Raw genomic sequence first — 123,856 nt, 5'->3', positions numbered from 1 at the left:
GTGTGTGTGTGTGTGTGTGTGTGTGTGTGTGTGTGTGTGTGTGTGTGTGTGTGTGTGTGTGTGTGTGTGTGTGTGTGTGTGTGTGTGTGTCATTTTGGGAGAAATAATTCTACTCAATTCTATGATCACTGGTCCATATGGGAATATTTAGATTATAGATTTTTTTAATTTATATGAATGATGACATTGGGAGCAGTGCTTAGATATCCTTGCTTGAGGTGTTTCTTGTCATGTTAACTTTTTTTATAGACTTCACTAAACATTGTAAATCATAGATTCTCAAGTTTAATTTAAAATGATCTTTAGTTTTTAGATGTGGAACCTTTTTTTTTTTCAGAGTTTTCATTCTTGTCCTTTTGACTCTTTCTTTTCTTCCGTTTTGCTTTTAAAGCAATTTGGACAGGAATTCTTAAGGCTTTCTCATCGGGGATCTTTTGATTTTCAGGATCTCATCTTTTTCATATACAACTCCGTTATTTTGAAATGGCGCTGGCCCTTCCCAGTTTCTTTCATTCCTTGAGTTTGTGTGTCTCATATCCAACCCATCCCAGTTTAGTTTATTGGATAGAGAAATGTTTTGCACTGGATTTAGGCATTGCAAATGGCCAGCAAGCTTCTGCCAATCATCATAATAGTTAATTTATACACATTTTAATGTATATTTAGACTCCCTAGAGAAGGTTTCCCTAAACACCTGTCATAATTTGGGTTAAAGGTTGCTAATGCTTATGAATTTAACCTTGCATGTTTTCTCAACCGCTGTACGCATTGCCTCTAATGAGAGAAATAGGTGTCAAAAAGCATCCACTCATTCATTTCAGTGATGGACGCTATTCAGTAAACGGAAGTGCAATACAGAACCCATTTTATGTATAAGTGTCTGAGGTAACATGTTTGGCTTAAAATTTCAAACTGTTTTTTATTTATCTCATATGAAGTATTAGTTCTACCCTGATATGTTTGTCTATACCTCAAAAGTGTGTTTGTGTGTGTTTGTGTGTGTGTGACATCAGCAGTGTTATCAGGGTTGTTATATTGTACGCCTACACAGTTGTGCTCTTCCTCTATATTGTTTACTATGCAAAGTCCTGGGAAATAAATCTGTTTAGCAGTTTATTTATATGCCATTGTCCTGTTTCTATTTGCATGTGTGTGAGAAATTGATTTAATTAAGTTTAAGTTTTTACTTTATTACAGCATTACTGTCAGCCTTTTTTATTTATTTCTTTGAACTACACTCGCTCTTCATGTTGCCGCGAATTATACTGAGAATGTTTATGATCCCCAGAGGATGAATCCTTTTCTTGCTTTCCTCTAGTGCCGCACTCAGGTCACTTTTTTTTATTTATTTATTTTTTTTACATTGGATATCCAGTGGCTCAGTTGCCATGTAATTCGTTGTATATAGTCACGGTTTGTCACACTCACGTGGAAATGTTAAAGGCATAGGCCACCGTTTGTTGAAATAGGGCTTATCACGGTCTAGAGTTTAGATTCTCGGGCCTTTATTTTCCGCCACTATCCTCGGGCCGGGCCAGGCCTGGGCCGGACCCTTGATCAAGCGATTTCTTATTTATTTATTTTTTATTCTTTTTTTAAAGCCTAATTGGATGGGGAGAAAGCTGTGCCATAATCAGAAATATTATAAATATATATAGGCTATATAAAAGTAACAAATTTGTACAAAAGTTAGGCTGCAGTTACAAAATGCAACACGTGTCATTCGCAGAGTCTCCCCTCTACTCGCACGCATCACACCGGGCCTGCTGTGCTGAATAATAAACAAACAGCACAGTTTACATGCTTCGTCCTTGTTGCATTATTCTAAACAGATTTCTGCAGTTCAAACAACTCGGAATTGTAGTTGAGAACGTCAGTTTTAACGGCCCACGTGTTAAAGTGTCTGGTTTAAATCGGGCTCGAGCTCATAATTCCAGTTAATGTGTCGGGCCGGGCTCGGACACAACGTGCTCGTTTTTTTTTTGGGCCGATCTAAGCTCTATCACGGTCTCCCCTAGCTGTAGATAGGTGGGTGGTTTTAGTCCGGTGCGACACCGGCAGCGCCGCGGCTAGTTAGCTTAGCGTAGTGAATGGAATCCTATGTTGCCGGTAAGCATGTTGTGAATAAAAGTGAGCCAACAAAAGACAAAAAAACAACCTATTTACTTGCATCGAGGGGGGGCTCTGACCATTTTGTTCATTCTACATGACCCCTCCTTTTGTTAGCTGTATTGCTAGTTGGGTTGCTGCGAATGTTCACCCTGCCCAGAGGTGGAACCCTACATTAGCCTTATTGCGGTGGTAATGCTTACAGAAAAATATCCCCTAAAAATATATTACAAATGCATAGGTAGACTGGTTTTTATGATATTTAATGAGCTGTTGTTGCTGCTGATTTGATCTCATGGCGGCACTAGGTGAAAAATCACCAAACTTGGAACAGTTCATCCAGAGGGGGACACCAAATTTCATGGCGATCCACCGAACAGTTGATTTGACATTTCACTCAAAACCACAAATGTCAACGTCATGTGGCACTAGATGAAAAGTCAGGGGATTGACGAAGTTTTTATGATTCATCCTCTGGGGACCATCAATGTTTTTTTACAAAAGTTCATGGTAATCCATCCAATAAGGTGTTCCCGTTTTGTTTCTTTTCCTGTTAATTTATTTACAGGCAGGCATCCGTTTGTGAACCTGCCCTGAGCAGCAACACACAAACACTAGAGGAGCGATTACTGCTCCTTTTTAACCCTCATTAATGCAACTATTCCTTTCATCCTACTATTCAACTTTTGTCATTTATCAAAATGACGGAGGACCAAAGAATTAGACTGGTGAATCATCGGCGCTCTCCCTTCCAGAGAAATCGGTTGCTCTTTCTCCCCCCTCCACAGCTGGCCAATTAAAATAGTTTGAGCGTTTGTCGAGGCTGTCTGGGACTAATTAGACCGGATTCCTTCTCCACGCATATCTACCTACAAACAACAACACAAGCTCACCGCTTTTAAAGGCCGACTCCGTTCGTTTGACCCACATCATCGGCCTGTTTGTGTTCCCAGGGTGACAAAGACCTTGTTTTGGGGCCTGGGGGAACATTCTGCACGGAGCTGCAGAGCCAGACGGCTGAAAGGAGAAGAGACAAAGCTGGCTTGTTTAGCTCTGGGTAAGACCAGAGGAGGAGGAGGAAGAAAAGAGGGAACAGGGGAGCATGAAATGAAGGCATGAAAGGAAAACAGGAGGAGAGAGAGAGAGGGGCAGAGGGAAAGAGGAGGGATTGAGGGAATGAGAGAAGGGGTGGGAGTGAGAGAAAAAAGGGAGGAGGGGGCCCAGTTTCCATCTCTCACCACAGTAAATCTGTTTGTGGTTCAAATGCAAGCAAGTCCAAGTCGCTTTTTGCAGTCTACGTGTGTGTGTGTGTGAGGGACATACGGCAGCATGACCAGCCAGTGAGTAAAACTTTTCTTTCTTTTTCTTTTTTTTTGCATGTTTGAAGATGGAAACTTCCAAGAAAACACCTATTTTTGAAAAAGGCCTTTTCAAGGGTTTAAATGTATTGGTTCTCAGGAATGAAATAAGAGAAAGAAGCTTGTAGGTGCCCCTCAGTGACGTCTGTTGAGAGAAAACAGATTTAAACGGGGAAGTCGACTATGTAGAGTTTAGTTTTCCACTAGATCTTTTAACTGTGAGTGGGAGAAAAACTGAACAAATCTCAAAAATGAAGAAAAGATTCCAGAAAAAAAGATTGCTGCAGCAGTGAGATACCCAATAAAGATTGGAAAAAAAAGACCTCTGTTAAATAACTGAGGGAAAGACGCAGTATTTGAACTCCTCAGATCTTGTTTTTCTCATTTTATCGAACCAAGGACGTGCAGCAGACAAGCTGTGGATGCAAAACTCCCATACGTTATAATTATTTAGAGGGGTGTTAAGCATTTCACATCAATATAAATAAAATTAGGATAGAAACAAAAAGAAACTGATAAATGGAAAGGAGGACGAAGAGACGGAAGATTAAAAACAAGGGAAAAAGAGAGCCAGAAAGATAACACGTTAAGAAAAATAAATGGAATACATTACAAGAAAGATGATGGACACAAATATCAAGAACGGACGGCTTGATGGAAAGAAAGTGGTTAAAAAAAAGGCAAAGAAACAACAGTTGGCAAAAACAATCTCAGCACATGGAGTTTGCCTTGTTGTCTTTGAATTGTAGATGTTCAAATTCCCATTCTTAAAGGAATTACTTTAATCGTTTTAATTTACAAATGTTTAATTTCAACAACCTTAATTCCGTGATTACTATGCGTACTCTATCTGGTGTGGAAGATCTTGTGATATAATCAAAAGCTCCAAAAACAGACACTAAATGGACCTTGTGATAAGATAGTTTGGTCCACTTTAAATCTCAGGTAAGAAATGAGCTGCATCAGCTGAACCCCATCGATCAGTGTCTGTATAATATATAACTGGACTTGATTGTGTTGTGGAATTGTTCCTCAAATTCATGTTGTTTTAAATTTTCCTCTCCAGTGTGGAGCATCCTGCTGCAGGCTACAGGAAGATCTTTGAGACCGTGGAGGAGCTGAACGAACCTATACCTGCTAAGATCTCTGGTAGGAAAGAGAGCAGCCTGCTTGATGGCTTTCAGAAATTCAGCCTTCATTTCAAAGTCTCTAGTGTGCAGTAATGTGATGGTGATGGCACAGTGGATATGACACATTCCTTTGGTGTGGGAGATCTGGGTTCAATTCCCACTGCTATACATCAACCAGTGTGTCCCTGAGCAAGACACTTAACCCCTAGTTGCTCCAGAGGCGTGCGGCCTCTGACATATATAGCAATTGTAAGTCGCTTTGGAGAAAAGTGTCAGCTAAATGACGTTTAATGTGATATAATTTTAGATAGCTGGAATTTGTGACCCTTCAGTATATACTTTTTTATTCCATTAACCCTCGTGTTGTCATCCCGTCAACCATGAACTTGTTGTCCTACGGGGTCAAAATTTAACTTTTTTTGAACTTTTGACGCTTTTTTTTTTTTTTTTTTTTTAAGGAGCCCCCCTGATCCCACTTTGTCAAAAAAAAATAATTATAACTATCTCGTGGCCACGAGATACTGTCTCGTGGCCACCAGATACTATCTTGAGGCCTCGAGATACTATCTCGTGGCCACAAGATACTATCTTGAGGCCACGAGATACTATCTTGAGGCCACAAGATAGTTATAAATAATTTTTTTGACAAAGTGGGACCAGGGGGGCTCCGTACATTTTCTTGTTATTTCAATGCTTTTTTTAAATTGTATTTATGGTCCATAAACCTAATTTATGACATTATACCTAATTTTTAAGTTAGAAAAAGCAGAAATTATAAATTATTTTAACTAATAAACTAGTTTAGATCAGAGGATGTCGAGTGGATAATCCCAGACTGGTTAATGTCAACATGTAGTCTGGATACTGTTTTAAAACCATGTAAACATGTTTTTTTCAAATGCTATAAAATTGAATAATCACCCCAAATGCAATGGAAGTAATCATTAATTTTACCTGCGAAGAACGTATTCATACAACATGCATCCAAGTTATCTTTTGGGCAATTTGGTTGAACAAAACCAATATTTCTGATATACATTTTTTATTAAAAACGGGTGAAATTTGACCCGAGGATAACACAAGGGTTAAAAAGTGTTGCCCAAATGTTGTCAGGTGAGGTATACGCTAATGTTTCTGCTATCATAGCTATCAGATCTGAATATTATAGGGTCACAATGTTTGGTTGCCAGCTATCAAAATGTATATCTATAGACTATACTACGTTGCACCATTTTGGTAGCACCTATCATAAGAGAGTATGTGATAGAGTATGATAAAACAATTGGTGTTTGGTGGATTTTGTTGTAACACTGGTAGCCAGTTAGCTTAGCTTAGCAATAAGACTGGAAACGGAGGGGAACAAATAGCCTTCCTCTGTCCAAGAATAAAAAGAATATCTACCAACCAGCACATTTTAAAGGTCCCATGGCATGAACATTTCACTTTATGAGGTTTTTTAACATTAATATGAGTTCCCCCCCAGCCTGTCTATGGTCCCCCAGTGGCTAGGAATGGCGATAGGTGTAAACCGAGCCCTGGGTATCCTGCTCTGCCTTTGAGAAAATGAAAGCTCAGATGGACCAATCAGGAATCTTCTCCTTATGAGGTCATAAGGAGCGAGGTTACCTCCCCTTTCTCTGCTTTGCCCGCCCAGAGAATTTGCCCCAACCATGAGAGAGAGAGACATCATGGCTTTCAAACGAGCACAGTGTCAGTTGGTCAAGGCCACACCCCCACCCTCCACCTTGCCCCCCCGCCTCTCCTCGTCAATAGCTACAGACACAGAAATGGCACATCCTAAGGAAAGCTCATTGTGGGACTGACTCTAGTGGCTGTAATTCTGCACCCAGGCTGAATTTTGGGAAAGAGACTTCAGATACAGTATTAAAGGACCACTAAGGTCTATATAAAAGAGACTTCAGATACAGTATTAGGGGACCTCTAAGGTCTATATAAAAGAGACTTCAGATACAGTATTAGGGGACCACTAAGGCCTATATAAAAGAGACTTCAGATACAGTATTAGGGGACCACTAAGGTCTATATAAAAGCATCCAAAAAGCACCATGTCATGGGACCTTTATATCTCACTAATTAACATGTTTTGTCTTGTTTGTTTAATCCGTAAAAAACACAATTAACAAAGCTTTTTTATGGGCAGTATTGGGATGGGCTATGTATTGATTTTTGAGACTTCAGGTCAGGAAGTTAAAATTATTTTAATTGGTATCAAATGTACGTATTTTTTATTATTATTTTTTGCCAAAACCCTGTCATGCTCTTCCTGTTTTGTGTTGCATTTCTACTACATTCAATCCAACAATGCAGTTGGGGATTGTAATATTGACCGACTATTTGTAGCGTGTTTTCTTTACCCTATCCTTGTATTTACCTCGTGTGCATACAGACGCTTAGACCTAACAATGGCATGTGATGTGTGTGTGTGTCTGTGTTTTTGTCTGTAGGTGTGATACCTTCATGGCTGGGCGGCAGTCTTCTCAGGATGGGTCCAGGTCTTTTTGAGGTGGGAGATGAACCTTTCTACCACCTGTTCGATGGACAGGCTCTCATGCACAAGTTTGACCTGAAGGACGGTCAGGTGACCTACTACAGGAAGTAAGAATACATGCTTGTTTGTCTCTTTCTGTAAAGCACTTAACCCTCCTGTTGTCCTGGGGTCAAATTTCAACCATTTAAAAAAAGTTTCCATATCAGAAATTTGGGTTTCTTTCCACCAAATTGTCAAAGAAACGTCGATGGTTCCATACAGCCATTACTCTTCACAGGTAAAATAAATGATCAGTTCACTACTTTTATCAAATTTGGGTGTTTTATTTCATTTTATAGCATTTAAAAAAAAAAAATTTACAAAAGAACGTTGAAAAAAAAGTGACAAAAATGTTGTAAAAACTGCAAAAACGTCAAATAATGAAAAAACTCTTGAAAAAAAAAAAAAAAAGCCAAATAGTGACAAAAGACCAAAACAAAAGTTTTCATATAAAATGTTCTTAACCTTTTTTTCTATTCACTACAAATCAATAAAATCTGGTACATGCGTACATGTATTCCATTGTTATTGTTTAGCACTTTTTTTGCTCTGATGTAGCTAGATCCCACACCAGATGTAGATATTTTATGGCATCTGGTTTCTGTTAGTGCAGAAAGGCATGCAGTTGATCTGTGCAGCCGAGGAAAAAGAGCTGACAGTAAATGAATCCAAACAGGAATGTTGCAAGGGAGGAGACAAAAACAATACTCAGAATACATAAATCCTTCATTTAACTCCAATATATGTATTGTTGTATTGGATTTGTATATAGTTTTGTTTTTATGGAATTCAAAACTACATTAACAGTTTGATAACGGTTAAAAAAACCTGTAAATATCTTGTGATTTATGGTTCTCTGACTCTGACGCATGATGTGTGAAATCTCTCTGCTCAGGTTCATCAGGACGGATGCGTATGTTCGTGCCATGACAGAGAACAGAATAGTCATCACTGAGTTTGGAACAGCAGCCTACCCAGACCCATGCAAAAACATCTTTTCCAGGTAACCCCAAATCCAAATATTGTAGGTGCTGTGCATAATATAAATAGTATTTTGATGATTGTGAAATGTTAAATGCATTTTTTTAACCATGAATACGCGTTCCAGTTTCTCGAATACTTGCTGTGTTTTTTGTTTGTTTTTGAAGATATTGAACTCAGTATGTTTGGCTTTTTGAACTAATGGTTGGACAATACGAGCTATTTAAAAATGTCAACTTAATTTATAAAGAAAATAGTTGGCGGATTAATCAATAATGAAAATAATGTTTGGTGCCGCCCTTAACTTCATAATGCTACAACACTAAAATACAAAGGTTGAGTCGGTTTCTGCTTTCAGCGGAGTGTGTGTTAATAATGTACACGTGTTGTTATGGACATATAATAATAGATATAATGCCATGCTTTCAATCATTTTTGCCTAATCTCGAGATAACAAAGCTTGTTTTCTCGTGATAACGGCTTAAAGGTGCTCTAAGCGATGTCACATGTTTTTTAAGCTACATTTTTTGTCACATACAGCAAACATCTCCTCACTATCCACGAGGTGCCTGTCCTCTGAACACACTGTAAAAAAACACGGTCTCTGTAGACAGCCCAGGCTCCACAAACGCCAAAAAAAAAACAACTGTGCCAACCTGCACCACCAAACATAACAAACATTGTTCCAGCCAATAACCGACAAAGAGTTGGGGGTGGGGGTTGGGGGGTTAGTGTGCGGAAGGAAGGGGGGAGGGGCCGGGATGAGGAGGGGGGAGGGGCGAGCTAGCCTCAGTCTTGTTTGACAATACTTTGAACGTCAATAAGAAGTGACGTCACCCAACATCTCTTCGGGCACCTTTAATTTATGTTGATTCTCGAGAAAAACAAAAAGGCCAATTTCTCAAGATAACGAGGTCATTTATCACGGGTTGTTTTCTCCAACACAGGCCTGTACGTGTACCGTACGCAACTAACATTAGTTTGCTGACGTGTTTTCGACACAGTGTATACGTTTGGACGTAAAGTGAAAGTTGTGGTTTGGTAACGGCAGTCTTGTCCTTTCAACAGCTCAGCCTCCTCTTAAAGGTGCAGTAAGCGATGATGCAACAATATTGTTAATATTTACGAATACAACAACCCCTCCCCCCCTTCAGAAGCTCCGCCCCCACAGAGTCACGGACAGATAACTACTGACCGACAGGCACATTCACATGCTGCCTCCCCACTTACCATCAAATGTTGCCGCCTGTTGCTGATTGGCTGGAACAGTGTTTTGTGGCTTGTGCACTCCTTTCTGTTTGTTTTTCCATTCACACACAATGGATTTTTTTTTTTTCAGCGCACACAGGAAATAGAGAGCACACACCACTGTGGGGTGGGTTTGGCAGTTTTAAAGCGAACCGTTTGAACTTTTTATGAACTTTTGCCATTTGTTGTAAGAATGTTTTCCCTAGTGATTTGATATGAGGGTATTTACATATCTTAGGGATAATTATTATAAGGGATAGACTTACATATAGTCGTCAACTTAAAGCAGATGTGTTACTGTCCAGTAGGCTGCTCCTGATAACTCCTTCTGAAGACGGATTACTTGTCTCATTTGCTCGAGATCATGGGTTAATTATTTCATTCTCTCGAGATAACGGCATTAAAATAAAGTCGCAAGCCCGGCTGTTCTTGGCTTCCTTACCAAAGTATTAATACACTGTAATATTATTATTACACTGTATTACTCATTAATAAAACCTTTGTGTGCTTGGATAGCAACTGGCCTTCAGCTTTCCTGTTTTTTTGTGTGTAGATTCTTTACTTACTTCAGAGGCATTGAGGTGACTGATAACTGCGTAGTCAACGTCTATCCAATCGGTGAGGACTTCTACGCCGTCACGGAGACCAATTACATCACTAAAGTTGACCCTGATTCCCTGGAGACTTTAAAGAGGGTGAGAGCTGATTGGTTTCGCATCATCTTGGATCTTTGGACTTGCAGACAGGACTACACTGATGAATGCAATTTTTCCAAACTGTCCATTTAAGTACCAGGGTTTACGTTTGGAATGCATTACATCTTAACTGTTATCTTTTATCTTGAGTAAATTATTATTATATGTAGTTATGAATGCATGTTGTTTATTTAATTGTTTAGACAACCTTTACAATAGATTTTTCAACTGGCAAACCCATCATACTGACTCTCCACCAGTCTAATTCTTTCTTGTATTCATTCTCTGTTTTGTGTGCATGTATTTATATTAGGTGGACCTGTGTAAGTACCTCTCAGTGAATGGGGTGACTGCGCACCCTCACACTGATGCAGACGGTACAGTCTATAATATCGGCAACTGCTTTGGCAAGAACATGAGTCTGGCTTACAACATTGTCAAGATCCCACCGGCTCAGAAAGGTGAGTTTTGCTCCATATTCAAACTGCCAGTGGCCTGAATATTAGAGAGTGATATTTTAATGGGACTAAGTTGGACTTAATCACATGCACACACACACTCACAAGACAATACTGCAATCACACACTGTCACTGTGTGTTTCAGACAATTCTGATCCCCTGGAGAAATCCCAGGTTGTCGTTCAGCTACCCAGCAGTGAGAGGTTAAAACCCTCCTACGTACACAGGTACCCAGGTAGTTCTTCCATTTCTCACAATATAATATAATATATACTGTATATAATATGAATAATCAATACAATGAATTCAACAGAATCTAACCTTCACAGCTGTACAAGTTTTGCCCAAACCAGCCAAAGAAACTGGTTGTGTCTGTGACCCCCCCCTCAAGACGTTGCCCCTGCTGCTTATGGATCTGAATCTGTCTATCTCTCTCTCTCTGATTGTCTGTCTGTAGTTTCGGTATGACAGACAATTATTTTGTGTTTGTGGAGCAGCCGGTGAAGATCAACCTGCTCAAGTTCCTGTCGGCTTGGAGCGTCAGAGGAACCACATACATGGACTGCTTTGAATCCAACGACAGCATGGGGGTAGGTCGGGGGCGGGGCCAGAGGGTGACAGGTAATTGGCTTGTGAGTGTCACGGATGGATTACAGACCCTGGGGCCCCTGGACCAGACGCTCCGTATGAAGTGACTGTTAAGAATACTTTTTTAATTGTCCAAAGGAGAAGGTAGTACAATAATGAACAGTTGCAATAATACGATAAAAAAAATTGAAACAACATACTGTTAACAATTGTTGTTGGAAAGTCAATCAAACACAACCACAAAGAGAAGCAAAACGACCACTAAGAGTCACAAAATGACCACATAGAGACGCAAATTGATCACAAAGACAAGCAAAATGACCACAGAGACACAATTAACACAAAGAGTTGCTCCTGTGTAGGAGGGCTGGAGGGCCTTTTACATCTGTGTCCATGAGCCCATTGTCTTATAATCGGCCAATGGATGCAGGCTATTTTGAGTTAAAAAATAGCAGCTATTAAATGTCATATTAGAATTTTTAAAGTTGTTTGTTTGGAACAATCAGTGTAACTGTTAAAAATGTACAGTTTATTATTGGCTTTAAATTTGAGTCTTAACACAATTTTAATCATTTTACAAATGTCCCCCCTTTCTTTTAATCTGTGCCCCAGGCTGCCCCCTCCCCTGTTTAAAATCCCCACTACCTCACTCTACTGTGAAATACAACTGTGCAATATTTGCAATATTTATTCTCGTTACAAATGCAATATCCCCCATACATGTAGTTGTATCCTCCACTTAGAGTATTTGTAATTTTTTGTATAGTATTTTTTTTGTCTTATTCTATTTTAATTTATTTTTCTATTTTAGTCGGTGTGCTTTTCTCTTTTTACTTAACTCAAAGAGCCTGCACAAGAATTCCTATGTGCCTGGACTGTTTGGTGTATGCACAAATGGCAAATAAAAATCTTCGGGGCGGCCTCTGGCTCACCCAGTGAGGGCGTGCGCCCCATGTAGGCTGAGCCCTTTGCTGCGTGTCATTCCCCATCTCTCTCCCCCAAAAAATAATCTTAAAGGTGCAATATGTAATACTGACAGCTAGTGTTTAAAATAGTTACTGCAGTACAAATTCAAAATACTGGAGAGAGTCGTCTCCCCCGCCCCCTCGTGCCCAGACTCGGAGTTCACGGAGGTTGCCAGGCTGAGACCGCAGCATCCACCACAATGTTGCTAGATGCTACTCTCACATAGCCAGACATTACTCCACAGCTCAGCGGAGTAGCTAACGTTAGATGCTAGTCTCACATAGGCAGACATTACTCCACAGCACAGCGGAGTAGCTAACGTTAGATGCTAGTCTCACATAGCCAGACATTACTCCACAGCTCAGCGGAGTAGCTAAAGTTAGATGCTAGTCTCACATAGCCAGACATTACTCCACAGCTCAGCGGAGTAGCTAAAGTTAGATGCTAGTCTCACATAGCCAGACATTACTCCACAGCTCAGCGGAGTAGCTAACGTTAGATGCTAGTCTCACATAGCCAGACATTACTCCACAGCACAGCGGAGTAGCTAACGTTAGATGCTAGTCTCACATAGCCAGACATTACTCCACAGCACAGCGGAGTAGCTAGCGTTAGATGCTGGCTATATTAACAGTCATAAAAGCCCGTGCTCACGTGGAGCTCTGTAACCAACTGACAGACACACGTTTTCATCTTAGAATTACCGTAGAAACTGTCACAAATCCCACAACCTAGCTGTGCTCTCCACACACCGGACAGACACACTTCTTCGGCTTAGAATTACGATAGGAACCACTAAAAATAACACTACCTTGCCATCCTTTTCCACCCGACTGAACACACTTTATTGGCTTAGAATTACGGCAACAATGGCTAAACAAACTGCAAACTCACAGTCCTCTCTTCACGATTTACAGCCCCCATCTCTTGGCTTAAAATAACTCACCGTTGTCGGCTACAGCCGCTGAACAGGCTACACGTTGTAAACAGCCATGGCCCGCTTGTCTGGTCCTTTGGTAACGTTAGCAGTTAGCAGGGTTAGCATGGCGGCGTTAGCCAGGACCAGTCGGGTTCACTTTACTGGCTGTGTCTCAGTTGTTTTTTCGAGTAACCAACTTGGGTACTCTGGCTATATAATTCAATGTGAGTAGTTACACAAATGTTGAAATGACATAAAATGCCCGTCCGTAGTAGCTGTGATAACTTAGCCTTAAGCTAATGCTTACCTGTTCAGGAGGAAATTAGCCAACTCGGCGTCCTTTTGGGCTCTAAGCTGTCTCTGGTCACGCAACTGTTAGAAACATGCCATTTTTTTTGTTGGGTACCTCCGTTGATCCTGTTCGTTTGTTTGCTGCTTTCATGGCTGTACTAACCTTACAGCAGTAGCGCGCTGGGTTTATGTTTTTACAGGTATATCTGGCAACCCAGCCTGGCTGTCAAACTGGGCCGTTGATAACAACACACAGATCAAAACACAAACAGAAATTCCGTCACGGAACAGAAATTTCAAAAGGAGAAAATACTGGCACTAGCATTGTTGTCAGAAAAGATAGTATTTCAACTTAGCATGATTCCTTAATATCTGATGACGCATTGGGTTGGATTTATTACAGTAAATATATTACATATTGGACCTTTAAAAAAATCTTGAATCTTGAAAAGTTTCTTAACCTGCTTTTGGGGAAAGGAAGGGAAGTGTTTGATTGATTACGGGTGACTGTGCCTGTGCGTCTCAGTTCATATACAGTATGGTGTGTTGTAGACATGGTTCCACCTGGCCACTAAGGACCCAGCAGATTACCTGAGCAGCCACAAGTTCAGAACATCAGCTTTCAACCTCTTTCACCATATCAACACCTATGAGGAGCAGGGATTCATCGTGGTCGACCTCTGCACGTGGAAAGGGTGAGTGTGACTCTGTGTGTGTCTGTGTGAGTGTTTTATGAACAGTACAGTTCCCTCATCCTGACTTCTCCCTCTGTTTTTCCGCAGTCATGACTTTGTGTATAACTACCTGTACCTGGCCAACATAAGGGAGGAGTGGGAGGAAGTGAAGAAAGCAGCGATGAGAGCTCCTCAGCCTGAGGTCAGACGATACGTACTGCCGCTGGATATACACACGGTGAGTGCACACACACACACACACACACACACACACACACACACACACACACACACACACACACTGTCATCACTAATGTGTTCATTCATTTATTTATTGGTTGTATAGCATTCTTTTACAAGCTTTTATTTAGAAATGTCTGTCATTCTCTCTTCCTAAACTACTCATAACACATACATTCTACTAAATCAAGCTGCAGTTAAAAAAGAATACACTGTATTCACAGATAATGTTCCAACAAGAGTCTTAGAGGAGTAGATAAAATATGGCTGTTGATATTTACCTGGACACACATCTGACAAAATGTCAGTAAGAAGTTGCTACTAGCAACAGAATATTTAACTGAAACCAACTGCTGATGCAGACTAATACAATGCTAAAAGACTAAGGCTAAAGCTACATTGACTTTGAGGATCAACTTTTCTTGGATTAGTATTTCACTCAAGTCAGACATTTCACATAAAACACACTTTTCTCACACTCCTGTATAAAATCCCCCTCAAACTAGAGAGAGAGAGAGAGAGTGTGTGTGTGTGTGTGTGTGTGTGTGTGTGTGTGTGTGTGTGTGTGTGTGTGTGTGTGTGTGTGTGTGTGTGTGTGTGTGTGTGTGTGTGTGTGTGTGTGTGTGTGTGTGTGCGTGTACATCCATGTGTGTGCTTGTGTGTGTTCTCAGGAAGAGCAGGGAAAGAATCTGGTGTCTCTGCCCTACACTACAGCAACAGCTGTCCTTCACAGTGACGGCAGCATCTGGCTCGAACCTGAAGTCCTCTTTTCTGGACCTAGACAGGGTAATACACACACACACACACACACACACATGCACATTGGATGGAGACGGATAACTTTGTTGAGCAGCACTTTACTGTTCTTCACACTTTATCCGCCTCATAACAACAAAACTTCACCGTTTCACTTAATCACATGTAGCTGAACTAACCAATCAGACGCTAGCAGAACTTAGACTCAGGTAAATGTGAAGAAAACCACAGAGGTAGATTCTTAACTGCTGATAATAATTACATTTAAATAATTACATGTAAATATACATATTCTGACTGTTTAAACACACATATGTAAATAGTTAACTGTATAAATGTAAATAAATGTTTAGCAAATTAACTCAAATATATGAATTTACTTGTAAATCTTACAATATAATATAATAACAATATGGTATGAACAATATCAACTCAAAGCAGAATAATTGTACATTTTACATCAGTATGATGGTTTTAAGTTGAGCTTGAAGGTTCATTCTTGACATTGTTGTTGCTGAAGCTTACAACCAATCTTTTTTGTCATGGTGCTTATATACATTCCCCAAGTTTGGAATCAACTTTTATATTGATGTTTTTCTCCTTTCCTCTAATAACTATTTTAACAGACATAAAAACACTATTTCAGACGTCAAGTGTTTTATTATAGGTTATAATATTCGGCTCAGCTTGTCCGTCTGTTTGTTTGTCTGTCAGCTGAATTACGGAAAAACTACTGGCCCGATTTTTATTAAACTATACTGTATATCTTTGTATAATATCTGTCTTGCTGTCTTTCTCTCCCTTAGCCTTTGAGTTTCCACAGATCAACTACTCTCTGTGTCGTGGAAAGAAGTATTCCTTTGCCTACGGTCTGGGACTCAACCACTTCATCCCTGACAGGGTAAGGAGCGCTTTCATCGTTCACAGGTGTCTGTGCTCGTCTCCCCAGCCCAAAGTAATCCAGAAAGTGACGCTGACGTTGTTGTTGTTGATGGAGACTGTCTCGCTTGTTTATTGTTGACTTGCTGTAGATAGTCAAGCTGAACGTGCAGACCAAACAGACCTGGGTGTGGCAGGAGGAAGAGTGTTACCCATCAGAGCCGCTGTTCGTACCAACACCTGGAGCCACAGAGGAGGACGATGGTAGAACACACATAATTACACTTTTAAACACACACACACACACACAAAATGCCACTTGGCTTATAATGTAAGGGTTTCAAATATTGTGTGATAGGGACCCTCTTTTTCCAGTATGTTTTACAGAAATATGACAGCAGACTTTAAAAATGATTTTGTAGTTTTAATTATTTGTAATACTAATAATATAATAATTTAACTTTGACTAAGAAAAAATGTAGCCAGAGCTGGATTACCAACTCGGCAACTGCCCCGGTGCCCCAGACCCACATGGGGCCTAAATTCTCCCGGTTCACCGTGCGGTAATTTGATACAATTCTTTTTGTAATATTGTCTGAACCACAAAATGTGCTATTTGAAGAGATATTTCAGGGGCATGTGTTAAAGGGGCTCATGGCCTTAAGTTAAAATATAGTTTTAAAAACCTGTATTATTTCAGTTTACCTTATATGGCATTTATGCCTAGTAAAGTTACCACAAATCCTTACTAATTTTATTACTTTGACCCTGAATGTAGCACACCAAATCCTGTTTGGAGAGGTCTTGTCACATGGGAACAGAACACAAAGAGAGAAATATTGCAAAAAACTTTAAGATCTTTATCAGAAATATGAGCAAAAATCTAACAAAAAATGGAACACCCAAAGGGTAACTTCTATTCTAATCTGTTCGTGATCAATTTCTAAATATATTCCTAAATCAAACTCACACTTGGATTAACTTTAATCTATACCTAATCGTAATAACGTCTATGGTGGAAACACACACACACACACACGTATTCATCCCATCTGTCTGGGTGTTGCAGGTGTGCTGCTGAGCATCGTGGTGAAGCCGGGCACAGAGAGACCGGGCTTCCTGCTGGTGCTGGATGCCATGACACTGACAGAGCTGGCCAGGGCCGAGGTCAACGCCATCATCCCCGTGACCCTCCACGGCATGTACAAACCATGATCCACACGTTGACCCCAACCCCGCCAACACACATCCTTAACCCTCCTTCCCGTCAACCGTGCACCTGTTGTCCTCCGGTTCAGTTTACCTGTTTATAAAGCATAAAGTAGCCTCTTAATGATTACCCAATTGTATGTTATATCATTTTAAGCCAACTTCATAAGTTGTTACCACTACTTTTACACTTCTTTATGGAATTGATGGTGATAAAACATCATTTACTTTAAATTATCGGTAATCTTTGAGTAAAATGAGCAGAAATTAGGAATTATCTTGACTAATAGTTAAGGTCAGAGAAACATATGTTTATGGATGATCACAGATTTTCACCCGGGTAGACCATAAAAGTAATGATCAATTAGTGGATGGAACCATCCGTGTTTTTTGGGAAATTTGGTTGAAAAGAAAGCCATATTTCTGACGTAGAAACTTCAAAAACGGGTCAAATTTGACCCGAGGACAACACGAGGGTTAAATAGGCTACACCGCCTTCACTTCTCTGTCAGCCAACTATGAAGCTGTGAGTGTCTTTTGATTGTGATGTAAAAACGGATTCTTCTTATAGACGATTGAACAGCGTCTTGTAGCTGGTGGATAAAAACAGTGCCTGTGTACATTGAGTTTACTTTGCTTTTGTTAAAAACACCTTAGCAAATACATTCACATTTAGTCCGTTGAAAATGTTTTATTTTATAATTAATATAGCACCTGCAGATTTGTAAAACCCCTCTTCTAAAGTGAGGGCAACAATTAAATACAAAAAGAATTTTTGCAACATGTATTGTAAAAAGCTATTTACATTTTAATTTGTTTTAATCAAATAAAAACTTTTACATGACTATGATCATTTTACATTTTTGTAATTAGATTACTGGTTACAGTTGTTTGACAACAATTACTGTAAAATAATATCAATATCGTATCAACACTCATACAAGTTGCTTTTGAGAGTGCAAATTTTAATCTTTCATCTCCTAGAAGAGAGAAAAAAACAAATGCCAAGACAACTGTTATATGCAAAAATGAGACAAACATTAAATTATACACTAAGCCACATGGACATAATACTCAGTATCTCCTAAAAACTGTTCATGTGGTGTTTACAGTGGCTTGTGCTGCCCCCAAGTGGACAATAAACATGAATGCAGGTTTAATGAGGTAATCACATTGTGGGACCTTTGAAGGTTTCTACCACCATTTATCGGAGGATAGGCAATATAATCATCTATCTGCTTGTTAATATTTCTGTACAGTGTCCATGCTGACACATTTGCATTCAGTATGTGCAGCAATTGTAGTTGATTTGTATTATTCAAAGTATGAAGATAAAACTTTTACTGGAGTGATTTGTATTATATTACCTGTGTAATCAAAACAAAAATAATCTTATATAACCAGGAAAGTACTGAAATAGAAAAATATTAACAGCTGTTAAAAGATGCAGTAAGATATACCTATAATATGACCTTTAATACAATATTTTAATTATGAAGGGAAAGCATGATGTAAAATTGATAAAAATAAATAAATATCTAAATTAATATTCCCTTGCACACAGACAGTTAGCTGCTGGTCGATGCATCTTTAAGAGATTGTTGGGATAATTCTCGTTACCTACAACTACTAATTTACACTGTATGCAAAAATGTTAGCATGGCCATACAGACACAGATTATTGTAGTGCACACATTGGAAAAGATGATCAATGGGCTTCAGCAGCAGTTTAATCTCAAAGATGGACAGATGTTTGTAATGTCCAGAGGACATAAGGAGGACAAAAATGGACGCTTCTATATACGTAGAAGTGGTGGCTGCATTTTCTCTGTGGACATCTGATACTGCTGCTGTTTGATGATGTCCAGGCAGTCTCTTACAACCTGCACACAGAAACAGATGTGTGAAGAAGAAAAAAAACATAATAATGGGGAAAAAAGGGAAAGTCGAAATCGTATTGGTTGTTTTTTTTTTTTACCTTCCTGGTGTCCTGAGGCAGAATGACTCCATCGTCCCAGAGCCTGCTGGAGGAGAAGAAAGCTGAGCTCTCCTCCTTCAGTCTCCTATTTAACTTGTCCTCCTCCTGCTCGCTGTCAGGGGGAAGCAGAGAGCCGGCGTGACCCGGAGCAGTAATAGACACTCTGGCGTTGGGCCACAGGAACAGGAAATTAGGGTCAAAAGCCCGCCCACACTGGAGGGAGAAAAAAGGAAACAAGATTAAAATTGTGGGATTCACCCTGAATCCTGCAAGAGTAAAATGTATGATGATACAGTAGAATAAGAGGGATTGTGTACAATTTGTTGTTCGTAACCAAGGTCCAAACAAAAACTAGATTGGTATCCATTAAATATCTTTTGCAGTTGATTCTGCAAAAACAATGTGGTCATACAATGAATTGGACCAGGTCCCATTTGATATTCCCAAGGATAATACCACTTTTAAAGCTCTACACGTAGTTTCTGTCGCCCCCGATTAGGAATTCTAAGTAATGACAACAACACTGTCGGCGCATCCACACGAGCAAGCCTTCAGCGATCAGTTGCTAGAAGTGTTTAACCCGTCAAACCAAGGAGGACACGGAAGAAGCACGATGGACTCTGCAGAAGAGGTAATTATCTTGTTATTTTGATGTCCTCTTTGGCTCCAAGGCTGAATGCTGCTGAGGCCTTTCTCAGCAGTGACGTACTGTAAAACTAGGGTTGGGCATCGTTTGGTTTTTTTTCCCCGATACCTGTGCTAAAGCGATACTTTAAAAACGGTGCACGTGCCTAAACGGTGCCTGAATCAATACTTAAAAAAAAAAAAAAAAAAAAAAAAAAAAAAGTTATTTAAAAAAATGTTTATTAATGATTTATTAAACTTTTTATAACAAATAACATTTCACCACCAGATGGGAAAAGGTTGTTTTACAATATCTTTTTATGCACTACAAGGCTTAGGCTGCCAGTTTCAAGTGAACGCAGCACCGCCGGTCTTGTTTTCTCAGACAACGGCAGCTGCACACCGTTACGTCCCGGTGTTGGAATCGTCTAAAGTGAAATACAGTCACACTTTACACCGTTTAATTTATACTGTTTATTGATCCCCAGTGGGGAAATTACAATTTAATTTTAATGTTAGCTGTCAGCATTTTAACCGTTTTTAATCCAGCTACTAGCTAACGGTAGGCTAAAGTCAGCTGCTGTCAAGTGCAGACTTAACTAGTGTCGTGTGCAGCGATGCTTCTGTTGCCTCTAACATCTGTCTCAGAGCATCAGAGAGAAGCGCAGGTATTTCAGTGGCATCAAAATCCGCATTGCTATTGGTCCGGTAGATACCGGTCATTTGGGCACCGGAGCCATATTAGCACCGGGTTGAGGTACCCAACCCTATGTAAAACGCATCACTCAAGCTGCTGCGCGTGAGAAGTCGCCAGACTACACCATTTTGTAAACATAGCCATCCTGAGAAATACAGAGAGAGTTGTGTGGAGCCGATAGCCTTAATAAGCTTTGTATCAACTCATCTGGCCATGGCTTGAATGTAACGGACATTCATGGATATAAAATAGTTGCACACTATAGCTTTAAATTAATAAGCTAGGTAAAAGACCAACGTTTTTGTTATGAGACTGTCACGTAACTACATTAATGTTCATTGACGTTTACCATGGCGAAGCTGTCCGCACCATGGCAACCACCAATCACCACTGTGATTTTGGGGACAGAGGCACACGCTACTGCTGACATCATTGAACCCTGAGCCTTCAGATGGTTAGTGTTCATCTCTGCCTAGAAGAGAGAGAAACAAACTGAGAAAATACAGATATCAAACTACATTATTTTTTATTAAAAAGTCACTTTGGCACAAGATGGCCAGGATTATTTTTCTACATCTTGCCTTTCAGGGATTTACCTGTATTTGCATCATTCATAATTATTTTTTCTTCAGGAATTACTACTTCAGATTCTATCTTTAATGTCCCAAAATATCTGTACAAAATTGACAACAACAATAATTTATACATTTACTTATAAATATAAATCCAAGAAAAGACCAGAGAACTATTTGGTAAAGTCTATGAGTTGTACAATGCATTTTGAATCCATACAAGTAAGTGAGTGAGTGAGTGTGTGTGTGTGTATATACCTGCGTTATGGAGAGTGTTAGAGCTGTTGTGGGTGCTGTGTTCTGGAGGAAGAGAAGGGGGATGTCTCTCTGGTCACACAACTGGACAAAATGGCTTCCTTTGAGTGTGGCCGGGTATGACAGCTCTCCGTCGTTGGCTACTATTCCCACTAAGTGTCTAACACAGTGCACACACACACACACACACACACACACACACACACACACACACACACACACACACACACACACACACACACACACACACACACACACACACACACACACACACACACACACACACACACACACACACACACACACACACACACACACACACACACACAAAGTCAAGTCCACTGACAAGCAAAGAAAACAGGCTACACCCTGAAACAACCGCGATGGCTGCACCTGATTGGACAAACACTTGACATGGGGCCGTCTGCTCCAGGATTTCAAAACGGACCGTAATGGTGGCTTGTTTGCAAGTAATAGGCTATGTAGTTGCTTACTAGGTCTTCATTTTACAGTCAGTTTTAAACATTTCTTACGTTTTTGGGAGGCGGCGAGTCGACCGAGTTGCCCGCTCCTCATTTGTATAAAGTAGCCTGGATTCAACTTTATGCAAATTAGGAGCGGGCAACTCGACGCCCGGCTTCTCGAAAGTAGCCGCAAGGCTACCATAATGCATTACGTGGCTGCTCATGGGAAGCGGGGAAATGCCCTTTGGCAGTGGACAGGTACCGTTAGGCTGCTTTTCAAGCATCTTCGATACACACATTAGAAACAACACAATAGTGTATACAAGTCTGATCAGTTCGGTCAACAGATGAATTGGTTCCTACAAAGTCTTACGTGGCCGTTGGTCACTTTCAAGGGACATCTACTGATTAAGACGTAACTGAGGGCAGCTGCTAATCTCATGGGTGAGGGGTCACTGAGTTTAAGAGTGTATAGTGTAAACTATGCAAGTATCTCACCCATTTTCAGTATAAAGAAGCCAAACAGGACCATTCAAAAAAAATTATCTCTGCACCCAAAACTACAGAAACTACATCTTCTGTTTAATGTGTTTGGTCAGAGAGAGATTCTATTGGCCAGATTCAACAGCACAGTGCAAATTAACACAGTTTGTGGTGACAATCTGCTTGTAATATATGCCTTTATTAAATAATTAATTATTGTTAAATTGGCAAATTATTATAATTTAATAACTTATTCCAACATAACTGCAGACTTTAACTTAAAGTTTGTTAGCTGAACAGTGTACGTTATTCCTGCCCCCATTATCTAACTCTGTGTGCGTTTGTATCTATTACCCATGTATCTTTGCAAAGCCAGTGATGAGTGTGGTTCCATAGAGAGCTTTAAACTCCTGGAAGCGGCTCCCGTCTGTCAGCCGACTGATTACCTGGACAGACAGACAGAAACAACCAACAGCGTGTTATTGAGTCTGGATTCAGTGAGACAGGACCATGACTGCCATGACGTGAAACTGACTTTTCCACATACCAACCGACAATATACAGTAATTTGCCATGAATTTTGAGGGCATAATCTAAAATCATTGTGGTATTTTTGCACTGCACTTGCCAGAGAACAGGTCATTAAACCATTGTGACAAACTGCAGTGTGTAATGATTCTGTAATGATTACATAAGTCTCTTCTCCCTGGCTGTTACGTCAGAAGGAATGTATTTACTGCCCATGCTAACTACATTAATATTTGTTTTGCACACTGTACCATCTTAACATCCAGACTGTAGTTATAACTTTTAGGAGCGAGCCCCAGAAGCTCCTCTGAACTATACAGCGGCTCCTCCTCAGCTTTCCTCTTCCTCTCTTCATCCTCCTCCTCTTCCTCAGGCAGTTGGAAGTTGAGGGTGGAAACGATGTTTCTGGTGTAATCGTACGCCTCCTTTTCTTCCCAGGCAAAATGGTCCACACAGCCACTCACCCTGAAACCAGATGATAGATTGACAGACTTGACAATGTGAACTTATTCTGTTATTTATTTAATAACAATAACATTTAATAATAATATTTTGGGATTGGTTTGATTTATGGTCCTACTCAGCGTGAAGCCTGGCTCCTCCCAGGTCTTCTGCTGTGACTTCCTCTCCTGTGGCGGCCTTGACAAGGGGCGGTCCTCCCAGGAATATGGTCCCTATCCGGTGCACCATCACTGCCTCTTCTGCCATGGTGGGGATGTAAGCTCCACCCGCCGTGCATGACCCGCACACTACCGACACCTTTAAGATTGTTGTTTTTATTTAAAAATGGTAAAAAAAATAAAAACTGCTGTGAAAATAAAATCCAAATGTTTTTAATGAATGTCGTCAGGCAAACAAAAGTCAAAACAGCATCAAAACACAAGTTGAGTCCAAGAGGTAAAAAAAAAAAAAAAAAAAAAACAGAAGGAGAAGGAGTGTGGTGCCAAAGGCAGTGTCAAAAATACCAGAAAAACTCTTCAAACAAACTTAGTAGTACATTCATTTCTACCTTCTATGGCCTAAAGATCAATTTAACACCAATTATATTTGATGTACTTAGAAAGGAAATTTGTAAATCCGATGCCACCAAAACTGCAAAATAGAGGGAACCTTAAAACAGCCTAGAATGATACAATTTCCTGAATATATTGTTAGCACATTTTAACAGTTTTGTCTGCTTTTTGCTTTAGGTGGCTCCAGGGATAGTAGCATGTCACATGTGACATCTGTTTAGTATTTATAACACATTCATTCATTGCCTTTTTTATTTTTAAGTTGTTCTGTTTAAGCCCAAACTACTTTCTTTTTTCCTTTACCTGTGCGATTTTCATGGCAGACATGATGGCTTCGTTATAGAACGTCCTTCCTCCCTGGTTCTTATCAGGAAAGATCTCTGACTGGATAATTATACAAACACAGAGAATTAGAGCTCAAAATAGCAGTCAATATACTTCAGCTTACATTAAGATCCCCTGAAAAGACACTCTTCTAATGATAACCTCTTACTATGTGGTGTGTGTGTGTTTACCTGCAGTGGTAGAAAAGCTCCCCCAGAGTCGACCAGGTAAACACAAGGCAGGCGATTCTGAATTGCTATTTCCTGTGCTCGTAGCTGCTTCTTCACTGTGATTGGATATGCTGTGCCACCTTTCACTGTGGCATCGTTGGCAATGAACATACACCACAGGCCACTGATCCTGCCAATGCCTGCATAGATACGCACACAAGCACACACAGTATAAGTCGGTGGCATGCACGCGCATCACACATGCATCGTCATAAGATGGTAAATAATAATAATAAATTATAATTAAAAAAATAAGTCAAAAGAGTAAACTGAGTTAATCCGAGGCACTTGGCTGAATCAAACTAGTCAGATTATACAGTCCATGGTTAGTATTTAAGGTGCAGGATTGCAGCTAGTGGTTTCTGACCAGTCAGGCATCCAGCTGAAGGGATGTCCCCATATGGCAGATCCAGCCCAGCGAATGCTGACAGCTCCAGGAAGTCCTCATCATCCAACAGGAGGCGCAGCCGTTCCCTGACCATCAACTTCCTATTTCTCTGAGTGTGTCTAGCGATGGCATTTTCCCCTCCACCTTTCCGTACCTTTTCAATCAACTCTATGTACCTTAGAGAGAGAGAGAGAGGTAATGATCAGCATGCATTTACAAATTCATTTCAATGAGTAATGCAGTAGGGGAAATCAACAAGAATTGGTCAGAGCTGATAAAAGCAGAACTTACTTGTTGCGAAAGGCGATGCTGTTTCGGAGGTTAGCTTCATACACATGTTGGTGGATGGGCTGGAGGGGTTGCTCTAGGACCGGGAAGGCACTGCGCAGAGCTCTCCTCCTCCTGGCTGCAGAGCTCATACAGCGGACTGAACATTGCCCACGGTGCTCAGCCAGCCTGCAACAGATTCATCTATAAGTGTTTATTACTGTGTACTGGCAGCAAAGCATGTTCATGGTCTGTTTACAACATGACAACCTGATGCAAAAAGATGCAATGCAACATAAAATTTGTGTAAAAGTAATGCAAGTTGTTAAGTATGTTGTTGCTATCATCTTTCTTTATACTGTAAAACTATTAATTGATGAGCATAAATAGCAAAAACACCCAACATGTCTCCAGTTTATTATCATGTCTCCAGTACTCTATGCTAACACTTTGAAATGCTGATAGTATGTCAATAGCATTATCCAAAAAGTAAGCAAAAAAACTTTGTAGTAATGAAAAAGTGAAATTTTAATATAACACCTTTAGTTTCACAAAATCTAAAATTATATATTATTTTTCAACATGACTTATGTAGCCGGGTTAATTTTTTAAACTGTTAACAAGCTGCAACAAGTTAGAGGTAAAGCCAAGGGTTTCACAGGTTATAGGAAGTAGGAAAAGCACAGGTGTAGTCAAAACCATTAATGATGGCTGCATTCCACTTAGGAGATGTCCTGGTATTGTGCATGCTGACTCACTGAAATAGCTTACTGGGACACTTGATGGAACTGAGCCATCGTTAAGGTTATCAATTTCAGCTGTGCTTTTCCTACTATGACAAGTCAAAATGTCTGCTGTGAAAAAGGTCCACGCCACTAATGTAGCCTAATATCTTAATTGATGTGGGCTTAAGTGGTCAATTTCACAGCAAACTAGCCAATTTACTTAGTTTACTTTTCCCCCAACTAGCTATAACTGATAGAAAGAAAAAAACGTGTGAGGAAACCAACGGTACAGCAGCCTTTTATATAATTACATTAATGTAGAAACAGAATTCATTTATAATTTAATTTACTATTCATCAATTGCTATACGTTTGAACCCAGCTAGACTTGAAACATTAATTTCCATAAATACAGACTAAAAGTTGTAGAAATGGCCTAAACGACGACAATGTAGACACACGTTTGCTCATATTTTGTCAATTTAAACACGTGAATCTACAGATATGTATGAACATACAGTTAAATTGTTTTAGAGTAACATTTGGATAACCTCAAATGCCGTTATCGCCCTCCTGTATACCAACAGAAAACAAGAAATGTATGCCAAAGGTCGTTAAGGCACCTGAGTGCGCTTCAAGAATGCATGTGTAGATTTATGGATGGAAAATAAGTTACGTCTCTTACCTTAGCATGCAGCGGAACATGTCTGTCTGTCTCTGCTCTAAAACAGCTAGTTACACAACTTTAGTAGCTTAGAAACTACCCCAAAACCATGAAAAGCAAACCCTAAACAGCTAACTTTACTCCATCTCCATGGACATTCTTCTTCTGTCCTAGTGCTGTTGGCAGTTTGCCTTCTGTCTGACACATTACCGCCACCTACAGGAGTAGAGGGGGAGTGGGATGGGAATCAGAATCAGGTTCACGTACAAGAAATGTGCCTAGTTATTTTGGAACATAACAATAACCAAAGTAAGAGAAAATAAAAAAAAATATGCGTACTGCAAATGTCAAGAATCATAAATAGAAAACAGATTGTATGAAAAATGTGCAATGAAAAATATGGAATAGTATTTTAAAAAATTCTGATTTTAAAATGAAAATAGCTGTACAGTGTACAAAGAGGATGGAACGTCAAAATACACATGATCTATCTATCTATCTATCTATCTATCTATCTATCTATCTATCTATCTATCTATTTATCTATCTATAGCTGTATTAACACATCTTGGCCGCTAGATGGAACTGCTCATTAACCAATTAATGAACAGGGGTTCTGCATAGACTGTAAATATTAACAGTCTATGGGGTTGTGTCTAAAGATGAAATACATCCCTTCCCATAAATGTCAGTTTTTAGTGCTTTTTCACGAGGTGCATTTGATTTAAATAAACAATAGGTATTTTGGAACATAACAATAACCAAAGTAAGAGAAAATAAAAAAAAATAGGCGTACTGCAAATGTCAAGAATCATAAATAGAAAACAGATTGTATGAAAAATGTGCAATGAAAAATATGAAATAGTATTTAAAAAAATTCTGATTTTAAAATGAAAATAGCTGTACAGTGTACAAAGAGGATGGAACGTCAAAATACACTTGATCTATCTATCTATCTATCTATCTATCTATCTATCTATCTATCTATCTATCTATCTATCTATATACAGTGGGGGAAATAAGTATTTGACCCCTTGCTGATTTTTCAGGTTTGCCCACTTACAAAGAATGCAAAAATCTACAATTGTAATCATATGTACATTCTAACAGTGAAAGACAGAATCCCAAAGAAAATTCCAGAAAATCACATCCTATGAATTTATTAAAATTGATAACCATCTGATGAGGAAAAACAAGTATTTGACCCCCTGGACAAACAGCATGTTAATATTTTGTAGAAAAGCCATTATTGGCCAGCACAGATGTCAAACGGTTTTTATAGTTGGTGACAAGGTTTGTGCACATTTGGGCAGGGATGTTGGCCCACTCCTCCCTGCAGACAGCCTCCAAATCATTCAGGTTCCGAGGTTGTCGCCTGGCAACTCGAATTTTAAGCTCCCTCCAAAGATTTTCAATCGGATTCAGGTCTGGAGACTGGCTAGGCCACTCCAGAACCTTGATGTGCTTCTTCTTCAGCCACTCTTTTGTTGCTTTGGCGGTGTGCTTAGGGTCGTTGTCGTGCTGAAACACCCATCCTCGACCCATCTTCAGCTCTCTCACTGAGGGAAGGAGATGTCGGTCCAGAATTCCACAATACATGGCCCCGTCCATCCTCCCCTCAATACGATGGAGTTGTCCCGTCCCCTTGGCTGAAAAGCACCCCCAAAGCATGATGTTGCCACCACCATGCTTGACGGTGGGGATGGTGTTCTTTGGGTTGTACTCTGTGTTCTTTGCCCTCCAAACACGACGAGTTGAGGCCAAAAGTTCTATTTTGGTCTCATCTGACCACATCACCTTCTTCCAGGCCTCTTCTGAGTCATCCAGGTGGTGAATGGCGAACTTCATGCGGGCCTGTACATGTTTCTTCTTGAGCAGGGGGACCTTGCATGCGCTGCAGGATTTCAATCCATGACGGCGTAGTGTGTTACCAACCGTTTCTTTTTGTAACTGTGGTCCCAGCTGCCTTCAGTTGATTCATCAGTTCCCCCTTGTGGTTTTGGGATGATTCCTCACCGTTCGCATGATCAGGGACACCCCACGAGGCAAGATCTTGTGTGGAGGCCCAGACCGAGGGAGGTTGGCGGTGGTGTGGTGCTTCTTCCATTTCCTGATAACTGCACCGACAGTTGATCTTTTCTCTCAAGTTGCTTTCTGATTCTCTTGTAGCCCATCCCAGCCTTGTGCAGATCAACAATCTTGTCCCTGATGTCCGTAGAAAGCTCTTTGGTCTTGCCCATGGTGGTGATGTTGGATGCTGGTTGTTTGGGTGTTGACAGGTGTCTTTTATACAGGTAACGAGGTGAGGCAGGTGTATTTGATGTAGATTATTGGTTCGGATTGGGGCTGTGTCTTAAAGAAAGACTAACTGGCTTGTAGGAGCCAGAATACTTGCTGTTTGTCCAGGGGGTCAAATACTTGTTTTTCCTCATCAGATGGTTATCAATTTTAATAAATTCATATGATGTGATTTTCTGGAATTTTCTTTGGGATTCTGTCTTTCCCTGTTAGAATGTACATATGATTACAATTGTAGATTTTTGCATTCTTTGTAAGTGGGCAAACCTGCAAAATCAGCAAGGGGTCAAATACTTATTTCCCCCACTGTATATATAGCTGTATTAACACATATTGGCCGCTAGATGGAACTGCTCATTAACCAATTAATGAACAGGGGTTCTGCATAGACTGTAAATATTAACAGTCTATGGGGTTCTGTCTAAAGATGAAATACATCCCTTCCCATAAATGTCAGTTTTTAGTGCTTTTTCACGAGGTGCATTTGATTTAAATAAACAATAGGTGTTTTAACACCTATTTTAACATATATTTGTATCAGAAGGAGATATTTGGAAACGAAAATGCTACAGAACTAAATTGAGAGTAGGCTCTTACATTTTTACAGTTGGTGTATTGTTCCCTAACTTCAATGACAAAGCTAACTAATAAACTATTTGAATGATGAAAAGTAATGATTACTGAATTATTACTGTAAGTCTAGGTCTTACATAATTTGTTATAAATATTGTAGTAAGATACCATAGACTCCCATAGACAAACCTTTTAAGGTACTACTGTACATGTAGGCTATTTCTTTCTTTTTTTTTAGCCTTGATATTGAATTTTTATTGTTAAATTTCTTCACACATTTATTTGTTTATTAAAGAATCAGAATCAGAATACTTAATGGATCCCCACAGGGAAATTGTTTAGTTGTAATTATTGCACCAAGTAGGCTAATTATTGCACAATTGTCCAAGAATGTTGAGATGTGATGTGAAAATACGTGTTGAGTCCAGTTTTGACACTCTAAGCGTGTAACACTCAGAGAGATGAGTTATAGTCTATAGAAGCTAGTAAGTAGGGCTGCTTGATTATGGAAAAAAATATAATCACGATTATTTCAGTCAATATTGAAATCACGATAATTTAACACGATTACTAGTTGACTTCTGGAAAGATGTTGTAATTATTGAACTTAAAAAAACAGTGGAAAAAGTTAAATAAATCAATAGTAAAAAAAACACATAACGAAATTTGCCTCAATAGTTGCCATTTAAACTTTATTTTTTCATTCAGAAAAGAGAAAATGAGAGTTTACTTGCAAAATGTAATGAGCTAAATAATTGTTTTTCTCAATTATTCTGTTTTTGTGATCATTGGGAGCCGAAATCATTATCACGATTAAATTTCGATTAGCCTAATTGCATAGCCCTAGATTGTTTAATATCATCAATACTTTGACCTTTATGATTTTTTTACACTATAGTTGGAAGGTTTGGAAAACTTTGTCTTGAAATTGGGCCAACAGAAAGCACAATGAAAAAATAATATCAAACTGGTTAAAATAAAATGCATTTAACTCGATGAAACAATCAATCCCAATCAAATAATAGCATAGCCTACTCTAGACTGGTTTCTTTTGCATTTATTTGCCTAGGCCTACTGAATGAATCGATAATATCACATAACATTAGCCTAATTATTTACAGAAAGCTCATAGTTATTTACCTGTTGTTGGTCTTTCTTAAGTCTAAAACCGCTTGGCTGACCCAACAATAACCCTATTTTTAGAGTCACTGTGGTCCAGGGCCCCTGGTTTGGGCGGCCCTGCTGATTCAGGCGGATAGAGAGAGCAGGAGGAAAAGAAGAAGGAGGAGGAGGAGGAGTGTGTGTGTTTGTCAGCAGACACTGAAGAACCGGAGTCCCAGTGGCAGTTTAGGAGAGTCTTGAGCGGGGAAATCTCTGTCTAATACGGGAGAACTCAGAAGGGGGAATCCGCGATGAGTTGGGGAACGGAGCTCTGGGTATGTTTAACTGTGTTTATGATGTATTGTTTGGCTGGTTTACGTTGTGTTTCTGGCCCGGTCAACACACCGACTGTTGGGAACCCGAGTGGAAGAAAGGTGCCGTGTTACCTTTTTAGCTTTGTGTGAAAAGGCGAGCGGCTACGCTAGCTGGCCGGCTGTATTGCGGCGAGGCTAAAAGCTAAAGCTAGCTAATCTGCGGTGCACCTTAACGGCTGTGACAGCGGCGGAACAATAGGCAAGACTGCAGACACACGGCACGACTGCCGGGGCGGGGGTCACGCTGCCTCCTCCGACCGGTTACTTATCAACGTAAATAATATCGGAGTTGCTAAATTCTTGATTTTGTTTGACTGGCAAGTTACGAAGTTGAGGTTTGAGGTTTTTTGGAGTGTCACACCCTGTTTCAAAGAGAAGCTGGAAGGGATTCCCGACCGGTAGCAGGGTGGAGAATCCGGGTAGAGACCACAGTCCTGTTCGGTCTGGCTCCTTAAAAATATCCGTCCCTTCACAGCCGTTGGTATCACTGGCTGATTGGCATAGCATGGCTCTTTGTGGCCAGTTATCCCATCTTTTGTCTTAACTTCCATGCGATTAGAAGGGGACACATGAATCAGGCGCGACACAATTCACCTCCCAACGTCTGCCCTGTCTTTCTAGCAATTGCGACTCAACGAGTAGCTACAAGTCAGTCATATAAAATGTTATCGCTTAAATCACTCAATCATGAGCTACTGCTGCTCTTTGTCAAGTACAGTAGAGATCAGAGTGAGTGAATATGTCCTTTTACATCGTCCATGCCCTCAAATGTGTTATTATGATGTGGTGTAATTGTTTGTTGCACTATGGAGTTAATTTATTAGCTATTTGTTTGAATACGAGTCTTAGCTAACATACTGTATTTTCTGGGGTGTTGGCCATCACAAGCTGCTGTAACCAGAGAGGCAACCAGCAGCATCGTGTGTGTGTGTGTGTGTGTGTGTGTGTGTGTGTGTGTGTGTGTGTGTGTGTGTGTGTGTGTGGGGGGTACTTCACCCTCCCTGAGATGATCCTCCTCCAGCTGACCTCAGTGGTTATCTGCAGTTTAATATAAGCTAATTTTTGGCTTGCTCAGTCCTCAAATGTAACATGCTGCTACAGACAAAGAGATAATTGTTTGCTTGTCTGTGATGAAGTGTTGTGAAATATTGTACACATGGACGCAGATGTGATTTTATTTTTAAATCTCCCATTCATGTTATCCATTTAGTTTTTCTTCCTCCCTCGCTCTTGGTTTTTTAGTACCAAGTATGGAGAGAATATAATCATGTCAGTTTGTGTTCCCAGCTAGACAGAAGGAGAGGCTGGCAACATGGCTTTAAGACTGGAAAGGGAAATGTAAACATTTTGAGCCTGTTTCTAAAGGCGTGCATGTGTTTTCAGCCAATTTCTTTAACAGCAAAAGACGAGATAATACTTCTGTTTCTAGATGTTGCTACCATTTGATTCAGTTGCATTTCATATAAAATTTAAGAAAAATCATACCAAGAAAACTATTTAAACTGGTCCTCTGTAGGGTGTAACTTATGATTATTTTCATTATCAATTCACCTGTTTGTAATTTGTCCAGTTTTCAATCATTAAAACTATGAAAAATGCCATCACAAGCGATTCATGCTTTGTTCAACACATTAATAAATTGATTAATCGTTTCAGCAGTCCTAAGTATTGTTAAGTGTGTGCAGAACTATATATAAAATATTTGTAATCTTTACACTTTCTTTGTGTTGGCATTTACATACATCCAGCCATATGTCAATATGTCATTATTTGTAAAGCTCAATATCACATAAGGCTACAATTTCTCAAAAGCAGGACATAAGAAAAGAAACCTTGGGTGAAAAAATTCAAGATTGCAAGAAAATGAAACAATTCACAGAAGAAATACAAAATAGCCTAGTTGGATTCAAATTCAACCGCAGGATTTTAAAACTAATGCAGTACATTCACCACTAAGGTCCCGATGAAATAACTCCAAGGTATGGCTTTAGTAAAAGTAACTCATCTCTGTGTCGTTGTTTCCTCAGTGCTAAAGCAAAGCAACAAAGATCTGCAGAGTGGGGACGCTTGCTGACGGGTCGTCATAATCCCCTCCAATCCATTGATTTGATTAATTTGTTGGCTGTCTGATGTCAGATTACACATGATTGGCTGCCTAATGTCAGATTAAGGTTTATTGTCCCCTCGATGGGATTTAAAACCGTTGATTGGCTGTTGCGTTTTACAGATGACCGAAGATGTAATGTCAGACACCATACATTATTGTCTGGCTAATTTCATTAGGTAGTAGGCGCTTGAAACGTGATTGGCTGTCCAATATAAATTGGCAGATTACAGTTGTCGGCCAAACACCATTATTTGGTTGTCTCATGTATGATTATGATGGCTGCATTGAGTCAGCCATCATTAATTTGAATTGAACAGTCCAAAATTCAAAGATATTTGATTCACTGTCATTTAAGATAAAGAAAAGCAGCCAATCTCCACATTTGAGTAGCTTGAAGCAGCTAATTTTTGGCATTTTTTGAGAGATGGTATACAATCATTACTCCGATTATCAAAATAGCTGTTGGTTGATTTTCTGGTAATTTACTCCAACCTTGTCTACTGGCAAACCCTCAGTATTGCATATTACTTCTGGCTGTGACCAAATTCAAACAAAAAAAAGTCTAAAAAAAATCCCAATTTTGTGTAGCAGAAAATGTTTTGTTCTTGTTTTTTCCTATCCTCTTGATCATCTTGTGAGCCCTCAGATTTTTCTTGTGACAGCGTCAAACCCTAGGTTGGTATTTTCTTTTGCAAACTGCATTATATGAATAAAAAGCACCAAGCAGCACTCAAGTAAAGGCAGCATTAGTATGTTCAATGAAGCCCGGTGCCTTTGCTTTTGCCTTGCGTTCTGGCTCTAACCCAGGTCTTTGAGACATTACAAAGCAAGCGAGGAACATCCTATTACGGCGCTGGCTTCCTGCCCTCCGAGACACACACACACACAAAGTAGGAAGTGTTGGTCTGAATTAAAGCTCTGTGTGCGTTCAGTGTGTGCGCTTAGTGCCAGGATGCTACCATGCTGTGCTCTGGTCTGTCTGGTTGAGGTGAGCCGGAGGCCGGCAGAGCGGAGCAGCCAAGTCTGACTAAAGGACAAGAGGCTGACAGGCAGTCGTCTTTACTGATCGGCCAAACTGAATGGCAAGGATAAGGGGATAAAGGATGGAAAGGTAGAGGAAAGAGGGCAGGCTTTAAACGGCTGGCTAGACTCTTGATTTTACTTTGAAGACTGTCAGCTGATAAATGGAGAGGGAACTTAAAACCAATTGTGGAAACTCAGATTCAGAGCAGTGAGCAGGTTGTTACCGTCTTGCCTAGCAAGGGGTAAAAAGAATTTGCTTTTCTTTCCTTTATGCGTTGTGTGGATTTTGAAAAGGCTTATTACTGCGTTCCCCCAGGTGTCCTATGGGAGGTGTTGCTGGAGAATGGGTTACCGGGGTTATATGTGAATCATTTGATGGTTGGAACAAGAGGATTGCTTGTATTCTTGGCATCAGGTGGCTACCAGACTCAGATAAGGGTGCTCAATATCCCCACTCCTATATGTGATATCTATAGACCGTAGCCTACAGTTTATCAAAGTCTTGCTGACTGTAGGGTTGCAGCTCTGCATTTCACATGTTTTGCTTTATGGGACTATCAGGATGAGGATTGGTCAATATATTGTATATTAAAGATATACTGTAATTGCAGTGATTTTTGAATACCAAAGTGATCATTCATGTGCGTACTGTGTGTTTTAATTAAGTTTCCTGAATCCTGGATCAGTTGTAGTGGTCTCGCAATCAATCCTTGTAGAGCTTGTATGATTAATTGATTAGTCGATCAAAATAACATGAACTGACATCAATTGGAATAATTGATTACTAGTTCTAGTAATTTATCAGGCAAAAAATGTCAAACATTCACTGGTTTCAGATTCCTAAATGTGAGAATTTGTGGATTTTCTCCAGTTAATAGTCAGACAAAACAAGCAATTTGACATTGCCACCTTGAGCTATGTAAGTGGACTGATGTTTCAATTATTAAATCACTAATCGAATAGAGCATAGAAGTTCAATCTTTGCCGTTGGATCTGAAAGCCTCTTAAAAATTTGGCCATCCACGTGACTTTGACACCCTCCAATTTGATGCTGTTAGAGATTTTGTTCTGATGTTGTCTTCTTCCGGTGTGTATTCAGTCTTTACCCAGTGTTCTCCTTACCATTAACTAGTTTATTATTGATTATTGATAATGTATGTCCTTGACTTCAGAGTATGAAAGGGTTAGTGTTAGGGCTGGGTACAGAATTTAGGCTTATACTTTTTAGGCACCGACGAATTGCCTCTAAAGTATCGAAAAATGCAATTTCAATACCTAAGGAGTAAACCTCACCAGCGTCAGTGAGCCAATAAGCATGCAGCATGCTTCTGCCAAGATCTAATAATGTCTGTGATTGGCTGTCTAACGTTACACGTTGTCGAGGCAGGCAGGAAAAACTCTACGTTACACAGAGACAGAGCTCAAGCAGTAGGAGCTGGAAAAAACTAAATTGTGCCGTAATGTGAGATGTTGGAATTTCTTTTTGTTTTATAAAATTGTTTAAAAAAAAAAAAAAAAAAAAAAAAGTATTGTTTAGGAACCGGTATTGAAGTCACGGCATTGGTATCGATACCGGTATTGGATATTTTTGAACAATACCCAGCCCTGGTTGCTGTGTTATGTGGCTCCTTGATCCACCATTCGTTGTCTATCTTCTCATTGGCTTATGGATCTGTGGCAGTGAAAGCTCTGATGAGAGGATTCCTGTTGCTTAGTAGGCCAGTAGTCTGGTTCTTAGCAGGACACAGCGGGTGTGAATGAAGTCATGTTGAAGCTGAGGGCACTGGCCTGGACACGACAAGCTGTTATATCCAGTCTAGCCAAGCTTTTCAACTCTGTGTGTGGTGTGTGTGTGCGCGTGCGCTCGGTGGGGGTTTGTAGGTGTAAGTAACAGAACATGTTTTCAATCCTGGATGTGTGACAATGATTGTGCCCAGATTACTTTGTGCATGTCCTGTGTGTGAGGGCCGATGTCTTTCTTAATTAACAAAATTGTGCTAACACACATCTCCAGGAGACGGGGAGGAAGATGAGGATAGAGAAGATGGAAGGAGGTGTGAGAAAAGAATGGGAAGAGAAGAAGAAAGCTCAAAAAAAGGATGTTTAATGAGAGCAGAGAAGGGAGATACTTTCATATGTTAAGAGGAGGAGGTGCAAGGCCCATGCACTGAGAGACGAGTAGAGTTTACAGACATAAAGGATTAATGATCCCGGTGGAGAATTGGCTGCTGCAACAGTAACAGGATACATCAAGAATAATGATGCAAAATGTCAGCAGAAGCTACTGTACCAACCGGAGTTTCCGTTGTCTAGTAATAACTGGCGATTGACCGAAAAAAAATGCTGAGGAATGAAAATTCTTATTGTCTCCGGTCAGAATGACCGATGTAAATAATTTCCTCTGCACAATTTGAATTGTGTTAACATAGACTACGGTGATTTTCATATCTTTCGATCTGTTAAAACAATAAACTATTGTGTTTTAAATTTATTTTTTAAAATGACTTGCTCTGAATGAATGCAGGAGTAGACTACCATAGATATACAAACTACAAACGGCGACAAGCAAGCGGGAATGTCAAAGCCCAAGCCATGGCGAAACAGGGATATATTGCAAATGACTTTATAAAGCCAAGCAGCATATATAAAATATATTACGCCAAGAAATTGCCAGCGAGGAAGAGTCGGCACCAGCTACAGCCCCTCTCATTAAAGGACAAGTCCGGCTCAAAGTGAACCTAGTGGTTTATAACACGTGTGTACCGAGTCGGCCGTTCTCTGGGATTTGTTTTCATGCTAATCAAATGTGACCAGTTTTATCGCAAACCGCTAATTAGCTTATAAAGCTAGGTAGTCGTTGGGGCAGAGGGTAAAGTAAAAAGAAATTGCTATTTCTATACCACTAACAAGGCTCAAATTAGCACCACACTTCCACGTAGCATAATGAGGGGCCCTACATGTAAACTGAAGCATTGAGAACTTTGTAAGTGTACAGACAGTTTATTAAAAAGATAATTATAAAGACAGTACCGTTCATGTATACAGGCGGGCACCATCTTGGGAAAACAGTCATGACCGGTCGAACAACGAAAGCCGGGCTTGAGCTAGGTTTCTGGTTGCACGGCGTTTGTCGATTCGGTACACGTGTTATTAACCCCCTAAGTTCATTTTGCACCAGATTTGTCCTTTTTAATGTCACAAACTCACATTCCCATGATGGCAGCCCTCTGCTGTTACGGAGGCTTGACTTTCTCAACAGCCTGCGAGGTTCTTATTAGGGATTAACCTGCGTGATTCCCGTCTGCTCAATATGAGACCCCTGATCAGAAGAACTGAAAACACCTGTGGGAGTAATAGTGGTAGTAGTTAGGGCTGGGCAATTTGGAGAAAATCAAATATCACAATATTTTTGACCAAATACCTTGATATCGATACCGCAACGATATTGTAGGGTTGACTTATTGGTGCTTTCACAAAATATTTACACAATGAGATTTTTGATAAATAATCATCAGTAATGTGGATATAATGACTAAGTGGGGAAAGGCAAATAATAGAACAGTTACAACAGTCTGGTAAGTACAGAAAATGACATCACTTTACTGTAATGCAGCCTTTAAAACCAGGAAAACACTTATGCCATATTACGATATCAGAAATCTAAGACGATATCTAGTCTCATATCACGATATCGATATAATATCGATATATTGCCCAGCTCTAGTAGTACAAAACATTTCGTCTCAACAACTGCCAGAAAACGCTTAGTTATGTTGTAACCTAGGTTCTCTGAATGAAGAGACTATCTCTCCACTATACATATGGAATAAGTAATGTATAACTAGTCATGCAGGAGAGAAGCCAGTCATTTGAGTTTATGGCAAAACCTTTCAGTGCTGGGTTTTCATTTTGTGACTTTCGTTTGAATAAAGGACTATTTTTTTTTTCTTATTTCTTCATTGAAGTTTTCTGTAAAATAGTGTTCAAATCTCGTCTCGATCTCGTGAACCCAATCTCGTGTCTCGTCTCGTGAGCTGGGTGTCTCGTCACGCCCCTAGTAGTTGTACAGAAGCAGAGCTTAGAAATGACTCTTACTCTCGATTAGTAATCAATCTATAATTTTGTTTTGGCAAGTAATTGTAGTCCAGGTGTAAATTCTCAAGAATGTAATCAGAATCTGATGAATGGTGTTGGCAGTATCACCGGATGACATATGGACAAAGGAAGGCCGTGACAAATGAGTCAATTAACTACCAAAAGGAAGAAATAAATGATAGAATTACCAATCCATAGTCTTGTGAATTTAATTATTTCATTCTGTGGGACTAGTACTACACACACAAACAGAGTTGCTGCCTTCTTCCTCTTTGTTGTTGTTGGACTCTGTCCCCAATGCTTCTCTCCCCTCCTTCCCTCTCTTCCTGCCTCTCATCCTCCCATCGCTCCCGTCCTCCCTCTGGATGCAGTCACAGCTGTATCCACCCAGCCAGCTGTTTGGCTGTCATGCTCTTCTTGGATTCAGACACCATCACACCTGTACGCCTGTCAGACCACTGCAGTGACCCTGGATAAACCTGATTTCTGTCAGTCTAAACGAGTCAGTGCGTGTTGTATGCCCTGGCTTTGTGACCCTCCTCACAATCAGGGCTTATTGTTGGTGTGATACTTCTTTTTGTGACTTAAACTCTAAGAATGCTATATGGCCTCATATTGTCAAATTGTGTCATGAAACTTCCCAAAGTGGCTTGAATGAAGCCTTGCCTATTCTTAGATATTTGACTGTCGCATGTATTTTGAACTTGTGGTTCATTATTTCCTAATACCAGTCATAAAGATATATTGTTATCATTGTTGACAGTTTCTATCTATTGTTGCAACATTTTCCATTTCTTTTCCGGGAAGTACAAACTGAGTCACCAGAGACCGAAACGGTTCCAGACGGCTCCGATTCATGACTTGTCTATATGCAGGGTTTTGGTCAGCGTTGCAGCTGCAGTCACTGTTTGCTATCTTCCAGGAGTCAGTCTGTCTGTCAACTGTTTATTAGTCAGTTACTTTATTAGCCAGCGGATAAAAATGCAGGCTTTAAGGACACATGGAAAATTGGAAGATGTTGGGAATTTTTCTGGTGAATTTTCCCTAGATTTCCAACCCAGTCATTACACTAAGCCTCTGCTGGATGGCTATCTGCTGTCAATCCTAGGCCTGCTTGTGTTACATGCTCACAGGCAGTAGTAAAGACGTTATGCTGATGGCATTCTTGTTTGTTAGTAGGGCTGGGCAATAGATTGATATATCGATATCGTGATATGACACTGGATATCATCTTAGATTTTGGATATCGTAATATCGTGATATGACCTAAGTGGTGTCTTTTCCTGGTTTTAAAGGCTGCATTACAGTAAAGTGATGTACTTTTCTGAACATAACCAGACTGTTCTAGCTGTTCTATGATTTGCCTTTTTCCCACTTAAACATTATGTCCACATTACTGATGATTATTTATCTAAAATGTAAGTGTGAAGATATTTTGTTAAAGACCCAATTGTCAACCCTAGAATATTGCCGCAATATCGATATCGAGGTATTTGGTCAAGACTAATGTGATAGCCTATCTGATTTTCTCCCTATCGCCCAGCCCTATTTGTTAGCCCTGTTTATTAACTGCGACACCCACTAGTTTGATTTTTAAAATATTTATAGGAAGAGGGTTGGGCAGTATACAATATATTGCCATACTGTTTATACTATGGTATAAACTATGTCTATGTATCCCTTTTTAATATGTAGTTTTAAGCCATTGTTGGTAATGCTGCGAATCAATGAGCAGAACTCTTTTTGGGAATATTGGATTTTTATGATCCTTTTGCATCAATAGGATGAATTTTAAAAGTATTCAATTCACTGAATTGGTCAAAAACGAAATTTTCTGTCTGGTAATTTCATATGTAATGCAATTTCATATTATGATAATGTGTATTGTGATTTAGTAAATATTATGGAAACTCCACTGAGAAATTGTAGATGTCAAAGTAGACCAGAGACTGTATGGAAATTACATATACCATGATAGAGGTTTTTATTGCACACTTCTACAAAGAAACCACATTCTTAGTTTGAATTGAGTAAAATGTTATCCAGCCACAAGGATTTCTGTAGATGATTGATAAGGTTAACTTTATTTGTTTTTTTTTAAGTTTTTACAGAAAAAAAATACTTTTTTCTCTAATTCCAGCTTTTCTCATGTGAATATTCACTGCTTTTGTTTTCCTTAAGTGAAAGTAAATTGAATATCTTTAGGTTATGTACTGTTTGTTGGAGAAAACAAGCACTTTGATGACACTACCTTGGGCTTAAGGAAACTGTGATGGGCATATATATATATATATATATATATATATATATATATATATATATATATATATATATATATATATATATATATATATACACACACACACACACACACACACACACACACACACACACACACACACACACACACACACACACATCACCTCCTTACTGTAGCATCCCCTTTTTGCTCCCCTGGCTAATTTCTGTTGACTGAAATGGCATCGAGACAAATGTTTTTGTCGCAGCTGTGGACCGTGTGGGTGAACCTGCAACAACTTATCCAGTTGGTGACGTGGGAGCTAGATGTCCTCCAGCTGATGTCCTTTTGTGGCTGTGTACTAAACACATCAGCTGACTGCCAAACCTGCCCACCTCAGCCGCACAGATGCTATCTGCTCTGTGGACTGACATGATACCAAATTACTAAAAGACAAACCCCTGCAGAGAGATAACCTAAAGAGGCCTACTCAAGACAAAGCTTTCATTGTGCAGCACAGTGTCCTGTAATTGTTGGTTCAGTTCCATGTTTAGTGATCTGGTTCCCTGTTGCTACAGTCCCATTACTTCCCTTGGCTACCAATGTTAGCGCATGGAGAATAAGTCAAGCATGAATGAACGAGTCGAGCACCTTTTTGTTCCCCGTTTGTGTGTGTTCGTGTAAGTAACTTCCTCTCCATCCTTACGCTAGCACTTTTCATCCTCCTCTTCATCCCCCTCAACAAACCCTGCCTCTTTTCCCTTGGGATCAGGCAGAATTCTCCAGAACTTTTATAAAAGGGTTTCCCACAGGCCAAGATAGAAGTCTCATTTTAAATGTTTTAATGTCACGGACCCTTAAATAGACTTTTGTGATGTGAAACTGCTGTTTGGAAAGGTTTTCTCCCACATATGGGATGATGTTTTTGTTTGAGTTAAACTGGACATAATGGTGGTTATTTTTGCATTTATTTGATTACTGGTTTATAAAGTAAGTAAATAAAACCTCTTTCTAAAACGCTTTTCACAGACGTACTGTAAGCCACAAGTGCCCTGTAAGTGCCTTACAGGGCATCAAACTATAAATCGAGGAATGTCTGTGCATGCGTGTGTCTCCTGCATATTCAGTACAGCAGCAGGGGCAGGGAGTTGCTGCATCCCTAAAAGGTTCATTGATTGCGGTTCACTGGCTGTCTTGCCAAAAAGTGTTCATCCGCCAAAAACTGATTGCTGTCTACTTGCAAATCGAACACAAAGACATGGTAGATGGACGCCCTCTCTCCCTCGCCCGGACAACATTGCTAGCGGCTTCTCCGGCAGGCTGAGCCAGGCTCCCTGCTCCCCCCGCCCGAGCTACATCACTACCTGGATGTGTGACGGATAGTCGGAAAAAGGGCACATACCAAATCTCTAAATGAGTCGCCGAGCCACGTCTGATTGAACTGCGCTTATAGTAGGATTGGGCGTCGAGAACCGATTCCTACTTGGAATCGATCATCGCTTCCCAGTTTAATAAATGCAAGTTTTGATTTCTGAAGTGGCCAGGTGCTTGTTGTGTTACAACCTTGGAGCACAGTAAGTAGCGCTCTAGTGCGGCTTTATTTTACATTGAAAAAGCTGTACAACTGCAAACCACCATTGAATCAAAATAAAAAAAAAAAATCCTCTTATTTGTGAAAATAGGCATGTGACCCGTTTCAGCTCCACCCCTCAAAGAATCGGAATCGAGAATCAATAAGAACCGGAATCGAAAGGAAGAATTGGAATCAGAATTGTTAAAATCCAAACGATGCCCAACCCTAGCTTATAGTTAGATAAAGTTGTGTGGGAAAAATAGTGGGAACATTACCTTCCCTTTCTCTGCTTTGCCCGCCCAGAGAATTTGACCCACCCATGAAAGAGAGACATCATGGCTGTCAAATGAGCAAAGTGGCAGTTGGTCAAGTCCACACCCCCACCCTCCACCTTGTCCCCCCCCTCTCTCCTCCTCAATAGCTACAGACACAGAAATGGCACATCCTAAGGAAAGCTCATTGTGGGACTGGCTCTAGTGGCTGTAATTCTGCACCAAGGCTGAATTTCGGGAAATAGACTTCAGATACAGTATTAGGGGACCTCTAAGGTCTATATAAAAGAGACTTCAGATACAGTATTAGGGGACCTCTAAGGTCTATATAAAAGAGACTTCAGATACAGTATTAGGGGACCTCTAAGGTCTATATAAAAGAGACTTCAGATACAGTATTAGGGGACCTCTAAGGTCTATATAAAAGAGACTTCAGATACAGTATTAGGGGACCACTAAGGTCTATATAAAAGAGACTTCAGATACAGTATTAGGGGACCACTAAGGTCTATATAAAAGAGACTTCAGATACAGTATTAGGGGACCACTAAGGTCTATATAAAAGAGACTTCAGATACAGTATTAGGGGATTACTAAGGTCTATATAAAAGAGACTTCAGATACAGTATTAGGGGACCACTGAGGCCTATATAAAATCATCCAAAGAGCACCATGCCATGGGACCTTTTAAGAATCCACAGAAACAGCTGACAATAAGGGTGGAGGCAGAGCCTTCTGTCGTTTAGGTGCTATGGGCTCAAAAGCTCGATCACTACAGGTCTTAAGGTGCGTGGATCAGAGAGTAAATTTAACATATTAGACCTTAGAGAGCGAGCTGACGAATATAGAAGAAGTAGCTCAGCCACATATGCAGGAGCCTGACCGTGCAATGCTCTGTACGTAAGAGTGAGAATTTTAAACTGTTAACGTAAATACATAATTGTGAAAAATGCCGGTCACAATTTCCCAAAGACATCGACAATTTTTTTCTTTTTGACAAAAGACCCAAATCAAAAGATGTTTAGTTGACAAACCTAACTAAGACAAAAGCACCAAATTCTGTGCCAGCTAAAACCAGCTAATGTATGGTACATTTTTGCTTTTATAGATGACAATGAAGCGATTATCAGAATTATTGTTGATGAATTTGATGTCCACTCATTCAACAATCACTAATTGACTAATAGTTCTTCTAGCACTAGCTCAGGTGACCCATCAAAACATATACATGAAAACTAGAATTCTTTCAAGTCTCCGTGACTGCAGCTGCATATCAATCCCACATGGGGTCCTGACCCCAAAGTCAATATTTGTCTTTTTACTATGGCCTTCCAGGAACCATGTTTAAAGGTTGTTGTAGGTCCCAGCCCCTTTGAGCTCATGTAACAGTTGGCATTGTGTACAAGCGATAGAAAAGCAGTTTTACGACGCTGCCGTATCGGACAGCAGAATTTATTTGTGGTGCTTTTTTTTTTTTTTTTTTTTTTGTTTGTGGTTGATGCAAAGTGTATGTATAGGGAAACCCTGGCTTTTGGCAGGAATTTACCACAATGCACATAGCATAAATACAGACATCATGTGCTAAAGGAAGTATATACATGGGATAAGCGTAACTAGGAAAGCTCCACCCCCTCTCCTTTCACTCCCCTCCCATCTTTCCTTTCTCCGTCTCCCTCCCTGTCTGACATACAGCCTGTTTGCATACAAGCAACAATGCTCATTCTAGCACCATAGGACTTTTCTCAGGCTGTTTATTTTCAAAGCCCAATAAAACTGCTACGTGCTGCTCATTTGTGCGTGCGTGTGCGCACACACACACACACACACACCCACGCTAGCTGCTCAGCATGCAGGGTTTCCGGTTACCTTGGAAACCTGTCCATAAAGTACACAGTGTACCCCCCTGGTTACCGCGGGTACCCCAGACCATAATATGTCAGGTAGTCAGAGTGCAGAATAAAGGATGTTACCACACTGAACAGCAGGCAAACTCTGAGCAGGTTGGTTGCCCCTGTTGTTAATCAGAAACAAAAATCAGAAAAATGTTTGCCTTTTTATATATATTTTTTAGATGGATGGATGGATGGATGGATGGATGGATGGATAGATGGATAGAAAAGAGATGGAATTGTAAAGGATTTGTTATCTTTTTCTTTGAGTAGGTGGAAACATTTTTAATTAGTTTCCTGACAACCTGAGACTTGTTTTGGCTCCAATTTTTTAAATCGGCCAACTATAAACTACGAGAGACTTGAGGGAGGAAATCTTTCCCAATGCGACGACAACAATAGTCTCAAACAAGCTTCAGATTTCTCCAGTCTCTCGTGAGCTCATTTAAACCCACTTTGTGACCCACTATTGTCTCCCAAAGCGGTCTTTAACAAAACACTACTTTGTGTTTTTTTAGTCCAGGCTTGCCATTGTTCATTTAATCCCTCTTAATGTTTGCAAATTGTTACTCAGGAGTACACAACACAAACACTGTAACAAATGATCGGTCCGTGCTCGTGGCTGAAGAAGAGCTGCAGAGATGTACTGTAGCAGTAACTAATAGTAATGCTAGTTAAGGTAGTAGCATTAGCTAGAAAATGTCTAATTTCAATTCCAAATCATTTTAATATTATTTTTCAGGCCTCAATAGGTGAACAGTTTAACAGTTTTGGATCCAACAGTGACTCACTGGAAAGGTACTAAATGGCCCATTTAACCCAGTCCCAGACAGTCCCATCTCAAACACTGTAAGACCACAGTAGTTCAGCTAATGACAGCAGCACAGTAGTTGTACTACACCCAAGTTTTCACCTCCTATCATATATTGGTCATATGATTTTGAGTTAATGGTTAACCCACATGAGACACGTTCACAGCAAGTCCTTTGGGAAAAATCAAACCAAGACCATGCAGAAGATTCTCGGTCAGCGTGTCACATAAGGTCAGACATGTTCAGTTACTCCCTGCAGGAAGTGAAAGGGCATCTCTACATTCTACACGCTTGTTTATACCGTGGTAAAGACTTATCTGAGGAGGTGTTTCCACAGTTATTGCAAGCTATTTAAATGGAATTTCTGTTTGGATATAAGGGAACGTTGTAGGGAACATTCTGTTCCACGAGATAATGGGACATATTTGATGGATTTTCTTCCAATTAACACACATATTTAAAAATAGATTTAGAGTAGACTAGATAGTCTGTTAACTACAATGTTAAAAGAATAGTTTGACATTGTTGGAAAGGTGCTTATTTGCTATCTTGCAGAGAGTTAGATTGATAACACTCATATGCTGGTTAAATATAAAGCCACAGCCAGTTAGCTTAGCTTAGAATAAAGTGTAGGAACAGGGAGAAACAGCTAGCCTGCCTACCAGCACCTCTATTAACATATAATATCTAGTTTGTTTAGCCCAGACAACTTGTCCTTTAACACTTCACTTTTTTTATATGTAGCCTTTTCCCTATTTTCAGTCTTTATGCTAAGCTAACAGGCTGCTGAAGGGCATCTTGAGTGGACAGATGTCTTATTCAACTATTCCTATTAACCAGCACATCTCGGCCGGGCTGGGGACTTGTGTACTGAGGCAGTGATATGATTAGTCTGGAGTATAGTCACTTTACATATTTAAATTAATTAATTTTACCTCATCCTTGCTGTTCCTCTGCTATTCACAATTTAAGCTGCAAGTAAATGATTTTAACATAACCTAAAATACAGATTTGTGATTGTTGATGCCGGATGGACTAAAACCGATGTGATGTGTTCATTGCCTAAAAATAGTGCCAGCTGTCAGCACCCAGACCAAGTGTCATAGCCTACAGTCAACCGCACTAACCAGCATGAACACTGTGAGGAGAAGGTGTCAGGGTCAACACACACACACACACACACACACACACACACACACACACACACACACACTCGCACACAGCTGGGAGCCAGAGATACCAAACCTCGACTGGTATTAGCACTTGAGTCAGGGGTAAGATAAAGCAGGGAATGCTTTGGCTTTTTTTCTAAGATGAATGAGCTGTGTGTGTCTGTGTGTGTGTATACACAGGCATGCACATATGCTCTGATGACACAGCTCAATGAATTGTTGAACAGATACAGTAACTATCACATCCTGCCCTTTCATATTGCACCCACACAGGAAACGCTGTGGTTAAGTGTGTGTTCGTGTGTGTGTTCTAATCCTCATCTCTCTCCTTGCAATTTTTCGTCTCTAGCTAAGAGACACGTCAAAAACCTTTTTGCAGCAGCTCTGTAAATTTTAAATTTTTTTTTGGTTGGGCCTGACGGTTGATTTCATTTGTAAAAATTAATATCTATACTGTAGACTTATCAACTTATAGGTTCTGGTTCGGGACGCCCAGTATTTTAACCAAGTAGCTTGTAAGAAAATAAGGTGCGAAAGTATGTGGGCTGCATGATCCTTCACAGCCAACAAAATATGATTATTTAAAACTTTAGTTGCCTGGAAGCTAAACTTAATTAGATTCCATAAAAGGTTTGAAAGGATTCGAATATAATACTATTTTTTTATGTATATAATACAATACTGGCTTCAAATTCAATAAAATTCGGTCACACTGTAACCCTATGTATGCAACTGTCTCGCTATCCTCTTTAGTAGGGATGGATGACGGCAGGATTCTATCAATACAACTACTTTATCGATTCTCTAATTGGTTCAAACATTCAAACGGTTAACCAAATGCTTCAGTCAAACTATTCTGCTGGTGGATGTGTGTTGTTCTGTTGTAAGGCTTAAGCTCTTTCTGAGGCTCTGAGCCAACCTGAAGCAGTCCCATAAAACACACACCACTGGCCTCAACATTTCATCAGCTGTCCGCGCCCAGTGTTTATTAAACACAAAGTCTCAGGCTATCAAGGCTTTTAACTTCAAGGTGCTCTAAGCGATGTTGGGTGACGTCACATCTTGTTGACGTTCAAAGTATTGTCAAACAAAACGGAGGTTAGCTCGGCCCTCCCTTCCGTACTTCCGTGCACTAACCCCCCCAACCCTCACCCCCAAGTCCTTCTTGTCGGTTATTGGCTGGAACGCTGTTTGTTATGTTTTCGTGGTGCAGGTTGGCACACTTTGTTTTTGTTGGCGTTTGTGGAGCCTGGGCTGTCTTCAGATACTGCGCTTTTTTTACAGTGTGTTCAGGGGACAGGCAGCTAGCAGATAGTGAGGAGATGTTTGCTATATGTCTGATATGAAATATCTACAGGTCCTGTGACTGTATAGCCTCGTTGCTCCTGTATGAGCTGCAGTGAGACTGGCTGTTGATGGGTCCCGCTGCCATTATTTGTTTGAAGTTTTACAATAATGTCACAAAACTGTCAGACTGGAGAAATGTCAGTCAGCAGAGGTTCAGAGTGAGACGCTGTCGTCTATTACTATCACTAGTCCTCCGTAGTGAGGCATAAGCAAATATACCATGGAATATTGATACTTTATAATGTATTGTGCCTTAGTTTAAAAATGGTATTATTGTGACAATGTTGGTAGAAAAAAAAATGAGATTATTTTACAAAAAAGACCATTCACACACAATGCTGTCCAAAAGAACAGGGTTTCCTCTGTTTCACCACTTTAGATCAGATGGTGAGCCAGGAAATCCGCTAGTCGACCTCCGTGTCAGAGGGTTGACACTCTGCTGTTAGCCCTGTGAGCTAAAAGATTTGGCTCACTTGTTTACCATGAACAACACCGTATGATGATATGTTGTTGTTAAAAAATGGCTATAACTTGGGAAGACTTTTCAGATTTCACTGACTTGCAAATTAAGGTTAGAGGACGAGGTTGACTTTGTGGATAATTTTGATCCCTTTTTCTATTTGGACAGACAGACAATTGAATTTTTCAGTTGGTGGAATTGTTGGATGGTTTAGAGAAGACTGTGGGAGAGTTTTGGATGGAAAGACAAACCAAGTAGTGGTTCTCATGCGAAGCAAAGACAATAAACAACATTGCTTCTTGTCTTCTCTGAACTAATGTGATTTGATGCCAACATTTTCCCTGAACATCACCGTGATGCCACATATCAGCTGACATAAGAAGATGTGTTACGTTAACTGTCATGGAGCAAGCATGTGTTGGTAACATGGTTAAGTGTTGAAAATAGCTTGAATCCTGTGCTTGCCAGGACACGATCATATTGGGGTTAGATTAATTTCTTTTTAGCTATCCAATCACCTGTCTCTCTCTCTCTCTCGCTTAACCAGTCTGTCAGGGTGTGTGTGTGAAACGGCAGCAAAGCAACACAATAGAAGGGATCAGGTTGCAATGAAACCTGGCTAGCTAACCACAGACAGGAGTGGCCAGGTTTGTGTGTGTGTGTGTGCGTGTGTGCGTGTGTTCGTGTGTTCCACAGACGGGTAGTAAATAGTAACTGTATCGAGTCAAACCCTCGGTTTTGGGAATGGGTGTCGGTGGATTAGGATTGCCTCACGAGTTATTTATGCTGTCTGCAAATCATTGAAAGACTTAACATGCTTTTCATGCATAATTACTTGGAATAAAGGCCATAATGTCTTTAGCATGGGTAAAGGTCTTTAGCATGGGTAAATGTCTTTAGCATGGGTAAATGTTGCCTCATGGGCCAGACACGTTGCAGGCGACGGCTGCTCCTTTCAATTAATCTCCATTGGAACAAATGTTAAGAGGTGAATCTTTCGTGCAAAGCTACACACGATGCACAATTGTGTCTTGAATTGTATGCCGATGCACGTTTACATACATACTGTGTTAAAAATGTCAACAAAGATTTGTATCTTTTTTTTTTTCTAGCAGTGCAGCAATGAAAATTTGACTTTGTCTCCAATTTTTTGTGGGACTATTTACAAGGGCTAAGCAAGTCATTTTACTAGGAGAATCTTAATATTTCTCGCATCCAAGCCAAGATGATCATATTTTCAGGGCAACAGTTGTCCACATCTGTTACAAGACACACAATCTACTAAAGAGATTCCTCAATTGCCTACGACCGTGGTTTCCAAGTGTTTTCATGTCAAGGACCCCTAAACTGACAGACTTTCCACTTACCACTGGCTTACGTTGTGTAGGCCAGTGCAATGTAACGCAGGCTGCATGAGTTGTCAGTTTTTGCGCCCCTGGCCTACTGTGTGTCCCTCCCTTTAGAGACTATAAATATTGTTTATACAGTGCTCTAATCTTGCAGTGGGTCATTTCCCTTGATGAAGTTTGATACTGTTGAAGATATGAAGCAAAGTTGGTGTCCGTCGCAATTTGACATTAAAAAAAAGTGTCCACACTTTGATGTATATTTGTGTTCTTTACTTTAATTCAGTACTGCCAAAACATCCTAGAAATCCAAGCAAAATGACCTGATTTATTCAGCTAATTTCACACACAAAAAAGATGTTAGAGAGGTTAAAGCGTAACTCTCGCCAAAATGCAACCTAGGGTCTTTTTGTGAATGTACCCGAGTCACACTTTAGTTTAAAAGCATAATAAGAACGGAAACGCCACTTTTAAGATTGACCGTATTGTCGTTTTCGGTCACATGGCCTTTTGAATGGGAAAGCTAGGGGCACCACTATGATCGCATCAAAATTACAATTTTTAAAACACTAAGAAGGCTCGACACAACCTGAAACTTTGCTCGAAGTATCACCAGGGGCTCTACATTGTTGGTGTACAGAGTTTACTAAAAAGAGGTTTTGAACAACTCACTTTAGCAGTTGTTGTTTACGCTATCCGCCATCTTGTCAGTCAAAAAGTGTCGATCTCCGAATGCGAATGAACGGACTCCATAGGAGGAAATGTCATTCTTATATGAGGCTCCTTTTACAACTACAAGGTCAATATAGTTTTTCACTAACGACAAATTATCCGTGCAACTCACAGCTACAGTGAGTTGTTAAAACCTTTCTTTTTAGCAAACTCTGTGTACACAAACAATGTTCTCAATGCTGGAGTTCATGTGGAGAGCCCCTGGTGATACTTCGAGCAAAGACTCATGTTGTGTTGAGCCTTCTTAGTGTTTTAAAAATAGTGATTTTGATGCTATCATAGTAGTGCCCCTAGCACTCCCATTCAAAAGGCCATTTGACCAAAAACGAGAATACGGTGAATCTTTTAAAAGTGGCGTTTCCGTCTTATGTATGCTTTTAAACAAAAGTTTGACTCTGGTACATTCACAAAAAGACCCTAGGTTGCATTTTGGCGAGAGTTATGCTTTAAGGGCTAAGAAAACAACGTAGATTGTAGTCAAAGCAAAATGATGGTCATCGACAGGTATTGTTGTCTTTGAACATTGTGAAGCACATTGGCCTACATATGGAATTGTTTATTGTTCTGTTTGTATGAAAGAAAGCCCTCAAGAGAACTGTATGCATGCATGGCTGTGCTGCAGTAACCGTGTTAATTGTGGTAAAAGAGGTCAGATGAGGGAGTGTCATCCATGTTTATTATCCACACATGTGCACAGTGTGTCTCCCTTTCTTCTCTTCTCGTTAACCTGGTGTCATTCTTTCCACAGTCAGCAAAAAGCTTGTTATGCATCGACTAACTTCTGATTGGTTAAAGTGTGACGGTCACTGATTTATGGCCGGATCGTAGAGGGCAGCAAGACTTTTGTCCTCCTATACCTGCACGTATGATATGTATAGCTGTGACCCAACATGGTCTGTTTTTATTTACTAATTATAAGTATATGAGAGTACAGCAATGCCACTAGGCAACATTTGCTGGATGACTTTTGCAGAGGCCGACTCTAGTGCTTATTTAGTGGAACAGAGTCCCACTGTGGCAGGGTTGGGTTAATGTTTGACTGACCCGTCTCCGACTCGGACACAGGCAGGTTTTGTCTGTGTTCATTCAGAAATGGCTTACTTATTTGAGAAAATTGCACCACAGCCAGAAATATTAATATATATGTGAATATATATGTTATGAAAAAATCCATCCAAGAAATTGGTAAAAGCTGCGATTTTTCCAAAAAGGCTTTCTCGATTTAATAGTTTGATTGACTGTATAAAATGTCAACAAATGGTGCCCATCACAATCACCTGAAGCTCAAGGTAATGTTTGAATTGCTTGTGTGACCAACACACTAAAACTAAAACCTATTCCTTTATTCAGTGATTATGTCAGAAATTACTCCTCAAATTTAAGAAGCTGAAACTAGAGAATGTTTGGCCTTTTTTGCTTGATAAAGACTTTAAAACTATAAATCACTTGTGCTCTTAAACTGTCAGATTTGTTTTTTTGACCAACTAATTAGTTGACTAATGGTCTCAGTGCCAGACCAGAGTGGTGTACATTTGAACTTTTTAAAGATACAAACCAGAAGATGGACTTCCTTCTCTGTTTCAGTCCAGTTACAAAAGGGAAGACAGAGAGAGAGTCATTGCTGACATTTTCAGCCAACATCTGTTACAACTTTCCAGGTGCCAATCAGTTTCAGTGTTGAAATGTCTGTGTTTGAGGTATTTATTAGCAGTTGCAATGTTTTTTCCTTCTGCGATCCTTTTGGCTTTTTAGGAAGGAGTTGGCCTCTTTTTTGATGTTTCCCCTGAGCTGCGTTTGCTGGCACACAATGAACACAGGTTCCTGTTAAATCGCCCCCCTGGGTGTTTGACTGGTCCACCCACTTTAGAAACTCAAAGCACACATTCCAGTGGAGAGTCTGTCAAGAGACATTTCTGTAATACAATATTTGCAGTTCTGATACGGTTTCTCAGCTTTGACTTTGTGCTGATACGGAGTATTTGTGAGCTGCACAGCTGTTAGCGAGGTGTAAATCAGGGCTCTATTTGGAATAATCATCCATCCCAACAGTAAACAATACACAGGCTGGGAAATAAAAGCTTCAACTATTACATAAGAGGAAGAAACACCCATATATTCACCTGAACTGAACCGTTTGAACTGATGTAAACAAATGTATTGCCTGATTGAACAATAGCTGGAACACCTAGCAGGAAACCCCTTTGACTCCTTCGGTGTACTCTAGGATGCACACATAAAAGAAGCATGATAAAGTTGTAATGCACTGATCAATGGATGTGAGTGGAGCCAAACACGGAGTCATAGAGTGACTGTCTGCAGGAGGGAAGCAGCTCACTGACTCAGAGCCTACAGTGATCCATGAGACTTACTCTCTGAATCATATTAATCTGATAAATCTATCTTTAATTTGAACAACCTATGAATCACATAGTTTCTCTATTGCTTGTGTGTATAAGCAGTTTGGTCTGTTTATGTAGTTGCAAATATGCAGTAGTTTCTGTTTCTGCAGGGGATGTGTGTGTGTGTGTGTGTGTGTGTGTGTGTGTGTGTGTGTGTGTGTGTGTGTGTGTGTGTGTGTGTGTGTGTGTGTGTGTGTGTGTGTGTGTGTGTGTGTGTGTGTGTGTGTGTGTGTGTGTGTGTGTGTGTGTGTGTGTGTGTGTGTGTGTGTGTGTGTGTGTGTGTGTGTGACAGTGTAAACAGCTAATTTTAAACTGAAGTAATTCAATTACAAACACTTCTACAAAGGTGGGTCTAGTTGCTTTGAGTGCCAGTTTAGCAAAATGTAATGGCTATAGAATCGCCTATCAGCAGTTAAAAGACTTTTCAAAGCAACATAAGATGTTTAACAGAACTCAGTGGTAAAGCAGGCAAACATATACTGAGAGGTTTATGCCTCGACGCAGAAGTCCAGGTTTCGAATCCGACCTGTGATGATTTCCTGCATGTCTTCCCCCTCTCTCTCCCCTTTCTCACCTAGCTGTCCTATCAAATTAAAGGTGGAAAAGCCCAAACAAAAAAATTTATAAACTTGAAATGATTTGTCTAAAGATTGCAGGTGCAACATAGCCAAACCAAAGCAAAACCGATCGAATTTTGCCAAACTCGGACAACTCCATAGCATGCTGTTGTAGATTCATCTTGCTCTTGTTTCACACATTGTTCAGTAGCACTTCTTCTCTGTGATGATGCTTATTTCCAGGTTTGAGAAATTGTGCCATAAACTTGGAAAAACTGCAAGCAGAACACTTCCTGTAGGTGCTTTTTTTAAAACGGCAAATGGAACAGTTTGTCTTTAATTTTGGGTCTAAAGCTATATTTGTACATTTTAACTGCAGTATTGTTTACATTGTGCTGACACAGTTTAAGCATTTAGCAAACCTCCAACTCCCAGAATTGGGTTAATGGGAGAGGAGGGCTCTCTATTGAAAAGCTCTCTGGGGGAACCAGTGATCAAAATACTGAAACTGGCTGTACCTCCTGCCTGCAGAGCAGTGAGGGAGGTGAAGTCAACAGTGTGCCAGTGCAGTGCTCCTTTCTGTTTTGCCCATAGATGGAAATTGGAGACAACAACCTTTTTTAGAAACCCATCCAAGTCTATTCAAATCCAAATGCTCTCAGCAAGGAAAACAGAGTGTGCATGCGTGTGGCTCTGTAATATACACAGGTATAAACTATGTGTGTATACCTTTAGCTTCTACTCACAGTTCCAATAGATGCAGGCCAACTCTTGTTTTGTCAAACCAACAGTCCAAAAGATCCCAAAGATTGAATACCATTATAATCAATGTCAAACAATAAATGATGTATTTAAATTGCAGGACAAGCAAAAAAACTAACATTTTCATCTTATTTTATCCATGAACGATTGATTTTTCCGAAACTTTTCGGCAATATCGATTTCTTTTCTTTTTTTTTTTTTTTTTTTTAATAAACGTTCAAAAATATTCATGTAAGACAGTGGTTTATGTTGTGTTTAAACCCCCTATTGCTAGATGGCTATGCTGAGACCCACCACTAGTGTCCTTGCCTAACAGTTCCTAACAGTGCTTGACTTTTTGCTAGAAGCTAACAACGTAGCTATGGCTGAACTTTGGCCTACTTTAGCATATAAACATTTGATTTTCTGTGTACTGAATTGTTTACCTAAAGTAAACTTATTTGACTTTTATGAACATTATATCTTTTTTTCAAACATTAGTTTTTCTAAAATTATACTTAAAAAGAATCACTGTGAACTCTAGCCTTACGCACAGTATCGGAATATATTGCAAAATATTGAATCGTGACCCATCATGATACGTATCGTATCGCCAGATTCTAGCCAATACACAGCCCTAATTAATATTGTGATTTAAAATGAATGTATGTGACGCAGCTTTTTATCAATATCATCACTTACCTCTAGCTTGATATCCGCTAACCTGAACAGATAATATCAACTCTAGTTGGTTGGAATACTTTATTATTGCATCTATGTAACAAAAAAACGTTTACTAATAACACTAAAACACACTTAAATCGATTAGAATAATCTAAAATATTACATAAAAACATTAGTTTATAGTTTGTGATCTATTAAAATCAGTTTACATTAACATTATTTAATAAAATTTTGTGTGTTGATATTCAGACGTAGACCAAAATAATGTTTATCTCGCATAGATGCCAGGCCTGCTCTCCTGTCCAATTTCCTTCGTACTTTCCTCTTGTTTTTCTTTCCTCCCCAATCAAAATGCCACTCTTCTCCTCCCTGACACACACAAATACTGTCTCATCCACCCCCCTCTCATTCCTGGAAGAGACCTTATTTTTCTGGTTGTTTTCGAGGAAGATGAACACGGATAGACGCAGTAAACACACACACACACACACACAGACAGAGCCCGGGGGTCTTCAGAGTGATGCCAGTGTTTTAGACAGGTTGACATTCCCCACTGTGTGTGTGTGTGTGTGTGTGTGTGTGTGTGTGTGTGTGTGTGTGTGTGTGTGTGTGTGTGTGTGTGTGTGTGTGTGTGTGTGTGTGTGTGTGTGTGTGTGTGTGTGTGTGTGTGTGTGTGTGTGTGTGTGTGTGTGTGTGTGTGTGTGTGTGTGTGTGTGTGTGTGTGTGTGTGTGCGCTCTGCTCTGGAATGCCACATTGTGTAGTTAGTCTTTTGTCCGATACAGCATTTTCTATGCTAATTAACCTGCCTTCTCCCATGGAATGCACACAGGCCCTCTGGCTCTTTGATTGGCTGGGGAGGGGCTGTCTAGCCGACTGATTGGTTAGCAGGGTGCACAGAAAACTGTGGGATCTTCACACAAGGGCGTCTTGAGCTCTCCTCGTCTGGGAGCTAAATTACTAATTTATTCTCTCACCCTGAGATCGAAAGCCCATTACAGCAGAGCAGTGGCTTTGTCAGTGACAACCGCAGCGGAAGTAGAACTGTGACCCATTTTTGGGTTTGAATCTGGGAAGCAAACAAATACTATTGTCCACAGGTCACAGTGGCATGTGATTAGGCATGGGCCCATATACAAATTGTGCTCTTGAAAGTATTTAAACCATCCGTGTCGATATGACCTTCGAAATATCTTTGGCATTTCTCTTCTTCAGTTTCTTGTTTTCTTATTGGCCCAAATATACACAGATACCAATATATCCTAATGAGGTTAAAGTTGACTGATGAACCTGCTCGGCCGAGTCATCATAGCTCTAGCCACAACGGTCGCAATGAAAAATATTTCGATTCATAAATCAATATATAAAATGTAAATTAAATGTGGTGATTTAGTGACTTGTAGTATTTGAGTGACTATGATCTATACTACAAAAAAACATGACATTTGTTTATTTTTGGATACAAAATTTGTTTCTGACATTCAATCAGGATATTTTTTTTAAGATTATTTTTGGGGCATTTTAGGCCTTTATTTTTATAGGGCAGCAAAGCTTTTTTATTAAGTAACCATTTGAAATCAATTACCCCAAATTTTATAAAACAATGTGTAAGAAACCTCTATAACATCTTGTGTCCTTTTGAAATGTAGCAACCCGAACAATGTTGTAATAAATGTCTCTGCTGTCTGCTTCTGCCATCCAGTAAGTCCTTCCATGTCCACGGTTAACAGTAAAGGTTTGAAGCGTGAGATTTAGTGATCTATCTCGGAGAGATGTAGATATTAAACCAGATTGGATATGCATATTACCAGCCGACCTGCGTTCAAACCCTCACCTGTGGTCTGAGCTCTGGGTAGTGCCTGAAACAAAGAGTACAAATGCTAGTTTTCTCAATCCAGTACACATTGTACAAATGCCCTAATGCTCTGTGGGGAAGGGTGTGTTGTTATTGTTTTGTTTGTGAAGGCATTCCTCCCTGTGATTATGTGACAGGATGTTGTGTTGCTGCTACTGATAACACGCCCCTTGGTGCACCTTTCTGCTGCTGTCAGAGATCACATCTGTTATTTTTGCATCCGCATTATGTAATATTGTACTTTTACTTTGTACAAATTTAGAAACATTTTGAGAAACTGTGCTGGACCAACTGGTTAAACTATATTATACTATATTTAGCATTTGAAATTGTCATTCATTTTGAACATAGCATGTTTGTAAGGGTTTCCTTTTGCTCTGCTCAATGAATAACTAAGTAAACCGAACGATTTACTAAGTAGAAATTTTTGTTTACATAACTTTTATGTTTATCATTTTGGATGCTGCAGTGGACAAAGCTGGAGTTTATATGTATTTGTTTTAACATTACACTGACACAAAGGTTAATCTACATTAAGTAATAATAAATATTTGGTTATCGGCAACCTTTCTTTGCAAAAAGTTTTGCAAGGAAGTTTTTTTTTTCCCTTTTTATTTCAGAGTGAGAGACAGTGGATAGACAGGAAAAGTGGGAGAGTGATGGGGGATGACACGCAGCAAAGGGCCGCAGTTCGGATTCGAACCTGGGCCGCTGCAATGGCCTCAGCCTCCTTACTGGGTGAGCTAGAGGTCGCCACGTCTGAAAGATGTTTTATTTTGAAAAATGACCGGGTTCTCTCCCGTCTCTCACACGTCTCTTCCTCTTGACACATGTCACGTGATATTTACCGCTCAATGGAGCCCACAAACTTGCTAGAAAATGAGTAAACAAACTTCTTTGCAGAGGTCTTTTGCTCAGAGGAAAAGGCCCACGGAGGAGGAGACAGAAGAAGAGCCTACAACTTCAAACACAAAGAAATTGAACAGACAATACCAGGAGGAGTCCCACTTAAAATACGGATTTATCGCAACAGGTGATTCTAATGTGCCAAGCCCGCTCTGCATAATAAGTGGCCACAAGCTAGCAAATGAGGCAGTGGAGCCTTCAAAACTTATTCCGCACATGGAGATCAAGCACGCCGATTTTCTGCCGTGACAGCGATCAAAACAATATAACGGAATAAACTGGACATAAGGAACGCACTTCAGGTGTCACGGTTTCCCGTTGCCCCCAGATGGGACCGTTTGGTTGCACAGAAAACAAGCGCAGGGCTCCCACTGATACATTGTTAAGGTAAATTGTGTTTTGTCATGCATTTTAAATTAGTTTCCATGTGATATACATTATTAGATATTTGTTTTCATGCTGGTCGTATGATTTTTATTTTGTCGTGGATATCCGCCAAAACTTGAAGACCGGTCCGTGGTGCAAAAAAGGTTGGGGACCGCTGAGTTACAGTGCAGGTGTTTTGCGGCAACGTGGGATACGGCGTACAGGCCAGATTGTAGCTCCCGGATTCAGTCAGCTCTGGTAAAACCATCCTCATCATTTTTTCTCCTCCTACTAGCCTACTGCTTCCCCTGCGAGCCTAAAGACCCGGAGCGCAAAGATGTTGTCATTTCCCCAGTGAGCCAGGCTGTGCTCAGCTTGCCACAAACTACAGGATGAGCTCATACTCTATTACTTATTCATAGACACCGTCACACAGGCTGACGCAACCAGGCAGACACACTGGTTACAAGGAGGTGGACGGGCGCGTTTGCAGGCCAGGCCTGTAACAGATGGGCTGGTAGGCATTAAGCAGAGGCAACCAGACCGGCAGGATGCAGATAATAATGGTGGAACAAAAAAAATAGGCATCCTCATAGGTTTCTGTATGACATCCTGCTTACCTTTTGTCACTTTTTCACATCTTGGCTGCATTTTTTTGGGCTTAATCTTTTGTTTTTCATCAACAAAATATGCTTACATTGGCAGCTTGACACTTGGCACTTGTTTGCACCACTGTGAACTTGTTTCTCGCTGATGAATGCTGGCATTAGGCCTTCCAGAGACCAGTGGATGCTGTTTACTCTGCCAGTCCATGTTTCACCCCGTCACTAGTTTGTTTTAACATGCTGGGGTCCTTTTGTTTGTGTCAGTGGTTTCATTTTGTCGGCCTATTCCTTGACTGACGGGTGCTCTTGGATTGCAGGCGTTCTTTTGTTTTCTATTTTTGAATCCATTGAATGTTCTCTTTCAGATCACTGGAAATATGACCCAGTGTTACAGGCTTTAATGGATCACTTATGGTGGACCTCAAACACAGGAAAATCTTAGACTGATAATTAATTGCAAATTTGTTTCACGTCATTCATTCAGCCTCACATTGTGCTCATGGTAGCCAATTCCTTGTTGGAAGAGGGGCTATTATTTTGGCAGGGCAAATGCTACACGTGGGGATTGAGCCATTTCCTCGGATTAAGTTATTTACTCGACAGTTCCTTATACTATTCATATTTGCTGTGCATAAACATACTATTTAACAACGTTCTGAACATATACCGTGTTACTTGCACTATGCATATTTACCTCTCAAAAACCTCACAACTGTTTTTCAGTACTTGTACTCTGATTAATGACAATACAAATTTTAATCTTAAATTTTTGACTAAATTGCTCATCTACTCACCCCTACATATTGGTTGTTTTTCTCAACACACTTTCTTCAGAAACTAAAAAAAGGCAAAAGACAATGCTGCTTGGCATGGCTGTTTGAAAACCTTTTTGTATTTAAAGAAAATGATAACTGAACAAACAACAAGGTCAGCTGTCTCGTATTTCCCTTGGCGACCCTTATTTGCTCCAGTCCATGCCCTTTTTTGTGTTGACACACCAACAGAAAGGCCCAGAGAAGCATAAAGAGTGGTAGCCAGGGTGTCCACAGTAAAAAAATACTAGGTAAATGGCTTATCTCCACCTTTTTAGATGGTCCTGTGTTAACTGAAGTTTTTGTAGTTCAGAAAAATCAATGTGTTAATTTAAGTTGCCTTACAGCCACTTGTGTACCATATGTGTGTCACAATGCTGACTTAGATTGAGAGGAATGTGTTGCTTTCATATATAAAAAAGCTGAGAGTGGACACTATCTTGGTGGCATTTTCTTCAACTTTGTATCAATTCCTGATTTATTTTTTGAAAGTTGTGGTGTTTCTTGGTGGGCAGCAGTGGCCTAAAGATCAGCATGTGGGCTTGTAAATGTAATGATGCAGATTTGATCTCCGGTCGGGCTGGATAATTCAGGGTTAAGAAGCAAATGAGCATCACCTGCCCCTCCCTTATTACCACCATTGTTGTGCCCTTAAACAAAGCACTTAAAGTGCTCATATTATGCCTTTTTGGCTTTCCCCCTATCCTTTATTGTGTTATATATCTTTTTGTGCATGTTATAGGTTTATAAAGTGAAAAAGCCCAAAGTCCACCCCAAAGGGACTTAACATCCCCAACAGAAAACACTGTTCACAAACTGCTCCAAATAGGGGTGGGAGATATTGACAAAAATGAATATCTCGATATCGATATTCAGACGATATTTTTGAAATCCTTCTAGAAGTTTAAAGAAGCCCTGTTCGGAGGCTATTTCGGTGGTTCTCTTGGGAAAATGTACAAGCAAGATGAAATCATAACAATAAACAAAGGGCTCTGTTCTGTAACATATTGCACACAACCATGTCCTTATTGGAAGCAGTCCTGGAGCTGGGACAGGGCCGGGTCAGACTAGGTTCTGATAGTCCTTCTACTGGGCTGTATAGTCCTTCTGACCGGGACTTATGCTGGGATCAGGAGTTGGATGTGATCTGACTGGCCCAGGTGAGGGAGAGGAGCAGTTCTGTGTGCTTTTTTGATGTTAGAGTACACATGGTCTAGTGTGTTCTTCCCTCTAGTAACACAATCTACATGCTGGGAGAAAGCTGGAGGGGAACAGACTTTAAGGACGCCTTGTTAAAGTCCCCTGTATCCCGTATCCAGGTGATCGCGCTGCAGTTTGTTCACTATGGTTAGCAGTGAACCAAACTTGTGCTAACGTTAGCATCGGGGGCTATGTAGACGGCAGTGTTCGGTTTTCATAGTAAATAAAATGGTCAGTATATTACCGACAGGGCTCCAGGTCAGGTGAGCCGTGCTGGGCAACGATCCTGCAGTTCCATTCATTGTGCACAAAAATGCAGTCCTCCGCCTCTGGTCGTGCCGGAGTTATTTTCTCATTCTGCCGGTAGCTAGCTAGCTCGGCGTGCTAGCGCCGACAACAACCTGGAGGGCTCGGTCAGGCTATGTCCTCCGGGATGTTATGAGCCACCTGGAAGGCTCTCGTAACGGCTGTGTTGTATCGTGGTCCTGTATTGATTAGTTCAGTGTGGCTGTACGTACTTGTATAAATATACACCGACAGGAGAGCCTCTGCACGATCGCGCGCCACCATCTTTGTTGACATGAGTGAACGTCATAACGCACAGGTAAGAACTAGTAGCAGCTTACTCTCGTGCGGGACGATCGTGATTTTGTACAAAAAATACAGTCAAACAAACCCCTACAGTATTAAAATCGCTACATATAATTGTTTAGAAGGTTATAGTGTGCGTTATTTGTTTTCTCGTTAACTTCCTTCAGCTCTTTTCATGTTTGGGGGGTCGGATTGTACAAATTATGAAATATTCGATATCCCAATTTTGCATATCGTCCAGACAACAATTTGGATATTATCGTCTAAACGATATATCGCCCACCTCTAGCTCCAAACAGCTCTATGGTAGTCCAGCCTTTACTTCCGTGACAAACGTGCGTCACTTTGTAAAACATGTTATAATGCTAGCTGCTAGCGTGGCACGCCTTCATACTCTGCAACTGACTAGCTAGCAGTGCTGACCTAGGTACTGAGCATGTGCGACACCCAACAAAGATGGAACAGAAGTGGGATGTCTCACTCTGTAGCTAAAACGGAGAGCTCAACACACAGGGTGAAAAGAGGAGCTGCAGCAATGTAGTGCAGTACAACAAAAATATGGTGTTTTCTGAAAATTAAACCATGTAAACCTATTCTGGTACAACCTCTAAATACAATTATGAACCTGAAAATCTGTATAATATTAGCACTTTAAATGACCAGCAACCACCACAGTGGGAAACAAATAGAAAAAAGTCTTGATATCAAGACTATTTTATATCACTATAAATATCCGGAACCTTGAAAAAATGTGAGTGTTGATATGCAGACGTAGAATGTTTATCCCACACAGATGCCAGGCCTGCTCTCCTGTCCAATTTTCTTTGTACTTTCCTTTTGTTTTTCTTTCCTCCCCACTCAAAATTCCACTCTTCTCTATCTATCCTGAAAACACACACACATTGGCACACACAGGGGAGAGCGGTCTAGTCACTTATACATAACTGATCCACTAAATTGTGATGGGATCACATGTTACAGAATATCATCATACATAGAATTATATTAATAGTTGAATTAAGACCTATCTGGAAAGAGTTTTAGAGAAAAGAAATTGTTTTTAATTGCAGTTTTTTTCAGGGCTTTGCGTAATCTTTTGGCATTCATGTATAATTAGTTTGGACCGTTGAAGCTAATTTTCCATCTTGGCAATACTAAATTCTTATATTGATCATAATTTTGGCTCCTTAGGTTAGATATGCATTAACTGAATCTGCACATGGATTCATCATAATTTGTTCTGGATTACAGCATTTGGGTTTAAATCTCGTATGTGTATGTATGTATGTATGTATGTATGTATGTATGTATGTATTCAATTTTATTTATAGTATCAAATCATAACAGAGTTATCTCGAGACACTTTACAGATAGAGTAGGTCTAGACCATACTCTATAATTTACAAAGCCCCAACAATTACAGTAATTCCCCCATGTATGTATGTATGTATGTATGTATGTATATATACATATACATACATATACAGAAATGGAACACTCCTCCCACTGAGTCACTGGCAGGAGGACATGTGTATTTTATTTGTGTGAATAAGAACAGGCAGACGAACTGCTGAGTCATGTAACCCTAGATTTTAACCCCACGTGTCAGAGAGATGAAGAGTTTTTCATCCAGCTGTCAACGCACCTTTTATCTTTTCATTTCAAAATTAGTTTTTTTATGTGATTTTCATTGTTTTGCCAAATCAGAGGCATTCATCAAAATTAAAAATGTTTTCCTCTTTTTTTTTTTTTTTTTTTTTTTTCTCTTTTGTCCTTCCTCCCCTGCCCTCTTCTTCTGCCCTCCATGTTTTTTCTTCTCCTCGTTCATCTTCAGGACCAGTTTGAAAATCTGGACAAACACACTCAGTGGGGCATCGACTTTCTTGAGCGCTACGCAAAGTTTGTCAAGGAGAGGCTGGACATAGAGCAGAACTACGCCAAACAGCTACGGTACACACACGCACACACACACAAACCAGTAAACATGGGCAGATAGACTAACATAGAGCTGGGCAATATGAAGAAAATCAAATATCACAATATTTTTGACCAAATACATAAATTTCGATATTGCCGCAATATTGTAGGGTTGACTAGTGGTGCTTTCACAAAATAATAACACAATGAGATTTTTGATAAATAATCCCCAATAATGTGAATACAATGACTAAGTGGGCAAAGGCAAATAATAAAACGGCTAATAAATTTGCTAAGTTCAGAAAACATCACTTTACTGTAATGCAGCCTTTAAAACCAGGAAAGACAACACTAGTGTCATATTGCAATATTAGGAAATCTAAAATGAAAGATGCCATCTAGCCTCATATCTCGATAGGTCTGGGCAATATATCTATATTATATCAATATCGTAATATGACATAAGTTGTCTTCTCCTGGTTTTAAAGGCTGCATTACACTAAAGTGATGTCATTTTCTGAACTTACCAGACTGTTGCCTTTACCCGCTTAGTCATTATATCCACATTACTGATGATTATTTATCAAAAATCTCATTCATTGTGTAAATAGTTTGTGAAAAAAACAATAGTCAACACTACAATATCGTTGCGGTATCGATATCAAGGTATTTAGTCATAAAATATTGTGATATTTGATTTTCTCCATATCGCCCAGCCCTATATATCAATGTCGATATAACATCGATATATTGCCCAGCCCTACTAACATACACAGCAAGGCTTTCATACAGCTATGAGAGATGCACTCTCACTCCATTTTTGGCTTTGTCTTCTACAAATAACGGTAAAGTTTTTGATTCACAGATGTCTAGACATGGAGTCTAATATTTATATTTTACTATATAATTAGGTTGGTAAAACAAATCAAATTTCAGAATAGCTCTGCATTAAAACAAGCTCTTTTGGTCACTGTGTCAGATCAGGCGATCGTACAGTCCGAGATTCTCGACATGGCAGACTACACATTGGACACTGACATGCTAGTCCTGCTAGTCAGGACATTGTGAAGCATCCCCAGTACAGCTTCAGTTACACAACACAGGGGCACTCTTTTTCTTCCAGACGCCTGCATGTCTGTCAGGACATTGTCGGGCTGATATCCTGTAGTCTGATCTCGGCATAAGTGTTGGGAAGGTTTGGACATGATTTAGGCAGCCTCTCTTTATATCCAGTATGCACATAATCCTAATTTTAAATACAGATTTACCAATATCAGCACTTAGTAGTTAATGTTCAAATAATGGTTAGGTTGACTGGGGATATATTTTTATTTTTGTGTTTTTGATCCTGTGTTGAAACGCTCGTTCAGACAATTCAACAAGAACAGACCCAGTTATCCTCATCAAAAACCAGTAGCGTCCCAGTGGATTATTTCAAAGGGGGGGAAATCCCTTCAGAATACATCACACACACACACACACACACACACACACACACACACACACACACACACACACACACACACACACACTCCTATACATTCCTCTGCTCTCTAGTTAAATCATTAAATCGCTGCTGTTCTGGAGTCTGTATTGTCAGAGCCTGGGGGAACAGACAGGCAGAGGCTTTGATGTCATCTTTAATATAAAACTGAGATCCTGTGTGTGCCTGTTGTTGGTTTACTTGTCTCTCTACCAGGCCTAAAATATCATAGTATTTTTAACCTCTGCTTCTTTTCTCTCTCTCCTTCTATCAGGAACTTGGTGAAGAAGTACTGTCCAAAACGCGCCAAAGATGAGGAGCCGAGGTGAGTAAACTTTCTGCTTTTATTTACTTCTTGGACGAGTGCGCAATTTCAGAGCGGAAAAGGCCTGCTAGACAGTATATTTATTTTCTTTCTGGTGCTGGAAATAATGTTTGACTGTTCATTTGTAGGATCCAGACACTGAGTTTGATGTGGTTCCATTAATTTTTTTTTCTGTCCAGCCATTCTTTACAGCCAACTTGTTCATAGAACACTGAGCTAGTGTTTTAGACCGATCAGGAAACACTTTTATTTTACATTAGTATATGTAATGGATGTGGACAGGGTATGAAAGGAGACAACTTCAACTGACGGTTTTCCAGAATTGATTTGCTCCTGCAGACGATACTATTACATGAATTAGCTTCTTGTCTATTGTTTCCTTGTGTCTGCACCTCTGCTCCTCAGCAATACAAAACGCTATTGTCAGAGTGATCTCATTTTCTACGATACATACAGTACATAAAGCTGACATTACAGTATAGTATCTTACTCAACTCTTACTGTGCACATTACTAGCCAAGAGCATTTCAAATAGACAGGGGAAACAAATAACCGGAATTGTAACCATACCTGTGATAAACATGAGAATCAATGTTTTACATTTTCTAACCGTTTCGGTGGGCAAAGTGAAACAGCACGTGGGTTTGGGTGACTACACAGAGATAACAAAAATGGTATAACATCTAACCAAGAGATACACATACCTGCAGAAGAGCATATTACCTGAATTGGCTTCTGGTCCGTTGTTTCCTTCTATTTGCACCTTTGCTCCTGAACGTTAAATGACTGAATGAATTTGAACATTCAAAATGGACTGGAGAGCCGCCGTCATTTATATTACACAGTACAGCGTGAAAATGGCGCAAAAAGAGAGTTAAACAAAGCACCTTTTAAAATGTAATAATGTATACTTTATATATCCCCTGGGGGGAAATTACAATTGTTTCACTCTGTTGTTAGAACACACTACACACAACCGTAAAACCAGCACAAAATGGCTAGTTAATATTATTATATTAACATTGAGACAATAAATATTGAAGGATCACAACACAGACAACACAATATTTAAAGAAAACAATAAAGTGCAGCAGCATCTTCCACACAACCTACCTCGGCAATACAAGACGGTATTGTGAGGAGGAGACGGAAGCTACGGCAACTTAAGAGGTACAATCGAGGCGCTGTGCAGCGACATTTCCTCAGGAAACAATAGCAATATGATAAATAAAATAAACTCAATAAGATAAAATGCATGAATACAACCACATTAAATGAAATATATATTGGAACTGAGAATGAATAAAGTGCATTTTTAACTCCCCTGTCATCCTCACCTGCCACGTGACTGTTGACGCGTCATCTTTTCACACTTTTTGGTGTTTTCGTAAAACGTTTTGCACCCTCAAATGTTTCCGCAAGTGTATGAACTGCAGATGCATCTGGGAAGGGACCAGAAAAAGGAAGCGTGCTGTGCGTCGTGGTAATCTCACATTGAATGTGCGTCTGTTGTGCAGGTTCACATCGTGTCTGTCCTTCAACTCCGTACTGAATGAGCTCAACGACTACGCCGGTCAGAGGGAGGTGGTGGCGGAGGAGATGGCTCACAAGGTGTACGGAGAGCTGATGAGGTACAGCCAGGACCTCAAAGCTGAGAGGAAGCACGTGAGTACATATTATTGAATAAAAGTGACACACAAGGTTTGTTTTCAGTGGTTTGCATCACATCTATTGATAATTAAGACCACGTTTCTCAGAAAATCAGTTGCTTCCCATCATGAAACGGATGTTGCTGTTTGCCCTTTTGTATCCTGTGTATTGCCTCATGTGCATTTATTTTCTGTTTGGCTTCACTCAAGAGGAATATGTTGGATGTGATGTTAACCATCTGTCTTTTACTTCTTCCACCATCTGCTGATGCCATAAGCTCTGAACATGTGCGATCCGAGTGCTTTGGAAGAACAGCGCCCCCTTCTTGTTTTGTGCTGTAAAGCTTTAACTATCCCTTCAAATTTGACTCCGTGACCCATTATAAGGCACAATGTACATGCTATTGTTTTCAGTTATTACAGTTCTTGCTTGTTATGTTTATCATATTGATGTCTTAAATCTATAATGGCATTGATTGTTTTGTTTTGTCTTGTTGCCCGGCAGTGATGAGTGGCGTGTGGATTCATAATGTGAGAGTTGGAGAGTTGCTAATGTTGGCATTAAGTCTTGCTGTGTGCCTTTTAGGAAGGCACTGAGCCTTGCTTGATGAAGCATAAAGAAACACACATTCCATTTAATAGTTGTATAATAAATGACACCTGAACTGTGTCTCTCAATCTCTTATATCTCTCTGTAGGACCAGAGTTAGGATTTTACCCATGATAGGATACTTCCTCCATACAATGACATATTCTTTTGTTTGGTTTTTGTCCGCCACATGACAGTCCCGGCAGTTTTTGTTAACCATCTTTTCTCACAAGTGCAATCTTTTGAGTTTCATTTAAAAGTAGGTGAATGTGACGCATCCTTTCCTCCAGACAAATCACAAACTGGGACATCGTTATGCCGCTGTTTGGCTCAGTGTAAAGAAGCAACGCCGGCCTAATGGCATGTCTTCTCTACAGCAGTATTACGGAATCTCTGTGTAAATTAGCCTACCGTTTCAACCACAGCAAACAGCATAAAAAATATATATAATTCTTTGAGTATGTAAAAAAAAAGCCCCAACTCAAGGTCTTTTCCTGGAGCTTTTAACCATATCACATGGTCTTCATGAGCATATGGAGGGAAATCTGTTATTTATGTATTTCATCCACAGCACTATTAGGACTTTTCTTGACATTCTTGACCTTGGTGAATTGTTGGTATGACAAAACGCTCTCAAATCAAACATATGTTATGACCTGTGTCTTCTCCTAACAATATGTATGCTCTTCTAACCTGGAATGCAAAACCTTCATATGTAATAAGTAACTCGTTTTCAGTCAGTCTGAATTTATTTTACTGCTTTAGTCACTGGACTCTTGTAAATTTGTGTCTGTGGCCTCAGCACTTTTCCTTTCCAGTGGATTGTTATTGTGGACGTAACTGTGCATATGAATGTGTTCTTATATACACTATTTATGTGTATTTTCCTGTGTTTCTGGGTAAATGGTGCGTGTGTGAGCAGCATCTACAGGAGGGCAGGAAGGCCCAGCAGCATTTGGACCATTGCTGGAAACAGATGGACAACGTAAGTGAGGAGGGAGGGAGAAGGAGGAGGGATGGAGATTTTTTTTTTTCTTCAAGTGTTTAGTGTAAATATTCTCTGTTAGGGACAGCCAGCTGTACTCGTCTCATGCTTGTTTGCACAAGGAATGCAAGAAATTCAGACAAAGGTAACTGTTGGACAAATGGGGATCCACTTTTCCACCCTAATCCCACACATGCCATTATGAAGAGACAAATATGGCATTTGTGGTACTTGTATGTTTTTATATAAACATTAGTATTATAGGCTCCTTTTTGGAGCTGTCCAAATTAATCAAAAATATAATATGAGAATGTTTGTGTCTACAGCAGGGACCTTTTACTTCTTCCTGGCAAAGTTCCCAGTCTATGGGGACCAAGGACAGGGGCCAGCAGAGAGACCTCAGTGTAGACAAGCCCCTCACATCAATACAAAGCAAAGGCCCATGTGCCACATTTGGCTCTCAACAACCTTTTGTTTTGGCTTCTAAAAGGCTCCAGAGAGAGATATTCCATTTGTTCACTGAGGTCATTTAATTGCATTTGCAGAGTTATTTTATAACAAACTGCTTCATTACAAGACTAGAGCTAAATAGCTAATTGCTGCTTGTTAAATGTATAAATAATGCATGCCTAGTGACATTTTTAGGCCTGTAGCCCATTAGTTGAGGTACTTTACTCTGCCACATGTGAGGGAGAGCGTTTCATTGTGTGGTCTGCATGACTTTAATAGTGACTACTTGGTGACTGGACTGTAATGTCTAAACTATTCACTGTGTTCCCTTCACTACTAATGTGACCCAGATGGGCTGGCAGGAAGTAAACTATCTCTCTCTGCCTGATTCATCTCCCTCTCTCCCTTTTTTGGCTTTAAAAAAAAAAAAAAACAGGAGATGGTGCATTATAATGAAGATGTATATATTCTTTGTGTTTATTGAAATATTCAACATTGTTCTTTTTCTTTTTTTTTTTTTTAGAGCAAAAGGAAGTTTGAGAGAGAGTGTAGAGAAGCTGAGAAATCCCAGATTACCTACGACCGGTTAGACAATGACATCAACGCCACCAAATCAGAGGTGGAGAAGGTAGGAAGCTGCCTGCAGCAACAACTGCCGTTAATGTACTGTATGTGTTTCATCTGTGAGCCAGCCTGTCCTTTCTTTTCCCATCAGTGAAAATAGCAGCGCGTTTACTTTCAGTCTATAATGGGCACATGACCGAAGACAGTAAATTATTGGATGAGCCGTAGCAAAATCTTTAACATAGTAAGGAAAACACACAGTTCTTTCACGTCCAGCAATTCAATAACAGAATAACTTCATCTCACTACCATCATACCTAGTATTTAGTTTTTCTTAAAGTTAGTAGTGTATAATTGATGCCTGTGAAATTATACTGTAGCTCCCCTTTTCCTCCACACTTACTGTATAATTAGACTAGGTGGATTAAGTTAAAGCTTGAAGGAAAATAAACCTTTCCAAATAGAGGTTAAAGCACAGGCCAGTCAGCCTTGTTTTTAGATGAGGTACTGTCTGAAAACAGTTTTTAACAGGACTATGGAAATAAGAGGGAGCGAGGGCTGGGCGATAGGGCCAAAATCTTCGATTTGATTTCATAATCCGATAACGATGCATTTCAGGATATAGCATGTTTTCTGGTAATTCAATAAATAAATAAGTCTATATGAAATAACAACATGGTAAATTGGCCTATTTTGTATACTCCTGTGTGAATCAAATACTTGACAAATGAAATGTACTGAGTATTTTCTTATCTTTTAACTTTTTAGAAATTGAGATAGAAAGGAGATAGATAGATAGATGAAAATCCATAGCATGGCGTGTATGTGGTGTTTGTGCTGTTGAACCAAACCTATATGACATCTATTAAAACATGACTTTCCATCCTTTAAAGGAGGAAATGTAAATGTTTTTGTAGCATTGGGTTTCAGCAGTAGCTTCGTTGCTGATTTGTTGCGGGCTTCAGATTGGATCTAAGTGCCACTGTGTGTGCACATTTCTCGCGTGGTCGTGTTGGGACAGACGAGGTCGGCCGTTGAGGCGTCAGCTAATGTGGTTCTGATGTTTGTGTTGATGTCACCGTTCAGGCCAAAGCCCAGTTCTACCTGCGCAATCACATGGCTGATGAGAGTAAGAACGAGTACGCCGCTCAGCTGCAGAACTTCAACGCAGAGCAGTGGAAACATTTCAACAACGCCATACCACACATCTTCAAGGTAACGCAAACCTGTCGTACTGCAGCTTCACATCAATCTTGTGACGAGAGTTTATTGTCTTGTAGGGATTTGAACTAGTCTTAACCAAAATGTGATCAAGTCTTTCTGACTTTTAATTGAATCGCAATTCTAATAGCTCATTTTGGTGGGGAAAGGGGTATGAAGAGCACCGGCAGCGCAGAAACGTTCACCTTTTATTTACGGTTTCACCTATATTTTTTTTTTAAAGGGGCTGTACTCGACATTCAGAACATTAATATAGCAGTAGTCTTGCTTTGCCAGACCTTCCTTAACAGCGCTGCGGAGGAGGGTCTGGCTAGTCCACGCAGCATTCCGGGATGGGAGACTATGGCATTTCTTTAAACCAATCACAATTTGTCTTGGGCGGTGCTAAGCCCCGGACACAATGACCTTTGCCTCTGCAAAAATAGCCTCGGGAAGGAACTTGTTTTGGTGGAACAAGTCATGCAACAGAAAACTCCAATTGGACAGATAGTCTAGCTAGCTGTGTGGGTTTACCCTGCAGAGATCTGAGGAGCAGTTAACCATAGTCCTCAGAAATCCACCGGAGTTTAAAATCGAACACAAAGAAAGCGGAAGGTAACGGACATCCGGGCAACATTTCCGGCAGCAATATTTGCAATGTAACGATACAGTGGAGTAATAGCATTCGGAGCAGAGGCTGAAGTCCCGCTCCCTCCGTGCGTGTTGTAAACAGAGCTTCTTTGTTTTGGTAACCGGTCCGGCCGCATGTCGCCGTGAACAAACGTCTAGGGGAACGGTCTGTGAGAGCCAGCGGTGGAAGAAGTATTCAGTTCCTGTACTTAAGTAAAAGTACTAATACCACACTGCAAAAATACTCTGTTACAAGTAAAGTCCTGTATTGGAAATGTTACTTAAGTAAAAGTATGCAAGTATCATCAGAAAAATGTCCTTAGAAAAAAGTACTTAGAAAAATCCTCACATTTTAGTAACTGTAAACGATGCAAACCGCTCTGTCAATCAACTAAGTGTTCAATCGGCTAATCATTTCAGCTGTACTTTATATTGTTGGGTAGTTTAATTTAAAATAAAACCTCATATTTTATAAACTACATGTGTTTTGTGTGCAAAAATCTGAATGTGTAAAGTAACTAAAGCTGTCCGATTAATGTAGGGGAGTAAAAAGTACAATATTTCCCTGTGTAAATGTAGCGGAGTAGAAGTAGAAAGTGGCATGAAAAGAAAAGACTCAAGTAAAGTAAAAGTACCTCAAATTTTTACTTAAGAACAGTACTTTAGTAAATGTACTTAGTTACATTCCCCCACTGGTGATAGCCACGTGGAGGCAGTTCCCAGCCTGCTTTTCTTTTTTTCTTCAGTATTTCGAGTACAGCCCCTTTTTAATGTTTGGAATCACATCTTCACTCACCCACTTCATCCCTAAAACTGTCATGTTTAGAGAAAGTGTGTTGTGCTCGGCGTAAGTGCCCCATTAAATGTTTACCTTGGCAGGTTGTCTCATGTAAACCATTAATAATATACTGACTGGGTATCAGTGCTGCTCAGGGAAAGGATCTGCTCACTCGTGACATGTTGTTTACCGCTAAGAGGCTTGTAGACGTGAGCGTGAGCGCTTTGGTAATAGTGTTTATTCCATTTCCTGCGTGCTACAGAATCTGCAGGACATGGACGAACGTCGGACGGTGAAGCTCGGGGAGACGTACCGGAGCTTTGCTGAGGCCGAGCGGAGAGTCATTCCCATCATCTCCAAATGCCTAGAAGGAATGGTTTCTGCTGCCAAAGCTGTCGATATGCGAAAGGTATGTAGCAGGCTGGAGGACGGGTGTAAGAAATGGGAGAGAAAACGGTTGAAAAGAAAACCATCCTGAAGAAATAGGATTTTACTTAACATACCGTAGGAGAGATAGAGAGAAGAGCCTAGATTTACTTGTTTGGTATCTCCTCCTGCCTCTCCTTTTGTCTCCCACCGCTCATCTGTTTCTATCCTCCCTACCCCCCAGGACTCACTCATTGTCGTGGAATCGTTTAAGTCAGGCTTCGAACCTCCGGGCGACTTCCCCTTCGAGGACTTCAGTCAGAATCTGAGCAGAGCGGGTTCAGACGGCACCATCAGCAACACGCCCAAAGGAGACCGAGAAGGGGCCCCGGGGCCACGAACCGATCCGAAACACCCTATGAGCAGAACCAAGAACAAGCTGTGGCTGTTTGGGAAGAAACCAAAGGTACGAGGAGGGAAGGGTGCTTCTTTTGTTTGTGTTGTTGTTGCGTTTTCCCATGGGCCCACCACCTGTGGGAGGAACCGTTGGGGTCGGGTGCGATGTCACATGGGTGGCAGTGAAGGTCAGGGGCCTCGACGGACCAGACCCGGGCGGCAGACGCTGGCTCTGGGGACGTGGAACGTCACCTCTCTGTGGGGGAAGGAGCCGGAACTGGTGCGGGAGGTGGAGCGCTACCGGTTAGATCTGGTGGGGCTTACCTCTACGCACAGTCTCGGTTCTGGAACCATGCTCCTGGATAGGGGTTGGACTCTTTTCTTCTCCGGAGTTGCCCAGGGTGTGAGGCGCCGGGCGGGTGTGGGGATACTCACAAGCCCCCGGCTGAGCACCGCTGTGTTGGAGTTTACCCCGTGGACGAGAGGGTCGCCTCCCTACGCCTGCGGGTTGTGGGGGAAAAACTCTGACTGTTGTTTGTGCATATGCACCAAACAGGAGTTCGGAGTATCGGCCTTCTTGGAGACCTTGACTGGAGTCCTGCATGGGGCTCCAGTGGGGGACTCCATTGTTCTGCTGGGGGACTTCAACGCACCGTGGGCAATGATGGAGACACCTGGAGGCGTGATTGGGAGGAACGGCCTCCCTGATCTAAACCAGAGTGGTTGTTTGTTGTTGGACTTCTGTGCTAGTCATGGATTGTCTATAACTTGAACACCATGTTCGAACATAGGGATGCTCATAAGTGTACCTGGTACCAGAGCACCCTAGGGCCGAAGGTCAATGATCGATTTCATAATCGTTTCATCTGATCTGAGGCCGTATGTGTTTTGGACACTCGGGTGAAGAGAGGGGCAGAGCTGTCAACCGATCACCATCTGGTGGTGAGTTGGGTCAGGGGTGGGGAAGACTCTGGACAGACCTGGTAAGCCCAAACGTGTAGTGCGGGTAAATTGGGAACGTCTGGAGGAGGCCCCTGTCCGACAGACTTTCAACTCACACCTCCGGCGGAGCTTTTCGTGCATCCCTGTGGAGGCTGGGGGCATTGAACCCGAGTGGACAATGTTCAAAGTTTCCATTGCTGAAGCTGCGGCGAGGAGCTGTGGTCTTAGGGTCTTAGGTGCCTCAAGGGGCGGTAACCCACGAACACCGTGGTGGACACCGGTGGTCAGGGAAGCCGTCCGACTGAAGAAGGAGTCTTTCCGGGATATGTTAGCCCGGAGGACTCCGGAGGCAGTTGCAGGGTACCGAAGGGCCCGAAGGGCTGCAGCCTCTGCCGTGAAAGAGGCAAAGCAGCGGGTGTGGGAGAAGTTTGGAGAAGACATGGAGAAGGACTTTCGGTCGGCACCAAAGTGCTTCTGGAAAACTGTTCGCCACCTCAGGAGGGGGGCGGGAACCATCCAAGCTGTGTACAGTAAGGATGGGACACTGTTGACCTCAACTAAGGAGGTAATAGGGGCGGTGGAAGGAGCACTTTGAGGAACTCCTGAATCCGACTAATATGCCCTCTATGTTAGAGGCAGAGCTGGAGGATAACGGGGGGATTGTCGCCGATTTCCCAGGCGGAAGTCACTGATGTAGTCAAACAACTACACAGTGGCAAAGCCCCGGGATTGATGAGATCCGTCCAGAAATGCTCAAGGCTCTGGGTGTGGAGGGGCTGTCCTGGTTGACACGCCTCTTCAACATTGCGTGGAAGTCTGGGACGGTGCCAAAGGAGTGGCAGACTGGGGTGGTGGTTCCCCTTTTTAAAAGGGGGACCAGAGGGTGTGCCAATTATAGGGGTATCACACTTCTCAGCCTCCCTGGTAAAGTCTATTCCAAGGTGCTGGAAAGGAGGGTTCGGCCGATAGTCGAACCTCGGGTTGAGGAGGAACAATGCGGATTCCGTCCTGGTCGTGGAACAACGGACCAGCTCTTCACTCTCGCAAGGATCCTGGAGGGAGCCTGGGAGTATGCTCAACCGGTCTACATGTGTTTTGTGGATTTGGAGAAGGCGTATGACCGGGTCCCCGGGAGATACTGTGGGAGGTGCTGCGGGAGTATGGGGTGAGGGGTCTCTACTCAGGGCCATCCAATCTCTGTATGACCAAAGTGAGAGCTGTGTCCGGGTTCTCGGTAGTAAGTCGGACTCGTTTCAGGTGAGGGTTGGCCTCCGCCAGGGCTGCGCTTTGTCACCAATCCTGTTTGTAATATTTATGGACAGGATATCGAGGCGTAGTCGGGGTGGGGAGGGGTTGCAGTTTGGTGGGCTGGGGATCTCATCGCTGCTCTTTGCAGATGATGTGGTCCTGATGGCATCATCAGCCTGCGACCTTCAGCACTCACTGGATCGGTTCGCAACCGAGTGTGAAGCGGTTGGGATGAGGATCAGCACCTCTAAATCGGAGGCCATGGTTCTCAGCAGGAAACCGATGGAATGCCTTCTCCAGGTAGGGAATGAGTCCTTACCCCAAGTGAAGGAGTTCAAGTACCTTGGGGTTTTGTTCGCGAGTGAGGGACAATGGAGCGGGAGATTGGTCGGAGAATCGGGCGCAGCGGGTGCGGTATTGCATTCAATCTATCGCACCGTTGTGGACGAAAAAGAGAGCTGAGCCAGAAGGCAAAGCTCTCGATCTACCGGTCAGTTTTCGTTCCTACCCTCACCTATGGTCATGAAGGCTGGGTCATGACCGAAAGAACGAGATCCAGGGTACAAGCGGCGAAATGGGTTTCCTCAGGAGGGTGGCTGGCGTCTCCCTTAGAGATAGGGTGAGAAGCTCAGTCATCCGTGAGGAGCTCGGAGTAGAGCCGCTGCTCCTTTGCGTCGAAAGGAGCCAGTTGAGGTGGTTCGGGCATCTGGTAAGGATGCCCCCTGGGCGCCTCCCTAGGGAGGTGTTCCAGGCACGTCCAGCTGGGAGGAGGCCTCGGGGAAGACCCAGGACTAGGTGGAGGGATTATATCTCCAACCTGGCCTGGGAACGCCTCGATCCCCAGTCGGAGCTGGTTAATGTTGCTCGGGAAAGGGAAGTTTGGGGTCCCCTGCTGGAGCTGCTCCCCCCGCGACCCGACACCGGATAAGCGGACGAAGATGGATGGATGTTGTTGCGTTTTTATTTGGCAGAAAATATCTCAAAGTAAAAACCGTCCTCCTGAAACCATAAAAAAAGAATAGTTGGGAATAATTGGAGTGGTTGTCAGTGTGAATAAACCTCTTTTTAGAAGATTTTTCAAATTGAGCATGATCCTATCTAGTGACTAGTGACGTGATTTGCCATATTCCACTTAATGTATGTTTTTTATACAACCGTTTTCAAGAAGCAATTGTGACACAGGGGAAATTCCGTTAAAGGTCCCATGGCATGAACATTTCACTTTGAGGTTTTTTAACATTAATATGAGTTCCCCCAGCCTGCCTATGGTCCCCCAGTAGCTAGAAATGGCGATAGGTGTAAACCGAGCCCTGGGTATCCTGCTCTGCCTTTGAGAGAGAGACATCATGGCTTGCAAACAAGCAAAGTGGCAGTTGGTCAAGGCCACACCACCACCCTTCCCCCCCCGTCATCCTCTATAGCATTTAAAGCTACAGACACAGAAATGGCACATCCTAAGGAAAGCTCATTGTGGGACTGGCTCTAGTGGCTGTAATTCTGCACCAAGGCTGAATTTTGGGAAAGAGACTTCAGATACAGTATTAGGGGACCACTAAGGTCTATATAACAGAGACTTCAGATACAGTATTAGGGGACCACTAAGGTCTATATAAAAGAGACTTCAGATACAGTATTAGGGGACCACTAAGGTCTATATAAAAGAGACTTCAGATACAGTATTAGGGGACCACTAAGGTCTATATAAAAGAGACTTCAGATACAGTATTAGGGGACCACTAAGGTCTATATAAAAGAGACTTCAGATACAGTATTAGGGGACCACTAAGGTCTATATAAAAGAGACTTCAGATACAGTATTAGGGGACCACTAAGGTCTATATAAAAGAGACTTCAGATACAGTATTAGGGGACCTCTGAGGTCTATATAAAAGCATCCAAAGAGCAGCACGTCATAGGACCTTTTAAGAAACCTTTTTTTACACTGAAGATATGAGAGAAAACTGGAAAACCATATAATTATATAACCATCGATACTATATAACTATGCAATATGTGCTATACAAGTACATAAAAAGCATATAAAAAGCATACCTCTTCTAGAAAGCTATGAACAAACATTCATGGAATGTTTCCTATTTAATGTATATCTACATTGTTTCATTAGTGCAGATCTCATGTGTCAGTATATACATCATATATTCTTCAAAGTATGGACAATAATGCATTACGACTGAATGGAAATGCTCGTGAAGGCCCTTTTTTATAATGCACTTCAGATGTAGAAGTCATAGAAAGTGCCTTCTGAATTGAACGATTTATTTATTTTTAATACAGAACAATGACTGAGTGTTTATCATTTTTGCTGGTGGTCAATTGCACGGACTCCTAGTTAAAGCTACAGTTATAATTCCCCACCCTGCAGCTGAACATCAGCTTTATTAGTCACGTCCTGAACACTCATGCTTTATTACTTCCTCTGCTCCTCAGCTGTATTCTCAGCTCGTCTCGAGTTGTAGGGTTTTGTCACCGTTTGCAGTGTTTGTATCAACAGTCAAATCTTTTCTCCGATACACTCCTTGGACTTTGTCCCTCTCCATAAAGACCAGGTTGGTTAATCATTAACTCTGCTGTTGGTTTATGTTGGCGTCATCAGCTGCCTCGCTGTATCATGATACTAGGGTGTGTGTTTGTATATACGGTTCAGTTCAATTGTATAACACTCGGTGCCCTACATTGCCCTACATTTTCTCAAGCGTTGTCTCATACAAGTCGGAATTTTAAAACCCCTGAAAAAGTGGCTTCAAATCTTATCTTAAGGTATTTCTCTATAACTTTAAATATTCATGACTAAATAAGCAACAATTAAAAACCATCAAGAATTCATTTTTATCCATGGAAACATTGCTAAATCCTGATTGGTATGTGGAAGTACTGACTCCTTGTTGGTTCCCTTCACACATGAACAGCTCTTTGAAACAGGTTAATTGCCAAGTAGAAAATGTATATATTATAATAATATATAATATAAATGTATAACAAACATTGGAAACAATATATATATATATATATATATATATATATATATATATATATATATATATATATATATATAAAATGTCTATTTTTAAAATGAAAAGAGCTGTACAAAGAGGATGGAATGTGCAAAATATGGACCAATCCATTTGGACTGAATGGATCTAAGTCTGATCACACAAGAGTCATTTTGTGTGTGTGTGTGACAGACAGACAGACAGACAGAGTTGCCTCACAGCCTCCTGTTCAGTGGCGGTTCTAGACCATTTCATATGGAGGGGCCACATGCCATTTTAGGGGTACCAAATATTTTAAGCAAATGTATTACCTTCATAGGCTTGGTTCTACAAAAGACTAGCGATACGCATATAACAGTAAACACAAGACTACTTAGTGTTAACCTACATTTTATGTATCACTGTGTGGATAATATCCCCCCCCTTAGAACCGCCACTGCTCCTGTTCTCGGGTGGCTCAACAGCAACATTTGAGAAGCTTGAATGAGTCAGTTTTGAATTCACCAAAGGAAAAGTCACACACGAGTCATGCGTATGACTCTTCCATGACTTGGTAGGAATCCTGTGAATAATAATATGTAAACCTGAACACTTTAATGATAAAGAATGTGTCATCCTGACCTGCTGGTTTTGTCCTGTCTTCCTGCTCCCCACCAGTCCCCTTCCTCCTCTCCTCCTCCTCCACCACTTTCCTCCCCTTCCTCCTCCCGTCCCCGTTCCACCTCCACCATGTCTTCTTCATCCCGGTTCGGCACTGACATAGTGAGCCACTATTTGTCTGAGATAAAGACTACAGTACCCAGAATCCCCCAGAGTTTGAGGGGTCTGAGGAGAGGGGTGAGACAGGAAGTAGCGTTGAAGTGTGTTTGATTGACAGGTTGACTGATTTTAGTTTTTTTTAAATGTCTTCTACAGGGTGTCTGCAGTTTCTGGACTATATGTTCAAAATATTAAACTCAAGACCTTCAATGGCTTCCTAATGTTTAAAATCTGAAACCCAGTTTTTTTAGGCAACTGTTATTCTGCTCTCAAAGGTCTGATCTGATTTAAAATTTTCAAAATGTAACTAAACTCGATGAAACTAAGACACCCTGTCGTGTTGTTTCTCTCACTCATTTATTTTCTTGTGCTGTATTTGTTTTTCTTGCTTTATTTCTCTCTCTCTCCCCTTCCCTTTTCTTATTCCCACTATTTCTTTTGTTTTTGTGTGATTCTAGCTCTCCTTTCATTTATGAGACCGAGTTTTGCTCCAATCACAAGATGGAGGACCCTTGATGATATATGGTGTATATATATTAGTACTCTGGTTGCAGTGTTGTGTGGTGAAAATGAGTTTCCAACACCAGAGGCCTGTACTACGAAGCAAGATTTGGCGTTAACGTGGTAACTTATGCTGAACACCTAACCTGCTCGGGAGCAGGTTATGTTGGACATCAGAGATCAGCCGGTGTCAATGCACCGCCTACCGACCAATCAATACTCCATTGATAACGAGAGAGAGAGAGAACCCCGTTAACATTCCCTGATGGCTATTTTTATGAAAGATATAGATTTTCAGAGCCATTTGTTGCCAATGCCACACATCAGTTTGAATGATGTTGTTATATCTTTTATTTTCTCTCATGGTGGCTTACCACTGCCAGGGTTGCAACTGAAATAATAGGCTAAAGCAACCACAGTTTATGGAAAGTAAAAGTGTAATTATGGTCTGATCTTGGTCCTGACTAATGAAGTGATATTGCAAAGTGTTGTGATTTACGCATAACAGCATCAGCTTTTTTTTTTTTTTAGCGTTCCTTCCTGTTTTAGGAAGCAGCGACTGTATTGCATTTTCCCCGTTAAACCGGCTCTGGTAGATGTTTGCGGTTGGTCGTGCTGTGCAAACGCCTCTTTTATGTGAACGCGCGCGTCGCTGGATTGGGAAACGCTGGGTTGATTGAACTAGTTGTTAACCACCGTGGTGACACAGCTTACCCGGGAGCAAAATTACGAATCCCACTATGGCCACGCCAAGACCCGCCCTACGAAGCAGCTCAAGTGGTTAATGTTAGTGTTAGGTGTGTGGTCAGGGGATAGGATCTGTACATGTAAGCAAGGACGCCTGGCCAATTGTAGTTTGTGAATGCTATTGAAGGGCGGGTCTTGGCGTGGCCATAGTGGGATTCGTAATATCGCTACCCGGGACCGCGGTTGTTAGGTTAGGTGAAGCCGGCGGGTAACTGAAATAAATCATGTTGATCTTGCTTCGTAGTACAGGCCTCAGGTGTGTTGCTCTGATGTTGACCTGAGTTTGCAGTGATCTGTGTACGTGTTTGTGTGTGCGCACTGCTAACCGTGTCGGTATGTGCTGAAGCGGAGCTTTCGGCTTTTACACAGTTTAACACAAACTTGTAAATAACACCCGGACTCAGTGCCAAGCCAATACTTTAATTGGCTCTTGCTCCCATCAATTCTGTCAGGACCATCTGTGATTGGCTGCTTTTCAATCTAGTTAGAGTGGCCCTCAGAATAACAGGCCTGACCACTGGTTTGACGGCTGACCTAATACCCTCTGCTTACTTACTTGAGGCCTAATAATCATTAGAATTCATTCAACACTTGCAAAGTGGATTTATTTTGCATAATTTTAAATACCTGTTGCTGCCTTGTCTTTGATATATATATAATAGAAAACTGAATTTCTTTGGGTTTTGAAAAAAAAAAATCAGACATCTTAATGAGCTGTGGGAAATTGTAACAGTAATATGTATTGTGTGACTCACATAGCTCCTCATACATAATAACATAATTACTCTTTAGCGCTTGCTACTGGTCAAAAGCTCCACAGGGTACTCTTATAATCAGAACATTTTAGAAATTGTCATTTAATAGGAATGTACCAGAATGCATTTTATTTCAGCCCAAATGTTTTATTCATTTGTCTGAAGTAATGTTTTTATTATTTAATTGGCAACAATCAATCAGTATTTTACTTTCATGAAAAGCCTTTTAGTTTTTGAAAGTTTTGTAATTTTACACCGAAGAGAAATAAATAATGAAATGCGGCCTCTCTTCACAAGAAAACATCCTTAGTTGCTGATAAAAGCAGGAAATAAATCCACAGGGTAGTATGAATATTCAATATTTCATGTGCTGTACATGAAACTGGTATTTAAACATGACCTTCTGGGAAGACATATCAATCTGGCTGGTTTTCTGACCAACTGCCATGTTGGTGGCTGCTTGATATACTGACAACTAACCTGCATCCCATGTGGTTTGTCTCTTTTTACTGTAACGGTTAATGCGTCAGTGGTCAGTCAAGATGGTAAGTGTGTGCGTTTGTGTGTATGTGTGTGTGGAGGTAGTAATAAGAAGACCCAGCAGCGTAGGTGCTTGTGCATGTATCCTTCCATAGTGTCCAATATATAAACCCAGCAGTGATAGTGAAGTCTCCTCTCCTAGTTAAATTAGATTTCCTGCCCTCTGTCTGATATCATATTCTTTTCACTTACTAAAGCCGCATTACACCCACTTAAATACAATTAGTTTCCCATGTTAAGTCCATTTTATTCTACTTTAATGTCAGCTACTGCACAGTATACCTGATCAGTACTGACACAGTCCCAGAAAGGAGGGTTGGTAATTTTAAAAGCAAAATTATTATTATTAGACAGCAACAAGGAGGCAAAAACTAAACTTTTGAATACTTTAAAATTATGTTTGAATACCAACCTGGCAAACAAGTATCCAATTATATTAATTATTATTTAGCCCGCAGTTATTGATTATAAATTGGATGTCTGTCACCGAAGGTCACAAAATAACTTTCAACCTCAGCTTATCTTGAGATGTTTGATGCATCAGCCAGTTTTACATTTTGACATTTCATTTTGGCAATTAAGCATCAATAACAAAGGTGATTATCTGCCTTTAACGATCTATTCCTTCATTCAAGTTAGGTTTGAGTGCAACCGCTTACGTGCCTATTTAGTCTCTTTTAAGTCTCTCACTTTCTGTGGAAAGTGTCAACAAGTGGAGGCAGCTGGGCTCAACAAAAAGTGCAGTGGTACTGTTGTGGTTTTAGCAGATCTCTCCAGACCTCCTAGAAATTAGAGAAATTCTGACTGTTGATCCCGGGATTATTTCTCCTCATCACTGACTTCATTTTGAGTTGGTTTGTAGTTTGAGATATGTGTGTGTTTGTTTGTTTTCTACCACCAGGCCCCATCTCTGGAGGATTTCAGCCACTTACCCCCCGAGCAGAGGAGGAAAAGGCTGCAGCTGAGGATCGACGAACTCAGCAAAGAGCTCCAGAAAGAGATGGATCAGAGGTAGAGTGTCACCCATAATACATTGCCTAGTCCAAATCATCAACACGTATCCGAAGGAAACAAGGAAAATAAGCCAAACATAACCTATAAACTGCTTATTATCATTAATTCCATCCCATCAACTCCAGGGCCTGTTTGTTTTGTGTCTTTCAGAGATGCCCTGAACAAGATGAAGGATGTTTATGAGAAGAATCCACAGATGGGAGACCCCAGCAGCCTGCAGCCCAAAATATCAGAGACCATATGTAACATGGAGAAGCTGCGCTCGGAAATTCACAAAAACGAGGTACGAAAGTAAAAAGGTTTCGATTTTTTTTTTTTTAAGATTTTTTTTGCCCATTTTAGGCCTTTTATTTTGATAGGCTATCTGAAGACATGAAAGGGGGGAGAGCGAGGGGGAATGACATGCAGCAAAGGGCCGCAGGTCGGAGTCGAACCCGCGGCTCGCTGCGTCGAGGAGTGAACCCCCACACATGGGCACACGCTCCACCAAGGCGCCCAAAGGTTTAGGTTTAAGGAGTCAAAAACAACCCGACTGGGGCGCCCTGGTAGCTCAGTTGGTAAAGCGCGCGTCCATATGAAGAGGTTTATTCCTCGACTCAGAGGCCCAGGGTTCGAATCCGACCTGCGGCAATTTCCTGCTTCCCCCTCTCTCTCCCTTTTCATATCTATGCTGTCCTGTGCATTAAAGGTGGAAATGCCAAAAAAATTATCTTTAAAAAAAGAAGAAAAAAACCTGACTGTAAAACCCAAGAAAGAGATGGAGGGTAAGAGAGGAAAAGACAGATAAAAGTGTTATCTTTAAGTTTTAGATAGTGGTTCATAGTCCCATCTCCTGGTCCACTATGTAATGAGATGCTCTGTGTGGATGATGGTGGCATCGATCAGAATATACTACTTGTGATATTAATAGAAGTTTCCTCTCTCTCTCTCTTTGTTGACAGACTTGGTTATCTGAGGTGGAGGGAAAGCAAAGCTCCAGAGGAGACCGAAGACACAGCGCTGACAACCACCATCACACTCCTCAAGGCAGAGAGAGGTAAACAAAAACACAAAATATATGTTCAGCGCAAACATCCACTTTAGGTATTCATGAATGGCATCAGAGACAGTCAGAGTAATCTTTTTTTCCCCAAATCATAAGTGAATGCATTTAGTAAGAAGTCTTAACTGTGAAGTGGTCATTCCACTGGCTTCAGAGTGCGTTTGTTTCTCACACTGTGACCAAAAAAAAATTAACCAATTCTTTACTTTAGTCTTTTGAATTATTTCCTAGGAAGATTCTTATAAGTAACAAAGTCATCCAGTACTGATTATAGGGGAAATAGAGGCGCAACGTCCAATTGTGTAACATACAATTCAACAAATATAGTTTCCAATAAAAATTAATTATTAATGAATTGATTAATAATAAGGTTTAAATTGAGCTTTTCCTCTATGACAGACGCATAAAAATGACAAATTGCCTAAAAATTCTGCACGTCATTCTTTCATCTTTTTAAATCTTGGAATTAGTTGGAATGTAGTTAAATCTGCATTCAAATGGACCTTACAGGTACAAATATCCACAACATTATCAAGGTTCCAGCTTATTTATTTTTTTTAAAGTCTAGTAATCTGGTGTTGCACTTGACTCAAGATCGACCTCTCAACCTGCTAAATGCAATTTTCTCCATGGGAAATCGTACTGGGTTTCTGCTTTCGTATATAAGCAAAGGAGCAGCAATGTATTTTAACATGCAAACACAAAGCTCATTCCTGCTGCCTGTTTCCCATCAGCCCTGAGGGCAGTTATACAGACGACACCAGTCAGGAGCATCACACACCTCACAAGCGGCCCAGTCCTCCACAGCCCGGCCAACCCAACCCCGACCCGCACGAGTTTGATGACGAATTTGACGACGACGACCCGCTGCCAGTCCTCGGACACTGCAAAGCGCTCTACTCCTTCGATGGTACGGACAAACAGCATAAAATGTTTAAAACAATCTCCTCAGTTAACTATGTGAGGGGGGGAAAAAAGCCATAATTATGACAGCTGATCGAGGAAAACTGAGAGCTGTTATACAAATCCAACCAATCAATGAAAATAGTAGAAAAGTTGTGTTATTAGGGTGTGATGTAGACCGAATTACAACATTAAACAAACCATTCCTTTTTGGTTTTTTAAGCTGACTAGCCAGGTGGCTAACTTGGCAGTAAAACCAATATTAATGTAAACATGTTGCTACTTACTATGGCTACTATTTTCCACATGTTGTCAGACATTAAGACAGTGATGGTTACCTGTACAGACGCTGTGGGTTATAGTTATCTCACAAGTTAACATGATAGAAACAGTTGGTTATCTTAGCCGCAACATGATCAGCACCCAGATTGCCACGTTAGAAGTTTAGGTTACACTTTACTTGAAGGTATCTACATAAGAGTGACATGACACTGTCATGAACACATGACACTGTCATGACACAGTCATGACACATGAACCCTAACCCTACCCAACTTGTCATGAAAAAAAACCGAATGACACTTACTAAAAGAAGCGTTTATGTTTATGACTTGTTTATAATGTTTGTGTGTCATGTCACTCTTATGTAGATACCTTCAAGTAAAGTGTAACCAAAGTTTAAATATGCATTAAATTGTTAAAGAAACATTGTTGACTAGTACTGATGAAAAAGGTTTAACAACACCTAGTCTATATCCTCGACGTTCCTCTTCCGGGATTGCTCCGGTGCCGCAGGAAATTCCGCCGGTTGCGTGTCTTTAAAGTTACCTTCCCCTTTCTTTGTGTTGGAATTCTAACCTCCGGTGGATTTCTGAGGACTATGGTTAACTGCTCCTCAGATCTCTGCAGGGTAAATCCAGACAGCTAGCTGGACTATCTGTCCAATCTGAGTTTTCTCTCGCGCGACTATTTTACAGCGGATCCGTGCGGAGCTTAGCGCCGCCCATGACAATTGTGATTGGTTTAAAGAAATGCCAATAAACCAGAGCAGAGCTTCTCTCCCATCCTGGAATGCTATGTGGACTAGCCAGACCCCCCACCGCTCCGCAGTGTGTGGATGGTCTGGCAAAGCGAGACTAAAGCAACACCTGATATCCCTTAGCCCTGACCAGCTCTTTTGATTATCCTGTACCTATGTAGTTGAATATCCATGATCTTTGTAAACAAGATCTGACTTCACAAAAAGTAGTTTAAGGGATCCCAAACGAACCTGTGTGTGTGTGTGTGTGTGTGTGTGTGTGTGTGTGTGTGTGTGTGTGTGTGTGTGTGTGTGTGTGTGTGTGTGTGTGTGTGTGTGTGTGTGTGTGTGTGTGTGTGTGTGTGTGTGTGTGTGTGTGTGTTTAATGTCACTATGGTCTGTTTGACTCTCAGGTCAGAACGAGGGGACACTAGTGATGGCAGAAGACGAGGTAATGCTTGTTTCTTATTTCTTATTTTTCTTAAATTGTGTGTGTTGTTACAGGTTGTAAATGGTAAGGCTGTGTGCAGACCAAAACCAACAATGAATTGATCGACGAGAAAGTCAGTTTATTCAAAGCCCTATACAGCTTATTCCTCTATCTGTTATGAACACACTCACACACTGTTGTTTATTTAGACCCAATCACACACCGTCCTGCTGCTGTAAATGCTCACTAGAGCACAAAATGTGTATTAATCCGCAGCTGAAAATAGTTCCCAACAAATGTACTATTTCCTCCTGTTTAAGTAAAGTGGGCCAATAAATACCTTGCCTGCTGTTTTAGAAAATTATGGTGACGGCAGAACTGTAGTATAGTCCCAGACTTACAGTATGCTTATTAAAGCCCCTGTGTGTAAGGTTTTAAAAAAATCTCACTTTGGTGACTCCTCGTGGTACCAAATAAAAACAAAAGAATACTCAATTGTAAAATTTGCTGACAGAAAAGCATTTCCCCTCAACAAATCCAACGTGGACACAGAGACAATAGCAACACATAGTCTACAAGAATTTCAATGGGGTTGCCTCATTTGTTTCCAAACAAAAATGTGTGCCATCAAAAATAATGTTACAGAAGGTATTCTCATTTAAAAATTAAAAACTACACTAAATGTCCTTTTTAAAGGAACACGGCGACTTATTGGGAATTTAGCTTATTCACCGTAACCCCCAGAGTAAGACAAGTCGATACGTACCCTTCTCATCTCCGTGCGTGCTGTAACGCTGTCTGACGGTTCCAGCATTAGCTTAGCCCAGCACAGATCCTGCAGGTAACTGGTTCCAACTAGCCTACTGCTCCCAATTGTGACAAAAGTGACAAAATAACGCCAACATGTTCCTATTTACATGTTGTGATTTGTAGAGTCACAGCGTGAAAAAAACAACGTAACATGAGACACAGCCATCTTCTAACGGTAAACAAACCGGGAACTATATTCTCAGACAGGCTTGCTGCGAGCATATCACTCCGCCCAAGTACTATATTCTTCCGCCTGAGAATATAGTTCCCGCTTTGTTTACAGTTAGAAGACGGCTGTGTCTCATGTTACGTTGTTTTTTGTACACGCTGTGACTCTATAAATCCCAACATGTAAATAGGAACATGTTGGCGTTATTTTGTCACTTATTCGGAGCAGTAGGATTACTGGAACCATTCACCTGCATGTTCTGTGCTGGCCTGATGCTGCTGGAGCCGTCAGACAGCTTTACAGCACGCACAGAGATGAGAAAGATATGTATCTACTTGTCTAACTCTGGGGGTTACGGTGAATAAGCTAAATTCCCAATAAGTCGGCGTGTTCCTTTAAAATATGCTGTAGTCAATGGAAGACCTCTGTCCGAGTAATAGACTTAATTTACTCATTAAGTGATGATGATGATCCACATATTGTGCTGTATACTTTTCATTAACAACCATCCAGAAAGTTATTTAAAAAATAAATTTAAAAAAACATTTTTTCCGCTGCAGGTGTTGTACATCATCGAGGAGGATAAAGGCGACGGCTGGACGAGGGCGAGGAAGCAGAGCGGAGAGGAGGGCTACGTTCCCACCTCCTACGTAGAAATCACCATGGAGAAAAACTGCAAAGGTGCTGTCACCTACATCTGAAGCTAACACTGTCTCTCTCATCCTGTCTGTCGTCCTCTCTGTCCTCCCCGCTTTCTGTTCCTCAAAATAACACTACAAAAAGAAAAAAAGACAGCATCTCAACAACTGCATGGACATTCATTTGTTTTTTCTGATTGCCATCCCGTCTCTCTGTCCTCCTGTTTATCCCTCTAACCCTGTAATCATTCGTCCTCCTCTCATGTGCGTGGTACTGGTGGTTCAGTGGTGAGTGTCTGATCACAGAGACAAATAGGAAAACCCTGATGGTGTTTAAGTGATTTCTGTGTGTGTGTGTGTGTGTGTGTGTGTGTGTGTGTGTGTGTGTGTGTGTGTGTGTGTGTGTGTGTGTGTGTGTGTGTGTGTGTGTGTGTGTGTGTGTGTGTGTGTGTGTGTGTGTGTGTGTGTGATGTCGCCACTGCTGTTTTGGGCCTCATGTAAAGGCTACACCACTTCTTATCGATCAAAGTGTTTAAGTTCTATGTATATATTAGAAACAATTTATATTTTAATTATGTTGATGTTTCTGTTTTTTTAAACTGGAGACGTTTTAAAACTGATTTTAAGCTCTTTGGATTCACGTGTCGACTTAATTCGAAGATGTTCTGATTTCATCTGTTTTTATTTTTCTGTCTGATTGATGTGTGTGTGTCAGAATGCACGTTTGTTTTTTCCTGTGTTACCTGTGCCATCACATTAAAGGTGGAGTTGTTATTATTAAGGTTTGTCTGGTTTCAGCCTTGGTAGTGTTGTATCATACAGTTACAGGCTTTTGGCTGATTTAGTCTTTTTGATATTATGTATCCTTTCAGAGCAGAGCTGGAAGTTTATATATATATATATATATATATATATATATATATATATAGGTGTAATATTAGAATTATTTTTTTTTAATAACAAATGCTTCCCACACGCTTGCGTGTCGCGTGAAAAAAAAAAAAGGGCGTCGGTTCTATATCTAGCATGCACGCGTTTCCGGCGTGGCTCCAGCCGCGCCTGAGACGTGCGGGTCACGCAGGGGAGCCGAAATATAAACTGACACGCCATGCAGCTGACACGCTCACACAACGCAGCCAGTGTGTAACCAGCCTTAGTTTGTATTGGTATCCCTGACAGTATAATCCTCTACTGCAGGTGGTTGGCAGTAACTGTGCCAGCTGAAGCGTCTCAGTATAGTCATGTTTGAAGGGTTATTATTATTATTATTATTATTATTATTATTATTGCAGTCAACCTTGTTGTACCAACAAGGAAGAAGAACCATGGCACCCTAATTCTGCATGCCTGAATACAGAGAACAGCTAACTGGAAAGTGTTGCCACCATGTATTTGTTGCCATTATTGTGTAATTCATTCTAACACAAATACTGGTCAAATGTTTTTATAGGGGAGGCTGCCACAATTACAAAAACTGACTTTTTGTTCTTTCTTTTTTCCCATTCTGTAGATCAGTTAAGTCTATCCTTTTTATATTATTAATTCCTTTCTTTCCTGTCTTCTTCCTTCCTGTCTTCCATCCTTTCTTTTCCTCCTCCCCCTTGTCTCTCCCTCCTTTGAGTCATGTATTTCCTGCTTTCCTGTCCTTCCATTGCCTCATCTCCCTCCTTCATATTCTTTCTCCTTATTCCTCATCTATTTATCTTTTTGTCTTCCCTCCTTTTCTCTCCTCTCCTCCCTTCCCTTGCTTCCTTGTGTCTTTCTTGATGGAAACTACTCTTTTTTTTTTTTTTTTTTTTTTTTTTTTTAAAGTCAGTTGGCAGTCTCTCTCCCTATGCACTCCCTAACCCTTTTATTCTGTTAAAACACAAACTTCCTTCTCAGCCCTAGGTAACTGCAGCACCTTGTGTGTCTTGTAGTAACTCGCTCTCTCCTCTATGTGACTGCAGGTTCCTGAGGGCTGCAGGGTGGCCGGGCGATTTGATTGGCTGGTGAAGGGCTCACGCTGATTGCTGATTATTGGTGGTGGTGGTGAGGGTGGGGGGGGGTGACGAAAAAAGAGACAGGTAGAGAGGGATAGACAGATGAGGCAGGAGGATGGAGGCAGGTTTGCATGTCTGCATGCTCACATATCCATAATCAGCAAAGCATTCTGGGTTACTAGAGGAAGAAGGGAGGGTCATAAGTAGAAGAGTAGATGACCTCAAAGCCCAAAAAAGATACTAGCACTAATATCATCTAATAATAAGCGGCAGCCATTGGAGAAGTCCCACCCTGACTAGGAGTTTCTAAACTTTTTTGCTGCAGAAGTTTGACATGGTAACATTTGAGCAGCAGTGGCAGAAAACTAGGAACACAGGGGTGGAAACCACAATCCCTCCTCTGCTGCTGTGATATAAAACATGTTTTATATCTATGATGAAGCCAGTGTCAGACGTTTATTAGAATAAACAGAAGCTGCAACCGCTTCCTGGTCTGTCAGGGTCGACTTCTGTGATGGCTACACACTTTGTTTAGGAGGAAATCCGATCACATCAGGGGGGAAAACTAGCTGATGTTCTTCTCTCTGTGGGTTCAAACATACAGTGTATGTATCACCTTGTTTGTTTTTTTTGTTAAACCTTTGACAGCAAATCGAAAGCATGTGCTACGACGGTCAGTGTAACGCTTATCAGGAATATGCAGGTCATTAACTGCATATGGACCAAAAAAAAAATGAAAAACTGATAGACTTTTGCTTGCAACTGATGGTTTCCGCAAAGTAGAGGGAGAGAATACCATTACAGTATTGAATAATTGGAGCCGAGACACAATTTTGTAATTTTCTAAATTTCTGATTCTCTGAATAAAAACAGAAAATTGGAAAAACAGGTTAAAGATACAATTTTTGTATTTGTCAAGTCAGAAAAAAAACGATAAATTGGATATTGGAACCCATTTTTCTGTTTTTCCAAATGTCCGCTTGTGCTTAGAAAATTGAACTGATGAGCGTTGCACTGACCTACGACCTCACTAATTGCTGTGTGGCTAAGAGTAAAACGTACATGTCTTCTTGAACGTTTCAGCTTACAGAGACCAGTGCCAACAGCAGGTTTTCCTCTCCGATTTGTTGTGGATTCATCCTTTAACGACAGTCAGGAGCATCTTCCCACCTCACTGATTTACTGTCTGCTTGGTGCTTTTACAGGATAACTCGCCTTTTATTAATTTAAAAAAAGTCTCCTGTGAAGGGGCTAGTCAAAGTGTTGATAGAAAAGTGTTCAGTAAGTCTTTTGTAGAGGCATCAATTGAAGCTCCTTTCATTGTTTTCACTCAAACAAATGGGCTACTCAAACCATAAAGTAGCAAAGAACAAAAAAAAAAAATCTCATCACAAAAGATGACATGGAAGGCCATGAGAGCTTCGGAAACATCAATTAAGTGAACTTTGTGATGAGATATTTTATGGTCAAATTGGCCATTTCCAAGCTCCAATAATGGACCCTCAAATTCATAACAAAACATATAAATATGTCCTACCTATATTCTCTGAATCCGACTACCAACATGTAAACTCCCCCAAAAAAAAAAAAGCTTCCGGTCAAGCTCCTGGTCAGAGAAAATCTGTCAATTTCAGACTGTCAGGGTGTGTCACCTTTTTTAAAGGGTCAGTTGCGCTTACAGTATTTGCTGCCACTAACCATGTCAGTGCTGCACTCATCCCCGTCGCCTGTTATCATCTGTGCTCTGTTGGTGATGTCTGCCTGAGCCACTCTGCTCCTCATGCCTGCCCTCACCCTCATACAGTCGCATGTCCTTAACGTGTCCCAAACATGACCAGACGTTTCATCTGTGACTTTAACTGCAACTCTGTGTGTGTGTGTGTGTGTGTGTGTGTGTGTGTGTGTGTGTCTGTCTGTTGGCTGTCGGCTGAGTTGTGTGTTGAATGCTGCGTCATCCTGATGTTTTAATGAAAGTCCGGCATGCGTATGATTTTTATTTGTGTGCGTTACTCAGTTCCTCATTAGGCAGATAGCAGGACTATCGGGTGAATACAGGACCTTTCTACTCGTCTCTTTCTTTCCCCACCTTTCCTCTCTTCTTCCTCCTGGGTTGTAATACCACCGGTTGAACCAGCAGATGGGAGCCTTTCCTCACCAAAACCACAGCTCAGCCTGAGCCGGGCTGGGCCACTTTAAATAACACCAAACGCAAAGAGGAGCTTCGGTTGTCTTCGCCGTCAGACTCTGCCTTAAAACTTCATGGCGTTTTTACTGTGGAGGGATTATTCCACTACACGCCTGTGTGTGTCTGCTCCTCCGCCTGACTACATCTCCCAGCAGCCACCTGGGCTCACCTCACCACCTTGGGGACTCTCAACTGCATCTCCATTTTTAAAAAACAAAACAAGTTTTTCCCATTTTAATCAGTTGTATTTGTGAATGTGACGATAAGCTGGCATGTATCAACGACGCGTACGCACGTTTATGGCAAACAGGCCAAAAACACGTGCTGAACGTTGCCGTGTTTGGCTCTGCATAGGCCTACTACTACTAATATGTAAATGTGTGTACATGTTCCCGTGTTACATGCCTGACGTTAGTTTTTTACCATTGAATGATTTGTACATATTAACCTCTTTTTAAGTCATGCTGAATGTGTTTCCATGGTGATTGTTTTTAGGTCTGTTTGACACTTCATGAGAGACAACAAGGTTTGAATTGAACTGATGCACTTTGCCCTGAAGTAGCTACTACAGCATTTGAATCTGATTTTAAATGGAACGAGTTAACGAATTAAATGAATGGATGACTGAAGGTCTGTGTTGTCTGCTGAGAGAGGTGTGAACTTTATGAATGACCACTGTGTAGCAGCGAGAAAACACTTCTAGTAATGTTCTCTTCCTGATGGGTTTTTATACTGTTTTTGTAACTCTTAACGAGCAATGACCAACATTTTTGTTGCATGATTTTATAGATTCTTTGAATGCATTTGTCTCTCTGGTGATTTTTCTTTTTTTTTTTTTTTTTTTTTTTAAACCATTCACTGTATGTCTTCAATAGACTAACAAAACTACACATCTGAAGTCAAGTTTGACTTCCTTTTGATGCTATTCAAGGCAACAATGCCACTAATGATTTGGCTGCTTGTCGATCTAAACAGCAGGTGGCGACGCCTCAGTTGTAGTCTGTGTTTCTCCGATGAAGCTGTGAAATGTACAGAATGATGCTGTCGCTGTTACTTGAACTACGCTTGTCCTCTCCCATTTGCGATCATTTTGCATCGTAGAAGTAGTTTGACATTGTGAGAAATTCGCTTTCCACAACTTGCTGTTTTTACATTTTGTATGGATTGAACAAACCCACTTGCTTGTTACCTTTGAACAGAGCCAGGCTAGCTGTTTTCCCTCCGTCTTAATGCTAAGCTAACTGGCTGCTGGCTGTAGCTTCAGATTTATCGTACAGAGATGAGAGTCGGATCTCATCTATCTCTCTGCAGGAAAGTGTAAAAGCGTAGTTCCCAAAATGTCTAAATAGTTTTCAGGCTTCCCTCTGTACTGATTGGGTTTAATTTGCTTGGGGATGCAAAATGGTGCAAATGAAAGTAACCAGTTTCTGCAGTCTGTCAGAGTGTTGGCTTTTCATGACGATGCTTTGTAAACCTATACACAAAACCAATCGGTGCTTTTTGCTTTGTGTACACATCTAGCTACAGATGCTAGCCTGCTTGTGATTCCTTAAATTGAGCTAAAACGACACATTTTTGGCCTTTTTTTGTTGTTGTGAAAACTACAATGTAAAATGTGTGCAGTCAAGTGTTGCATATTAGATTATTTGTTCCAGTGGTAATAGTCATAAGACCTGTTTTTAAAGCAATTAGGGCTGAAACTAATTGTCTGTCATTATCAATGTGTTATTTTTGTTATTGTTTAATCTTTAAAATGTAAAATAAAATGGTGAATAATGCCTGTCGAAAGTTGTAACAGCCCAAAGCAATGTCTTCCAATGTTGGTTTTGTTCAACAATGATGTTCAATTAACAATTCTAGAAAACCGAGAAAGGCAGAAGTTGTAAATGACTTCTATACAAAACCACTCCCACCAGTGTCAGCACTAACACCTTGCTTGTAATTGTTAATGTGCACTCAGACATACAGTAGGAGATGTATTGGTAGTGGAGATGATAAGCCTCTGTTATGACGTGAAGATAAAGGCAGTGGCCTCGGTTACATGCTGAAATAGTGTGTATTATGTTGATATTTTGACATTTGTACTAACTCTTAAATGAATGGTACACTCCAAATGTTTTTTTTCCCCTCTAATTTCCTTGTTTTGGTTGACTCATTCAATTCAAGTTTATTTATAGTACCAAATCGTAACAAGATTTATCTCATGAGGCATGTTTGGAGTGTACTGTCCCTTTTAATCCAAGAAAACATGTCTGTAGTAAAGCAGAAACTTTGACATTAGCAAAAATTTACCAACTGTATTTTATTTTTTAGTCTTAATATACATATAAAAACTGTGAGCTGAGTATTATAATAGCCACTGTGCTGTAATTCATAATATGCAAAAATACTTAACAAAGCAGCTTTGGGATGTTAAATGATAACGTTCTTGACGAGTTACGATGAAACCCTTTTTTTAATTTTTTATCAGCATCAACCTCTAATCACAGTAAATGAAACCTGTAGCAGGTACACGGTGATTCTGCAGGATATTCATCCATGTAAATGTGTTTTTACCATATTGTATGTTATAATAACCAGTGGCAGTACTTCTCTTTCCATTTTGTTGTGCACATCTTTTTACTTTGAATGTTGTCAGACACTATGTGAACAAATTGCTTTTTTCTTCTTTCAAGATATTGTTCTATAATAAAATAAGCAGCAATGAAAAGTGGGTTTGTTCCGTGAAATATATGCAAAAGTGATGTTTAAATTCACCTGTGACTTTTGACTCTGCCAAATGGGACCTGTTAGTGACCTTTAGTTATAGCCTATACTTTATGGCAAATCAAAAGTAAAATTACCTTAAAAATACAGTCAACATCTGGCAGAAGTTAAAGCTCATTGAACATAAAAGCCTTCAAACGTGTCAAAGATATGTACCTTTTAAGCATTATGTCTAAAAACAAGACCTTTTTCATATATTTTGTTGAGCTGTGTACTTAGGTTAGCCCAAACGTTTCCAACAATGTTTAAACCTAAATCTGTAATTCTATTAAAGGACCGTGTCCGTGTCATTTGCTCGCTGTCGCCTGTCGGTGTCGTGACGTCTTATCCCCTTTGTGCATACGTCAGCGTTGTGGTTGTCTGCCAGAAGCCGTTATAAATTGACTTTTTCTTGCATTTTTACGATACGCTTTTTAGACCTTGGTCGTTTTTAAGTATGTATTTTAAATGGATGAATGATTTTAGTCGCCGCCAACATCTGGGTCTTCCATTGTCAGAGAAACGACCTGTCCCTTTTGCCGACATGCCGAACAGCATCGGAGAAACACAGATTTTTGTTTTGAAACGGCCTTATTCGGTGTTTTCACCGCTTTTAATGACCGGGCCCATTCGTTTCGGAGAGGAGGGGTCCTCTGCGGATAATACGGCTCCCTTTAAAAAACTCCTGAATGTTGAACACTGTAGGAATACTAACCGCAGTGACGGCATTGCGCCGTCTTTTGTTATTGTTTTGATTGAGAGACCCCTAGAGGCAGAAAATGACATTGTTTGTTGAAGGATTCAACTAAAAGATGTGAATAAATTCAAAGCCGGTTGACCTCCGCAGATTGTACACCATACAGTATTTATTCAATCTTACCACAGCAGTTTATAATAATATAAACCTATTAAAACCATCATCTTTTTTTTTTTTACAGTCTTCTACAGAAAATATGTACAGTCTATTGTTTACATACTAACATTTCAATTATGTACAACTTTAGTCTCTCGCATGTTAACGTACTTCTGTCATTTTTTAAAAATCGTTTCATTCAGGTTTATGCAGAAAATAAACATTTTCATCTGGAAAAAGAGCTACATTTGCACATGTACAGGGAGTTTTGAATTGCTGCTACAAATCAGATGTTCTGCTCCTACTGTATGTAAATACAGTACAACAGATCTAGGCCTACTGTAGATCTTTTATTTATTTATTTTACTTCTTAGTGGTTTTGTATCAAAGGTCACACTGAGATAAATGCAGCCAGCAATCTCATTGTAACTCTTAAATACATATATTATTATATCTAGACAATATACACAGATGTCAACTTTGTAGTTACATTTCCTTTCTCCGTTTAAAAAAACTGTTGTCTTAGTTTCTAGCAGTTTGTTACCAGGAATAAATACGCAGTACATTAACGTCTTTACGGAGACATCCTTACATTTTACTTTTAAGATGTGGAGCTATTTGCAGTTTTTCCTCCTTTAGTCTTAACATAGAATTATGTTAATTAGGTACTGATATTAAACAAGAGCCTGTTTGAAAAAGAGCAACATTTCTAATCCAACATCACTACCTTTTGGAAGATGTCATTTTTCAAGCACCAAACAAACGGCACATTACTTTTTTTTTTTTTTGAGGATTGTTGCCTCAAGAACATGGAGGAATTAAAGTGCTCATATTATGCTCATCTTCATGTTCATAATTGTATTTAGAGGTTGTACCAGAATAAGTTTACATGGTTTAATTTAAAAAAGCACCATATTTGTGTTGTACTACACATTGCTGCAGCTCCTCTTTTCACCCTGTGTGTTGAGCTCTCTGTTTTAGCCAAAGAGTGAGACATCGCACTTCTGTTCCATCTTTGTTGGGAGTCGCACATGCTCAATACCTAGGTAAGGACTACTAGCCAGTCAGAAGCCGAGTATGAGGGCGTGCCACGCTAGCAGCTAGGCGAGCATTATAACGTGTGTTACAAAGTGACGCACGTTCGTTACGGAAGTAAAGGCTGGACTACAATAGAGCCGTTTGGAGCAGTTTGTGAACAGTGATTTCTGTTGGAGATGGTAAGTCCCTTTGGGGTGGACTTTGGGCTTTTTCACTTTATAAACCTATAACGTGCACAAAAAAGATATATAACACAATAAAGGAAAGGGAAAAAGCCAAAAAGCATAATATGAGCACTTTAAGTGACCTGTGGCTTCTGCATCTCCTGCAGTGGAAATAAGTGAGTAAAGCATAATACTAATCTCAATCATGTTATATTTATATTGTTCCCTGTGTGTTTTAGATTCTGCCTGTATGTGTGCATTTTTATTTTACATGTGAAGTGTCATAGTTGTGAGTCTTCTGATTTATTTTAACCCAGAAATTGTGCAGAGACTGAGGGTGATGATGTGCACTTTAAACAAACTGAAGTTGCAGGTTTATTACAGACTAGCAAATACAGACTTTGTCAAGTATTAAAGGTGCAGCAGGTAAGCCTTCTAATGGTGCTCTTCCATTACATGGTACCTGCTCGACTCGCCTCGACTCTACTCGCCTTGACTCGCTGGGTGTCCGTTTTCCATTGCAGATTTTAGTATCGCCTCAGCGTGGCTGGTCGTCATAGTGACTGCCGTGGGCGTGGCTTAGTAGCTTGCTTTCCCATTGACATCCCCGACGCATTTCCTGGTTCTCCGTCTCCGTAAACAACATGATATCAAAGAGATAGTTAACGTTTACTGCTCCAGATTTCCCACCGTGGTCACATATATATGACTCTAGAGTCGCTACTCGCTGCGGAGATAATCGCCGTCACTCTCTCACTTCTCCCCCGCTCACTAGCTCCCCACACACACACATACGGCGACTCGACACACACACATCACACATGCACACACCAGCGCACCAGTATAACCATCAGGCCACTTGTATGCTACGGAGAAAGCTCTGCGTGGAGTCTCTGGCAGCAAAAAAAACACCGCTGGCTAAACTATTTAAAAATGCCGTCTCTCGCTAGCAATGCAGTGATCAGTGACGCTTCTTTCCGACCAATCAGCAGCCTGCAGGGTTTCACGTCACCTTCTCGGCTCGCCTCAGCTCGCTTGGAACCTCAACTGAGCAGGTACTAAAAAAAGTACCTGTTAGCAGGTACCAGGTACTTTTTTTCGTAATGGAAAACCAAAAAAGGCGAGTAGAGTCGAGGCGAGGCGAGTAGGTACCATGTGATGGAAAAGCGCCATAAAACTAACTTTCTGTCTTATTTGCTGAAACTGACCCTATGTTCCAGTAGAACTACATGAAGCAGGTAATTAAAAAAGAAATCCAGCTCCTCTGGCACCACCTACAGCCTGTAGTGGGATTTGCAGACGGACCCAGGGCATGCTGGGAAACGCCGGCCTCTCAGCTGATCGAACAGCTGATTGGTTCAGAATCGACTCAACATGATGACGTTTTATATAAACTTTTTTATTGATTTTTAATCTGAGGGATTTTAACTGCTATTTGTCTGATTTAACGGCTTATTCTATACAGAACACCTGTTGTGAGGCCGATAGTTACGTTTAGAAGTCAGAGAGACTAAATCTGTTCAGGTTACGGATCATCTACAGTCTGTTGGTAATTAAAATCAGCAACAGATCGCATGTAGAGAATTTTGACAGCTACTCTGTCATAATAAAATCAACTGGAGACTGTGTAGGAGCTGATATATGGGTCTGATAACATTTTATTAAATCGGAATCGGACCACAGTGTTTGTGTCACTTCCTGTTCAGCCTGAATGCTGCTGGAATCAGCTGGAAAACTGTCCGACTTTAGAGCCGACTTTTGTCACCGCCCCCGGCTGCTGCCGCCTGCTCTCGTCTACTTTACAGGCGAGGCGCAGTTCATCTCGAACAAGCCTATTCACTGCTCATGCACACATTCATTCTCCCTTGTGGTGGAGGGGCTTAGGAGACCATTTTGGGCTTTAGCAGAAAGGGGGGACTGAGAAGTTGTCGATGTTAAACATTTTTTTTTGGGCTAAGTCCTGGATCTTCACAATCCTGCCTACAGCACCTTTAAGTGAATGAAAAGTCTGGAACCTTGAGAGTCTTTATCTGGAGAAATAAGGCGACTGAACAGCTGCTGGATTACTGACAGCATCGTGTTCAGCTGCAGGAGAGCCTGCGTGAAGTTTGATTTAGAAACGTATCTTCTTCCTCGGACTACCAACCGGTCGTGCTCTGATCAACTTTCTGCCTCGTTGAGTTGATTTCTCTCCATCAACAGCTGGTTTCTGATCCACCTGATGTTCTACCGAAGTCCAGAGTGCGTCCGGATGTCAGAGTTGTTGCGTCAGGTGAAGTCAAATTAAAGTTTGTGTTTTGGGCGGGGGCTCCAGTTTTCGTGACAAGGCAGTGAGGATGAGGTTAAATTTGTTGTAACGATCCGATTGGTTGACTGAAGCTCCACGGCTTCCCCACAGCAGCCGCAGCTGAAAGTCTGTTTTGAACACCTCCAACAGGTCTTCATCGCACGTGAACCCTGAAGACAGGGGAAAAAACAACAACACAGCAGTTATTGACATCCTCTGTTTTGGTTTGTTTTAATTTTAAAAATTAATTTACAAAAGATATACGCGTCTTTGTGTATAACTTTGTGCCTTTTCTTGTTTTTAACCTTGTAAGAGCTCCTGTGCGTTGGCCGTGTAGGTGTTTGCGTTGTGTGCAACGTAGCGTGCGTCCTCCAGGTGGCGAAGCATGATGTCACAGCCCTGGTCGCTGGTCTCCCAGAGCTCCGCCCCCTCGGGTGTGATTGACGAACGCTCCATCAAAGTGAGGAGGGGCAGCAGGAGGGGGACGCAGACCACCGCAGGGGAGGAAGCTGCAGGAAGAGGAGGAGGGATGTCGGTGGATTGTTTAAAATTGGAAAAACCTTCCTGTATCTCTTAAACTTATAAAACCGTTCTGTCGTCTCTGAAATATTATAATAATTACACTACGCACTGTTTCATTTTGGGGATATAACACTTCACTCCCAGGACGGTATCATTTAAAATCATCCGAGTCCAGTCACTACGCATGAATCGTACTGTAGCTCTTAAAGGCATTCTTATTAGGAATCATGTGATATGTGTATAAAACTAAAACATAAAGAAATACACTGCTGCTTCCTACTAAGGGACTTAAAATTGTCAGAGGTTTTTACTTTTGGTGAATTCAAGTCACTTTAATTGTCTGAAAAAATAGTCAATACATTTGCTTGTAAATTTTTTTATAGTTTTGGAAATCTGTTGACGCGTCCTTACTGGATATGTTATACTATGTGTTATACTGTCTTAGCCTGTTGATGTACTTTGTAGAAATTGTTGTAAAATTGTTTTTATGCGGCCCTCTTTGCAATTTTAATATCAAGACTTTTACACCTGGTGAAATTGGGGGGGGGGAGAGAGGTTGAACCTCTTGATTAAAGGTATATTCATCCCGCCATCTCTGTGAGCTTGCATAAAGTATTTTTTTAGTCCCTATTTGTAGGTTTGAAAATGTCTGTCCAGTCCAGTGGTAGTATTTGCCAATAGTTGTGTCCCCTTGCGGGATTAAAACAACCGGAGAGAAACTAGCTGCCTCACAACCTCGTTGTTTTATTTCTGTTTAAAATACACATAAATCCGTGGCGTCTAGGAGAAGGTAGATTTGACAAGCACATGGAAGCAACATCAGGGTCTGGTTCCTGCAGGGGTTTGGCTGTTTCTTTCCTTTTATTGATTCAGTGTTTGAGCTGTTTCAGTAATGCTCCTTTGGTCAATATGTTGTAGTGATGTGATTTGATTTCATCTATAACTGGTGTGTGTTGTGTGTGTGTGTGTTTGTGCGTGTGTTCAGTACCTGTGCCCTCATACAGATTCTTGTAGAAAGGTCTCAGTGTTTTCTCGTAGTTGATGGCGGTCTGTGTGTAGCTCCTCCGCAGAGCCGTCCATGTTTCCTCCAAACGGCTGATCTGCAGAGGACAACCCATCAGCTCGACAGTGTCTCATCAAACATTTTATTTAACAATATCAGAGATAATTACATAGACTGAAGTGGTCAAACGTGGTTTCTGAATGTCAAAAAAATATGTGAGTATGTGAGAGTCCTGGACTTTATTGTGTTTTTATCCTCGATTGTATTAGATGTTGTTTCATGTTTATGGCATTCTTGATACAATTAAATAAATCAAATCAAAGTGTGAGTGTGTGCGTGTGTGTGTGTGTGTGTGTGTGTGGGGGGGTGTGTATGTGTGTGTGTTACCTGCGGCAGGTCCAGAGCTTTCATCAGGGCCATGAAAGCGAACAGGTCACCCACCGTGTCCTTCAGCTCCAGCGCGACCAGGATGATGCGATTTAAGGTGGACGCCCGCTCGTCCACGCTGCCCGTACATCCCAGAATGTCCACGGCAACGCCTATCGCCATGGTGTGGTGCCTGGCGGACAGAGGAGAGGTGGATAATCAACGCGAGCCGAACAGCAACGGGATCTGCTTTTTGTTTTGACAGTTTGTAATCCGATCCGTCAGTGACTGTGTGGAGGCGGACAGCCTCTGTGTTTACAGAGGCTGTCCGACAGAGGTCTGAAAATCATGCAGTATTTTACCCGAAAAAATTGAAATAACACAAATTTCTGAAAACAAATATGTAAACTGTGAGCTTGAAGTGTGTAAATGATCTTTTTTATAGGGACCCTGAACTTCCTGGAATTGTGTTTTGTATTTTGTATCTGTATGCAACATTTGTGCTGTCGTGTATGTATGTGTGTGTGTGTGTGTGTGTTGGATGTTTGTGTTTGAAGTGTACCTTTCCATGAGGTCCAGCCTCAGCTGTCTCCCGTGTGGCAGCGTCACCAGCTCCAGACCGGAGGACACGCCCATCAGACCTTTAACCTCTGAAGTCACTCCGACTATCCTCGCAACCTGGAAGAGAAAGGTTTTCTGTTGTAGCTTTCTCTCTTATTCTGTCTATCTAGTGTGTGTGTGTGTGTGTGTGTGTATATGTGTGTGTGCGTGCGTGTGTGTTGATTAGCTGTAATATTGTGTTTGGCTCGAGGCTGTTTTCTTTCTCAGTGATTCTCTCCGAGTCAGGAGGATCCTTTTATTGCATCAGCTGCAGGAGAGAAATCTAATTCTGTGTGTCACAGAACCAGTAAAAAAGCTTTTCTCCATCTGTCTGGTGTAAAACTTGGCATCTTTTGTTATGTTCTAACTAACTATTCTTGATGCGACATGGCTTTAAAATGTGCTTCCCAGTGGAGCCTGACTGATAAAGCACCGACAGAGCAATGACAAGTTCATGTTTGGACTTTAAAATGTCCGGCTCAGTTTTTATCGTGTCACAATAACGAATTTCAGATTTGAAATTCTCAAATTGTAATCCTCCTAAAAAAAAAAAATTCTGTTTTATTCACAGGGTTAATGTAAGGAGAAAAAGGAGGTGAAAATGCTTTGGCAATTTAATTTACCTCCAATATTTTTAATGATATTAATAATATTCATTAAACAACAGAGCTTTTATAGAGAAATTAAAAATGCTGTTAGATAATTACACTGAATTATATTGTTGGTTTGTGTGCATGTGTGTGTGCGTGTGTGTGTGCGTGTGTGTGTGCGTGTGTGTGCATGCGTGTGTGTGTGTGTGCATGCGTGTGTGCGTGTGTGTGTGCGTGCGTGTGTGTGTGTGCATGTGTGTGTGTGTGTGTGTGTGCGTGCGTACCTGGCAGTCGGCCATCAGCAGGTGTCTGGCGATGCTATGGTGATTGTGTCTGAGCAGCAGCTCCTTGGCTCTCTTCAGCACCACCATCTCCAGCGGTTTGTTCTCCGAGGGCAGAAGGCGAGATTGGAACTCGGCCGGCCGGAACGTCGACTCCGTCTCTTCGACGGGCCGCTGGAAACCGCTCCTCCTGTCCTCCTCCCTCCCTGCGTCCTCCTCCTCTTCCTCGCTGGTGTTTTCTAAAGCAGCGATGGCGTGATGGTAGGAGCTTCTGTCCAGTCCTCTACTCCCTCCCGTCTCCTTCTCCTCCTCTCCCTCCTCCTCCTCTCTCCCTGCCTCCCCCTCTCTCCTCAGTCTCTCCACGTAGCTGCAGAGCAGAGGCTGGAGGCCAGGGTCCGTGGTGGGGTTCGGGGGATTTGATTCCTCCCAAACCAGCGGGCTGCAGGACCTCAGGTCTGCAGGGCTCGGCTGCAGGCGTTCAGTCCGTCCTGTTTTCGCCTCCGAATCTGAATACTGACCCAGTCCAGCAGGTGGAAGTACCGAAGTGGAGGAGCTGTGAGAGTCTGCAGGCAGGAGCTGATGGAGGAACTTCAGGGGTTTGACTGGAGGTACAGCAGGGCCTGTGGTGGCTGTGGAAGAACAATCACACTTTTAATAGGTACATACTTTAAATTTCTTTTTAGAAATTGTGTTTAGAGGAAGAGTTAATAAATAATAGATAATAAATATTACTGTAAATGTTCCGGCCATAGTCCATATAATAATAATGCAATGCCTTATTAAAATGGAATATGAGCACCCAGAGCAATTAAAAACAGAAAATAAAAAGTTTATGTTAATAAAAGGTTAAATAAAGTAAAATTGGTACTAGACAAGACACTTCAATTGGGCTGAAAGCATTTTGTGAACTTCTTCTGAAAATGAAGAAAATAACATAAGGCTGAAGGCTTTTTAAAATTAGTAAAGCAATGTTTCAAACCCGCACCACTGCAGGACTCAGCCTTCATGGGGCAAACGCTCTTACTGGGGGAGCTAGAGGTCACCCCGGGGCAATAGGATTTTAAGCTTGTGAAATGAGTTTTATTTCACCCTTTGTAACCCTGTGAAAATAATGCACGAGAAAAACTTTAATTTGTGAACTCAAATGAAATCAAAGCAAAAACGGGTACTGTGATGTTTAAATAGCCTGTCACTTCAATTTTTATATAGAAATTCTGAAAATCTTTCATTGTTTTTTTTTCCGCAGGCTTACAAGCGGTGAAGGGGGATTTACAACTAAAGCCTTAGAAAATATTTCATTTCACACACACAAAATCTAAATCGACATTTAGTGAACCAATACCCCATCTCCCACTTGGCAGAAAAATAAGTGTCAACAACTAAAAATTGAAAATAAAATCCAATATATGTTCTAATTCAGTTGATTAGGCTAATTAAAATGGCCTATACAATTAACTGTTTGGATCTGGTTTCACTAACAACTTCAAACATGTAACACCATAAAAATAGCTAATTTAAGTGTACTGTACAAGGCTAGCATTGGGGGAACCTATCTTGGAATAATGAATTACTACTAAACATGCTGGCAGACAAAGTAAAATGCAGTGGTTAAGTCTGTACAGGCAGCTAATGTTCCCTGTACTAGTTAATATGTTATACAGTTGTTATACATCTTTGAAACTAACAGGATAAGGATTTATTGATGATAAAAGTGCTCCCAGTAAAGAAAAACAGCAAATGTGCACCTACTGATATGTCAAAAATGCATTTCATTACCTCCACTCCTCCATGTAGAACCAAGAGTTTCCACACACGCGGAGTCCAGGGGAGGTGCTGTTAACCGGGGGGAGGTGGAGGAGTAGTCTGTGAGGCTGGAGGAGCTGGAGGGGGGGGCTAGTGGCTGAAGGCAGGGGGGGCGAGGCAGTCGAGCAAGCGGCACCTTGCTCGGCTTGGGAGGCGGTTTGGGACACAACTGGCTATCAGAGCCCCGGATGGCCTCGCCTGTAAACACATGGACAATACTGTCATCACATCCTCAGCCAACACCTTTTATCAGATTATCACCCAACACCTTTTATCCCATCATCACCCAACACCTTTTATCCCATCATCACCCAACACCTTTTATCCCATCATCACCCAGCACCTTTTATCCCATCATCACCCAACACCTTTTATCCCATCATCACCCAACACCTTTTATCCCATCATCACCCAACACCTTTTATCACATCATCACCCAGCACCTTTTATCACATCATCACCCAACACCTTTTATCCCATCATCACCCAACACCTTTTATCCCATCATCACCCAACACCTTTTATCACATCATCACCCAGCACCTTTTATCCCATCATCACCCAACACCTTTTATCCCATCATCACCTAGCACCTTTTATCCCATCATCACCCAACACCTTTTATCCCATCATCACCTAGCACCTTTTATCACATTATCACCCAACACCTTTTATCACATTATCACCCAACACCTTTTATCACATAGACTTGATTGTTTTGAACTGTGTTTTATTTACTTTACTTTATTTGCCAAATTTGAATCCGAGAACCAAAGAATGTGTGAAAGCACAAAAAGGACAGGGTTAAATTGAATTTCCTATCTGCATGCAAACAATGGCAGGAGCATGTAGGGAGACAGTTTAAGATTAGAGATGCACCGATAGACCGGCCGGTGACCGGAATTGGGCGGTTTTCACGTGTTCGGCCATGACCGGCGACCGGCAGGTCAGTCTGACATATGCCGATTTCATGCCGGTCGATGCTACGCACACACGGACGCGACAGCACACTCTCTTTTTCCTTTCTCTCAACTTTTCCGCTGTGTCGCGCGTACCCGCTCGCGGTGTGAAGCGCGTGTCGGCTCTATGTAGGGAACCTCGTGGATTAACCTGCAACATGTCAGTGGTTTGGAAATTCTTCAGCATGTGTGCAGAAGATAACACGTTTGCAATATGCATCACCTGCAAGGAAAAAGTAGGGCGTGGAGGGACGACACCAAAAACCAAAATCACAATTCTTTAGTTGGATATTGGATGTGAAAAGAAGGAAATTGTTCTAACATTGCACTTTAGATGTGTGGGAATTTCCCACACCATGAGTCATTTATATAGTTCTATTTTTTAGTGATCCATTATCTCTTCAAAAAATTTTCTATGTTCTGTGCAAAATGTTCTATTAAAGAAAAGACAGAAAATAAATATTTGTGTGTGCTGTAAAGTGGTTAGAAAAAATGAAATCGGTATCGGCTGGCCTAACTCAAAGAAAATCAGAAATCGGAATCGGCCTAGAAAGTTGTAATCGGTGCATCTCTACTTAAGATAAAAGTATGGTTTTGCGGAGGCTCCACGCGGAGCTTTCGCCATAGCCTACGTAAGTGGCCTGAAGTGTATATGTGTGCGACGATGTCTTTAAGAGAATAGCAGGGTCGGCATGTGTGTGCGTGTGGGGAGTGTGTGGTAGAGCGAGTGAGAGAGTGACGGTGATTAGCTTTGGAGCGAGGACTCTAGAGAGATATAGCTTCCTGACCACGGTTGGAAATCTGTAGCAGGAAAAGTTACTGAGGTCTCTGAGTGTTAATAAGCTGATTAGTGTAACGTTGGATTTGATCCTCCTACTGACCTGCCAGAAGCTCGGCAGATCTCCGTGAGACTGAGGGACTCAGCAACGGCTCACTGCCCGTCCGAAAGACTGGAGACTTTGGGCTCGGGAGAGAGGGGTCAGCAGACTGCTGGGGCTGCGCTTTGGATCCTGGGGAGATGAGGAGAAGACAAGTAGAGGTGGTCACAGAAAGAAAAGAATAGAATAAAGGAAAATAGATGTGTAAACCAAACAGAATGTATAACTCAAAAAATGGAGAAAAGAGGAAATGGGTGATAAAATAATCTGGTCAAAATCCTTACCACTCAGACCATTAGATTTTATCATCTTAAATATATATTAAATATAAATATATAGTTTATAAAAAAAATCATGTACAGCACAATAAAGAGTGAATAGAGACTCCAGTATGCTTCAAACATACAAACAAGACTTGAATAAAGGCAAAGGGTTTACACACGCTTAAAAACAAGAAGAAAAGACAGCAAGGAATCCCACACACGTTTAAACTAAAAGGCATTCAGTGTTGCACTCGGCTGTACGCAGAAAACGTACTTTACTTTTACACCTCTGCACACCTGGCCAATCACGGCATAAAATGAGAAAGCTAAAGGTCGGACGCCTTTTTTTCTTTCACTTTTACTTACCAAGAGGCAGGTAGCTTTCTGATTGGTGCGCCTTGAGCGGGCGTCGCCTCTCTTGGACCTGATTGAGACTTGCTGGTTGGCTGCCACAGCGATCCTTTGACCTGAGTGAAAGGTGAGTGTCCAATTATCAATACACATAAAACACCTACAAATACAAAAGGGAGAAATAAAGCAAACCCTTTTTGTAATAATAATGAAAAGCTTAACACAGTGAGAATACAAAGTAACATTAATGAACATGAAACAAAGAAAGACAAAACTGAGTTTTTAATTCATATTTCTCTTCCTTCCTTATACCACTCTGATCTCTTTGTTCTGTTCTACTCTGGACCACATATTTATCTTTTTTCCTCGTTCCCTCTCTCTTTACTCAGACAGATATGAACTCCATACATTAAGCTCAATGCACTTGTGAAATTACACACTACTGTCCCCTTCAGCAGAAAAGTCACACACCATTTCTTTATTTATAGAGGACTTACGATACATATGGAACATGTTGTATATACAGCCCACTGCCTGGATGATGATCTTAACAGCTCGAGGCTACGTGTTAAAAGCTTAAAAGCAGGAAGGGATTTAAAGGGTTGATTTAAGTCTTTCAGAGAGTGTGAGAGAAAGAGAAACAAAGAGAGAGAGAGAGAGAGAGAGAGAGGATGACTGAGTAAAGGTGGGTCTCCATTATTCAAATATAGCAGACAGCTTGTTATTTGGTCTGTAGCCCACTACGCACTTTCAGTAATAGGCTTGTGTCCCTTGGAGCTAAAAAGCACAACAGTCTTTAACCCAGTATTTGTCAAGTCTAACAAATTATACACGCTTAATATGTGATCGTCTAGAAACAACAAACACACACATTATTCCAGCCACTGAGGAATACTGGGGTTAATCAGTGTGTTTGTGTGGGTTTCTAGTTGGGTACCAACCTGAGCTGGCTGCCCCGGCTCACGGCGTCGTCCCGGCCGTGTGTGCTGTCGTGCACGGTGTGTGTGTTGTCGTGTGTGTGTCCGTTGGTAATGTTGAGGCTGCGGCGCTTCTGATTCCGCCTCTCCTGCGCCATGAGCACCTCTCGATGGTGGCTGGACAACCCGTATTTTTCCTCCAGACAGCGCAGCGGCAGTCCCCTGTTAATTGGCTGGAAGATAATGGCTCCTACCACCTTAAATGCACAGATAGAAGATGAGATGACATTAAACTCAACAAGTTTTGTTTTTCATCAAACAGTCTCTCTTAGTGAAATAAGGGATATCAAAAAATTTACTTTTACAACAAAAATGTTATACTTATATATAGGCCTATATATAAAAGGCGGTCAAGAATTGTATTGATCATTTTGTGTAAACAAGATTAAATCTTTGGATGGCATTTGACAGTTATCTAGCCAAGTACTGTGCATTAAGTTTTTAACAGTCCTTCCAGAAAAATGCAGAGTTTTTTTGTGACTGTTGAGCTCAAAAATCCTTGATTATGCGGCACGTTTTCTTAAAAAATGCGATGGAATATGCGACATATTTATGCAATTTTATGAGATGAAATTGCGGGAACTTGCAAAAATTGCGGGAACTTGCAAAAACTACAGTTTGATGAAAAAGAGAAAGAAAAGTGATTCCCCCAAGACCCTGCTTTTCGATGAAGTTCACGTCGCGTAATTACGTCACTTCATAACGTTCCCATGGCAACAGGGGAAAATGGCTGCTCTTGTGTGAAATAAATGCAAGGTTTTTCAACTTTCTGCTAAGATATATGGGACTTTTTTTTGCAACGAAAATGCGGGGATTATGAAATCATGCAAGCCCTGCATATTTTGCGCGGAAATCTGCAATTTATGCGGCGAAAGTGCGGCATATTTGAAAAAATGCGGCCCCTGCATAAATATGCTAATTATGCATTGAATTATGCGATTCCATAATTGTGTTTTTCTGGAGGGACTGATTAAATATCAACAACCAAGTCTGTGCTTGCTTTATAGCTTCCAATTAGGAAAACAAAACCAACCTACATATTTTACTGACCACCAACTAATCAACTGTATCCAAGAAGCTATGAAGATGTTATCCATAACAATATTCGACCAAACCCACCTGGGAGACAGGTTTTCTGTTGCCGACATAGTATCTCACAAGTGCAGGGACGTGTTCAAACCCGTCCCTCTCCAGCCGGTACTCCACTCTGGAGTAGGCTTCGTTCAAAATCACTACCTGGAGGAGAGATGTAAAAAGAAATGACGTATTTATTAGTTATTACTCGGTGGTTCCCAACCTTTTGTTATCTGTGACACCCTTAAAATGAAGCGACCAACTGTCACAGGTTCCATTTGTCTGTCGTTACCAGTTCAAACAAAGAGTGACGTGTGACAATGTTTCCTCAGTTAGCCTTTTAAAATGATATCAGATTAGTAAACCGAATGTGCCTTTGGAACATTGGATGAATGGTTGCTGATAATGGGCAGTGTAGATATTGCATTAAAGATCAGCCACTTCTTTCTACACAACGATCGAGAACCCTTTTGCAATTATGTAAGCACATAATGTCATCTGATAACTGCTGCCCTGGTTAAAAAAAAAAAAAAAAATGCAATTGATCTCAGCTGGTAATGGTCTGTAATGGAACGGATTGGAAATTTCTAAGTGACCCCAAACTTTTGATCCGGTGTGTGTGTATATATATATATATATATATATATATATATATACACACACACACACTACCGGTCAATACACATATATATATATATATATATATATATATACACACACTATGTGTGAGATAGTGTCAGAATGGGTTCCACCACCAAACCAAAGTATTACATTATGCACCTTCCTACTACTAAGTGTTTGTCAGTTTTATATGAATTCATAAACATTATTTTACCCTCTTGTTGATTTTAAAGTGCTGGGCAGTATTTCGCCACTGGCAGGTCAGGACATAACTTCCCGGACTGGACAGAGAATCACGGATCAGGAAATCTCCGTCACGCTGCACCAAGTTTTCTGCAACCTGGAACAATACAGAGGTTTACATACGGGCGCGCACACACACACACACACACACGCAGGCACACCGTGCTTGTTCACAGACCAAACATTTCATTAAATCTAATGATGGTCGGCTGTTACACTGTTACCTTCTTTATGAGCTCAGTGCCGGATGGTTTGTAGCGGTTACGTGAGACATGGAGATATTTAAAACCTCAACCTCTCACAGTATTTATCCAGCTAGAAAATCCTCCGATAGATTTGAACTTTCAGATGGGAAATGTGCTCTTATTTTGAACCCATACAGAGTTATATAATGACTCCAGGTCCATTTACCAGCTTTTTCTGGACATTTTAGCCGAATCCCAACTGAAAGATTTAAGACTTGGGTCAGTGAGCTTTATGCGTGACAACTAAGCTACTTCCATCTGTTGTGCAACACCACACGATTTGGTTGAAAGCTCCAGGAAAAAGCAAATAAATAGACCTTCAGTTAACATTAATATAAGTTAGTTTTAGATTTTCTTTGTCAAACTACTGTTTCCAAGGTTAAGAATTAACTTTCAATTCCAAGATGTGTATATTTTAATGCATGCAAACAGAGCTATACCAATTAAATTGTATTAATTAGCATATCGATGGAAAATTAATTAGCAACAACTAGAACAAAAGAATATTTAATTGTCTTTTTTTGTAGGACAAAATATTAAACATTTGATGCTTTTCTTTGTCATATATGATATTAAACTCAATATAATTGGGCTTTAGACTGTTGACTAAATAAAACAAGCAGTTTGAGTCATAAGGGACAGTTTTAAAAACTCATCAGAATAGAACAAGAATAGATGTCAAAAATTGTATTTAAAAAAAAAAGCCTTTACTTCATTGAATCAAAACCCAATCAAAAGCGGATCTGAGGGACGTCATGATACATCAGAAAAATAAAAATTATATTTGCGTTAGACAGGTAACTAAGGAGCTGAAAATGTCTCTTTATCTTTGTATCCATTACAATCTTGTTACATTCACTGCCTCTCTTCTTTCTCTCATTCTCTCTCTCTCTCTCTCTCTCTCTCTCTCTCTCTTACACACACACACACACACACACACACACACACACACACACACACACACACACACTTCACAAAGTTACAGACTTTAATTAAGCAAGTGTTTGTATAGTATATAATGGTGGTTTAGGTTAGTGTAGCCAAAGGAAGCAGCTTATTAAAATGATTACATCTCAGAGCTGGCTTTCAGAAGGAACTCAATCTCTCTCTCTCTCTTTTACACACACACACACACACACACACACACACACACACACACACACACACACACACACACACACTATACAGAAAGGGCTTTTTGTACAGTCACCTGACGTTATAAACCATGCTCTGCTGCAGGAGCCACTATTTAAGCTTTAACCTTTCTGTAAGCACTGTGTGTGCCGTGTGGCAGTCTAATAATAGGTGATCTGGTTCAACAAGTTTTTAACTATGATTTAAAGGGAGGGACTCATGACTCAGATTTTTGTGTGCGTGTTACCTGTCTGGGAATCGCGCCGTGGTACCATGCATGGCTTCTCGGCTCCTCGCAGTTCATCTTCAGTTCTTCCTCCAGCTCTCTGCGAAGTTTCTCTGAAGGACAGTCCACGATGAACTGATCTCTGGAGAACTGCGATAATAAATACAGAAATAACAGAACTGAATAAAGTGGTTGACTTTATGGAAAAACACAGAAAAACAGACGTCAGTGTCTTCATTCATCAATCCTTAGCTATGACGACAGCTATACAGACCATAAATGTTAGTGGTTCTAGTTATGGGAGCATAGCTGACACCTAAAACCTCAAGACTGACAACAATCATAAAAGTTGAACAGTTCCTTATTACCTAAAACAAACAATGATGGGGTCAAAGCTCAAAGGCATGGATACAGCAATGACAAATATTGCCGTCACTCCAGAGCAGTCTATATCGACGAAGTTCCACTTTCGGGATGTCCGTCACCTTCCACTTTCTTTGTGTTGGCATTTTAAACTATGAGGACTGTGGTTAACTGCTCCTCAGATCTCTGCAGGGTAAATCCAGACAGCTAGCTAGACTATCTGTCCAATCAGAGTTTTCTGTTGCATGACTAAAACAGCTTTTGAACATACACATGTTCCACCAAAACAAGTTCTTTCCCGAGGCTATTTTGCAGAGGCAGCGACATTGTGGGCTTAGCCCCGCCCAAGACGATTGTGATTGGTTTAAAGAAATGCCAATAAACTGGTTTCTCTCCCATCCCGGAATGCTGTGTGGACTAGCCAGACCCTCCTCCGCAGCGCTCTGGCAATGCGTAGTAGTTAATGTATATAATGTTATATAATATTAATGTTTAATATGTTTGTTTGTTTATTATTTGTATGCCTTTTACCAAGGCAAATTCCACATAAGCGTACTTATTGTGGCAATAAAACCTTTTCTGATTCTGATTCTAATAAAAAAAAAAAAACTATATGATTAGATAAGACACATGATAAGGCACAATACAACTTACAGGACATAAAAAGCTTAGTAAAATAAAAAGCTTTATAGGAGCCAGTAACAGAAATAAAAAAACTTCCTAAACAAGCAGCAATCCTACTTTAAAAAAAACAAAAAAAAACTAATTTGCCTCATAGGACTTACAATCTGTGACAACCGACAACACGCAATGTTCTTAAAACCAAATTGAGTGAAGGTGACCCAAAACACAGAAGGTTACAAAACTAGGATACCAAGACAGGTACCAGGGAGAACTAATAGTTTCATTTTATTCAGATATCTGACAGATAATCAAATGATTGATCGGTCATTTTAACCCCGACAGCGAGCCCAGAAAGTTTGGAAAATTGAAAAGTGAAGGACAGAACGATCTGGTAACAACCTGACAGGATGCAGAGTCAGCACAACCGCCTGCACCACAACTTGCACACAACACACACTCACACTCACACACACAACACACACACACACACACACACACACACACACACACACACACACACACACACACACACACACACACACACACACTTACATGACAGCTGCTGGGTCTCTGCATCGCTCCCTCTGTCTCCTTTCCTCAAATACAGACTTCATATCAAACATACAAACTATTAGATTTGGTCTCTCGTATTAAACAGCTTGTTTTCAAACCCCCACGAGTCCTTTTTCCTTGGGGAACATGCTCTCACACACCGTCTCTCTCTCTCTCTCTCTCTCTCTCTCTCTCGCTCTGTCGTAAGTGATTTTCCTCTCTTGGTTTTCTATCCTGACCCCACCCAACTGCCCAGACCTGCCTCCATACACACCTTTACCTGACGTACATACACGCACACACACACACACACACACACACACACACACACACAGTGACGCAACTTTCCCTGAAAGTTGACTGGTGAAACTTTATGTACTCACTAGTTTGTATTTCCATTTGTTCTGTGTTGAGTGTTCCTGTTTTAATTAAGTTAAAAAAAACTATCTATCCGAGACAGATAATAATGATAAATAAATGTTTTATTTTTTAAAGCTTTTTGGCAAGTTGTATATAATTTGTGCAGGCATAATAGTACAGTACGCCAATCTGGCACGTTTTTGTTAGCTGTTACTAGTCCTCCCACATTATGTGTAGACACTGTTAAGACACTGATTATCAATACTGTTGGGATTTCCTCATGATTCATGGTACCTTTGGCCGTAAATGGTAATTATAGCCATTTTAGGAATTCAAATGATTCTTGTGATGCAGGAAAGTACTTGTGAACATGCACAATACTTCCCAAAAGAGAGACCCTTTAGTTTGAGCTGTATTTTCTGCCAAGAAACAAAGTAGGTTAATTAATGGTCTTTTGTGTGCATGTTGTGTCATGTTAGACAGATCAGTCTGGCTTAAACACACAAACAGAAAGTGAAAATGCTCATGCACCTGTAATGATGTTGCACGTCTAACTAGTGTTGACAGTTTTAAAAGGCACCTGCCCTTATTGTGCCATAATAAGAGCTTCATTATATCAAACTATAGAAGAAGCACATCCATGTTGACAATTTTCTGGTAACATTGAAGCTCCAATAAGGGATACAGTATTTCTGGCATCAACACTTGAGAATCAACATCAGTCTGTAGCTCTACAGAAGTTTCAGCCAAAAAGACATTTGTTTTCCTTTAGGTGGCAGAATAAACCAAAGTTAAAAAGAAGAATTTTACAGGTGGCAAGAAAAATGACTTAAAACGAATGCCCATGTTCTTGATTCTGTGTCACTAAGTTAAAAGAAGAGTAAAGCAATAGTTGCTGACACGATAGAATATGATGAACTTGCCCTCTTATGGTAAAAAAAGGCTTAACGCAGTTCCATATGTCTCTCATCCAATCACAATCCACAGTCACATTGTGACAAGAAATACGTAATTCTATTTTTACGTATAATTTAAAAAAAGCAGCATAAAAATACTTTTTAAATTAACAGCCTAATATTTTGCTCCAAACAGCTCAAGGAAAACTGTACTGTAAGTAGGATTGCGAAGATCCAGGACTTAGCCTTGACAAGCCCTGGCCTTGATTGGTGCATCTGGACACGGAGAGGTGGATTTTTGCAAATCGCACTACAGGCTGTAGGTGGAGCCAGAGGAGCCAGATTTTTCTTTTTTTAATTCCCTGCTTCATGTAGTTCTACTAGAACATAGGGTCAGTTTCAGCAGATATGACAGAAAGTTAGTTTTAGAAGTCTTACCTACTGCACCTTTAATGTTAAAGCCTTGAAAACTCTCTGAAGAATACTTAGATCTAAACCTGCATGGATGAAGAGGTTCAAGCCTAGACTGAGCTTAGAGTGAGCAGCTACAAGAGTGCTGACATAACACACACACACACACACACACACACACACACACACACACACACACACACACACACACACGCAAAGGGAATTATTGAACCATGTACTTAAAATTGGAAATATGTCCCCATGGAATTGAAACCTTGTGCACTGTAAAGTCATTACCATAGACCCCTCTGCCCTCAGTCTCCAAGTCTCCATACATGACCGGAAATCAGCATCCTATTACAGCTTCGACACAGAAAACACTAGAGCAGAAGCCAACAGGCTCTGGGTCATAAGGCACATGCACTGATTTAGTTTGTTTGTTCCAGTGCAGCCTGACGTCTGTCGTATGACTATGTGTGTGTGTTACTGTGTATCTGTGTGTTGGTGCAGCAGTGGAAAGTAGGCTACTAGTGGCAGTTTAATTGAGCTGTCATTCAGTCACGCCACACGGCGCCATTGATTTCACTTTCTGGAATCACGTGCAATATATTTGCCCAGTAGTTTGGACACGTGAAAATATATTTTTTCTTTTCTTTTTTGTTTTTAAACAAATGACTCAATGAATTAATAGATAAATAAACTGTAAAAATCAGAATTTAATTATTTTTCCTTTATTCATTTCTTCAATGGAGTCTAAAACATTTTTGTTTTTGTAGGTATAAAAAATTGAAAATGACGGTGTGATTTTGTGTTTTTATCTTGACGTGGATAATCTCCAACAATACCTGACCAAAAAAGAAAAAAATCTTATTTTTCTGATGTCAATACCACTATTTGAATGAAGTTACCTTTGCAGCAGGAAACAGAATAACTTTTGAGTGTGGGGAGAAATCCAAGTGAAAATCAGTTTCAACCTTTCTAATGCTTTTATAAAATCTGCGTATTTTAGGTTTAAAAAAAATTTAAAACCTAATCTGAAAAAAAACCTCCCCACCCCTATACTGTAGGCTACATTGTTCATGTCACTTGGCAGCAATTTGGGGTTCAGTGTCACTTCACCATTACTTTATCGTTCTAGGGTTAAGGCCGGCAGAAAGGAGGAGGAAGATGTACTTAAGATTTAGAGGTTGAATCACCTTCATTTTGGTTTTGCTTTTCTGATAAACACCGGTTAAAAGCAGTATGTCACACCCATTAACCCACTGTCTGGGCAGCTTGCTTTTCCTGTCGTACCGGAATTACACAACACATTTAGACTGAGATGAGCTGAACTGGATAAAACTGAAAACATAAGAGCTGGTGGCTGTTTTAACTTTGGTTTATTTGGCTTGTGTTGAAGCTCTCGTAAACAACATGTCTTTTTGTTGTTGTTATTTTGTTATGGATTTGTGTTGTTTGATCTGTGAATACATTCATTACTACAATAAAATGCTTTTACACCTGCAGCCACACAAGCAACAGGCCTGATGAACAGGGGAGTGCTGTGGAGATGTAAAGGGAGGACGGGAATGGATGGATCATGTAGCTAAGGAAGGATAAACAGAACAGAAAGAAACAAATGAGTGAGGATAAGTGGGGAGAAATGGAAGGAGCAAAGGAGAGGAGGAGAGATGGAAATAGTGGATGGGAGGGTTATTTTTATAGGCAGGCCTTTAATAAGACCCTGCAATATGATGTCATCCTCTGAGAGCAGCTGCATTTATACTGTACCACCCTGTGCATATGGACCACAACACAGCACTAACAGTACTGTGGACTGTACTGACCCGCCTGTCTTTCTAAAATCCTTATTTCCTTTCCTCCATTACTTCTATTCTTCTTTTCTCAGTAATTCAAAGTTGAACAAGCTTCCTGATTGAGCCATGAAGTCAGACACCTTCACGAGTGCAGGACTGTAGATAAAGTGAAATATCTCCAGTAACACTGAGCCTCAGTACGGGTGAAAGTTAAGTATTAGCTGGAGTAGAAGTGGGAAGTAACCAAGTACTGTACTGTCCATTTATTCAAGTACTGAATTTAAGTAGAATATTTTGAGAGTTTGTACTTCTAATATGTGTTTATGGTGGTTGTAGAAAGAGGAATAGAGTACAATCTGCTGTGGCACCTAATCTGTATGCCGCTTCGGATAAAAGGCCACATTTATAAATGTAAACTGATTTTAATCCTTACAGTTGGAGATGCATCTGGACTTAATACTGTTATAATAACAGACACCAGTATACATTTATATGTTGAAACAAAGATGAAGACAATTGGTTCACTATTTCTCTCCAATGTCTAAAAACACTGACAAACCATACAAATAATCTCTTACTCAGCATTAAAGTGCAGCAGTTTTAGAACAAAAATAAAATAAAAAATGGTATTATTCAAAGTAAATAACATCACATCCCTTTGGATGTTCTGGATTTTATACAGGAATGGAAAGTATTTTCTTAAATTTTTGAAAGGTTTCTGTGTGTACGGTGGAGATGATGTGCAGGTTTAACCCAGGTCTTTTTGGAAGCTGTGACAATCCAGCCTGAGTTTGAGGGGACCAATCAGAAGCAACGGACAACTAAGCTGCTTGTCCTTTGAGTTCAGTGAGGTGAAGACAAATAACCTTTTAGCGTTATAAATCTGATTCCTCATCATCTCACACACACGTGAACACATGAACACACTAGTGGACATTATAATCCCTAGTTGATGCCCAACATCATCGATTTAATCTGCGACTGTGCAGGGTGAGAAATAAAAGGTAAGATCATGTTAACAGAAAACCACAGGAGTATTTGTCCAATTAACCATACTTTCTTTTGCCGTTCCAGCTGCAAACATTTGAAAGAGTTCATCCACAATAAATCATTTATAGCATAGTCACAGTAATTTATGCATTGTCACATTATTTTGTATGTGTGTACTGTACACTCTGAGAGTTTAAATATTAAAATCTGCCGCACTCCTGACTAATCTCCATGTCTGACGTCATTTCAGGGATTGCCAGGAGTGATGTATCATTACACATATTTTACATCTTGTAAATTGGTAAACTATGTGTTTATTTCAACCAAAACTAGACTTGTGATGGTTGGAAAAGTGGAAAAACGACCCAAAACGGCTTTTCATAGTTTCATTTTGTTTCTGTCGACTTTGAATGAAGTGTATTTTACGATGCTAAATTATTGTTTATTTACATGGAGTCTGGTGGATTTAGCGAACGCAATTTCGCGGATGTTTTGATGTTTAAAAAAATCATCTTACTATTTAACAGAAAGGTCGACCTTCTTAGAAATCCTTTCCTTAATGTTGTCAGACACTTAGAATATTAATCTGAGCCTGTCAGTAGCAAAACCAGCACTTTTGTGAAGGTGTATACAAGCTGGACAATTGCCCTATTAACTTACATTGTAGCTTGTTTCGCCGCTACCGACTACAGCGATCTCGCTTAATACTGGACTAATTTCAAAGATTTTTGTTCCCATCAGTCACTTAGACACAAAAACATGGGAAAATAGCGTCCACGTTGACAAAAAAACGGTAGTTACCCTTTAATGATTTAGTAAAGCTTATTGAAGCGGATATATAGACCAGGCATTTGCAAAATGAACACCTTTTAATTTCTTCATAGAAAGTGTTTTGGATCTGTGCTTCTTCAGACTTGAGATATACTGTACATCTTTCTAGTGGAGAGATCTAGTGATTTTCACAAGAGCCATCATCCTCATCATCACCACCATTAAAATAACAACAGTTTGGTCTGCTGTTTATCTGGTATTTCCTCTGCTCTTTATCTTTCTCCCTCTTTCAGTTTCTGTCTCTTTTTCTCCTTGTGGCACTCCATTTCTTGCTGTCTCTAGCTACTGTACTGTATGCATCCATCCAGCTGTCAAACTAACTCAACGTGAAGTTTTGAAAAGTCCCAACATGAATGCAAACCGTCAGTAGTGCAGCTACTTTGGAAAAAAACATCCAGGAGGAAAGGAAGGAAAAACATTTGGGTGCCGCATGATTATTCAGCAAAAACCTCAATCTCTCCACAGTTCACCATATATGACATGTTTTGCAATACTGAGAAAATTCTATTAAATTTCATTTCTTTTATTCAGCTTTTTTTTTTTAGTTCAATACAGTCTGATAATAACTCAGGGCAGGATGCACAGTTTCTGTCTCTTACATTCGACTGGATTGACAGTTTCAAAGCTGTGGAAGGCTGATGAAAGCTAATAACCCTGAATCTTTTGATTTCTGGATCTGGACATCTTGGCTCCATGATCACAACATCCCCACCTTTCCTGTTTACCCACAACTAGATGGATGCTTCTTCCCGTGTTTAGGCCAGGAGGCATCGGACGGGTTGGTCTGGCTCAGCTACAGAGGGAACATCATCGGTACCATCTCTGAGATAATGCTAGTGTTGGTTGAGAAACACACTTTTCCCAGACCCTACCTGGAAACAATAAACTATCCGCTAAAAACATTTCAAAGTCCCAAAATCTGGTAAAAAGCTTTCACAAAAGAGCCGAGGCTGTTGTAGCTGCATGTTAATACCTATTGTGTGACTTGGTCTGAATCAAATCTGGTTGTTCACAGACTTTAATCATGTAGCGACAACTGAGCCTGGGAGATGAAGGGTCTGTAGCTTTAGGATACCTTTAAGGCAATGACACCCCAACCAGATGGCCGACCTTTGGAAGAAAAGGCAGTCGGACTGACTGCCTCCCCGAGTTGGTCAAAAAAGTGCCTTGGAACACACCGAAGCGACGCCGACTTGAGTGTACGTTCTGCCCGTGCGCGATAGGTAATACGTCTCCATAACAGCAGGCAGCGCTAATCTGTAATATCGGCCAAAAAATGAAAACCGGCAGCTGTTTGGATGATTTTTACAACCGAGAATAATGGCGACTCGATACATTTTAAGCGAGAAATAGGCCGTGCAGTTGCTGAATCGGTCTTCATTTCAGATCGACAAAGGTCAGTTTAAAAGATTTTCGTCAGATTTTGAGAGGCGTTAGTCAGGCTCATCCCGCTCGTCATTTCCGGGTTAGCGCTCCACCAATCACATCGGCCATTGAGTCCGCCTGCCAGCCTTCCGATTCAACGTGTCAAATCGGCCCAAATGAAGGCCGACGGCTCCTCCGACTGACGACGGCATAGAACACACGGAACAGACTCGAGTCACTGACTTCGCCAGATAATCGGGTTAGTGTGTCAGGGCCCTGAGAGTGTTTTTTAACGTTTAGTGCTTGATGTGCTAAAAGCTAAAACACTCTCAAGCTCTCAGTAACTTCCTTTTCATTGTACACACAGAGAAAAAAAAGCTTCAACAAAAGATAGGAGGTAGACAAACATCTTTTTCCATGTTACTATACTGTTTGTTTTTTGTGACAGGCTGTGTCCCACAGGGAACACGTGTAATCTCAACGTATAGAATTACTTGTGCTGCTAAGCTTTGGATAAAAATGACTTCCTGCACAACCTCTAAGATAATCTGCTCAATCTCCTCTGTTGGTATGGTATGGTTAGGGATTCAAATTGGTCAATGGGGACTTGATACACAGAAACAAGAAGCTTGCTCCTTTTGGTTAAATGGCAACCTCCCAAAAAGACAGATGGAGGAGAAAATAAAGAGGCAAGTGAGGGAAAAAGGGAATGGAATAAAACCCCAGGCTCTTTGGAATCATGACAAGGACAGGACACAGATAGAAAGATAAAGACCAACAGAGAAGATAAAGAGTGAGTGTGTTGGGAAAGATGTCAAGTAGAGGAATGGCAGTGCTGGAGGGACACTGTAGAGCCAGAGAGGATGAGAGGACAACACAGAACACAGGCAGATGAAAAGTTCGAATTCAATCAAAGACTATATATATATATATATATATATATATATATATATATATATATATATATATATATATATATATATATATATATATATATATATATATATATATATAATAATAATATATATATATATAATATTAACAGATTGACTCTTTCTGTAACGACACCAATACAATACTTTGGGATCAGAATCAGTATAAACTACACACAGTTGTCCAATTAGTAATATGTTTAGCGTTGGTCTATTAGTTATTAGTAAAAATGGATTCCTAGAAATGACGACACAAAGGCACGAGTTCAAAGCTGCACACCGACTGTTCCAGTGAGAGTTGAATTTTGAGGACGTCAGTGGTCATGTGAGTTAATTATATGAGGTTAGAGAAAGTGACGAGTTTAGGCAATAATTATTAATCCCTGTTTTCTGGGACCATTGAATGTTTAATTTTTGGGAGAAAGTTTGCTCTGAAGTTACGCTGTAGATGTTAAAATGTTCACTTTAAAGTGAACATGCTCGCCCACGTTAGCTTAGTTAAGATTTGACGGTCAAGTGCACAGGAATAAATACAATTTGGACCTTTACAATTCCATTACAACTGGGCGAACTCTGCTGATGAAGATGGTGTTATATGATTGAAAGCTCCAGAACGGCTACTGAATGGAACCTGTGGTGAGATTACTTGTTGAGATCTTGATGTCATTTAGCTGACGCTTTTATCCAAAGCGACTTACAATTGCTATATATGTCAGAGACACACCTCTGGAGCAACTAGGGGTTAAGTGTCTTGCTCAGGGACACATTGGTTGATGTATCACAGTGGGAATCAAACCCAAGTCTCCCACACCAAAGGCATGTGTCATATCCACTGCTCCATCACCACCCCCATCATCAGGTTTTGATCATTGTTATGGCCTCTGATGTGTTGATGGTTGTGCATTGTAATAAATCCAATTGTGTTGTTCTAATCATTAGTATTTATTCTCTAATTGGGGCATTTTTATGTTTAAGTTTTGATACTGTTTACACTATGTTTTACTAGAAATGATGAACAGCTAATGGGCATCCACATTAACTAACCAACTAAACAAAATAAATTGAATCAAAACTACTAAACTAAACTCGATGCAGATGACTGGACGAGACCTGATCACCTTTTTTTCCCTCATAGACCCATTTGAGACCCATCTTTTATCCAGGCACAGACTGTATTTTAACAGCAGATTTAAATATGGTCCAGAAGGCACACGATCGACCATCTCCTGGCTGATCTACGGAGGGACTAACCATGTCACCTCAGCCTGCAGCGCCGCTGCTCGCTCCATCCAATCAACTTAATGGCATTCATACATTTCACTGACGTCATAAAGAAGACAAACTATCACAAGTTAGTCATTTATCATCCTCATGAGGACTGTCACGCCTGTCCTGGTACCTTTGCGTCTATAACTATCTCTGTCTTACGCTTGCCATCACACACTGCCCTGTCTGTCTGCCAGCACTAGTTATGGACGAAGCCAGCTATATATCTCACACTCACACACACAGTCAGACAGTCACACAGTCGGTCATTTATGAGAGCGTCTGGTCCGAGTAATAAAAGCCCAGTGTTCAACTCACAGTGAGAGTGAGGGAAAGAGGAGGGCTATTCAGTGTGATTAGATTTTGCTCAGACTGCAAGTGTCACCATGCACTTAAAAAAAAAAAGATTTCTACCATGCAATGTGGGGTTAATAATGCCCTTTTCTAATGTCTCATTGTGGACTGCACAGTTTCCTGTGGTCTCCTTTGAAGGACAAAAACAGATTATGGGAGCCCTGAAAAGTAAGCTTCCATGAAATGTTGATTCTTCGTTATTACAGTAATACACTTAAAACCCACGCACACACACACACACACACACACACACACACACACATGCTGCAGCACACAAACCTGCACAAAAAACCTGCACGTGCGCTTGAAAACATGCTTGCTTTATAGGATTTCAAGCACAAACGCAATCCAACACAAACACATTGTTAAAAACACTGACACACACAACATGGATATACCTACACACATGCTCACACACTCTCTCACCTTGGCAGTGATGACAGAGTTCTTGTGGTAGAAGCAACACAGAGCTGCTGTCAGGTTCTTGACGTTGCATCGCTCTGACATTCTTGTTAACTTTTCTTAAAAGCCGAGACTCACTGGGTAACCAAGCTCACATCAGCTGTAAATAGCAGCTCTAATCACCTTGACTACACACCCAAAGCGTAACTTTACCAACTGTCAAGTCCATCCACAATTCCCATTTGCTTCTTCCAAGAAAAACTTCCATCACAGAGTTACAAAAACTAAAGTGAAGTGCAGTGTAGTCAGATGTGATTTAAATAAACTGGAATAGGTCAGAATCTGTCAACCTCAGCTCCCAACATCCCCGTCAGGATGACTACTGTATCTATCACTCTCCTCCACAGTCCCCTGCAGAGTGAACCCTCCACTGCTCACTCATCTCTAGAGATCCTTTCTCACACTTTTCCCCGGTATTTGCCCCACCCCCAAGCTCCATGTATGGATGAGAGAAAAGACCCATGTGGTCTGGTGTGAGCCAATGATGTATGGTTGAACGGGGAGTGGCCCCAAAGGCAAAGTCACTCGCTCTTACTCTTGAAAACACATGGATGATGGATGGAATAATATCTATACAGGCACATAGATAATAAAACATATTTTGCATCATCCACGGGGATCTTATAATGTCTCGCCTATACCAAATATACCAAATATCCCTGTTACTTTTGTTTCCCTTGGGCTCACAGTAATTTGCATCTAGGGCTGAAAGTATGTATGTTTATTGTATGCACAAAACACACAAATTCCATGCAAGTGAAAACGTACTTTGGCAAAAAAAATTTAATTCTGATTCTTTCTAAACTGCCGTTCACAAGTTGATGTATTAAAAAATGTTTTGTCCAACCAACAGTCCAAAACCCAAATATTCAATTTACTATCATAGAAGACTTTTATTGATATGTGAGAAGCTTGAACCAGTGAATGTTATTTTGCATATTTACATATACGTATACATAAAAATAACAAATGATTAATCGATGGACAATTCATTTTCTCTCTTAACTTTTTTCTTATTTTCTTCCCGTCTCTGCCTTTGAGCACTCATCGCTGTGGAGCTTCTCCACTGCACTTGCCAAGATCACCTGTCAATCCAGCACTGATATCACTCTCTTTGGACGTCATGTTGATGGTGTTTGAGTCTTTTCTTTGACTGTTCAACCATGGTTATTTAACAGCTCTCCCAAACTACCTAATTCTTCTTCTATTTATTAACTAAAAACAGAAAATTCATCACTTCCTGTGTTGGCAAGATTTTTCCTGAGGAAATAGCTACCAGACACCGACAAAACCATGTAAAAACATTTAATGGAAAGTGGCTGTAAGTTCAGTCATTGTGTGTACTGAAAATAATCTATAGTGCTGCTGCATGAGTGTCTAGACAAGAGTGAGCCTGGTGTGTGTGTGTGTGTGTGTGTGTGTGTGTGTGTGTGTGTGTGTGTGTGTGTCCTGCAGAATGATGCTGATAAATAGCTGGCCATTTGTGCTACTTGACTGCTGAGCAATTACACCCACATACTAGTTAAGTGACACAACTTTCCCACCAATTCACTCACACACACCTTACACACACACACACACACACACACACACACACACACACACACACACACACACACACACACACACACACACACACACACAAACACAAACACACACATTAAAGAAAGAAAAGGACAAAAAAACAAGTATGTATATACATACAGGCCAAATCATGTACACTTACAAACAGCGACTTACATCAACAAAGACAAACACACACCGAGGGTGACACCCCAAACGCAACCAGTTAAAGGAATATTCTGCAGCCGGACATGGAGCCACTAATTACAGTGTGAACTCTCTGAGGATCCACGGAGGAAATACATGTAGAACATTCCCTGGGGCAACACACACACACTACTGCCAACCACAGCAGCCCCAAATCACCAGCTAGGCTAAATGTCCACCTTAAAATACACACATCCGTCGCTCCAGGAATGCTCTGGAAAAACAACGATGGACAGAAATCAGCGTGGTGAGGTTCTATGTTGTCTATTTCTATCTGTTTGTTGTTTCTGTCAAATGGACTAAAGAGAGCCGAGCTGGTTCAGCAACTTAAAGTTACGTGACAAAAGGGAAAAGATTCATTTTTTTGTTATGTAAAATGGTAAAAGTGTATTAAGTATGTAGTTTTATTGAACAGTGGAGCTGAGACGAGAGAAATGGCTGAACCAAAGAAAATTATGTATACCTCCTACGTGGTTCCTCTGTCTTAACAATAATTGATTTTATTGGCCACTTAAGGCCAGTGGAAACAAGTTGTGAATACAACACTGACGTGTCATCACCTGAACAAACAGTTATCATTCATTTGGAGTCATGTTTGTGGCCTCCTGGCAAGTGTAAGTCCAATATAAACTCTCATTATAGCTGTGTTTGTGGTCTCTAGTAACTCCTGAGGGAAGTATCTGTCTCTTTAGCTTCTAAATGCTCCACTATGTTCATCAGCTATCCTTTAACCGTGTCTGCTGTTTGGTGCTGTAGTGTGCAGTGGGTTTTTAGAGTTTTTTCTCTGAAACTGTGGCTGAAAAAAGACGCTATGAGAGCGGTGAGTAGGGCTGTGCGATACGGCCAAATTCTTCTATCCCAATATAGCTCATTTTATATCTCTGTAACAATATATATCGCAATATTGTTTTTTTTCTGGTAATTCAATAAATAAATTGCATATATGAAATAACCACATGGTAAAGCCCATTTTTGTATACTCCTGTGTGAAATAAATACTTAACAAAAAAATGAAAAGTACTGAGTATTTTTTCATTTTATGCGGAACTTTAGTACAAAATGAACATAACGTGCAAGGATCAGAACGTAAAGCGTCTAATGAAGTAAATACTAACGCAGTTCGGCTTCTGGTTTTTCAACATTTTCGTCATGAAAAAAGATATAGAAAAATATGGCAAGGTATGATGAGCAGAATGATTTATTTTTCACTATTTTTTGTACAAAAACATTTGTTTTACCTTGTTTTC

General features: G+C 40.7%; 4 protein-coding genes across 6 annotated transcripts in view; 2 read left to right on the top strand and 2 right to left on the bottom strand.

Annotated features, from left to right (window-relative positions):
- The first annotated feature begins 3,365 nt into the window (after positions 1–3,365).
- Positions 3,366–17,894, top strand: LOC114561069 (retinal Mueller cells isomerohydrolase). Its single transcript, XM_028586740.1, has 14 exons — positions 3,366–3,449; positions 4,534–4,616; positions 7,063–7,213; positions 8,041–8,148; positions 9,928–10,069; positions 10,383–10,530; positions 10,674–10,755; positions 10,986–11,118; positions 13,845–13,987; positions 14,075–14,204; positions 14,878–14,992; positions 15,769–15,863; positions 15,994–16,105; positions 16,911–17,894. Exons 1-14 carry the CDS (start codon positions 3,439–3,441, stop codon positions 17,054–17,056), a joined length of 1,599 nt encoding a protein of 532 aa, XP_028442541.1. The 5' UTR covers positions 3,366–3,438; the 3' UTR covers positions 17,057–17,894.
- Positions 17,895–18,758: 864 nt separating this feature from the next.
- On the bottom strand, positions 18,759–30,585 carry si:ch211-198n5.11 (methylcrotonoyl-coenzyme A carboxylase 2). The gene is made up of 13 exons (XM_028586737.1): positions 30,273–30,585; positions 26,283–26,477; positions 24,898–25,062; positions 24,586–24,782; positions 24,180–24,358; positions 23,968–24,048; positions 23,232–23,410; positions 22,903–23,116; positions 22,478–22,569; positions 21,180–21,336; positions 20,699–20,821; positions 19,029–19,241; positions 18,759–18,933 (listed from the first exon to the last, which is right to left on the bottom strand). Exons 2-13 carry the CDS (start codon positions 26,300–26,302, stop codon positions 18,847–18,849), a joined length of 1,707 nt encoding a protein of 568 aa, XP_028442538.1. The 5' UTR covers positions 26,303–26,477; positions 30,273–30,585; the 3' UTR covers positions 18,759–18,846.
- Positions 30,227–88,970, top strand: fnbp1l (formin binding protein 1-like). 2 transcript variants are annotated; one of them, XM_028586739.1, is made up of 16 exons: positions 30,227–30,568; positions 62,223–62,338; positions 64,063–64,113; positions 65,631–65,778; positions 67,274–67,336; positions 68,310–68,414; positions 69,437–69,565; positions 71,221–71,367; positions 71,569–71,790; positions 81,125–81,234; positions 81,388–81,520; positions 82,179–82,273; positions 83,014–83,189; positions 84,614–84,651; positions 86,170–86,290; positions 88,197–88,970. In XM_028586739.1, exons 1-16 carry the CDS (start codon positions 30,545–30,547, stop codon positions 88,202–88,204), a joined length of 1,686 nt encoding a protein of 561 aa, XP_028442540.1. In that variant the 5' UTR covers positions 30,227–30,544; the 3' UTR covers positions 88,205–88,970. The 2 variants fall into 2 exon arrangements, with proteins under 2 accessions (XP_028442540.1, XP_028442539.1); XM_028586738.1 differs by lacking the exon at positions 88,197–88,970 and having other exon boundaries at positions 30,228–30,568; positions 86,170–87,032.
- Positions 88,971–97,137: 8,167 nt separating this feature from the next.
- bcar3 (BCAR3 adaptor protein, NSP family member) overlaps positions 97,138–123,856 on the bottom strand; it is a 62,218-nt gene continuing 35,499 nt past the window's right edge. For both annotated transcript variants that reach the window (XM_028587435.1, XM_028587434.1), the window contains exons 5-17: positions 109,659–109,787; positions 108,004–108,129; positions 107,214–107,330; positions 106,059–106,291; positions 105,133–105,233; positions 104,507–104,635; positions 102,640–102,864; positions 100,867–101,492; positions 99,955–100,070; positions 99,414–99,585; positions 99,012–99,123; positions 97,807–98,010; positions 97,138–97,671 (exon numbers count right to left, since the gene is read on the bottom strand). In XM_028587435.1, coding sequence (XP_028443236.1) covers positions 97,493–97,671; positions 97,807–98,010; positions 99,012–99,123; positions 99,414–99,585; positions 99,955–100,070; positions 100,867–101,492; positions 102,640–102,864; positions 104,507–104,635; positions 105,133–105,233; positions 106,059–106,291; positions 107,214–107,330; positions 108,004–108,129; positions 109,659–109,787 — 2,469 coding nt within the window. In that variant the 3' untranslated portion in view covers positions 97,138–97,492. The remainder of the gene's footprint in view (positions 97,672–97,806; positions 98,011–99,011; positions 99,124–99,413; positions 99,586–99,954; positions 100,071–100,866; positions 101,493–102,639; positions 102,865–104,506; positions 104,636–105,132; positions 105,234–106,058; positions 106,292–107,213; positions 107,331–108,003; positions 108,130–109,658; positions 109,788–123,856) is intronic.

The sequence above is a fragment of the Perca flavescens genome, chromosome 9 (genome assembly GCF_004354835.1).
Source record: "Perca flavescens isolate YP-PL-M2 chromosome 9, PFLA_1.0, whole genome shotgun sequence".
NCBI classification, from domain to species: Eukaryota; Metazoa; Chordata; class Actinopteri; order Perciformes; family Percidae; genus Perca; species Perca flavescens.
Note: the sequence above shows the minus strand (reverse complement) of the source record. Positions and strands in the feature narration are given on the sequence as shown.

What these genes read in the sequence shown, in the direction of transcription:
- LOC114561069 (XM_028586740.1), top strand. An exon ending in GATCCCACCGGCTCAGAAAG is followed by an intron (nt 10,531 to 10,673) that starts GTGAGTTTTGCT and finishes TGTGTGTTTCAG; the next exon opens with ACAATTCTGATCCCCTGGAG. An exon ending in AATCCAACGACAGCATGGGG is followed by an intron (nt 11,119 to 13,844) that starts GTAGGTCGGGGG and finishes GGTGTGTTGTAG; the next exon opens with ACATGGTTCCACCTGGCCAC.
- si:ch211-198n5.11 (XM_028586737.1), bottom strand. Translation starts at nt 26,302, where the DNA reads ATGTTCCGCTGCATGCTAAG. An exon ending in ATGTTCCGCTGCATGCTAAG is followed by an intron (nt 25,063 to 26,282) that starts GTAAGAGACGTA and finishes AATCTGTTGCAG; the next exon opens with GCTGGCTGAGCACCGTGGGC. An exon ending in GAGCTTTTCTACCACTGCAG is followed by an intron (nt 24,049 to 24,179) that starts GTAAACACACAC and finishes ATAATTATCCAG; the next exon opens with TCAGAGATCTTTCCTGATAA.
- fnbp1l (XM_028586738.1), top strand. Translation starts at nt 30,545, where the DNA reads ATGAGTTGGGGAACGGAGCTCTGG. An exon ending in GCTGGAAACAGATGGACAAC is followed by an intron (nt 67,337 to 68,309) that starts GTAAGTGAGGAG and finishes TTTTTTTTTTAG; the next exon opens with AGCAAAAGGAAGTTTGAGAG. An exon ending in ACTCCTCAAGGCAGAGAGAG is followed by an intron (nt 82,274 to 83,013) that starts GTAAACAAAAAC and finishes GTTTCCCATCAG; the next exon opens with CCCTGAGGGCAGTTATACAG.